Source organism: Girardinichthys multiradiatus, chromosome X (genome assembly GCF_021462225.1).
Source record: "Girardinichthys multiradiatus isolate DD_20200921_A chromosome X, DD_fGirMul_XY1, whole genome shotgun sequence".
Lineage (NCBI taxonomy): Eukaryota > Metazoa > Chordata > Actinopteri > Cyprinodontiformes > Goodeidae > Girardinichthys > Girardinichthys multiradiatus.
Window position 1 is genome coordinate 31,737,939 of NC_061817.1, and position 113,059 is coordinate 31,850,997.

The 113,059-nt window shown below is 39.3% G+C and overlaps 2 protein-coding genes and 3 long non-coding RNA genes across 11 annotated transcripts; 2 read left to right on the forward strand and 3 right to left on the reverse strand.

Moving 5' to 3' along the window:
- Positions 1-5,273: 5,273 nt before the first annotated feature.
- Positions 5,274-67,032, forward strand: LOC124863393 (gap junction gamma-1 protein-like). Of its 2 annotated transcripts, XM_047357753.1 has the most exons (3): positions 5,274-5,962; positions 56,172-56,298; positions 63,915-67,032. In XM_047357753.1, the coding sequence occupies exon 3, from the start codon at positions 63,969-63,971 to the stop codon at positions 65,424-65,426; it is 1,458 nt and encodes a 485-aa protein (XP_047213709.1). In that variant the 5' UTR covers positions 5,274-5,962; positions 56,172-56,298; positions 63,915-63,968; the 3' UTR covers positions 65,427-67,032. The 2 variants fall into 2 exon arrangements, with proteins under 2 accessions (XP_047213709.1, XP_047213708.1); XM_047357752.1 differs by lacking the exon at positions 56,172-56,298.
- A 2,900-nt stretch (positions 67,033-69,932) lies between these two features.
- On the reverse strand, positions 69,933-71,769 carry LOC124862156. 2 transcript variants are annotated; one of them, XR_007036877.1, is made up of 4 exons: positions 71,438-71,769; positions 71,205-71,311; positions 70,323-70,385; positions 69,933-70,099 (listed from the first exon to the last, which is right to left on the reverse strand). It is a non-coding gene; the product is annotated as an uncharacterized LOC124862156 (long non-coding RNA). The 2 variants fall into 2 exon arrangements; XR_007036876.1 differs by lacking the exons at positions 69,933-70,099; positions 70,323-70,385 and adding an exon at positions 70,701-70,769.
- An 8,325-nt stretch (positions 71,770-80,094) lies between these two features.
- Positions 80,095-106,419, reverse strand: LOC124862153 (alpha-2,8-sialyltransferase 8F-like). Its single transcript, XM_047355972.1, has 9 exons — positions 106,287-106,419; positions 92,260-92,316; positions 92,083-92,157; positions 86,694-86,756; positions 85,623-85,697; positions 83,888-84,032; positions 81,566-81,678; positions 81,388-81,480; positions 80,095-81,313 (listed from the first exon to the last, which is right to left on the reverse strand). The coding sequence occupies exons 1-9, from the start codon at positions 106,385-106,387 to the stop codon at positions 80,842-80,844; spliced, it is 1,194 nt and encodes a 397-aa protein (XP_047211928.1). The 5' UTR covers positions 106,388-106,419; the 3' UTR covers positions 80,095-80,841.
- On the forward strand, positions 96,241-100,203 carry LOC124862154. 4 transcript variants are annotated; one of them, XR_007036872.1, is made up of 5 exons: positions 96,241-96,310; positions 97,999-98,200; positions 98,327-98,433; positions 99,256-99,318; positions 99,725-100,203. It is a non-coding gene; the product is annotated as an uncharacterized LOC124862154 (long non-coding RNA). The 4 variants fall into 4 exon arrangements; XR_007036873.1 differs by lacking the exon at positions 96,241-96,310 and adding an exon at positions 97,080-97,182; XR_007036871.1 differs by lacking the exon at positions 96,241-96,310 and adding an exon at positions 99,438-99,533 and having other exon boundaries at positions 97,330-98,200.
- Positions 102,059-102,881, reverse strand: LOC124862155. 2 transcript variants are annotated; one of them, XR_007036874.1, is made up of 2 exons: positions 102,864-102,881; positions 102,059-102,362 (listed from the first exon to the last, which is right to left on the reverse strand). It is a non-coding gene; the product is annotated as an uncharacterized LOC124862155 (long non-coding RNA). The 2 variants fall into 2 exon arrangements; XR_007036875.1 differs by lacking the exon at positions 102,864-102,881 and adding an exon at positions 102,719-102,730.
- Positions 106,420-113,059: the final 6,640 nt, after the last annotated feature.

The following is a 113,059-nucleotide window of genomic DNA, read 5'->3' on the forward strand; positions in this document are numbered from 1 at the left end:
GCAACAGTGGACGGTCGTTTGAATTGTGTCGTTGACTTTGCAGCAATCCCTTATGCTGAGCATGTACAGGTCCTTCTCAAAATATTAGCATATTGTGATAAAGTTAATTATTTTCCATAATGTCATGATGAAAATTTAACATTCATATATTTTAGATTCATTGCACACTAACTGAAATATTTCAGGTCTTTTATTGTCTTAATACGGATGATTTTGGCATACAGCTCATGAAAACCCAAAATTCCTATCTCACAAAATTAGCATATTTCATCCGACCAATAAAAGAAAAGTGTTTTTAATACAAAAAACGTCAACCTTCAAATAACCATGTACAGTTATGCACTCAATACTTGGTCGGGAATCCTTTTGCAGAAATGACTGCTTCAATGCGGCGTGGCATGGAGGCAATCAGCCTGTGGCACTGCTGAGGTCTTATGGAGGCCCAGGATGCTTCGATAGCGGCCTTTAGCTCATCCAGAGTGTTGGGTCTTGAGTCTCTCAACGTTCTCTTCACAATATCCCACAGATTCTCTATGGGGTTCAGGTCAGGAGAGTTGGCAGGCCAATTGAGCACAGTGATACCATGGTCAGTAAACCATTTACCAGTGGTTTTGGCACTGTGAGCAGGTGCCAGGTCGTGCTGAAAAATGAAATCTTCATCTCCATAAAGCTTTTCAGCAGATGGAAGCATGAAGTGCTCCAAAATCTCCTGATAGCTAGCTGCATTGACCCTGCCCTTGATAAAACACAGTGGACCAACACCAGCAGCTGACACGGCACCCCAGACCATCACTGACTGTGGGTACTTGACACTGGACTTCTGGCATTTTGGCATTTCCTTCTCCCCAGTCTTCCTCCAGACTCTGGCACCTTGATTTCCGAATGACATGCAGAATTTGCTGTCATCCGAAAAAAGTACTTTGGACCACTGAGCAACAGTCCAGTGCTGCTTCTCTGTAGCCCAGGTCAGGCGCTTCTGCCGCTGTTTCTGGTTCAAAAGTGGCTTGACCTGGGGAATGCGGCACCTGTAGCCCATTTCCTGCACACGCCTGTGCACGGTGGCTCTGGATGTTTCTACTCCAGACTCAGTCCACTGCTTCCGCAGGTCCCCCAAGGTCTGGAATTGGCCCTTCTCTACAATCTTCCTCAGGGTCCGGTCACCTCTTCTCGTTGTGCAGCGTTTTCTGCCACACTTTTTCCTTCCCACAGACTTCCCACTGAGGTGCCTTGATACAGCACTCTGGGAACAGCCTATTCGTTCAGAAATTTCTTTCTGTGTCTTACCCTCTTGCTTGAGGGTGTCAATAGTGGCCTTCTGGACAGCAGTCAGGTCGGCAGTCTTACCCATGATTGGGGTTTTGAGTGATGAACCAGGCTGGGAGTTTTAAAGGCCTCAGGAATCTTTTGCAGATGTTTAGAGTTAACTCGTTGATTCAGATGATTAGGTTCATAGCTCGTTTAGAGACCCTTTTAATTATATGCTAATTTTGTGAGATAGGAATTTTGGGTTTTCATGAGCTGTATGCCACAATCATCCATATTAAGACAATAAAAGACCTGAAATATTTCAGTTAGTGTGCAATGAATCTAAAATATATGAATGTTAAATTTTCAAAATAATTAACTTTATCACAATATGCTAATATTTTGAGAAGGACCTGTATGTAGCGAGAGTGGAAAGGAAAACTCCACTTTAACAGGAAGAAACATGCAGCAGAACCAGGCTCAGTGTGAGCAGCCATCTGCCACGATCATCTGGGGGATTGAGAAGACAGAGCACACACACACACACACACACACACACACACACACACACACACACACACACACAATAAACCCTTCTGCTCCAGAAGTACTTTCTATGTTAAAGAAAAGTTAAAAGCTCATGGCAGTAGTAGTAGCTTTATGTAGGACAGAAACACAGCTAAAGAGATAAGCTCTGAGCCAGTTTTCAAGTCTATAGTATGAAAGAAAGCACATTCAGTTAGTTGCAGTAAAAGTTCAGCTACTATTTCTAGGAGAGAGACAGGGTTAAACACTGAAAGACAGGGTCAAGTGTATCATCCACGGAAGTAGATCATGACATTGTTGGCAGCAGTAGCCCAGCCGACGTCCCCCTCCAGGCAGGTATCACAGCTAAACAGAACGCCAGGCTGGATGTAGCTTCTAGGAAGAGAAAAAAAATCAGAGAGAAAATATAAAGTTAAAGGTTTAAATAACAGCAAATAATGCAAAAATGGCAGAGCAGTAGGAGAATGTAGATACTGTGTCATTATGTCCTCCAGCAGCCTAACCCTATAGCAGCAAACCTAAAGAGATAGCTCAGGATACTGCATATTGTGGACTTCTTGAAAGTAAAGAATTACAATAGTCTTACAATAGTCTTGAAGCAAGCGCAGTTGAAATAAGGAAATCTTAGAAACCTGTTTAAAATGGGATTTAAATGACATGTCCTGGTCAAAAATAACACCAAGGTTTTTTACTTTATTACCAGAGGTCAATTTAATGCCATCGACATTAATTGATTGGCTAAGCAGTTTCGTTTTCAAAGACTGGTCCAAAGATGACAACTTCTGCCTCAGAATTTAAAAGCAGGAAATTAAAAGTCATCCAGGTGTTTATATCTTCAAGACATCCATGTAGTTTTGGATTAAGATATTTGATAATTTTAATATATTGGAAGGTTCTTTTTTTCAGTAACTTAATTCACCAGGTGAAACACATTATATAGATCAATTACACACAGACTGCTGTTTTCAAGCCTTTTTTTTGTTAATTATGATGGTGTTCCATTTACAGCTAATGAAAACATGACATTTAGGATTAGAATATTACATCAGACCAATAAAAAAACTATTTTGATACAGAAATGTTGGTTTAATGAAAAGTATGTTTAATACCTGTTTAAAGGTTGTTATTTTCAAAAGGTACTTTTGATGTGACAAACAAGCCTCATCGGAACACATATTCTAATTCATTGAATATGACTACTGTCCAGGGTGTACCCCACCTCTCGCCCATAGACTGCTGGAGATAGGCACCAGCTCCCCCGTGACCCACTATGGAATAAGCGGTAGAAAATGACTGACTGACTGTATAGCTGAGTATCATCAGCATAACAGTGGAAATTTATTCCATACTGTGTGATAATTTTACCAATCTGAAGCACATACGCAGTAAAGAGAGTTGGCCCAAGCACTGAACCCTGGGGCACATCACAAGTAAACCATCATTGTGCTTTGAGTGCTCTTATGAGTGGACCCAAGTGCAGAAAGACAGACAGGCTGGCTAGCTAATAATTAAATAAAAACGTACAAAGCGAGGCGTGAACGCAGGCCTGAACGTGGCATGGCAATAAACAAACAACATACACCTATGGATAGTGAATGGAACTGCAGAGTATTTAGCTTAGCGTAGGTTAAATTTAGGCAGAACTGATTGACATGAAACAGGTGGGATGAATCTGGATGATTGCAAGCTGGCAGGAAAAGAAAACAACTTAACAAAGGTAACTCAGTGTATAAAAGACCCAGTAATGAACTAGAAAGCTAAATGCAAAGAAAAGCATGAAAAAACACCTAACAAATATGAGTACAGAAAAGGGAACTGATAAGGCAAGACCTGATAGAACATAACAAACAAGAAAAATACTGAAAAACATGAACTCAAATACAAACCAGAACAGAACACCTAGGATTATGACAGACTGAAATTTCTTGCTTATTGTTCTTTACAGAACTGCTTAAGCTCTGTCAGATTGGTGTCCATTAACAGCAAAGTATTGTCACAGATCTAAACTTGGCCTGGGCCATTCTAACACGTTAATTTGCTTTGATCCAAACTGTTCTATTGTTGTGTGTTTAGGGTCATTGTTCTGCTGGAAGGTAAACCTCCACCCCAGTCTAGAATCTTTTGTGGCCTCTAAAGTTTTAGGTTAGTTTTTTTTCTTTTGTTGCTCCATTTATATTCCCTAACCAGCTTCCCTTTCACTGCTGATTAAAAGCATCCACACAGCATAATGCTGCCATCACCATGTTTCACATTTGGTATTAATGGTTGTGCTTTGTTATATTCCCCTTCACATAGTGTCTTGCATTTAAGTCAGAACGTACAATTTTGGTCATGTCTCATTGGTCTCCCTATGCCAAGTGTTTGTTGTATCTATTAAACGACTTGAGGCAAACTTTAAATGGGACTATAAAAAAAGGCTATCCTCTCCCCAGAATCTCCCAACTCGGCTGTGGATATTCAGCTTCTCCAGTTACAGTACCATGGGCCTCTTGGCTACCTCTCTGTTTGTGCTCTGGTAGATGGCCATGTTTTGGCAGGTTTGCAGTTGTGCCATATGTTTTCCACATTCAGATGATGCATTGAACACAGCTCAGTGAGATGTTCTAGGCTTAGGACATTATTTTATAGCCATACCCTGCACTTCTCCTCACCTTTATCCCTGACCCAGTGGTGGTTTAATATGGGTGATATGGTTCAGTGCCTGGGGATGCAATGACTCTTTCAGAAACAAACGTCATGTGTCAGTTGCCAGTTGTTTTTATGTACAGTATGTCTGAGTATATTTTTATATGAATAACTATTACAAAAAATGTTTGAAACACAAGACTGATGTCAGGCAGATCATTATTTTTTTTTAGTTACATAATAAAATGTTGTGATTTTTACAGAATGGGCTTTGTCTGGGGACAATGTGTTTGTTTGTGTGTGGTTAAGCAGGTGAAGAGGAGGCACCAAAGGAGGACTTGCCCAAGGCCCCATTTATGCCATAACCGTCACTTCCCTCACCACTCTGGATAGTTTTTTGGTTTTCACGATAATATTAGTTTACTAATGTCTAAATAAAACCATTAGGTCTTCACAGAACACCTTATACTTAGGTTTAATAACAAACTGGATTTCATTTAGGGGTATCAGGGCAGATTCTGCTCAAACCATGTGCATACCACATTTTTTAGATTATTTCGTAAAAATAAACTGAGAACCTTGAATCATGTCAAAAATCAATTGAAGTTTGTAGCTTGTCAGGCGTAGTTTTTATAAATGCAAATATAGCCAATATGATTTTAAGAGAAATGTCTAAATATTGCTTATTAAATAGTGTCAGTACGGCTGTTTCTAAAATACTCCTGCAGTCTGGAGCTTTGTTGAACACTGGCGTTCATTTTGAGGCAGATGTTTATGGACCCGAGATATGTGACCTGTCGTGTGCGCGCACTGCCAAACACGCGTACGCGCAACATCTTCCTCTATTTTTCCCCCACCGCTTCCTGCAAACGAAGGGTCGACTGGCTTCCACTGAGAGGATCCAGCTGTCACTCACCGAGCTCCCCGATCAACCAATAAAGATTCGGGCTGCGTGCGGCCCGAATAAACACACGCTGGTTGCGGGCGGACCTCCAGGTGATCAACAGATCTGCAATTGTGCACCACTCCTGCGAGGAAGAGCAGGATGAGGGACCCGAAACGCATCGCCGGAGCCAACAGGCATGTCAGCCACTGACATATTTATCGCTCAATTCCCGAGCCAGGCAGCCACAGAGATGTGAAGAAACGAGCGCCCGAGATTCGCTTCTAAATCGGCCGATTCAGCTGAAGGAAGGCTCCAACCGTGCCAAAATGACCAGGCTATTGTCTCGCATCGTTGTAACGGAACGGGCCCGCAGGAATCTTGGCACCGGTTTTACGCAGCAGACCACATAGTTTAATCGACGTTCTGCTCGACTGAGGAGCGAGCACATGGACAAAGACTGCCTGCACAAGTCTGGTAGTGATGCTGTGAGGTGAACATTAAAAAGCCATCAGAGAAACCTTCTGCTGGTTCCTCCCGAGAAGAAAAAGAATAAGGAAAAAATCAACTGCGGGACCTCGGCAAGTCCATAACGACCTTCCCTCAGTCCCCAAACAAAGGATCGTCTTATAGCTTAAAGCATCTTCACAGACTCGCATAGCGGTAAGAATCCATCTGTTTACTCACATCATCACCGAAACATCATGTTAATCCTAATTGGCTGCTAAACCGATCGAGTGGAGGATAGCGGGTCACAGGGACACCACATGGCACCAGAACGCACAAACTATGGTGTCATTAAAACAAACTTAACGTTTCTACTCTGTTACTCTGTTTAAAAAACCTAAAGGCCAAACTGTTAGATATAACTTCTGTGCAGATACCAATGCTTTTGGGAAAATAAACAGAAAAGGAGGCTTCTGATTTACACGCTAACTGGAGGTAATTCTTCATCACTTTTGAAAGTCACTTTAAAAGTCAAACTGAACCTCCTCATTCATCTCAGAACAAGAAACATGGAGTGGATGGAGGTGCAGGGATTTAGTTCCTGCTAAAGCTGTTCACATAAATGTCAAGCAGACTTCATAATGACTTTACATGTAAACTCGTGTTTATACTTAATAATTTATGCTCTAACAAGCACTAAAAGGCATTCCCGAACAAAGCAACATAAGTCATGTCTGAGGATCCTGATGAGAATATTGGTGAACGTAATAAACTTGCAAATCTCACTTGGAATAATGTCCCCTCAGAATTAAGGAACATTTATATATTATAACAGAGGTGGGCAACTTATCATGTCTGTGACCACACAGCTTGCATATTAAACATGCTATTTTAATTTTGTCAGGCAACTTTTTTTAGTCATGGTTGAAATGTTTTGATCTAATGTTTTATTTGGATGGAAAATTTGGTTTTCTTTGAGGTCGGACCTGTAGAGTCCAGTTTAAAGTTTCTATAAAGGAATTAGCACATAAAGGAAATAATATATGCTATGATAGTGGCAGTTTTGAATCCAACTAATTACAAGACTGCAACCATTGGTGCATCAAAGCATATGCCATTAACCTTTATTTGACTTTGATCAAAAATTGCATCAAGGTACACACTTTTGGTTGATGTTTTTCCAGATCACAAAATTCTGGCAGGTGTTAGGTTTGATACATTTAAGGAATACAATAGGGGATGAAAAAACAAGATTTTTTCACAGTTTGATCTGCAAATCAGGGAAAACTGGGTGATTACGATCACAATCTAATTGTCTGGTGCATCTTTGACATGAGCCTTTATGGTCAAATTTGGCACATTTACATTAGGGCTGCAGCTAACGATTATTTTGCTAATCGATTAATCTGTTGACTATTTTTCCCGATTAATTGATTAATTATTGGATAGTAAAAGGTGCTAAAGCTGAGATTTTTTTTTACAGAATTTGGACCATGTGAAGCTAAAACTGCCACTAGAGGAGTTCTGGATAAAGCATATTTACAGACAAAGAAGGATTTTCATTTTAAATGCAAATGTAAATACACTGCTCAAAAAAATAAAGAGAACACTTAAACAACACAATATAACTCCAAGTGAATCAAACTTCTGTGAAATCAAACTGTCCACTTAGGAAGCAACACTGATTGACAATCAATTTCACAGCTGTTGTTCAAATGGAATAGACAACAGGGGGAAATCTTTGATGATTAGCAAGACACTCAATAAAGGAGTGGTTCTGCAGGTGGGGACCACAGACCACTTCTCAGTATCTATGCTTTCTGGCTGATGTTTTGGTCACTTTTGAATGTTGGTGGTGCTTTCACACTCGTGGTAGCATGAGATGGACTCTACAACCCACACAAGTGGCTCAGGTAGTGCAGCTCATCCAGGATGGCACATCAATGCGAGCTGTGGCAAGAAGGTTTGCTGTGTCTGTCAGCGTAGTGTCCAGAACCTGGAGGCGCTACCAGGAGACAGGCCAGTACACCAGGAGACGTGGAGGAGGCCGTAGGAGGGCAACAACCCAGCAGCAGGACCGCTACCTCCACCTTTGTGCAAGGAGGAACAGGAGGAGCACTGCCAGAAAGCAGGTTCACACTGAGCACATGTGACAGACGTGACAGAGTCTGGAGACACCGTGGAGAATGATCTGCTGCCTGCAACATCCTTCAGCGTGACCCGTTTGGCAGTGGGTCAGTAATGGTGTGAGGTGGCATTTCTTTGTAGAGCCACACAGCCCTCCATGTGTTCACCAGAGGTAGCCTGACTGCCATTAGGTACCGAGATGAAATCCTCAGACCCCTTGTGAGACCATATGCTGGTGTGGTTGGCGCTGGGTTCCTCCTAATGCAGGACAATGCTAGACCTCATGTGGCTGGAGTGTGTCAGCAGTTCCTGCAAGATGAAGACATTGAAGCTATGGACTGGCCCGCCCGTTCTCCAGACCTGAATCCGATTGAGCACATCTGGGACATCATGTCTCGCTCCATCCACCAACGTCACGTTGCTCCACAGACTGTCCAGGAGTTGGTGGATGGTTTAGTCCAGGTCTGGGAGGAGATCCCTCAGGAGACCATCCACCGTCTCATCAGGAGCATGACCAGGCGTTGTAGGGAGGTCATACAGGCACGTGGAGGTCACACACAATACTGAGCCTCATTTTAACTTGTTTTAAAAGGACATTACATCAAAGTTGGATCAGCCTGTAGTGTTTTTCCACTTTAATTCTGTGTGTGACTCCAAATCCAGGCCTCCATTGGTTAATAAATTTGATTTCCATTGATGATTTTTGTGTTATTTTTGTTGTCACCACATTCAACTTTGTGCAGAACAAAGTATTCAATGAGAATATTTCATTCATTCAGATCTAGGATGTGTTATTTGAGTGTTCCCTTTATTTTTTTTGAGCAGTGTATTTGTGTGTGGGTTGATCCTGCAGCAAATGGCATGTTATAGAGTCTGTATACTCCAGTTAACGATTATTCGATTACTAAATTAGTTGATAATTATTTTAATAATTGATTAATCATGATTAATATGATTAATTGTTTCAGCCCTAATTTACATGATAGATTAAAGTTATCAGAATGGCTATTGTGCAAAGTCCTTTTGAAATAAATAAAGTAAAATTAGATTGGTAAAATACTGGGAAATGTTTTGATTGTAAAGTCTGCCAACATAAGGTAAAAACACCAGATAACTATGAGTTGATTAAACAAAAAGTCTATAAAACGATTTATTTAGCCTATAAGCTGGACCTTTAGGCTCATGTGTTATGTAATCTATGTCGCCTGTGTCTCCACTGTACTCCACTGTAGCCCTTCGCTGTAGCACTTACCAAATAAGGCTTTGGCCGTCGTTCCATCTGCACTCATCTCCTGCTTCAGTCATTATCTTAGCACATCAGAAGAAACGCACTCCACCACTTACAGCCTTTTCTTCTGAAACGCATCCAACACCTGGAGTTGTTCACCATAATGAGGAACGGCCTCTTTGAAATTTGGCACATTGGTTTCAGAGTGGAGCAATTTGTCAGTGCCACAGCAGCAACAGCTCATATATGAGCCACCATAATGAGTTTCTCCCTCTCTGCTTCAGAAAATCCCTGCTACATGTGAAGTCATTGTGATGGAGTTTGGAGCCTTGCCACTGAAAGCTTAGTGCTACTAAGTGGTTCACACTTTAAACGAACCAAGCTTTGTGTTTTTTCCTAAATTTATTTTTTTGGTGAGCTGCCACCTCTGTTTGCCCTCTCTATTTTTGCTTCCATCAAGAGAAAGCAGTTTTGGCATTTCACAGCCTTACATTCCTCATTAACATTTTCAGTATGTGAAAGTATTTAGCGAGGCAGTCCATTTCTCCCGCTCTCCTCCCTCCATGTTATCCACGCACCTTCCCTGCAGACAATTATTTTATTCCCTGTGATGGAAGACAAAAGGAAAAGTCAACCCCTTTGCTCTGCAGCTCTCCGAGAGAGAGAAAGAGATGAGGAGCATATTCTGGTTGGCAGTTGAGAAATGCCCCTTAACTTCAAACTAGGCTCCTTTTTTCCTTTAATTTAATACACAGCAGTTTTTTGGTATTTTTTTCCCATCCCTTAAGCTCAAAATATTAAATAGAAATCCTGACCTTGCAGATATAAGTGATAAATTGTGCATGTTTACTAAATGATCAAAGGATGTCCTAGAAAAGTCCAAGAAATGATACATAGCCTCTCAGCTGTCTGCTGTGCTGATTTATATCCAATGTTTCTGTGAAACATAAAAATTGATCTTTTTTTTCAGTGGTCTCCAGAAATTGAACTGCATAGATCAGTTCAAGAAAGGTTAACTGATAAAAAAGTGAAGGATAGCAGCATGGACAGCGGTTCTTAACTTGCTGTTAGGGATGGTGCGATACGTTCCAGACTGCATACATGTGAGATGGTAATTTACATATAAATAAGTAAAGAGAACAAAATATTTACAGGAGCTGTGCTTTTATGTCGTGAAAGGAACAATGACTTAGGACTAAGATCTTTCTTTTTTATTTTATTATGTATGCAAATACTGGGTGAATGATGGAGCCAAATATAGAAATCAGTCTCTGCAAAACTTAATTGCCTTATGCTGAAATCCTAACAACCTGTTATTTATGGGAAATCAATAATAAATAAATATATATATATATATATATATATATATATATATATATATATACACAGTACATTAGCCTGCTGTGCTTTTAATTTGCATTTAAAAGCTATAATCGCTGGGGGGGTTGTGATTAGTAATGGTCCATTAAACTGAAGATGCCTTAGATCTCCTTTAAGGGCTTTTGAAAGAGCACATCAGATAAAGAGCTTAATAATTTAATGTAACACTAAGTAAGCACCATGGCGCAGAGTACCATATATAGTTCTGGTCATATGTTTACATCCAATCATCATGGACATGAATCTCATTAATTTGGGGCTTTTGTTGACTTCTTTGAGACATTCTTTTTTCAAGGTGCACATTTAATGAAACATTCAACTGTAATGATTTAAAGCAATCTTTATGGATATTCTGTTAGCCACTTGGCTAATATATATAATCATGCTCAAATATTTGCATACACCAGCACTGCTATTTGGTTAAACATCTTAAAATAATCCTAATTTAAGAGACTTCATTAATGCCGGTTTGTAACTCTGTTTTTCAGCATGGTTAATACATTTTAAAAAGGGCTGAGTGTAGAGCTTTGGGTTGGCCATTTAAAAACCCAAAGTTTTTCTCTTTATCCATCCCAAAACCAGTTCTGATGTGGTTTTAGGGTCTTTGTCCTGTTGAAACACCTTGTTTCAGCAGTTGATTTGAGGTGAAGGTGAATAATTTAGAGGAAGTTTGCCTTCTTCAGTATCCCATTCACTTTGTGCAATCCATCAACCCCACAGCATGATGCTGCCACCATGCTTGACAGTTAGTTCAGCATTCTTGGGTTTGAAAGCCTCACCGGGAGTGCCCCAACTATGCTTCCTGTTATTGTACCCAAGTAGCTCTATCTTTGTCTCATTTGACCTTAAAGCTGAAACTGCTAATTTTAGTCGAGCAAGAAGGTTTTGATTTCTTTGTCAGCACCCTCTCAGTCTTTATGGTGTTAAACTACAGGGGTTGGACAATGAAACTGAAACACCTGTCATTTTAGTGTAGGAGGTTTTATGGATAAATTGGACCAGCCTGGTAGCCAGTCTTGATTGATTGCACATTGCACCAGTAAGAGCAGAGTGTGAAGGTTCAATTAGCAGGGTAAGAGCACAGTTTTGCTCAAAATATTGAAAAGCACACAACATTATGGGTGACATACAAGAGTTCAAAAGAGGGCAAATTGTTGGTGCACGTCTTGCTGGCGCATCTGTGACCAAGACAGCAAGTCTTTGTGATGTATCAAGAGCCACGGTATCCAGGGTAATGTCAGCATACCACCAAGAAGGACGAACCACATCCAACAGGATTAACTGTGGACGCAAGAGGAAGCTGTCTGAAAGGGATGTTCGGGTGCTAACCCGGATTGTATCCAAAAAACATAAAACCACGGCTGCCCAAATCACGGCAGAATTAAATGTGCACCTCAACTCTCCTGCTTCCACCAGAACTGTCCGTCGGGAGCTCCACAGGGTCAATATACACGGCCGGGCTGCTATAGCCAAACCTTTGGTCACTCATGCCAATGCCAAATGTCAGTTTCAATGGTGCAAGGAGAGCAAATCTTGGGCTGTGGACAATGCGAAACATGTATTGTTCTCTGATGAGTCCACCTTTACTGTTTTCCTCACATCCGGGAGAGTTACGGTGTGGAGAAGCCCCAAAGAAGCGTACCACCCAGACTGTTGCATGCCCAGAGTGAAGCATAGTGGTGGATCAGTGATGGTTTGGGCTGCCATATCACGGCATTCCCTTGGCCCAATACTTGTGCTAGATGGGCGTGTCACTGCCAAGGACTACCGAACCATTCTTGAGGACCATGTGCATCCAATGGTTCAAACATTGTATCCTGAAGGCGGTGCCGTGTATCAGGATGACAATGCACCAATACACACAGCAAGACTGGTGAAAGATTGGTTTGATGAACATGAAAGTGAAGTTGAACATCTCCCATGGCCTGCACAGTCACCAGATCTAAATATTATTGAGCCACTTTGGGGTGTTTTGGAGGAGCGAGTCAGGAAACGTTTTCCTCCACCAGTATCACGTAGTGACCTGGCCACTATCCTGCAAGAAGAATGGCTTAAAATCCCTTTGACCACTGTGCAGGACTTATATATGTCATTCCCAAGACGAATTGACGCTGTATTGGCCGCAAAAGAAGGCCCTACACCATACTAATAAATGATTGTGGTCTAAAACCAGGTGTTTCAGTTTCATTGTCCAACCCCTGTAGCTTCACTGCGGTCAGTTCATGGCAGTATGGGTTTGAAATGTTAAAAAGCAAGGACACCAGAAAATTTCAATGACATCTACACAGTCTGTTAAGAAGAACGGTCAAACATTCAGCCAGATTTATGCCAGAAGCTTGTGGTTTTGACCCTGTGTGGTGTAGAAAAAAAACACAAGTTCAAACCTGTGAATGTTTATTTGTTGTATAATTTTACCCTGTAAAAATGTTTCAAAAGAATAATTAAAAGCCTAAGATATAAATGGCCATCATGCCTATAATGTCTGCATCTAAACTCCGTCTGAATATAGTTTGTGTTACTTGCTGCAACATTATTTTCTCAGCACTGAAGAATCCTGAGAGCTTAGTACGATATACAATGAATAAATTTGTTATTGAATCATAGCACTAAAGTCACGATTAATCTAAAAAAATCTCTTGAATGTGTGAAATCGGTTTGCAAAGATTTACCTTTTTGCTATCACGAGATTGCTTTGTGTTAATCACACAGTTATCTACAGTTTTCCTACTTGTTGAGGAAAATGTCTGCAGGATGTGTCTAAATCGATTTCATGCTCACATGCACTAATTTCTAATAAATGATTAATTCAATTGCTGGTTTTTTATACAATGTGGAACGTGGAGGCAGTTATGGAAGAGGTGAATGCTTTTAGCAACAAAAGTAAACAAGCAGGTGACTTGCAGAGTAAGCAATCAACATGATGGGAGATCTGGAATTAAAAGGCAGAGAAATTAGAAAATGCAGAGAGCTGGGTGACGTGGAAGGCATATGGATTTGAATTGACACCCTCCTTTGCTCCTCCAACATCTCTTAGCTGGCTTTGCTTAACATAAAAGATGAAGGTATTATACCTATATCTTGTTCAGCAGACGGGAGCACGTAGCCAGGCTTAATCCTCGGAGTGTCGCTTTCTCAGGGAAAACAGTGTATTTATCCCCGCCAACGAGTCTGGATTCTCTCCGCTTGCCACCCAGCGCTCTGCTCTGCGTTTTTCTGTTTGCCAGTTCCTGTAAGACACTTTGAAGCAGCAGCAGCAGTAGAGGGAAGGTGCTTTGCTCTCTTTCCATGTAATTACCAAGTGATTAAGGTTGTTGGAGGTCATCGGCTGTAAATGGGAGATGCAGCAGTGTGCCTTATAGGGCACCCCTCTTGTGATGTTGTGCAAAGTTTCGGCTGCACTGACACAGCAACTTTAAAGTAGTTACAACATAAAGATGGATTTGGATAATGTGATTGAACTATTACTTGAGTCAGCAGATGGTAATTTTCTGCTATTGTGATTAAATTCATATATTAAAATTTGTTCTGGATGGCTGATATGAAAATAATTGGCTAGTGAGATGTTCTTAAATATCTTTAAAAAAGTGGAGATGAAAACATTTAATCAATTTTGTATTCATGAACTTTAGAGCGTAAAACGTAACCTTAGACAAATTCGGACCTTCTCATGTTTCTCTGATTTGGTGATTCAACGAGCAGCTGAGTGCACTCAGTGTCTAACCCTGCTGATATTTTAGTGCAGACCAAATAAAAATATTAGGAGACGACAAGACGGGGGAGAGTGCTCTCTGTGACTCAGGATGACTCCCCGGGAAAATGAGCCCTGCAGTCGACCGTGACCCTTCATAAATGGATATATTGCTGTTTGTGTTGGTGCACGTGTCGCCATGATGCCACAGCAGATCTTTAAGTCTTCAATGTCAAAAAATATAGAGGGGGGAGAGTCTGATTTTGTTTGACAAAGGGAATCCTGTGATTCATGGTGTCTGTGTGGTATTTCTGCAGCATGTGGTGGTTGTGCAACACACGTGATTGTTTTTAAACGTAAAAGCAATGCAGTAGTGCTTTGTATCAAAATTGTTTGTACATTTAAGAATTATCTAAGGTGAATTTGACATTTTGCATTGGAATTATCAAAAAAAAATTTGCATTGGCTTGAAAAAGTATGAAATGTTGATGTAGAACCAGTGCGCAAAATAAAGCATAAAAGCTGCCAACCTGACTGTACTTCATGTCTAAATAATATTTTAAAAACTTGTTAATATAAATATATTTTAATCAATATAAACAGAAGGAAGCAGTAACCCTTTCTGAAAAGAAGGTGCAAGGAGAGAGGGCATACCTCTGTGGAGTGTGGCTGAAATCAGTTGTCACTTTCTCCTGGATTGTACTCATGAAGAGATATGGACAGTCTAACAAATGAAAACAGTCATGAGACTCCTTCCCATCGGGAATGTCACTGTTGCACACCCGAATCGTCTCAGGCTGTGTGCACGGGAACACACACATGCAGATAAACTGAAGCCAGCGTGCACAGACATGCTTACGCTGCAGCCAGTGCCTCACATGCATATTCAAGCCGATATGTCAGGCTCATGACTCTATGCGCGCGGACACATTTACATATGAGCACGGCTGTCGTGGTACAGGGCCTGATTTGGGGTGACAGGTCTTATGCCACAGCCCCTGGGTCAGTGTGGGGGGGGGAGTGGAGCCACAACGTGACAGAGATCAGGGCAGAAAGATGCCTTTCATTCACCGTCAGCCTCCTGTGACACGGCCATTTTTTCCTCGTCTCCGGTTTATTAGGGTCAGCAGCTATGAGTTAACATATGAATTTATGCTCATCTGACTGTTTCTGTTTTTACTGGAGCTTGTTACTGTTTCTTCTGGCCACAAATACTTAGGTTAAGTGGTTCTAATTTATTATTGGAGCTCAAATTTGGAACTTTGGTAATTCTTTACATGACATAAAAAAAAATCAACACTTCAGCTGTCAGTTACATAAATTATGATTTCAGTAACTATTTATTGTTATTGCAAATCAATTTCCTTGTCTAACAAAATTGAGAAAATACAGAAAAATACCTATATAGCTAAAAACTAAACTTAGGAAACAAAAAATCCACATATCTACTTTTCTCTTTAAAATATACCTAAAATAAAGGTCTATTTTCTGATCAAAAATCTTCTGAAGATGCTCCATTCTTTTGAAAATCCATGTTAATATAATTATTATTAGATTGCAATTTATTTGATAAGTGAGTTACTTTTTTAGGTTGCTATACTTTGTAGAGCCATGTTACAAATGCATACCCCCCTGTTCCTTTAGCGCTTTCCAGCACAGTTTTATGATGTCTCCCATCATTTAAAGCAAAGTAAAGGTACATCAGCATTTCTGGTACAGCCAAAAGGAGATTCACAGGAGACAATATTCTCCCAGGATGTTTTTAATGCAACAAAACAAATGTTGACTTTTCTCGTTCTTCAGTAATAACAATGAATGCAGCTTTTTTTCCCTCTTGCTTTAAAAGTGATTTGGTGTGAAATTAAGGATAAAATTTAAGACTCACAAGGATCACCGATGAATTATGAAGAGACGGAGCTGCATTTCTTCTGCTCCTCCAACTGGATCACCCTCAGTTTAATACTCAGTTCCCTCAGTGCTGCCAGCGTTAGCAACACAGCTACATATAATGCAAATACACAGAGGCTCTTAATGGGTGGGTGAATGAAAAGCGCATTTTGAAGCGGGTTTGTAGAACATGAATGAGCTCTGTGGTTTGTATCTCAATGCCACTGAGGAAAAGAATATTTTTTTCTTAAAATGCACTAAATCATTTAAAAACGTTTTTGGGGTGGGCAACATTATACCATAATGGTACGTACATTTAAATTTGAACATTGATTTTATAAACATGAATCAAGTATTCAATGACTTCAACAGGTAAAAATTTCAGACTTTATATTTTTTTGCTAACTTTGTTCATGGAGCAAGATGGTCTGTGAGTCTGATTAAAGCACTTTATTATTTACTTAATTAATGCACTTTTATGCTTATTCTTCACAGATTGGTTTGAATTTTTATCTCATGTTTTTCAGATGCACATCTAAACTGAACAACTATAACTACATCATTCCCGAAGCCAAGGGTTTATTAAGTATTCAGATTTTGATTTCATCCTCAAAATGTCCATATTCCTCATTTATCAAGAGCACATGATGTACCTGCGATCACAGGCTGGACACCAAATGACTAAAACAATTGAAAGAACATTTGGAATGGCTTTCAGAAAGCCTCGAGAACAACTGGAGAAACTCTTGCTCCTTGGAAGCAAAGCATCAATAGATTTGTGGTGGTTTAGGACATTTGCAGAGTAACTAACCTTGCAATTCTTCTGATTTTACTAGGTTTAACCCATAACAAATATTTAGCTTAATATAACCACAAATATTTATTATTTTATTTGTGATGACAGCTTATTAGGAACTTATGAAATAGGCTTAGTATTATGGGGTTCATATCTGCAATGATGAAACCATAATTGGTACATTCACATCTGCTTGATAGCTTCTGTTGGAAATAGTTTCATTGTACAATTTTAATATCATGTAGAGATTTAGGGGTTCTACTTGCAGTGTTTTGCAGACTATTTCAGTTGTAATGTCCACAAAAATAGCATACATTGTTTTTTATTGAATGCTTAAAAAAGACACCAATGACTTGCAATTTGCTGCAGACGCTGTCGAGAGCAGATGAGACTCCATAAGGAGATCTGTGCCACAGGGCTGCACATGGCGGAACGCACGCGCCGACACAACCACGAGCGCTCACGCCTGATTGGTCCAGCTGGGGCGGCTACGGCCGGGTGATGTCCCTCTCGCTCTCTGTCACAGGCAAAGCTGAGCGGAGCAGCCAGGTTCACCGACTCGGGCTGACACCCTGTCATCGCCTCGCCCGGCACACTCCGCTATACACAAAAGGGCGAATATACACACACACATACCGGGGTGTGCAAAAATGCGAAGAAAGCAGGGCTATCGAGCAGAATACATTTCAGGGAGGATTTTCTTCTTTTTTGTTTTTGCTTTGTTTTTAGTCTTCATGTAGTAATGATTTTAGAAGGTCAAGCCGTCTTTCATCTACACTCACAGGGGCCTCGTCCTCTACTTCTGGGTTGCATAGATCTCTTCTTTAGCTCACCATAAATACTTGGTTGTGTGACCAAAGACTTCACATCATGAGGTGGATTTAGTGATTCAGCTCAACATAGAAACCCCTGCAGCACAAGTCTCTTTGCTTGAATGTGTATTGGCTTGAACCTGATTGAAGGCTCTTTTATTCTCTCAGCAATGGATTGTAATCCAATGAACAACTAAAAGAGCTTACATTACCACAAAGCAAGAAAGATTCGAGCCAACAGAGGTTATTTTTAGCCACTGTTCTATATACAACATGTTCTCCAGACACAAAGATGCTCTAGGGTTAAGAGTCGTGTTTACACAGCCTCCTATGGTGACTTCATATGACTTCATACCACAGAGCGTATTCACCTAGAGCTTTCCTGGGACCTTAGAAACAACATGGTTTATTTTGTAAATATCATGAAATCTGGACTAGGGTTAGATCAAAATTCTTCATGTTTTTCACGTTCAAAGTGATCTTAAACTGGACATAACATTTTTGCAACACTTACCTTTCAGTGTGTTCAGGCTTGTAATCATTTTTGTTTTATTAATTTCCGTTTCTGAAGTGTAGGGAATCCGTAAATAATAACAGTAAAGGAAAAAAAAAAAGAGTTGATTTCTGTAGCTAAAGTTTTCACTACATGTTTGTGTCACACAGCCAATTGATGCATTCCCATTGCAAGGTTTCTTGTTTTAATCAACAGTTTGTGTTTTATGTACAACTGCAGCACATCAAGACTGCATGCCATCGCCCATATATGGTATTCAGTTCTAGCTTTTAGAAGATGTGTGGTTTTTGAAACGATAAATCTGCTTTGAAAAGAACTGTAAAAGCTCATTTTAATTTATATTCCATACCTCTATTATCTGTAGGTCTTATGGTTCTAAAGCTACATTTGCATGTGTCATGTTTTCTTATAGGATAAGTGGACTGTAAATCATTAAGTATCATAGTAGCTTTAAAACATTGTTAGTGTAAATAAATAGGGTTTTCTGATAGAAATTGAACTCAGTAATTAGTCTGAGTACATGTTTAGAGCTAAAAGTGGAACTAAATTCCCCTCTGAGACATTATAATTAGTGTTCTTTTTTGTTGATTTTGAGATATTGATTACAGAAACAAGCAATAAGGAAAACACAGACAAATGTTACTGTATTGTTGTGCCAGTGACCTGATAGTGCTTCATTACTACATATTCATATTCAGTGAATTTGAATATTATTAAAATGTTTATTTCTGTAACTAAAAAGTGAAACACATATAGATTAATTACACAAAGACTGATGTTTTCACGTATTTCTTTCGGATGATTCTGATGATTTCCCGGTTACAGCGAATGAAAACACATTTAGGATTCAAATGTTACATCAGACCAATAAAAAAAATTTTTAATACAGAAATATGGTTTCAATGAAAGTACGTTAAATGCCTGCTTAAAGGTTATTTTAAATGTTACTTTTAATCTGACAAATGAGCCTCATCAGAATGCATATTCTATTGAATATTGAGGAAAGCCCTAAATCTTAAGCTTCCTCTTGTCACTGTAACATTTATACACCTAAACACCAAAAAAGTCTGGTGCACTTTCTCTTCCTTGTTGCGTCACAGACACGTGATGTGTCTCCCAGGACATCTCTGACCTGTGCTGTCCTTCCCTCTCAGTCTCTGCTCCTGGGGTCGTGTTTAAGCGAAATAACATTCATACATGACTGGGTTTCCATGACCACATGGCCTCGGGATGATCTGAGCCTCCGACCACCATGGTACGATGGGCAGGAGAAGCCCCGGGGCGAGTACATATGCACTCTAGTGTATCCTGGATGATAGCCTCATGGGCTGATGTTCTGAGACTGTGTCTGATACAAAAAAAGAAAGAAAAGAACAGATTCACTTGACAGAAGGGCTTAATGCCTAACTTTAAATAGCTCTGTGCTGGTTCTGTTTTTCCCCTCTGTTCTGTGGGTTTTAGGTCCGGGCTTCTGCTGCACGTAATTGTCTAGAGTCAAACGAGGAGTCGGGGGAACTGAGCCTTTCTAAAAGCCTAGGACGGACCGTTTACATAAAGATTTACTGAGATGAGGAGCGTGCTTATTCAGAGAATGATAGTGATGATTTTATCTTTGGACTGTAGCGGGGCAACAGAGAATTTTGGGGCAGACTGTATCTTTTTTACTGGATTTTCTCTCAGCTTAATGCTTCATCTTTTGTATACCATCACTTTTTTATTTTTTAAATTAAATTTTAAGATTAGTTTAATCTAATCTTTAAGTAATACTGGTTTTTTTTATTATTATAAATAAATAAATTTAGCAAGTCTGAAAAAAGAATAAAGTTGCATAATTTGTCTCTTGTTATTACAACATCCCAATTCCAATGAAGTTGGGATGTTGTATAAAATAAAAAAAATAAAAACCAAATACAAGGATTTACAAATCCTGTTCAACCTGTATGCAACTGAATACACTACAAGATATTTAATGTTCAAACTGATCACCTTTATTGTTTTTTTTTTCTAATACAGTACAGACCAAAAGTTTGGACACACCTTCTCATTCAAAGAGTTGTCTTTATTTTCATGACTATGAATATTGTAGCTTCACACTGAAGGCATCAAAACTATGAATTAACACATGTGGAATTATATACTGAACAAAAAAGTGTGAAACAACTGAAAATATGTCTTATATTCTAGGTTCTTCAAAGTAGCCACCTTTTGCTTTGATTACTGCTCCACACACTCTTGGCATTCTGTGGATGAGCTTAGAATTTGTATTATGGCAAGAAAAAAGCAGCTAAGTAAAGAAAAACGAGTGGCCATCATTACTTTAAGAAATGAAGGTCAGTCAGTCCGAACAATTGAGAAAACTTTGAAAGTGTCCCCAAGTGCAGTCGCAAAAACCATCAAGCGCTACAAAGAAACTGGCTCACATGAGGACCGCCCCAGGAAAGGAAGACCAAAAGTCACCTCTGCTGCGGACGATAAGTTCATCCGAGTCACCAGCCTCAGAAATCGCAGGTTAACAGCAGCTCAGATTAGAGAACAGGTCAATGCCACACAGAGTTCTAGCAGCAGACACATCTCTAGAACAACTGTTCAGAGGAGACTGTGTGAATCAGGCCTTCATGGTAAAATAGCTGCTAGGAAACCACTGCTGAGGACAGGCAACAAGCAGAAGAGACTTGTTTGGGCTAAAGAACACCAGGAATGGACATTAGACCAGTGGAAATCTGTGCTTTGGTATGATGAGTCCAAGTTTGAGATCTTTGGTTCCAACCACCGTGTCTTTGTGCGGTGCAGAAGAGGTGAACGGATGGACTCTACATGCCTGGTTCCCACAGTGAAGCATGGAGGAGGAGGTGTGATGGTGTGGGAGTGCTTTGCTGGTGACACTGTTGGGGATTTATTCAAAATTGAAGGTATACTGAACCAGCATGGCTACCACAGCATCTTGCAGCGGCATGCGATTCCATCCGGTTTGCGTTTAGTTGGACCATCATTTAGTTTTCAACAGGACAATGACCCTAAACACACCTCCAGGCTGTGTAAGGGCTATTTGACCAAGAAGGAGAGTGATGGGGTGCTGCGCCAGATGACCTGGCCTCCACAGTCACCGGACCTGAACCCAATCGAGATGGTTTGGGTTGAGCTGGACCGCAGAGTGAAGGCAAAAGGGCCAACAAGTGCTAAGCATCTCTGGGAACTCCTTCAAGACTGTTGGAAAACCATTTCAGGTGACTACCTCTTGAAACTCATCAACAGAATGCCAAGAGTGTGAGGAGCAGTAATCAAAGCAAAAGGTGGCTACTTTGAAGAACCTAGAATATAAGACATATTTTCAGTTGTTTCACACTTTTTTGTTCAGTATATAATTCCACATGTGTTAATTCATAGTTTTGATGCCTTCAGTGTGAAGCTACAATTTTCATAGTCATGAAAATGAAGAAATCTCTTTGAATGAGAAGGTGTGTCCAAACATTCGGTCTGTACTGTATAAATATTTTGCGCTTCATAAGCGGTCACACATTTTCAATTGGAGATCAGTCTGTACTGCAGGCAGGCCAGACTAGTACCGGGACACTTTTACGACGAAACCACACTGTTATGACGTGCAGAATGTGTTTTGGCATCATCATGCTGAAATAAGAAGAGACGTCCCTGAAAAAGACGTTTAGATGGCAGCATATGTTGCTCCCAAAACCTGTATGTACCTTTCAGCATTAATGGTGCCTTCACAGATGTGCAAGTTACCCTTGCCATGGACACTAAAACACCTCCATACCATCAAAGATGCTGGCTTTTGAACTTAACGGTGATAACAATCCGGATAGTCCTTTTTCTCTTTGGCCAGGAGGACATGATGTCCATGATTTCTTGTTGCTTACATGCAGAGATTTCTCCAGATTCTCTGAATCTTTTGATGATATTATGGACTGTAGATATTGAAATCCTTAAATTCCTTGCAACTGTACATTCACAAACGTTGTTGGACTATTTGCTTACACAGTTGTTCACAAAGTGGTGAACCTTGCCCCATCCTTGCTTGTGAACAACTGAGCCTTTCAGAGATGCTCCTTTTATATGTAATTATGACATTCGGCTGTTTCCAAACAGGTATTTTTTGAGCATTTCTCAACTTTCCCAGTCTTTTGTTGCCCTTCTCCCAGGTTTTTGGGAACGTGTTGAAGGGCATCAAAAGGGACTTTGATGACATTAAAATAGAATGTGTAGCCTTTATTTAGCCCCCTGCTGATTGAACATGTATTATTTCGCAATTTTCTGTCTTGTGTAGCAGTTCTACATATGTATTTGTGTTTGCTGAGTTAATGAGGAGAAGACCAGCAGCACATATTGCAGAACGTCTACTGTATATAAAAGAAGTTGTCAGTAAATGCAGTCATGCTGATCGTCATGTCCAACTGAAAAACTTGAGGATTCCAACTTTAACACAGTTAGTCCAACTAAAGAGTCAATAGCTTCAGGTTTGATTTAAAACTGAGGCTTAACTCTCTTTGTATGCTGCTGGCAGATGTAAACATGTTGCTGTGTGGTCCCTAATGTGATGTAGATGAACTCAAAAAGTTGTTGCACACTGGATGCCTCGCCTCTAAAGCAGCACAACAGATTTGCCTCAAGGCAACAGTGTATTTTTGGACTCAAAACGTACTTCAACTAATGCTTTTCTTTTTCTTTTTATGCCTAAATATCCCCTTGAAGACGCTACAGTTGCCTAAATCGGCTCCTTCACTGTTTTCCATTGTTTCTCCTCATTTTGCTTGTTTGCACGTTGCGGTTGGGCAACATCCAGACTTCTGTGATGACTTAGTGATTTTGGCTTCTTTCATCTTGGGGTTTAAATCCATCATAAGTAAGAGCAGAAAATATTTCTGTGCAATCAGACCAGTCAGTGGACTTGGCAAGCCTGATTGGATGATTAAAGTTGCACAGCAAGAAGCATAACTGCAGGGAAGAACATCTTGCAGCTTTACGGCTGTTTTCATGCGCATTCTTTCCATCACCCACCCACCCTCCCTCCCTGCATCCTTAAAGAGTTTTGTTGGAAATTTGATGGCTTTCTTCCGTTTACATTCAATCATCATCTGCTGGATTTGGCTGCAGCTCTGAATCAATTCTTAATGTACTTGGCAGATTTGCATTCATTTGCCTACTCTCTCTCTCTTTTTGTTTCTCTATTTCCACTTTTTGTTTTATCACATGTTACAATCCACTGGAATCTACTGGAACACTTATAAACATTAGTTCAGTTCATGATTCTCTAAAAGAAACCTGAGATTTTATGATGTAACGGTATAAGCTGTGTTTACTCAAATAGTTTTTTATTTCAGTTAAATGTTATGTTTGATAGAGAGTATTATGGCTGTTTACAAGTTATATTGAGTAAAGTTAAAAGTTTATGCATAAAGCACCATTCTCAGGGATAAATCATAGTCTTAACCCTTGAGGGTCTCTTCAGTGCTTCACCTGTTTGCCTTGGACACATAAAATGCTGTTTTATAGATTGAAATGTTCTGCATTTATTTATAATCATATTTATATTAATCAATATTTATATTTTATTAGGTCAGTGAGTCTAGTAACTTTAATTAGTAATTCATGACTTCCTACTCATATTTATTGTAAATAGGACATGGAACAGAGCACCATTTCTCTTAGCCACTCTTCAAAATGGAAAAGATGAGAGAACATGCGGTTTAATGGAAATGGATATGTTTTAATTATGAAAACACGAGAAATGGTGACATAAAATACTTACTGATACCTGCTAGGAAAAATCCTTTTCTGTACTACCATCACAAAAGAGGAAATGTGGTTTGTTAAACTGTTCTGAGATTTTATCTGGAACTGATTCTTTTGGTCAGATAAGAGTAAGTTTAGGCTTTTTGGTTACAAACACTGCAGATTGGTATGCCATAAGAAAAAAGATGAATATCTAGAAAAGTACCTCATGCCCAATGTTAACATTGGTAGATCTGCAATGCTGTGGGCCTGTTTCTCTTCTTAATCAGAATCAGAATCAGAAAAGCTTTATTGCCAAGTACGTTTTTGGACATACAAGGAATTTGTTTTGGCATAGTCGGTGCAATACAGTACAAATTAAACAGTATAAACATATCTACAATATAATATAAATATATGTGCACAGTTTTAAGTGAGTGAGAGTAAATATAGAGCAGTATAAGATGCAAGAGCAATACAACAGTGCAGGTGATCATTGTGCAAGTATGGCAGTGCTAGTAAAGCAGGAGTCCATGCTGAGCGTTAATGTAACGCATAGAGTTACAAGTTACGGGTGTCCTGTCAGCAAAAACAGGGGGGGTGTGGGGGAAAGGGAGAGTGTCAGGGTGGTTTCCGGGCTTTGTTAACCAGGCTGGTGGCAGATGGGAAAAAACTGTTCTTGTGGCGTGAGGTTTTGGTCCGGATGGACCGCAGCCTCCTGCCAGAGGGGAGAGTCTCAAAGAGTCTGTGACCAGGGTGGGAGGGATCAGCCAGAATCTTCCCTGCCCGCTTCAGGGTCCTGGAGGTGTACAGTTCCTGGAGCGACAGTAGACTGCAGCCAATCACCTTCTCAGAAGACCGAATGACACGCTGCAGCCTGCCCTTATCCTTGGCTGTAGCAGCGGCGTACCAGATAGTGATGGAGGAGGTGAGGATGGTCTCAATGATGGCTGTGTAGAAGTGCACCATCATAGTCTTTGGCAGGTTGAATTTCTTCAGCTGCCGCAGGAAGAACATCCTCTACTGGGCTTTCTTGATGAGGGAGCTGATGTTGGCTCCCACTTGAGATCCTGGGAGATGATGGTTCCCAGGAAGCGGAAAGATTCCACAATGTCAATTGTGGAGTCACAGAGGGTGATGGGGGCAGGTGGGGCTGGGTTCTGCCTGAAGTCCACAACCATCTCCACTGTCTTTAGAGCGTTGAGCTCAAGGTTGTTCTGGCTGCACCAGTCTAACAGATGGTCCACCTCCCATCTGTACGCGGACTCGTCATCATCAGAGATGAGTCCGATCAGGGTGGTGTCGTCCGCAAACTTCAGAAGCTTGACAGACTGGTGACTGGAGGTGCAGCTGTTGGTGTACAGGGAGAAGAGCAGAGGAGAGAGAACACAGCCTTGGGGGGAACCGGTGCTGATGGTCAGGGAGTCAGAGACGTGCTTCCCCAGCCTCACGCGCTGCTTCCTGTCAGACAGGAAGTCAGTGATCCACCTGCAGGTGGAGTCGGGCACACTCAGCTGGGAGAGCTTCTCCTGTAGCAGAACTGGGACGATGGTGTTGAAGGCAGAGCTGAAATCCACAAACAGGATCCTGGCATAGGTTCCTGTGGAGTCCAGGTGCCGGAGGATGAAGTGAAGGGCTAGGTTGACTGCATCGTCTACAGACCTGTTGGCTCTGTAGGCAAACTGCAGGGGGTCCAGGAGGGGGTCGGTGATGTCTTTTAGGTGTGAGAGCACAAGGCGCTCAAAGGACTTCATCACCACAGAGGTCAGGGCGACGGGTCTGAAGTCATTAAGCCCTGTGGTCCTTGGCTTCTTGGGAACAGGGACGATGGTGGAGGACTTGAAGCAGGCTGGCACATGACATGTCTCCAGTGAGGTGTTAAAAATGTCTGTGAAGACTGGAGACAGCTGATCAGCGCAGTGCTTCAGGCTGGCTGGTGAGACAGAATCCGGACCAGCAGCTTTCCGGGGGTTCTGTCTCCTAAAGAGTTTGTTGACGTCCCTCTCCTGGATGGAAAGAGCCGTCCTCGGCGTGGGTAGGGGGCTGGTGGGGGGGAACTTCAGGGTGGGGGTTGGAGGTGCCAAGGCCCCTCTTGAGGTTGGGGAAGTGGGGGGTGGATTGTGGCTGCAGCTGTTGGGGGGCGTCGTGGGGGATGGTTGCAGGACTGTCCCTTTGTCTTTCAAAGCGGCAGTAGAACTCGTTCAGGTCGTTGGCGAGGCGTCGGTCGTTGATGGAGTGGGGGGCTTTCGGCTTGTAGTTGGTGATTTGCTTGAGCCCTTTCCAGACAGACGCAGAGTCGTTGGCTGAGAACTGGTTTTGGAGCTTCTCAGAGTACAGTCGTTTGGCCTCTTTCACTGCCTTGCCAAACTTGTACTTTGCCTCTCTGTATATGTCTTTGTCCCCACTCCTGAAGGCCTCTTCCTCATCCAGTCTTAACCTTCTGAGTTTGGCTGTGAACCAGGGTTTGTCGTTGTAACTCACCCTGGTGCATGATGGTACACAGCTGTCCTCACAGAAGCTGATGTAGGAAGTCACAGCCTCTGTGTACTCGTCCAGACTGTTGGTAGTAGTCCTGAACACATCCCAGTCTGTACAGCCTAAACACGCCTGAAGATTCTCCACAGCCTCACTGCTCCACTTCCTTGTCATCCTCACAACAGGTTTGCAGAGCTTTAGTTTCTGCCTGTATGCAGGAATCAGGTGGACCATGATGTGGTCGGATTGGCCCAGTGCAGCACGTGGGACGGCGTGATAAGCGTCTCTGATGGTGGTGTAACAGTGATCCAGAATGTTGTCCTCTCTGGTCGGACATTTAATAAACTGTCTATATTTGGGGAGTTCGTGGGTGAGATTACCTTTGTTAAAGTCACCAACGACGATTACTAAGGAGTCCGGGTTGGTCCGCTCCACACTCAGTATCTGGTCGGCGAGCATGCGCTGTGCGACCTGCACGTTAGCTTTTAGAGTCCCAGGCATAATGGAGCCTTTAAAATAACAGGACTTTTAAAATTTAAATCCAGGCCTCATTTAGTCCTCTGCCAAAAAAAAAAAAAAAAGCATAATATTTCAACTTTCTTAATTTTAGGACACTGCTTAATTGGCAAAAAAAAAAGTGCTGTCCAGCAGTTTAAAAGGAGACACTAAACGGTCTTTAAGTGACTTGACAGCTTAGTCTAATTTTCCAATTTTCTACCCGATTTATGGGACTCATTATTTCTTTTTGAACTTTAATTGATGGTAGTTATCTCGTAAACCAGCTCGTCTCATTTATTTCACAGAAACTGAACATTTTTTTCAGCTTTACAAATTGTAACAGGACGTCAATTTAAGACATTGTGGTCAAATTAAATAGGGGTCTCTTGTAGTTTTTAGGACTATTTGTTGTAAATTGTTTACCAATCAATCCAGCAGTTCTAGAAATAGTTCAGTCCATGACAACATGACTGTCATCCCTTGACCAAGACTAAAGTTAGATTTATGCCCATCTGCTTTATCTGCTCACTCTCGCCTAAAACATTTTCGATATTTATGGCAAACTGAATCCACATGAGGCAGTTTTTTAAACTGACCTCTGTTTCAACTTTGACTACTGCCTATAACAAACCTTGGCCTTTTCTTCAGTCAGGATGTTCACTCAGCCTGCTGAGCTCCTTTAAGGCAAAAACAGTGACAGTGAAGGGATGGTGTCCATGGCGCTGTCAGAGGAAAGTGATCCATCACTGATCGATGGTGTGTGGTGACACAGATTTATTACCCAGATATTAAAGTATAATTGCTTGGGAGATCCTTGTCTTGTGCCGTTAATGTCATGGCTCTCGTATAAATATGAATGATATTCCTTGAATTTGTCATAAGAAAAGGGTCATGGTCTCTGTCTGCCATCATAAATTTGTGTGTTTTTGAGCTTGAGGTTTACTCAAATGGAATGATTCTTTGATATATCCTTGAGCAAGTTATATAACCTTGGATATTTCTGTCCAGGGTAAATTATTTCCTCAAGGCAACAAACAGAATAGTTTTTAAAGTAAGAAAACAGAAAACTCCCGTTTTCGCTTCACTTATAAAAATACACTTGAACTTAGCATCATTAATCACTGTCCAATTAAAATTAAAGTGGCCAAATTTTATAGACCAGAATCAACTCACTCTGCATTTGGTCAAAATAATCGGTGTTATTTGAGTCATTCATCCCATGACTCATGTAGGTAATGTGTTAACAACATACAACACCACACCTCATCCACACCTCTAATCACTTGGCAGGTGTACCTATAGCAGGCTCCCCCATGCAGGTTGACTTGTTATCTGCTTTGACCCTACCCTCCACTTCTCATCCATTTATTTTTTTGTCTTCCTCATTCCCCCTTATAACTCATTTTCATATCTCTCATGTTTTTTACTGACTTGTTTTATCCCACTCATCCCTTATTATGACCCCTCATCATCCTCCTCATCTTCAGTTGTGACTCATTTTCACATTTTCATCCCACTGTTCCCTCTTAGTAAATCCTTCTATCCTTATTTATCTTTCTACACATTTTTATCTCTTATCCCTCTTTATCATCCCATTTATACCCCTTTTCATCCATCATGTTTGTTTCATCCCATTCATTACTCTTTAGAGCCTTTTTCATCCTACTTAGCTCTCTTTTGCAACTCCTTTTTATGCCACTTATCCTCTTCAGCACTTTTCATTATTTAAAGATGTCACCACTTATCTGTGGCAAATTACCTCAACTGTGGCTGGCTGTGGCCTTTGGCCTTTGCATGGTCCTTTTTATAGCAGCACGTGTGCAACTTCAGCAACTGAAGATCCTGGAGGTCGCACTCACTCCTCCAACATGTCTGGTTTTAAACTGCAGCATGCCTCAGGGCAAAAGCCACATTTCATTATGTAATGCTAATTCATTTCTGCAGTAATTCACACTTATTTTTAAGTGATTGACTCATAGTCACGCCCTTAATAGATAAAGCATCGTGACTTTTTGAATCATGATGCTCTAAGTGCCAATTTCACGCTAGCCTCAGTTTAATGGGAAATATCTGGTGTCAAGAAGGAGGCGGTTTTAATGGGACAGCTGTTAATCAATAAGTCATTAGTGTTGTTGTGTGCTATTACATCCTCAGGGACCTGTTTGTGATTTATGTTTTATTGAAACAATATGCAGGGTCTGTTTGCCATGAGTGCGCTGAGTGTCAGTCCTAACAATACAGAGAGGCTGAATCCTGTGGCTTATCAGTTCAGACAATAGGTTTTATGACGAATCCAGGCTTCTGTACAGGAGCAGCCTAATACCCTCTCATGTTTACTTTCATCTCCCACTTTTCCTCCCTAACCCATTCGTCTTTCTGCCATGGATCTCTAGTGTCTCTTCTAAGGTCAGTCCAGCTGAACTCTTCTCATCCACAGTTAGTCATAAATCACAGCTCTAATCAGCTCCTCCTTGCATCAGCTGGCAGAGATGTTCTCCTGAGCAAAACAAATCAGTCTCATCGATATGTGAAATAATTGTAAATTTCTGCAAGCCTGTGTTGCAACTGACCCTTATGTTGAAGTCAGTTAATCTTTCTGCTCTTTGGAGGGTCTCTTCCTGCCTTCTGCTGCTTGTTAGTGGCTTGTTTCACATCAGCGCTGTGACTCACTGAAGGCATATCAAAATCCTGTTTTTAGAGGAGTTTTGTTTCAGAGAGACTCAAAACCACCTTATGCGTTGCAAACAGTTTACACTAATCTTTTTAAAACCAACTTGGGGAAAAGGTTGAATGGTCCCTCTTGATTTGGGTATTATTGCTGCTGTCTGTCTGTCTCAGGCGTGTGTTACTCTGTTTCACCTTGTCATATCACAGTGAGATGTTGTAGACTACCCCCAGTGGGGAATTAAGACTAGATTTTGGAATATTTCCTTGCTGTTCAATTAACAGAAGACAGAGTTTAATTTAGTTTTGTGTACGAAACTAAAGAGAATCCATATGGCTGTTGAAGGATGATGGGGAAGAGGAAGTGGAGCTTTTGGAATGGGGGATGGGAGAGGAGATCAGTGGTGGAAGCAGAGGGAAGGGTGGGAGTGTAAAGGGATTTTAGGGACCGTCAGGGGGGATGGTAAAGGATGGGGTCTGCATCCAGATATTATAACACTGTAATGTTGTGTTCCCAGTCTATGAATGGGAAGTTGCAGGAGTGCTCTGTCTGCTTGGTTCCACGGGCAAAAACAGGGAGCTTCCTTTATGCACTCACTAATATTGCCACATTAGAGTGCGGGTGTCATGGTAGACTCTTTTGTGTTTTAATCCACACTGTTTGCTTCCTAAATGATTTTTCCTTCCAGGTCTGCTTGCAGTATTTTCCTCTGCAGCTAATTGGTGCATTATCAGCGTACGTAAATGATGTTTGATTAATTTTATTTGTTTATTTATTTATTTATTTTTTTCATTTTTTCGTTTAGCTGGGTTTGTTCCATGATTTTTTGCTGCTGTGTTGAAGAACGAGGGTTGTGGCTAATCAGAAAGAAAAGAACAGAACACTGTTTTCTCTTTTCAAATTCGGTCAGGATTTTTCCCACCCTCTGGTCTGGAGTTGTGAAACTCCTGCAAGCTTTCATGAATGCATAACCATCGTGAACAGACATCAAAGGTTATTTTAGAAGCTGATTCCAATCCTTGACTCAACAGCATGGCTTTTGTTTTTCCTTCTCTCTAATGCTGAAGTGCAACAGAACAAGAAGTGAGTTTAAAAAATAGCATCTGAACTATCCTCTCAGTTATCTCTCATCACTATTCAGCTTTTTGTATTTGTCAGTCTTTCAGACAGCGGAATAGCCCCTACAGTGTGGATGGAGGCTGCAAGTTGCAGCTGCTGCATACACTAAGCATGGAGCCTAACTCCTCATGTTATCCTCAACACCCACATAGACACACACACACCCACACACACACACACCGCTTCTTGTTTGTCCGACGTTTTTGCTTTGCTTTAATAGCAAGACTGATGCCATTTAAATCTTTCGCATCAATGCACTCAATGCAAATCCAGCTGTATATTTGGGCTCCCAAAGTCCTTCACTGACTCACAGCTGAGGAGAGCAACAACAGTGGGACCTATGCATTTCAGCTCAGTCTAATTTATCCTCATACCAGAATTTATAACAAAAAAATTAAACCATCTGCCAAGGATGCAGCCATGTGAAGACCGGTGTCATTGTATTCTTTTGCACACAAGCATATTATTTTATGCACCTCCAGAATGTTGACATGGTGTGTCCCTGCTGAAAATGGCTGTCTGAACATGGACAAAGATGGTAGGATTTTGACATGTTCAGAATTGTTCAGTTGTGTCACCTGATACATTTTACATAGAGTTTAACATGCTCTATATTCATTAATAATTTAGTTGCATTTTATTTACAATGATAAAAACTGTATTGCTCTTATGAAGACAGACTAAAATGATGGGCTTGAGTTCAACAACCTTCATCATGAACTGTGGCCTAGGAACAATCGCAACACACTGCTTATGGATCCCAGTGGTTAGGAGTTGACATTCAAATTAAAAAAAGTATCTGATATATTTAGGGTCAAGCACATATTTTAAAAGGGTAACACAAAAAGTTTAGAGTAAAATCACTATAAAATGAACAAGAGAACCATTACCAACACAAGTAAGTAGCTGAAAGAATGGTCCTTATTTCTAAAACAGTCTTGAACTGAAAAAGTAACGGAAAACACCTTAAACTTGGGGTTTAAAATAACATTTTTGAATAAATATTTCTCTCTGAGAAACTATTATTAGATGGACCGAACAACATGAGACTAAAATAATTCACCAGAACAAAAAGAATGACATCTAAGTTATCATTGGTTAGCTTAAATCCATTGTCAGCCATCAATGCCCTAATGTAAGCAAAGTAAGCTTTAAAAGTTCAAACCCTCCTTGAATTTGTGGGCTTTGTTAGGTGAGAGTTGCCTCTAGAAATTTTAAAGCATTTCCAGTTTTCTGTAAGAGCTGGCCAAGATGAATCATTTGATTTGAAAACAGTTGGGGACTGACTACTAATCCCTGGGGTATGCAGCAGTGCAGTTGAGCCATTGATTATATGTTACATAATTATGGGAAGAAACTTGTGCCATCAGAAACTGAATTTGAATTGCTCAGACTGAATCTATATTTGTATAATTTGAAATTAAGTTCATTGGTTTGAAATGAATTTCACTAAATTGAAACGGAATTTTATGGTTTGAAACTGAATTCATTTGCTTTTAAAATGTATTTTCTTGTATTAAAAATTCAGTTTGACTACTTTCACTTTCAGGTTTGTAATCCAATTTCAGTTCCAAAATTCAGTTTTTGTGTCACACATCCGGGTCCTTGAAGCCACAGATTAATTAAACACAGATTCATCGATTTACGTTTCACATCAGGTTAAACTTCCTTTACGGCATGCTGAGGTGGAGCAGTGCAGCTACATGAGCTTGGAGGATGTCAATCATCAAGTCAAATGAGCATCTATAAGAAGCGACAAATGATGGTCAAACATTAACACTTATGCTACCTGTAGCTATTAGCTAAACATGCCAGATTAGCATAATGTGCCGCCAGTGTTACATCGGTCTGCGTTTCTCTTGCCCTTACCTCAGCGTAACTTCTGTTGCCTAGCAACCGTGTCAGCATGAAGCGCAGAGCTGTGAAGCCGAACAAATGGAGCCTGAAGGTTAATAACGCTGTCTCTATTGTAATTAACTACACGGTTTTTATTTGCTGTTTTGTTTTAAAATGTTATTGCTTTATGATCTTGTAAATGTTGAGAATATTTTTTGTGTTCATAGATATAAATCTAACACTAGATAAAATACATTGATGACAAATACCATTTGTTTAATTTATTTGTAAAACTTTAAACAACTGAAACACTAACATATTAACTTTAGGAACAAATTTAAATCAGTTTATTTGCAGAGCATAATAATTATTATTATTATAATAAATAAACTAAACATCAATATAAGATATCATCTGACTGAATTATATCTGTTTAACTTCCACCCATTGGGAAAACACAGTGGGATTTTGAAAACAATGTGCCGTTCTCAGCTGTTCTCTCGGGGTTCAGCACACCTCAACCACCCGGTCAGCTGACAGCTGGCGAGGTGAGCCGGCTGCTGGGGCAGCGGCGGACGAACACATCGGCGCATTTGTGTAACTAAGCGATATCTTGACAAACTGATCAGATATTTTAGGTTTACACAACTACATTCTCATCTAAAAACATTGTAAAAGTTCAGTTGTTTCACAGAATGCGCGATATATCCAATTTTATTCACAACTTTTCTCTCTCCTCCGGCCTTTGCTACTTCCGTTTGAACAATCTACTTCGACCCGCAATGAATCATGGGATAGGGTGGGCCACGGAAGACACACTGGACCCATCCTTCAAATCTGGGATAAGAAGGACGAATTTGTTGGAGCCTTGGAGATTGGACAGCATTCGTCGCCTCATCCAGGGTGTTATCGGACTACAAATGCATCCTTCAAAAGAATGCACACCTTAATTTGGACACAGCAATAGTGAATGACATCCGTGAATCAGTAAATCTATGTTTGATTAATCTGTGGCTTCAAGGACCTGGATGTGTGACACAAAAAACTGAATTTTGGAGCTGAAATTGAATTTCAGACCTGAAAGTGAAAGTAATCAAACTGAATTTTCAATACAAAGCAAAGCAATTTTCAAAGCAAACAAATTCAGTTTTAAACCATTATATTCAGTTTCAGTTTAGTAAAATGCATTTTCAAAGCAATGCATTTAATTTCAAATTACACAAATACAGATTCAGTCTGAGCAATTCAAATTCAGTTTCTGATGGCACAAGTTTCTTCCCATACATAATATATAAATGCAATTTAATGAAGAGCCTTAAATTGAGACTCAAGAGTTTAGAAAACAAAAAAGGCAGTTTGTAGATTGATGTATGGTTAGGGTCCAAACAATTTGTAGATGAAGAAACGTATATTTAAAACGGAGAAGTAAAGACAGGTAGCTTTCTAATTGCTCCAAAAATCTGGATAAAATAACTGATTGTAAGGAAAGATTTTCTAACCTAGTTTGCAGGAGAAAGACGTTCCGCACTCTAAAGTTTAAGGGACGTTTTAGTGTTTGATAGTCTGGACAAATTAATTTGAAAATACAAATAAAAGTGAGAGATTACTTTTTGAAATCAAAGAATAAATTTATGCCATTTAGGTATCTCATCATCCATTTTTCATCTTACAGCTTTGAAGTGAGCTAGATCAATTAAACGTTCCCCAGATCATTCTGCTGTTAATGTTCTTCCATGAGTTTTAATGGTGGTTGAATATCTCAACAATGAACAAGATGCAAAACTGTTCTTGTAAATGGCAAATGGGCCCCACCTAATGCCTGTAGCACTTGTTTGAGCCTGTGTAGGTTCTACAAGCACTTTCAACTGGGCTTTGCATTTACACATTCGTTTTAATATGAATATCAGAGCTTTTTCTGCATGCTTGCCTTCTTTAGTAGCATCTTCAGGTTCTGCTCTAAGGACTGTAAACCATGCAGGAACTGTTGATATAGTCACCAACCGTCCAGTTGATTATGAGCTACATTTTGACCCAGTATTCTGAAATCACCATGTGGTTTCTAATGTATTTGATTTGCATTTTTGCTGGGACGACGAGTTTTAGGATGCAATAAAATCTAAGCAGGCAGTGAATAAAATTTCCTTGCTGAGGATGACAGAGTCAGACTCAATTTAAATAAATAAATTAAATACATGTGTTTTACATTATTTTTGCAATTCTGTTTTTTCCTTTGTTATCTTGCTTTTACTTTCCTACATCTAATGGAAATAATTTCTCCAAGCAACAGGAGCAATTTTACAAATTTTTCATAAAAATATGAAACGATAAATACCACACTTCTTACTTGTTTTGTAATCTTTTATTTATTTTTTTATTGTTTTGCATATCCTACAGATTTCTTTTCACTTTTATGCTGAAATGGCTGAGTTTGCATGTTATTTAATTTCACACCTTGACTGTTTTGCAGTTAATGTGTTAATTCTTTTTATTTTGTTCACATTCAAATATTCTTTAGTATAAATACTTAATACTGATACTACGATAATACTACAGTCACCTTCCTGTTTCAGAAACAGCTGCCTGCCTTCAGCTTCGTCATGAAAACCGAACAGCCACAGAGTTTTTTTTCCAACCACAGATATTTTAATCTTCTGTCTTCGTTTTTCAAGCGGATAGCATTCAATCATAGCATTGGAAAGCTTGGAAATGCGTTTCTCAGAGTGCTCCTGGCACTCTGGCCTTAAAGGGTTGGTTTGGCTTGTTTTAAAAATAAAACACATGTCCTTGGAGTGGTGAAAGCCAGTGTAACATTCACTGTATCAATCTTCACCATCACCTGATTTGTCCATTCAGCTGATCAAGAGTCTGCCACCAATGTAAATTCCCCGGATGAATCAGCAAATTCAGTGCTTCAGATGTTGATGCACTCCTATTTTTGTTAGGTGTTGATCTCCTAAAAAGATTTACCACAGTTCCATGTTTTCTCCATTTGTAGATAATTGCTTTTGCTGTGGTTTTGCTGGAGTCCCAAAGCCCTACAAAGGGCTCAGTAACCTTCTCCCAACTGATAGACTTTGTTTTTTATCAGTTCTTGAATTTATTTACACCATGGCATCATATTGTATGTTGCTTTTGGAGATTTTTTTAGCCTACTTCATGTTAGACAGGTTCCATTTATGTTCAATTTCTTGATTTTGCAGGGATGATCACTTTTGGTTTGGATAGTTGTTTATTTTTTCCTGAAATAAATTAAATCATCTTTTGACATTAGTTTTTTATATTTAGTCAGGTTAGCTTTATTTAGTACTGAAATGTGTTTGATCTGAAGCATTTATGTGATGAAACAGTAAAAACTGAAGAAATCTGTAAGGGCAAACATTTCCTTTGTTTTCCACACCAATACTGTGGTTTCATTAACCTCTGAGTTGTATCAAGATTAAATTGCACACAGAATTATTTCCTTTCATACATATACACCCAAGAGAAACCCAACAAATGTTATCTTATGTCCAGTTTCATTTGTCATTTGTAACATGTTTGTAGTGTGATTTAAAGAAGTGGTTTAATCCTTCACCTGGCTTCCTTCTGCATGTCTTTTCTGCTCCTGGAGCGTTAAAAGTCTGCTGCGGTAAATGATGTCATCCACAATCCAGCCACTGTGGTGAAGTTTCATCAAGGGGAAAGTGTTGTATGATTTGTTGGTTATTATTAGCGAGGAAATGGGGTCCCGGGAGATGCAGGATGAGAGACGGGCGTTGCTCATCCAGGTGTGTGATATTTAGCAGCGGCAGTCGCCTCAGGAATGAATCCGTCAAACAAGGGAACACGTGCTGTGATGAAAGACTGGCCACTTCCATGGAGAATGTGGATAAGAAAGACACAAATGTACAGTAATCTGAGTGTATTCAGACACACATTCGCATACACACATTCCCTCAGCCCTTTAAACCTGTCACTAACAGCAAAGGTGTTCTGCAAACACACACACTCTCCATATATGCCTGAGGAAACAAGAAACATCTAATTCTGAGTCACTCAGTCTGACTCATGTACAGACACGCACCAATATGCAAATAAACATATATTTACAGAACAATAAAGTGAAGTTCGCTAGCAACGTTAGCTTCAACATGGTTAACAGGACACGAATTGCAGTTTCTGCTAATTTGACAGATTAGATGTGCTTCATTTATGCAGAAGGTTCCATTCGTTTTACCTCTTCATCCTTCAGCTCCTTCACCCTCCTCCCTCCATCCTACTCTAATGAGTCTGAGGTTGCAGGTGAGAGACAGCCTGAGGAGATTGCTTCCACATGCACGTATTTCTGTGTATTATCTCAGACACATGCTGTGCACGCAGGGAGATGCACGCGTGTCCGTTCACCTCACATTTCTTGTCTCCTTCGTGCTAATTGCAGATGAGAATCTAATCTAAATCTTAAATGAGACCTTTTTATGAGAAAATGTGGCAGAAAGTGTGCCTCATAATGAACATATGTGATCCAGCTAGCTGCAAGCTTTATCGCTAATATGACCCAAACAGATTGCCTAAGTAATGAAAGCAACTTTCCTCTGCACTACAAATATTTAACAGCCCAAATGTTTGCTCACTCATGAGCCTCTGCATGCCCAAGCCACATGTTTGAGCATGATAATGAACATGTGCATGCAGTCTTCATTCATTAATAAATGGCTCCATGCTGCACACAAACACCATCAAGGACTGCCTAGTTCCAGTTACTTCTGAAATAAAGGATTTAATCATTTCCACACATGCAGCATGGGAATACTTTAATCACGCACTGAATTCTCATAAAACATACAATTTTTTCATATAATTAAAGTAACAAAGATAATATATAAACCAAGTAACAGCAAACATTTAATGATCAGTATTACTACAGGTTTCAGGGGATTAAAGACTGTGAAAACAGATTGGTAAAAACCTTCTGTGTGAGATGATTAGTTTATTTATTCATGTGCAGTCCTATTTAAGGAGTGCATTGTCTCATGAGGTGCGTTCTTTAGCCTCTACATTAATTTAACAAGCAGTCCCCTATTTATTTCCTCATTGTGTTGTTTAGATGATAGCTATTACTAATGGGGGCTCACACGTAGCAAGAAAATGTCCCCCACACCAAGCGGCCTAAACCATTAATACAAGGCAGGACAGATCTATGTCCCAGATTCTGACCCTACCATCTAAATGTCACAGCTTAAAGTGAGACTTATCAGAGTCTCTGCAATGTTTTTCTAGTCTCTTATTGTCCAGTATTGATGAACTGTGTGAATCGTATAGCCTCAGTTTTTCTAAGCTGACAGGAGTGGCACCCAATGTGGCCTTCTGCTGCTGTAGCTCATCTGCTTCAGGGTAAGCATGTTGTGGATACAGAGGTAGTTTTCTGCATGTTTTGACTGGGTGTTTTGAGCTACTGCTACCTTTCTATCTTTCTACCTGTCCGCCTCATTATTCTCCGGCATAAACAAGGCGTTTTTGACCGCACAACCGACGCTAAATCGATATTTTTTTGGATCATTCTCTGTAAACCTCACGAATTGAAATTTGAATTTTCTAAAATACTCATACCAGCCCGTCTGGCACCAACAACCCTGACATGGTCAAAGTCATTTAAACCCCCTTTTTTTGCCCGTTCTGATGCCTGGGTTAAATTTGCGTCGTTTTCACCGCATCTGCTTGTCTAAATGCACTAAGCTGCTGCCTCATGATTGGCTGACTCACTGTTTGTGTTTACAAGCAATTATACAGGTGTGCCGAATAAAGTGGCCGGTGTCTGTGCTCATACAATTTATTGGTTGAATTTGAATTGATAGTATCTTTTAGGTCTTGCGGATTTAATGGTTGATTTCTGTGTTTTTCATTAAAAGGAATAATTACATTTTTATGGTTACAGAGTCTCTCACCTTTGCAGCTACTGCTCCTTTTTAGAACAGTGTACCTTCTCATAAAAACAGTTCAGAGCTCAGGAAGTTTAAAGGCTCTTTAAAAGACTAATCCATACTCTGGTTTATAACTCAAGTGGAGCTTGAGATCTTGTTTTTTTACTCTAACATTTTTAATCTTTATTATCTTTCCAAATAATCAGCAAACAACTGAAACACCAATAGCCTTCAGAGAAGAACACCTAACCTGACTGTGGAGAGGAAAAATGGAGACATCATTTAACTTTGACTGCAACCAAATAATGTAACAGTTAAAGCGATTCAGCATTACTTTACACCTAATTTTAACACAACAGGATCTAAAACACAAAAAATAGTCAAAATTTCATCTTTTGTGAAATGAGATTGTTAGAAAGATGTTAGAAAGATAAAAGGAAAGGTGAAAACCATACAGAGCCTTTAGACTCTGCACATCAAAATGTTGACCATAAATTATAAAAATTGTGTTGGCAGGAATGTGAAAGTCAAAGGTCTCCTGTTGCTCTTGTTGAAGCACAGTTCACTTTTCAAGCACTTCTGAATTTTAAACAATAAAGATCCTCTTTTTTATGTGTAGTAAATGAATAAATTGAGCACATAAATCCAAATAGCTGGGTTTAGGACCTGTTCAGTTAGAAGAGGAAGAGTATAGCTCAGTGGTAGAGCAGTTTACTGCAGAGGACGCCAGTTTAAATTTCGGTGCCCTCTGTTTTCATGATGATGTACTAGAGCTCTAGATGATGGAGCGTTTCAGTTCAAATGTCTTGAACGAAAGGTCGCATCTTTAACACTGAAATTCAGATTAACCACTTTACAAGAGCGGACATTGTGTAGCATCTCAGTAACAACTGGTTTCTCAATGCTTCAACTGAAGGACACTAAACTTCTCCTGTTTCTTTAAGACATTTTTTCTGTCATCCAAAAGGCTACGTTAATTTTTTACATGGGTTGGTAGGATCAGGCTTGTAAATAGTGGTCAGAACAATCTCACCAACAGGGCCATTAAGTACACGAATGAGGCCGTTAAGGCCACAAGTCTCTGGCTCCACCCACTACTCAGTTTAATATTTGGGTCCCTAATGATGAGGGAAAAGAATGGGTTGCTGCTCATGAGTCCTGTTTTCAGATGAAAGTAAAATCAAAATTTTATCTGGAAATCAAAGTTCCAGAGATTTTAGAAAGAGTGGAGGCACCCAGAATCCAAGCTGCTTGAGGTTCAGTGTAAAATTCCCACTCTCAGTGATGATTTGGATAGCTGATGGTCCACTTGGTTTTATTAGGTCTAAAGTCAGTGCTAGTCTGTCAGATCTGATTTTCATTTTCCGGCAGAACTTAACACCTCTCCATGCTGCCAAAGGTAACAATATTTGGTTTAATGACCATCGTATCTCTGTGCTTGATTGGGCAACAAACTGACCTGAATCCCATAGAAAAACTATGGAGTGTTATAAAAGAGGAAGATGAGAAATACCAGTGCTAACAATAGAGATCACCTGAATGCTGCTATTAAAGCAACCTGAGCTTCCTTAACAACTCATCTCCAATTTCATATAATATTAATTTTAAGTGAAATTGTTACAATCTAATTTATTCCAAATTATTGAGTTGCACCTGTGTATAATTTCTGTATGAAAAGTTTCTTCGTTGCTCATAATTGTACAAATATTTTCACAGTCTTAATTTTATTTATCCCTGAGATAATCTTTAAAGTAGTGCTTCTGATCTTTACAAAGCTTAACATTTTAAATAAGCAGACAATTATGTCCTTCTGTGTCGTTTCCCAGATCTGCTCTTTGCAGACAAATCTCTCATGCTGGTACTTTATGGTAAAAACTGACGTCTCACTGCAAAAACCTGATGTTAAGTTTGGATTAATTTGTTTATGAGCAACAATCTTGCATCTGTTCCAGTTAGTCCCAATTTCTTTCTTTTAGCGTTAGCAGTTAAAGTCAGACTACACATGTCCAAAAGATCAGACTCATCTTCTTAAAAGATACACTTTGTCCCAATAGGTTAGGGCTCAGCTTTCTCAGGCTTAGTGCAAATCAATAGCCACTTGTCACACTAAAACTCTGTAATGCAGCAATTTCTTTAATGGCCTGAGCAGAAGCATTTTGGAGAAATTATAAGAAGAAGCCAACTGACAAATTTGTCACTCTATCCTCCGTTTTAAGTGCTTTGATGTTTACATGGACAGTGCTGTGTGAAATTAACTGAATTAGTTTGGTTTCCCAGCCAGAATGCGAAGGATTAGGCGAGTTTAGCCGCGCCAATCTTCTCAATCCATCTATCTGCTGTCAGTTATAGCTTACTCATGAACAGTAAAGGGGCTGAGGATTTGAAATGCTGGATCCCTGCTGCGTTCAGCACCAAGAATAAAAACTGTTGTGCCTTTGCAGTGGAGCTGTATAAAACACGTTTTTTTTAAGAGAAAAAATCTTCATCCATTATATTGCCAAAGGTCTACTTTTACATATACATGAACTTTGATGATATCCTATTCTTATTCTATAAGGTGAAATTTGTTGATAGACCCACCGTTGCCAGCAATAGCAACTTTAACTATTCTGTAAGGCTTGGAGTGTTCATTGTTGGGTGAGAAAACCCGAATTGCAGCCTCCGCTCTAATTTATCTTTTATGATTTTATAAGGTGTTCAAGAAGATTGAGGTCAGGACTCTGTGCAGGCCAGTCATATTTCTCCACACAAAACTATACACCTGCAGCCTGCAGATGGGAGTGATCGTAACTCCAGGATTCATTAATTTGGTAGTGTATCTGTGGAAGTAAAATAGTCTAATTAGAATCAGACATTTTTTTAGAGATTGAATTTATATCGCAGAATTTTTATCCAGTGGAATTATGCATGTGATTTTTTTTTTGTACTTAAAATTTGCCAGCAAAAATTTCCCCTGCAAGAATTCGTTTGAAAAAATTCAAATGCAAAAATTCACCTGCAGAAATTCACCTGCAAATGTGTTGACCTTGTGGTGACTCATGCCAAAGCAATCAGCACTAGATCGAGTCAAGCGGCTGATAATGGATCTTAACATTGAATGACACCTGCCAAACAAAATTCAAGAAGAAGAATTGAGCAGCTTTTAGCCAATCAAATTGCGCTCATTTGATCACGTGACTCACCAGTTCGCTTCTGCAGAGGCTCTTCTTTTGACCCAGAAGGAAGCGACAAAGCTGAAGTTGGCTTCCAGTTGTAGCTTCTGATTCGGGAAACAGTTAAAGGGCAGGTTTTGGAGCAAGTTTTGGAGCAGGACCAGTTCTAAGATGGTCCAAATGGAAAAAAAAAAAAAAGCACTGATATGGCCCTTTATTACATTTCTCAAATCAAATAAAGCTTTCACAAATCCCAAATTGTGTTTATAGGATTCTGCTATTAGTGTAGAATAATCAAGTCCAGGTTTAAAGTGTCTAAGTACGGTAGGTTTTGAGTTGGAGCAGATTAAAGATGCTCAAGGTAATGTAAAATGAGGTGAAATTGCCAACCAGAATATAAAACTTTATATCTAAGGTTAGGTATGAAGTTTTGAAAAGATTTGATATATTGAAAGTGAAAAAAAAGTATTTTGTTTAAAATTTAGATTTTTAGAACAATTTTATGAGGGACCATTTTTAAAACTATTGCTTAACAGTGGGAGTTTAAAAAATAAATAAATATTGCATCAATAATGCATCAAATGCAATGTAATTAATTATTAATTATTAATTATTAATAACTTCATACCTGAAATTACACCTCATGTTTGAAATTGCTTTTGTTTTGCTTTTTTTTTTTTTTTTTTTTTCAGAATTCCAGAATTTATTTCAGAAAGATTTCCACCAAAGAGATCAAAAAGTGATCTGTGAACAATAACTTTAAAACTGAAAAATTGCAATCAACACATCCATATTCATTGGTTTAAACTCATTGGCGATATGGCGTTGAGTTTAAACTCATTTAAACTCAACGCCATATCACATATAAATTTAGAAATGTAAATAATTTAAACAAAATATTCAATTGTACATATCTGTAAGTCTATACACACTCAGACGTGATCTTAATTGGTGAAACAAAATCTGAAAAAGAGCATGAAGAAGTAAAACTTGTTTAATCATATCCTCTCTCCAACTTATAGCCCATAATGTGAATGACAATTTTCCTGATTCCTGTTTGTCTTGTGTGATGATCCAAAGTTCACAAAAATAAATATAGATAAGTTTGAACAAGTACATGCATTTAGACACAATTTTTCAAAAAATGGGGTTCTTACCAGAGGGTTCCTATAACACGTTGGCATCACATTTTGGAAGAGAAGTCTGGGGCTGTCATGACAAAAAGGACATAAAAAATTAAAAATCTACATAAATAATAATAAAAAACCCTTATATCTGTGCTTAGGTCTGAAGTAGTTGAAATAATATTGAAATTTAACACTAATATCACACCTTTATGAATGGGACCATTTTTGACCTAAGGTTTAAAGTTGTAACTAAATGTTAACGATGCCTCAAGGGTTATAATGAACATCAACCTCTCCCATTTTAAATGACAAGATTGGATGTTATCCTCAGAGTTACTGCTTTAGCTCAGTCTGCAACATTTAGGTGCAGCCTGGTGTCTTCATCTTGTTGGGCATGGGTTACTGCTTTATTTCACATTTCAGACCATAACACAACATGCTTGGATACCACCAGAACTAAATGCATAGGACTCATAATTTCCAACACAAGTTGCGTCATGAGCTGTTACTGTTCCCGAAAGCTCAATATCAAACAAAATACTTTCATGAGTCAACAAAAGAAACTAGATTTCTACTTCAAGGCCACCAAGTGCTGACGTTGTACTGCCACTCTCTCTTTGAAGCATCTTTTAAAAGCGGTCGCATATATTGAGCTAAGACCCTTTTGATCTGTTGATAAGTGCTCTGCTATAACCCTACATACATCTAGGTAAGACGAATTGACAGAAACGGGAGCTTTTCTCACATTACGACAGCAAAAGATTGAATAAATAAATCATCTCTCCCACTTTGCTGACTGAGTCTGCAAAGACATCCCCCACTATTGTGATTTATAGTTTATTACTTGCAAATAAATTTGAGTGTTGGAAATACTATGAAGTGGGATGTCAGACACTCTCAGGCAAATAAAGCAGCACTTCATTCTGCAGAGCCATCACAAAGTTCACCAACCTATAGCTGATTATTTGGGGCTGATGATATACTTGCTGCCAACACTAAGAGCAGAATTCATTAAAGAAATCTTTGTGAAACACTGCACATCAAATAAAATCTGAGGATGTCATGTTTCATTACAGTGGAACACACATTTCATCACTTCTTGGCTTCACATTTATGTCAAAGAGTTTGATTGCTGCAAATTAAAATATGTATATTTGAAAGAAGTCATGGAACTTGTCTGACATGCGTACTTAAAGGGGTTTCATAGGCTGAACTCTTGGCATACACTCAGAGGAGAAAGATAAGAATGGAGGCTGAGATAAGGAGCTGTCCTAATTTGAATCTGGTGAGTGTATTTGGCTGATATCAGATGGACATCTTTTATTGTTCGTAGCTTTGTATGATTATGACTCTATGCTGAGCGATGTTAAAAGAAGAAGAGAGGAGTGAGGAGGGCATGGAGAAGCTGGAAGTTGTGGATTAAATGTGACTGAAAGTTTTTTAAAATTTCTATTTAAAATTAATTACTTTCTGGTAGTTATTGCTAATTGGTAATTGGTAATGTCTTCCTTTCCTCTCATTTTAAGTAATAGCAGTATTAACAAGTAAATAAATTAATATTCAGCATTTATGGTTTATTTTGAAAATGTAAATCACGTAGAATTAAACAGTCCTTTTCCAACAATGCAGTATAAAACAAATAGAACAAAGCGATATTTAAAAATGACAGTGTCATAGTTCTATTTTTGTGGTGGACCAAAAGGCAGACAAGCACGGAGAAAAGCAGAGAGGTGGTCAAAAACTCCTTTAATTTAAAGCGAGTCCACTTACATGCAGGCGAGGTGCAGGGTGACAAGATTATCCAGTTCAAGGACAAAATCCAAAAGACATCTCATGAGGACATTGAAAAGACATAACGACACCGCGTGGAACAAAGGACGAAGGCAAACTTAAATACAGACAAAGGTGGACAAGAAACAATAGGGCAGGTAATCAGAGGAACAGGGAGCAGGTGACACAAGGAGGCTGGGAGGCAGAGGGAGCAGGTGAAACAGATTAACCAATAAGGAGAAACACAGACCCAAGCAGAACAGGAGAAAAGATGACTAGAATAAAAGTAAACAGTAACTAAAGCTAACCTGTTAAAGGAGGAATTGGAGAATAAAGATAAACAGAAGAAACAGAGCTAAGAGGGACAATGAATGTAAAGGGAACAGAAACTGAGTAATTAACAACTAAAAGAGGAAAACTAATGATGAGAGGAGAACAGACAGGGAGGCAAAAGGAAACCAGAATTGTCAGAACACAAAGTGATGAACAAGAATACAAAACTTCAAACAAGAGCATCTAGTAAAACAAAACACCAAACCACAAACAAAGTCCAAAATCTCACATCCTGACACAGAGGGATGCACAGTGGCGCAGTTGGTAGCACTGTTACCTTGCAGCAAGAAGGTCCTGGGTTTGACTCCCAGCCGGGGGTCTTTCTGCATGGGTTCTCTCTGGGTACTCCGGTCCAAAGACATTAGGTTAATTGGTCTCTCCAAATTGCCCTTAGGTGTGTTAATGTGTGTGCATGGTTGTTTGTGTTTTGGACACTGCGATGGACTGGCGACCTTTCCAGGGTGTATCCTGCCTCCCTCCCATAGACTGCTGGAGATAGGCACCAGCTTCCCCATGACCCACTATGGAAGAAGCAGTATAGAAGATGACTGACTCACAGATTCAGTGTAAACATTTGATGATGGATGGAAAGAAGTGTAGTTTTATTAATTCCCACACTGTCTCCATAGCATGAAATAAAAAGGTTTGCTTAATTTTCCTTATTTGTATATGTAATTATTTCTTGTTTCAAAACAGACATAAAAAGCCCTTATACACTGTAAATATTAATTTCAAATATTAGTTTTTAAATGGTTTTAAAATTTCCCATGCTGCACTCCCAAACGACTCCATATAGTTGTGCAAACACTTCTTCTTGTAGCCTGCACCATAAAACCATCTCAGCATTTATATAAAACCCCCTTCCCTTTCAATTCAATTCAATTCAATTCAATTCAATTCAATTTAATTCAGTTTTATTTATATAGCGCCAATTCACAACACATGTTGTCTCAAGGCACTTCACACAAGTCAGGTACAAACAGGTCCTTCTCAAAATATTAGCATATTGTGATAAAGTTCATTATTTTCCATAATGTCATGATGAAAATTTAACATTCATATATTTTAGATTCATTGCACACTAACTGAAATATTTCAGCTCTTTTATTGTCTTAATACGGATGATTTTGGCATACAGCTCATGAAAACCCAAAATTCCTATCTCAAAAAATTAGCATATCATTAAAAGGGTCTCTAAACGAGCTATGAACCTAATCATCTGAATCAACGAGTTAACTCTAAACACCTGCAAAAGATTCCTGAGGCCTTTAAAACTCCCAGCCTGGTTCATCACTCAAAACCCCAATCATGGGTAAGACTGCCGACCTGACTGCTGTCCAGAAGGCCACTATTGACACCCTCAAGCAAGAGGGTAAGACACAGAAAGAAATTTCTGAACGAATAGGCTGTTCCCAGAGTGCTGTATCAAGGCACCTCAGTGGGAAGTCTGTGGGAAGGAAAAAGTGTGGCAGAAAACGCTGCACAACGAGAAGAGGTGACCGGACCCTGAGGAAGATTGTGGAGAAGGGCCGATTCCAGACCTTGGGGGACCTGTGGAAGCAGTGGACTGAGTCTGGAGTAGAAACATCCAGAGCCACCGTGCACAGGCTTGTGCAGGAAATGGGCTACAGGTGCTGCATTCCCCAGGTCAAGCCACTTTTGAACCAGAAACAGCGGCAGAAACGCCTGACCTGGGCTACAGAGAAGCAGCACTGGACTGTTGCTCAGTGGTCCAAAGTACTTTTTTCGGATGAAAGCAAATTCTGCATGTCATTCGGAAATCAAGGTGCCAGAGTCTGGAGGAAGACTGGGGAGAAGGAAATGCCAAAATGCCAGAAGTCCGGTGTCAAGTACCCACAGTCAGTGATGGTCTGGGGTGCCGTGTCAGCTGCTGGTGTTGGTCCACTGTGTTTTATCAAGGGCAGGGTCAATGCAGCTAGCTATCAGGAGATTTTGGAGCACTTCATGCTTCCATCTGCTGAAAAGCTTTATGGAGATGAAGATTTCATTTTTCAGCACGACCTGGCACCTGCTCACAGTGCCAAAACCACTGGTAAATGGTTTACTGACCATGGTATCATTGTGCTCAATTGGCCTGCCAACTCTCCTGACCTGAACCCCATAGAGAATCTGTGGGATATTGTGAAGAGAACGTTGAGAGACTCAAGACCCAACACTCTGGATGAGCTAAAGGCCGCTATCGAAGCATCCTGGGCCTCCATAAGACCTCAGCAGTGCCACAGGCTGATTGCCTCCATGCCACGCCGCATTGAAGCAGTCATTTCTGCCAAAGGATTCCCGACCAAGTATTGAGTGCATAACTGTACATGATTATTTGAAGGCTGACGTTTTTTGTATTAAAAACACTTTTCTTTTATTGGTCGGATGAAATATGCTAATTTTGTGAGATAGGAATTTTGGGTTTTCATGAGCTGTATGCCAAAATCATCTGTATTAAGACAATAAAAGACCTGAAATATTTCAGTTAGTGTGCAATGAATCTAAAATATATGAATGTTAAATTTTCATCATGACATTATGGAAAATAATGAACTTTATCACAATATGCTAATATTTTGAGAAGGACCTGTACATTCCAATTAGTCCTAATCATTGAACAGTGCAGTCAGAGTTAGTTATTTATTAAATTGGATAAAAAGTTTTTCTATCTAAGGAAACCCAGCAGATTGCATCCAGTCAGTGTAGAGACAGTGGACAGTCACTGGCGTTGACTTTGCAGCAATCCCTCATACTGAGCATGCATGTAGCGACAGTGGAGAGGAAAAACTCCCTTTTAACAGGAAGAAACCTCCAGCAGAACCAGGCTCAGTGTGAGCCGCCATCTGCCATGACCGACTGGGGGTTTGAGAGAACAGAGCAGAGACACAAAGAGAACAAAGAAGCACTGATCCAGGAGTACTTTCTATGGGAAGGAATAGTAAATGTTAATGGATGTAGCTCCTTTAGTCGTTTCACCTAGAAAGAAAGAACAGATAAACTCTGAGTCAGTTTTCAAGGTTAGAGTCTGAAAGAGAGCACATATAATTACTTACAGTAAAAGCTCAGTCAATCACCATGTCTAGGAGAGAGACAGGTTAAACACTAAAAGACAGGGCCATGTGGATCATCGGTAGAGGTAAGGTAAGGTAAGGTAAGTTTATTTATATAGCGCCTTTCAGCAACAAGACACTCAAAGCGCTGTACATTCAATTACAATACAATCACAAAGCAAATAAACACAGATACAGACACAGAAAAACAAATCAAATGATAAAATCAAACAACAGAGGTAATTTAAAAAAGTTAAATAAAATAAAGAGAATAGAATGATGGACAAGAAAATGAAAGGAAAATTGGACTGAAAACGCTACTAATCATGCCTAAATGGCACTGTCAAAGGCCACTCTAAACAAACAAGTTTTTAATCTTGATTTAAAGCAACTTTGGGTTTCAGTGCTTTTACAGTTTTCTGGCAGTTTATTCCAGATTAGTGGAGCATAAGGACTAAAAGCTGCTTCTCCATGTTTGGTTTTGGTTCTGGTTCTGCAGAGTAGATTTGAGTGAGAAGACCTGAGAGGTCTGGGTGGTTGATACACTGACAACAAGTCTGTAATGTATTTTGGTGCTAAGTTATTCAGTGATTTATAGACTAACAGAAGTATTTTAAAGTCTATTCTCTGGGCTACAGGGAGCCAGTGTAGGGACTTTAGAACCGGGGTGATGTGCTCCACTTTCTTAGTTCTAGTGAGGACGTGGGCAGCAGCGTTCTGGATCAACTGCAGATGTCTGATCAACTTTTTAGGCAGACCTGTGAAGACACCGTTGCAGTAATCAATTCTCCTAAAGATGAACACATGAATTAGTTTTTCAAGGTCCTGCTGGGACATTAGTCCTTTAATCCTGGAGATGTTCTTTAGGTGATAGAAGGCCGACCTAGTTACTGTCTTTATGTGCCTCTGAAGGTTCAGGTCTGAGTCCATCACTACACCCAGGTTTCGAGCCTGACTGGTGGTTTCTAACTGTATTAACTGAAGCTATGTGCTAACTTATATATGCTCTTCCTTCGGTCCAAAGATTATTACTTCAGTTTTGTTTTGATTCAGCTAAAGAAAATGTAGGCCCATCCATGCATTGATTTCTTCTAAGCAATTATCCAGCACTTGAATGGGTTCATGGTCACCTGGTGACATTGTAACGTATAGCTGTGTGTCGTCTGCATAGTTATGATAACTTACTTTGTTGTTTATTAAAATCTGAGTCAGGGGGAGCATGTAGATATTGAATAGGAGGGGCCCTAAGATGGACCCTTGGGGAACGCCGCATGTGATTTTTGTGCTCTCTGATGTAAAGTTACCTACTGACACAAAAAAGTCCCTGTCCTTCAAGTAGGATTTAAACCAGTTGAGTGCTGTACCAAAAAGGCCAACCCAGTTTTCCAGGAGCTCTAATAAAATGGAGTGATCAACAGTGTCGAATGCTGCACTAAGGTCCAATAATACCAGCACTGTGGTTCTTCCACAGTCTGCATTTATACGGATGTCATTGAACACCTTGACAAGAGCAGTCTCTGTACTGTGGTGAGCAGGAAGCCTGACTGGAAGACATCGAACCGGTTGGTCGTTGTTAGGAACTTGTTTAACTGCTGAAACACAGCTCTTTCAATAATCTTACTGATGAAGGGGAAGTTTGATATAGGCCTGTAGTTCTGTAGTAGCAGCTTGTCCAAGTTGCTCTTTTTCAATAGAGGTTTGATAATTGCTGTTTTTAGGGCCTGAGGGAAAACATCTGACAAAAGGGACGTGTTTATTATTTGTGTTAAATCAGATGTTATTACAGGCAAAGCTTTCTTAAGGAAAGCTGTGGGTAAGAGATCGAGACAGCAGGAAGAATAGCTTAGTTGCTGAACGATTTCTTCTAAGATTTTGTAGTTTATTTGGTGAAATTGGGAAATTTTGTCAAAATCAGTTCTAGTTGGAGACAACATTGGTACTGGAGTTGTTGTGGATGTGCTGACTGCCTCTCTGATCTTTTGGGTTTTTTCAGTAAAGAATTTAGCAAATTCATTGCAGGCCCTGGTAGAGTGGAGTTTAGATGCTACAGTTACAGGAGGGTTTGTTAACCTGTCGACCGTGGCAAATAATGCACGAGCATTGTTAATGTTTTTGCTGATGATCTCAGAAAAGAAAGATTCCCTTGCATTTTTCAGTTGTAGGTTATATCTGTATAGTCTCTCTTTATAGAAAATATAGTGAACCTGGAGTCCTGTCTTTCGCCACCTGCGTTCAGCTTGTCGACACTCCTTTTTTTCACTTCTGACTGGTGGAACACTTCTCCACGGAAACATTTTCTTCCCAGAAACGACTTTCACTTTAATTGCAGCAATTGAATCAATGATGTCCGAGATTTTAGAATGAAAGTTATCTACCATCTCATCTACAGTGTTACAGGGCAAAGTGGAGGTAGAAGAGTAAATCTGGTTAAAGGTTTCAGCAGCACCGTCCTTAAAGATGCGTTTTCTTATTATGTCATGGCAAACTGAGTCATTGCAGATGATGCTTTCAAAAATAACAGAAAAGTGGTCAGACAGGGCAACATCAGTTACAGATACCTTGGAAATGTTTAGACTCTTAGTGATGATCAAGTCCAAAATATGTCCCTGTTTGTGCGTTTGCTATTTAATATGTTAAGTCAAACCAAAAGTTCTAAGAGTGTCACATAGATCTATTGGACTTCTGTCTTCAGGATTGTCCATGTGAATGTTGAAGTCTCCAACAATGATTAAACAGTCATAATCAACACATATCACAGATAAAAGCTCATTAAAATCACTGATAAAGTTTGTTTTGGACTTAGGAAGCCTGTAAATATTCAAGAACATGGTTCGGACAGGGCTCTTTACCCGGAGAGCCAAATATTCAAAAGATTCAAATTTGCCCAGAAATACTTTTTTACACTCTAATAAATCTTTAAACAAAGTGGCCACCCCTCCACCTTTTCTTTGCTGTCTGCTCTCACAAAGAAAATTATAGTTTGGAGGCGTCGCCTCTATCAGAATGGGAGCTTCATTAAATTCATGTAACCATGTTTCTGTTGAAAACATAACATCAAGATCGCGGTCAGTAATGAAGTCATTGATTAAAAATGATTTTCCTGACAGAGATCTAATCTTCAATAAAGCCCGTTTATATGACTTAGTTGTTGATATTAACTTTGTGTGTGGTTGTACCTGACAGTTTATGGCTTTTCTTGATTGTTTATTACTGTCTCTTATCCTTTTGGCTTTGTTCTTTCTGTCACGTATAAGCACAGAGATTTTACAACTATCTCCTATTAGGGGCCCAAGGGGCTCATTTCTGATAGAGTTACCACTGGGGCCCAGACTGTATCACAGAGAAGTGATTTGAAGGTCCTGATTAGGAGATAGATTGGTGGTGGAGCTCTGCGGCATTTGGAAGATGTTGGTCCTGTAGCAGGGCCTCGGCCACGGGGGGTGTTGAATGGAGAAGATGTCAGAGCCATTTGGGTCCCGATTTTAAGAGCTCCTTTCATGTTATCAGAATCCAGTAAAGCAAAAAGTGGGCTCAGTGGGGAGATGGGAGAGTTCTGTGCGGTCTGGGTCGGGGTCTGGGGTGAGGGGGGTTTACCGGGGGTGTCAGTCTGGGTCTGGGTTTGGGGGGATGGGGGTATGGGGGGGGGTTCACTTCTCCTCCTGTGGATTTCGACGGGGAGACCTTTTGTGATGACCTCTCTTTCTCAGCCAACTGGCTGATTGTTTCTGCTGGTGCTGTTGGAGGCAGTGTTATCATTGTTGTTGATACTCCATGTTCTCTGCTGAAGGTCGAAGCTGCTGGCAGATTATTTACTGAATAGAAGAGATTAGATGTGAGACGTCTGGCTCCTGGCTTGTTCAAACTGAGGATGAGCATTAAGTTGTTGCCAGCAGAAGCTCGGACGATGCCCCTCTCCAGAAAGGTGTCACAGGTAGATACAGAGTCAGGCCAGGTGTAGCTTCTAGGAAGAGAAAAGAGAGAAAACATAAAGTTAAAAGCTGAAATAACAGCAAATAATGCAAAATTGGAGAGTAGTGTGAGAATGTAGCGAAGAGGGTGAAAGTGGTCATTATGTCCTCCAGCAGCCTAAGACTATAGCAGTATAACTACACAGAAAGTTTCAGTTCAGATTATTTAGTTAAACGGTGCTTATTTTCAACAATGTCGTCTCAAGGCCCACAAAGGGTCCCACTGATGGTCATTGTTATACTAAAAACCACAAGGATTGGGATACCTCTCTCTGTCAGACTGATTATAACCATTGGAAAAGAGAAGGGGTCATACAGGTTGCAGAAATGGAGGGTGTGTTTGCACCTCAACCATAACTGAGCCGGTTTAGGCTAAACCTGACTCCCCCTTACTCCAACCAACAGGGAGGGAGGGAGGCTCCCTCCCTGATAACCTAAGCCACTCTAACTATAAGCTTTATCGAAAAGGAAAGTTTTAAGCCTAGCCTTAAAAGTAGACAGGGTGTCTGCCTCACGGACTAAAACTGGGAGCTGGTTCCACAGGAGAGGAGCCTGATAACTAAAGGATCTGTCTCCCATTCTACTTCTAGAGACTAGGAACCACCAGTAAGAACGAAGAGAACGAAGTGCCCTGTTAGGAACATATGGAACAATCAGATCTCTGATGTATGATGGAGCTAGATCATTAAGGGCTTTATATGTGAGGAGGAGAAATCTAAATTCCATTCTGGATTTAAAAGGGAGCCAATGAAGGGAAACTAAAATAGGAGAAATATGATCTTTCTTTTTAATTTTCATCAGAACTCTTGCAGCATTTTGAATCAGCTGAAGGCTTTAAACTGCATTTTGTGGACATCCTGATAGTAAAGAATTACAATAGTCCAGCGTTGAAGTAACAAATGCATGGACTAGTTATTCAACGTCACTCCTGGACAGGATATTTCTAATTTTGTCAATGTTCTGGAGGTGAAAGAAGGAAATCCTAGAAACCTGTTTAATATGGGATTTAAATGACATGTCCTGGTCAAAAGTAACACCAAGGTTTTTTACTTTATTACCGGAGGTCAATGTAATGCCATCCAGGTTAAGTGATTGACTAAGCAGTCTCTTTTTTAAAGACTCTGGTCCAAAGACGACAACTTCTGTCTTGTCTGAATTTAGAAGCAAAAAAATGTAAAGTCATCCCAGTTTTTATATCTTCAAGACATGCTTGTAGTCTATCTAATTGGTTGGGTTCATCAGGATTTATGGATAAGTAAAGCTGAGTATCATCAGCGTAACAGTGAAAATGTATCCTATGCTGCCTAATAATTTGACCTATTGGAAGCATATATATAGTGAAGAGAATTGGCCCAAGTACTGAACCCTGTGGTACTCCACAATTAACCCTGGAGTTTAAAGATGATTTATCATTTACATGAACAAACTGGAATCTGTCAGACAGATAAGATTTAAACCAGCCTAGCGCTGTTCCCCTGATCCCTACAGCATATTCCAGCCTTTCTAAGAGAATATTATGATCGACTGTATCAAATGCAGCACTGAGATCTAACAGAACCAGAACAGACACAAGTCCATTATCTGAGGCCATAAGAATATCGTTAGTGACTTTCAGCAGAACTGTTTCAGTGCAATGATGAGGTCTGAAGCCTGACTGAAACTCTTCAAACAGGTCATAGCTGTATAAATGCTCACACATTTGATTAGCAACTATTTTCTCAAGAATTTTAGATAAGAATGGAAGATTGGATATTGGTCGGTAATTTTTCAAGTCATCTCGATCAAGCGAAGGTTTCTTAAGTAAAGGTTTAATCACAGCTAACTTAAAAGCCTGTGGTTCTGATCCATTTACTAAAGATTTCTGATAACTCATAACCTTTCACTGAAAAATGTTCCAATGTTTTCTGGTAGAAGGTTGTTTTTTTCGTTTTTGCTTCCTGCAAGTTAATGAGATCTTTAAGTTTTAATAATTTTGATTTTAAAACGTGAATCTTGGGAATTTCCCTATAACTTGCTGTGGAAATAAATTGCATTGATTTTTTTTGCAGAATGAAAAATGAACATTGCAGAGAACCCCCTTTTCTATTACATACAGTATGTAATATTGAAGAAAAAAAGCAAATTGACTTCACAACACCCCAAACATACTGTATATTAGTAACAACCATCCTGAGAATCCAACCAAAAGCTTTTATATTTACAACATATTATGCCAGTAAAACATTGTCAATAGCTGAACTCAGAGTCAGTAATGGCTTGCCAAGATTTTTAGACCCTCAGGTAAAGCTGCTAATAAAAAGAAAATAGAAAATCCAAGCAAAGGGCTACATTATATTAACCCTTAACAGTACAGGTCTCATTTAAAATGGTCTATAGTTAAATGCGAGACAGAGACTTTGAAATTAGGTATTCATTCAGAAAATCATTCAGGCTGGGACCTCTAGTCTGAAGAGGGATATTCCAACTGCTATCACTAGATCTTTTGTTAGCTCCCATTCTGCCTTGTCATGTTTGCTCTTAAAAAGGAAACTCTGAAGGGTTGGACAACCTCGGATTCAGAAGCAATAGTTCAGCTTTCATCCTGGCTGTGGAACAGTGGACCAGAGCCTTACTCCCATGGAGATGTTGAGGGTTTCTTTGGGATTTGATTTTCAAGTCTTCTTGTTTAGTATATCTGGAGCAGGCAGTTGGTGTGTCAACCGTGGGATTTTGTGGGTGTAACTGCAAGATTATGGTGTTTTCTGAATGCTATTAGGTGGAAAAAGGTGGACTATTATGGTGTAAGACTTTTATGCTGTAAATAAGTCGCTACCTCAATCAAGGACTAGTTTACAAGTGATGGTAGGATGGAGCAGAAGATGGATGGATATGTAGAGCCTCAGGCAAACGAAAGTGTTGAGTCAAACAGTAAGGCTCTCTATCTGCATTTTGGCCCTCTCCCTTGTGATCAAAAAGAATGAGATTCTGGATACAAGCTTCCTCAAAAAGGTGGCTTTGCCTAGCCTTAAAGAAAGGTGCTCCGTCATCTGGAGGAAGCTCAGAGTCGACCTGCTGTTCCTCTACATCAAAATGTCTCAGGTGGTTAGGAGGTTTGGGCATCTCTTGGAAGGTTTTACTGGCATGTCCTCCATGGAAAAATACCCCAAGGTTGACCTGGAAACTTGTGGAGAGTTTATTTATCCCTTCTGCCCTGGCTTTGGGAACCCTCAGAATAATTTGGAGAGGGATGTCTGGGTTTCCTTCCTGGACCTGTTACCTCAACGACAGGATCTCAGCTAAGAGGAAGTCAATAGATGGACAGATCGGTGCACTAGAGTAAAATAATTTTGTAACCAGCACATCTGCAAAAGCATCATTACTGCTGCACATGTTTGGATTTTGGAGAACATAGGCTGCCTTTTTCAAATCGTTTTCTCACTAGAAAGCCTGACTTAAATGGCTCTGGAGGGCAAGAATTTAGATTTAGGAAATCTAAAACATGTATGGTTAAAAACTGTTGAGCAGAATACATCAACAAAATTAGGAAATCATTTTCTCTCTTAGAAATGTTGAGTTTAAGTGTCAGTTTTTAACAGGAACATTAATAATTTGGTAGGTGTACAGTTTTATTAGTGTTAAATGATTTGAAAAGTTTTTGCATTATTGTGCACATTTTGCACAAGACCTGTAAAGCTTCACTCCTAAATTGCCCATAAAAGTTCCTGTATTCTTTCTGCCTCCCTTTTCCGTAATCATAGCTATAGTTGCAGCTCTGACTTTATGGCGATGTATTTTTACCAGCAAACGTCTTCTCAGCAATGTCCTTGCTTTACAAAAACACCAAGGCTCTTTTCATTGAGTTTCTTTTAAGTAGAAAATATTCCCCAAGGCACATTTTAAAGCTGGCATCTAAGATTTGCTCATATAGTGTTTTAAAAGTACAAACTCCTAATTACATCCTGACCCGTCCTGAAATCTTTGTCCCCTGTTCGCCTAAGGTGGCCCGAGGTCTCACAGAGTCTGAGCTGAGTCGTATTTACCTTCAAATGAAATGGATCCTTCCACTCTCATGTTCCTGCTGTCTGTTATTCCAAGGCTCTCCCTCCCTTTACCCCTCGAGGGGGTATTAAAAAACCCCACCACCTCGTCTTCATCATCATCACCACCACCCCTAACCATGACCCAGTTTGCAGGGGATGAGGGGTGTAATTGAGGACCATTGTGAGTACCACAGGGAGGGAGGCAAGATGCTCTGCCTCCCTCACTCCGCTCCCTTTCAGAAGAAAAAAGCTCACACTTGGTTAAGCACACACTGAGGCTGTCCATAAGAGAATCACTGGCGAGCTGTGCGCGTTTTGAGTTTTTCTTTGTCATTGAGATGCAGATGTTGGTTTTAGGTCAGAGCTAATAGATGTCAGCTGAGGATACAAGTATGTAAAGAGGACCGAGTGAGCTGAGGAGACTGAGATGGGGGGTCTCACGTTGAAGAAGGACACAGGAGCTGCAACTTGGGAGAGGACAAGAGTGAGTACGCAACTTTGCCACTTTTTTGTGGTTTTGTTTTCATCTAAAAGCAGTTTTTGGATATAAACAGTGCATTTCTTCCTGAACTTGTAATCATAGGGATATCTCACTTTGACTGCTACCAAGATTATTCTGAGGTACTTTTACTTTGCATGAAACTGGACCAAAGGGCACAGATGTGCACTGAGAGGGTCCTGCCTCAGACTCTTCCTGTGACATATGGAACCTGTTTACCGTTGTAATTCTTCCCTTTGGACAACATTAATGAGGGGTTTTTAAAAATTCCCTCATGCATGCAGAGAAAAGACGAGAAGACTGAGAACAAGACTTCATTTCTCAGTTAAGATTTACTCTCCAGCATGCTTTATGTTACTTCCTTTATGTTTTGTGCAGCTTGTTTCGTGGGTCAGAGGCCCAAATGAGGGTTCACAGCCCACTCAGCTCTGGAATTTATTTATATTTTGCAACAAATCTAACTTCTACGTTTCAATGTGTGCCCCATGCAGTCAGGCAAAATGAACATCTTTTGTGGTGCAAAGCCCCTCCTGGCGTTCATGGTTTTAATCACTTCAAGAACTGCTCTGAACAAAGTTGCTCCTTAGAAAGCAAAGTGACAACCAGAAAGCTGATAAGAGTCCCATTTTAGATAAGCTGTGTTTTTTTTTTTTCCTCTTTTGACAATTTCAATATCTCGGCATGCCTAACAATAGAGCTTTTCCAGTCCCGAGTAACAGAGGACTCCTACTTGCTTTTTAAACCAGTAATCGGTGCACAGCACTTTTAAAACAGCTATCTCTACACACATCTGTTTCTTAGCAACAGAACCTTTAGTCCTAACCCCCTAATGATGATCCGAGGGCTTGTAATGGACAGATGTTTGGCCAGCTTCTGTGTGAACAGATTAGTTTGGTGTGTGCGGTTTGCAGAGGACTAGGTAGGGGCTCAGTGAGGCATCAGTGAAGCCTGAGGATGCCAGCGGCAGAACAGAGGGACAGGGCACCATGGCAGTGACCCTCAAACAGTCCCAGTTATCACTTCTACAGCTTTTGGGTTGACTTTTATTCAGTGAAGGGAAAGTACTAAGTTGATGTTTCTTGTAAATTATGAAAGTAATCTACTTTTTAAATAAATTAAAACGTAAGCTAAGAAAATATTTTTTCACTCTCACTCTCAAAATTTTATTTTACACAATCAGAGCAATGGATTCTGTTTTGTCTTGATAGTCTTCATTCTCAGCCTGAATCTGCTCTATTTCTGTTGAATATTATTGGTTTAATGAATCCTTTCACTGCTCTATACGGGAAGTTCGTTCACTGACGGGAGAAAAACAATCGGCTCGGCTACGTCAAGCCTGATGCTTCTTACTTTGAAGTGCAGAGTTTTTCCTCTTCCTCGTTTTTCTTCTTGACTGAAATTTGCTCACATCAGACAACAATCTCTGTATGCAAGGTTGTCTCTCCTTCATAGATTTGCTAACAAACTACAACAACAAACAACTGGGGCTCATTTATTCAGATTAAAAAGATCACACTTCATTTTTGGTAACATAAGAACTGTTAGTGAATTCTGTTATTTTGTGTATAGTTAAAAGTTTTGATTAAAGAAAGTAAAAAGTCAGTTGAATGTTTCTATGATCTGCTGCTTGGAATAAGAAAACTTTCATAGGTTTCATAGGACCTTCTTTCATAGATGTCCTGGTTTTCCAGTTGGCCCTGAACATTTTTGTGGTTCCATTGGCTCAGTTTAAAGGTATTTTATGAAATGGATGTGTCCAGAAGTATTATTTATTGTTGAAAACACAAAAACTTCTTTTTTGTGACACACAGAGGTCAATAAAGGCTACTAAGCAAAAACAGTCAGTCAAATATAATTATACAATAAAAATGAGAAGCATTTTAAAAGGCAACTGACAGCAAATCGGGAGAAAGAGCCAAATTAATCTTGGCTATAGATAGGACAGACTGGGTCTTTTACTGTATCTATTGTATGATCCTGCAGTCACTTTTAAAATGCTGAAAGATATCTGTTAATTATCCCAAAGATGAGGCAGTTTATGCAGCTATTCACCAAAAGACGTTCCAACTTCATCTGAGAAAGAGAACAGCGTGAGAAAACAAAAAGACAAATTTTTGCAGTTACACTTAATTATAGGAAATAATCATACTTACAAAAATACTAAAAATAGTCCTTTGAGTTGCTTATAACAGTGTTGCGAGGTACTTAAAATTGATTAATAAAGCTCTAAATATACACATTAGCATGGTTGGCTTGATTACAGTCACAGCACAGGCTAATAAACCCATTAGCCATATCGACAGTCATTACAGCTATTTTCTTTACATTCCAGTGCATTTAGCCTCCAAACTGCCTGTGGCCTCCACTTATTAATATGAATGAAGCTGAGTGGGCTTATGTGTGTGTTACGTGGAAAATCACATACCAAAGGAAAGCAGGTTTGTCTTTTACATGAACAACAACGAGGAGCAGTTTAGCTAACAAAGCAACCTTTCTTTATTATTTCTTTAATGATTTATTTGCACATTTATTCCATTACCTGTCAAAATCGATGTTTCATGGAATACCTCCACATATCTTTTAAAAATGTTTTAGAAATTTTCATATGTTCAATACTTTGTGTATTTTTGATTAGTTATTACATTAACTTCTGACTCATGCTCTAATATGACCCTAACTTTTAATACTTAGTGTGATATTGACACTATTTCTATAATTATGACATAAAGGAGAAATTATGGGTCTAAATATTTATAAAATAGAAATTCTTAAGATATTGTAGACTGAATACATGTGATGGATATACTGTACAAGTTAAATGTGGTTATGACGTGTCAGGGTGTTTGTTTACTGCCTTGTGAGAAGGAAAAAATAAAGATTCATTAAACAGAAATAAGTTCAAATCAGATTTTTATTAAAGAGGAAAATTGTTACAAATCTGCAATTTTCATATCCATTGACATTAACTGTTATCAGCGAGATTCAGGCGGCACTCAGACCCCGTCTCCTCAGCTAAGAACAGAAGGTGTCTTCTCTAGTAGTTTACAGAGTTTATATAGATATAGGGAATGTGCAACTATCTAAATGACTAGATGAGGAGTGTCCAGGTTTAGATTATTGACATTCCCTGATAATTCAGCACTGCATTCCAGGAGACCTCTGTTATGTCATCACCGCCCCTTGTTGTACAATCTCACCATCAGTTTCTACAAGATACTGTAAGTTACACAGTCCTATCCCCACACATACACAGCTTCATGTGATTAATTATACCTTTACTAAAATTAAGTATACTCTGACAGATAACATCTACAGTTTCTCAAAGATAGGATTCACAACCCTTTGCCTACATGCTCTCATCTGAAAAAAAAAACTTATTTTCCAGCTTCTGTGTCATTCCTCTATGTATCCCATGGTTTTCTACTGTTATTTAGCTTCATGCAATTGTGCAACAGAGCTAGAAAACAGATAACCCTTAACTTAAAAGATGCACAAATGTTACAGCTTGGATCACACACTTACTTTACTCTGATACCCCTAAATAAAATCCGGTACAACCAATTGCCTTCAGATGTCATTTACTTTGTCTATTTGTGTGTAATTTAATTTCAGTACAAATTATCTCAGCTGGTCTATGAAGGCCTCAGAGAAAATTAATGATCAAGCAACACCATGAAGACCAAGGGACACAGCAGACAGGTCAGGGGTAAAGTTGTGGAGAGGTTTAAAGAAGCTTTTTGATAGCATTAATAAGAGAAGCAGCCAAGATGTCCATGGTACCTCTGGAGGAGCTGCAGAGATAAATCATTGAACGGAGCAATATGAAACCCTGTTCGCAGTTTGCTACAAGCTCTGTAGGGGACACAGAAAACACGTGGAAGAAGGCCCTCTGCTCAGTTGAGACAGACATATAAAATGCTATGTATGACAGAAAACTAACACTGCAGATCAACCTGAACACCCCATCTCCACTGTGAAGCCAGGTGGTGGTAGCATCATGCTAGAGGGATGCTTTTCTTCACACATTACATAAAGTTTCCATAAAATACTTTAAATGCTTGTGGTTCCAATGAGAACAAATGTTCAAGGGTGGTGACTACTCTGCAAGGCTCTGTGTAAGATAATCTGTTTGCATCTAAATTCTTTACTTTAGTAGTGATATTGCATATACATTTACGTGTTCACAAGTAAAATGTATACTGTAAATATGTTGTGCATTTGTAAGGTATAGTAGTGAAATGTAATGCCTCAAGCTTTCATCCCCAAGTCTTTTCCTAAAGATCATCCTGCTAAGACTTTTTATATTTTAAAGGCGCAACTTACATTTTATTAACCCACAGTGAGGAAACTGATGGTGCTACTGAACTTTGACATGAAAAATTTACCACCAGACACATTGGAAGTTTTCTTGTTGCAGCACAGAAGCCACCCCGATGATGCATACACTAACAATACATGTCTTGGTTAATCTTCACAAACGTTCAGCCTGAATACATGCTGCCATGGGGTGATTCTCTCTGTGTTCCTCAGTTTGCCCCGCAGCTGGAACCACATGTCTTGCTGTTGAGTCAGTACAGGGAATAAGGGATACCTCGACTAACCTCAGAGCCGAGCTTTAGTCATGCAGCTTATACATGCAGGAACCGTGTGACTTTACTCCTCACGCAGGAGGCACATGCTGGAGCCTCCTGCATGTGTGAGTGTGTAATCGTGTCGGCCCATCTGGGAGTCTGTCTGTAAACTACATCTGGCAGAAAATCTCCATGGGTCCTGAGGGATGGGAGCAAGGAACTGAGGGGATTCCCGTAGTGATGCTGACTGTAACTAGAGTATTGTCTGCTAAAATTAACATGTGAGATGTTGGTGTGAAGATTTCATCCATCAGGTTCACCTTACACAATTCTGCTAGGGCCTTATGAGTTTAGATATATGGTTGCAGCATGGATTGTGTCTCTCTTTCAAAGCTAATTAGTAAAAGCCTCCATATATAACCTGAATGAGTTTTTCGAGGTTTGTTTTCTGGTGTTTTCTTCTGTAGCATTCATAACCACCACTTTAAATTTATTTTCTATTTTATCAAAGTAACAGACAGAATGTCTGCCTCTTGTGTTTGTATGGGGCTTTTCAGGAGGCTGACTCACTCTGGTAACTTAATGCGCAGAGTCAGCTTCTTACCCCCAACTGCTCCACTAGCTCCTGCAGACATAAATTGGATGAGAAGGCAAGAGGCTTGGCCAAATGTGTCTGAGGTATTAGGAGTAATAAACGCAGTCAGATGTGAGACAGGGAGTTATCATTTTTCATGGTCAGTACAGTACAAGAGAGTTTTTTATGACTTTTGCAAAGGTTGTTTTCAGAAAATAGCAATTTTAGAGCCTGCTGGTGATTCCAGGTTTTCCCGATTTGGAAATTTTCCAAATATTTGAGAGGAGGGGAGTAATTACTTTTGCAAAGGAGGCAATATTTTATTCATGAAACCACATCCACAGCTGCATAGTTGTATAGTTGGAGGTTATCAAACAGAATATTGGTTGATATTAAATCCTGTAAAGATGTATAGTTTTGTTTGTAGTCTATACCATAGACATATAACATATACATAAACCAGATAATGACATAAAATGTGAATATATACATAATTTTATACAGGGTTTGTATAAATATTATTATACATACCCCGTGTTAAAAACAGATAACCTTTTTTACTCTCAGCCTGACATTAAATCAGACTTAAAGTGAGGCCATGAAGCTCATGTCCACCTTGTAACATGCTGTTCAAGGTTTTAATACTTAAAAAAATGTATACTGGAAATACTGGAAATTTCTAGGATATGTCAACTTATCTAAAAATGCCTGACACTATAAAGAGATGTTTGAAATTACCCAGAATATAAAATACATTAGAGAAATAGCAGCCAATACAGTTTGAGAAATGTTTCATTGGCGGGATTTGTCGTTATACACATGCACATTCATCATCAAAAATATGAAAAATCCTTATTAGGGCTAAGATATGTCACTGTCAAAAGACCGCTTTAGGATACTGCATGAGTAAAAAACCAAAGCTATAAAATCCCACATATTGAATTGCACCGCAAATTATTTCTGAGAGGAATTTAAGTCTGTATATAAAAAAAAAACAGAAGATCACAGTGAATCAGTTTGACCTTTGCAGGTGCCTGTTTGTCTGTGAGTAAGTCTGGATTTGGAACCTAAAGGAGGTCTACAGGAGGAGTCAGAGAGTGAAGAAATACAGCGATGTAATGCAGGAAAGTCAGACAGACAGAGCTCAGCCATGGAAGGACTTTTCATTCTGCTTTGGTCTTTTTACTGTTTACTGGAGCCCAGATGCTCAGACTTTACACTGTGACAAAGACCTCTGACTGCTAAATGCCAGTTGTTTTTGGCTGTTTTGTACTCACATTTTCACTGTGCTTGCATTAGGGATTCATGACATCTATCTCCTGTGTGTCTGGCATGTCCGTATATGGTCACTGTGATCATTACTCTATTCATGTTTTATCGCAAGCCCTCTTAGGAACATTCCTACCCTCTCAGCCCTGGAGACACAAATCAGAGGGCTGGAAGGTCTGTCCTCTCTGCTTCAGTGAGGTTTCACAGTTTTCCTGCAGCTCTGTGCTCACAACCTGTAAGGAGCCTGTCCCTGGAAGGCCTTTAAACCCTAACCTAAGCTAGTATTCATGGTTGGATTTTCTTTTCAGTCAAGCTAACAATAAGCTGTATATTATTGTGCCTTCATGAGGAGAAAAGTTCTCTGGAGGTGTCATTTTCATCCCCAAAGCTGCCCTGAGAGACATTTGCGTTTGAGTTCAGCTCCACTGCCTGAGCTAATGTGAGTCTGCTGTCTGAAATTCTGCTCCAATAGTTTGTGGCCTGCCACCTGCTGATTCTGCTGGTGTGCATGGACAGCCTGGAGCCCAGAAATAACCTACATAGGCAACATGTCCCTTCTTCAGAAACTGCAAATACACACTATAAGAACAATTCAGGTTACGTCCCAACCAGAACAAACCGCTCAAGTCAACTTTGAGAAGTTAGCACAATCCTGAAAACTGCACCTCACACAGAAGACGGCTCACTAAGAGGATTTATTTCTTCTGAAAGAGATAGCCTGTGAAATAAAACGATGTGTTTGAGTGTGCACATATGTGCGCGTGTACTTGATGATAGCAAATTCCCTATTTGGATTATTTTCCCTCCTTCTCAGTGCTGCTTGATGGTATTTACACCAATATCCTCTTTCCAGTCTGTTCAGTCTTCTAATTCCATAAAAAGTCTCAACTTGACAGCTACCTCTTTCTGACAGAGCTGTGTGTATCTGAGTTGCAAAGAGCAGTAGAGAAAATTAGGGATGCACTGATTTTCCGAGCTCAGAGAGGAAAGTTAATTTTAATTAATGCAATTATTGTGTCACTCCCTTTTACATCTTCCCGCTGAACTTGCAAAACTAATACTGTTTCCACTAGGATTAAAGTCTTACTGGAGAAAGTTTGCAAAATCTTCGCATTTACTTTGAACTCAACCCGTATAACATTGTTTCTGTCTCTCTGTCCACTGTCCTTCTTCTTTACCTTTTACAGAGTCTGTGAGCAAGTGAGAGAGGGACACTGTCTGCCCCACTGTCCAGTGACACCATGAGCTGGAGCTTCCTCACACGGCTGCTGGAGGAGATCCACAACCACTCCACCTTCGTGGGGAAGCTGTGGCTCACCGTGCTCATCGTCTTCCGCATTGTTCTCACTGCCGTTGGGGGAGAGTCCATCTACTACGATGAGCAGAGCAAGTTTGTCTGCAACTCAGGCCAACCGGGATGCGAGAACGTGTGCTACGACGCCTTCGCTCCATTATCTCACGTCCGCTTCTGGGTATTCCAGATCATTTTGGTGGCGATGCCTTCCCTTATGTACATGGGCTATGCTGTCAATAAGATTGCACGATTGGACGAAGCAAAAGGAGGCGGTGGATCTGCTGCTGTCAGAGCAGGAGGAGGCGGCTACACCCACAGAAAACCCAGGAAAATTTGCTTTGGAGCCCGGCAGCACAGAGACATAGAAGAAACCGAGGAGGACCAAGAGGATGATCCTATGATCTATGAGGTCCCAGAGATTGAACCACCAAAAAGGCCTCGAGATCCTCTGCAGCCCACACCCAGACCTAAAATCCGCCATGACGGGCGTAAGCGTATCCGAGATGAGGGCCTGATGCGGGTCTACGTTTTACAGCTGGTGACTCGAACAGTGCTGGAGGCAAGCTTCCTTGCAGGCCAGTATTTGCTCTATGGTTTTCGTGTGAAGCCAGTTTTTGTGTGCTCTGGAAAACCTTGCCCCCACAGTGTTGACTGTTTTGTGTCAAGACCTACAGAGAAAACCATCTTCCTACGTATCATGTATGGTGTCACTGTCCTCTGCCTCACTCTCAATGTTTGGGAAATGCTCCATTTAGGCATCGGTTCTATCTGTGACATTCTGCGGCGCCGGCGAAGCCCACCTCAGGATGATGAGTACCAGCTGGGCTTGCTGGGCACTAATGGTGGTGGGGAGGGCTCTGTGGGAGGTACAGCTCCTGAGGTAGGTTCTGAGGGTGGGGTGGGTGGAGATGGTGCTGCAGATTACGTTGGGTACCCATTCTCCTGGAACACCCCGTCAGCTCCACCGGGGTACAACATTGTTGTAAAGCCAGAACAGATGCCGTACACGGACCTTAGCAATGCTAAGATGGCATGCAAGCAGAACAGGGCAAACATTGCCCAAGAGGAACAACAGCAGTTTGGCAGCAACGAGGACAATTTCCCTACTGGAGGAGAAGCTCGTGTGGCTCTCAACAAAGACATGATCCAGCAGGCTCACGAGCAACTGGAAGCAGCCATCCAAGCCTACAGTCAGCAGCACCGGGCAGAGGAGCATCTTGGAGACAACCAGGACGACAAGCCGCAAAGTAACATAATCCAAGCCCAACCACAGCCCCAGCTTCAGCCTCAGAGAGAGCGCAAACACAGAGTGAAGCACGGCAAAGGGGGCAGCAGCGGAGGAGGCAGCAGCAGCAACAGCAGCAGCAGCAAATCAGGAGAGGGCAAGCCCTCAGTATGGATTTAAGCCCACACACAGTGGCATGCATTGTTAGCATGTATGTAATGCTAATGGATGAGGAGCTGTTGCAAGCTGTGTTGTATAGTACACCATACATGCCTTAAAGAATCCTGCAAGCTGGAGATTAATGTGTTTTTATAGAGCTGGGTAAAAAAGTGTGATGTTGCAGCTGACAGATTGCATGGTCAACACTATCTCTGTCTAGCTAGAAGAACCATATAAACTGTTATGTTCTTTACGCCTCGTTCTAGTCACATCTGAAAAAGGAAAATGTTTCTTCCTGCTTCCTTGTTTATGGGAAATTCAGCTTCATAAAACCTTTGATTCTTCCAAGTTGTCTTGGAATTAGAAAGATCCTGGATTTTGACTTAATACATTCTAAGTCTCGAGGCAACAAAACACAAGATGATCCACCATCTCTATGTCTTGTTATGTACAATGTCTAGCAAACCAAAGCTTTGACTTAAGGTTATGATAATTAAGGTAAATTATAAAAATGTACATAAACATGGTTAAGGGGCATTGCCTGAAGCGGTGACTGTTTACTAAAGCAAGAACATGACCTACCTAAAGTCTTGTCAGTTGTCTTCTTTTTCTCCATTCTCAATACCATTTTTTCACTGTGTTTTTTTGCTATACTTTTGAATTGAACTGTGTGTTCGTTTTATGGGAATTTTTAATCAAAGTGCTACACCAGCTCCTACTCAGGTGCCGCTGAGTACAGCTGGTGGATCTTACATCTCATAAGAGTTTTTTTTAAACCTGATGCAGAAGCAATTCAGCTTTTATACGTTAAATCTTCAAGTTCCTAGTGCTATTCTTGGCTTTTCATGGAGTAGACAGTGTTTCTCTGCTGCTCTATTTGCCTTGTAGCTGACTGCCCTCTGGTGGTGATTTTCTATTGGGCATTTACTCTCATTTCACTTACTATGAAGTAGATGCAAATACTACCTATATCCAGCAACACCTTAACCAGCTCTAGTGGTCCTTTTTCTATTGACAAGACTTGTGTCACTTATGTCTTCCCAGTACTTCATGTTCATTGTTGGACGCACAAGTCTTCACATCGTAATGGAACGAGTGCAAAGCCATTACTTTAATATAGTGAGACCAAACACTGTTTGCGTGATGCAAGTGTCAGTGCCAAGATTTTACACTAGGCTGCTATGAAGCTTGGTTGTTTGTAGCTTTGGAATACTTTGGCCATGCTACTCCAGCCATGGAACTACTTCTGTGTCAGACCAACCCTTTTGTAAAACTCCTTTTTTTAGAAGTATAATATGTGTATTGCTTGTTTGAAATGGGACTTGAAATGAAAAGCCAGTGTTTTATATGAAAACATTTTGCTTTTTGGAATGAAGTTCTTTTTTGTATGAATAAAGAAAAAAAGATCAATGATTACCTTTGTGGATATTTATGGTTATTGTGATTGAATTGCCTTCCAACTGTAAAAATGTGAAATATGACATAATATATTTTTATAACATGTCAACTGCAATGACTAAAGAAAAAAAAGAGTCATTTGTTTTCTTGTGTGGTGCAGTATCAGTATGTAATGTATTTAGCAACCGTCTGGACTGACTTTTAATAAACAGTGTTACTCCTTTTTCAACATTGTTCTTATATCTGTTCAACAGCGGTGTGTGTTTTGAAGAAATAGATTGGAATTGGGCATCGGTTCCCAAATTAAGTCCCAAATTACTCTTACAGTAGCTGTCCAAACAAAGTGTAATTAGTTACCCAATTCATGATGATAAAATGGAAAAGTTGATCAAATCTGTTATTCATTTAGGTAATGTCACTTTAATATTATATATATTATATTTAATATTATTGCCCTCCGATGGACTGGCGATCTGTCCAGGGTGTACCCTGCCTCTCGCCCATAGACTGCTGGAGATAGGCACCAGCTCCCCCGCGACCCACTATGGAATAAGCGGTAGAAAATGACTGACTGACTTTAATATTATAAGTCTTTTCTGGCTGAAAAAACAAAATATAATAAGGTATGAACAGGTGTGAGGTTATACAATCTGAAATATATGACATGGCTCCTAAATCTTAATTGACAGCTTTACAGCAGGTAAAATAAGTATTTCATATGTCAACATTTTTCTGATAAAAATTATTTTTAATATTTCTGTTGACATAAAATCTCAGTAAAAACCCAAGTAATCCACACAAATATGTGTAATGAAGTTGAATGGTATAGGGAATAGGTATTGAACATATGAAGAAAAGGATATGGCATAAAAAAAAGACTAGCTGAATTCTGTGAGTATGTAGAAATAGTTAGCTGGTTTAATATTAACAGATAGCCTATAAAAATGTTTATCATTATCAAAGTATTACAGAGTTGAATGTAAAAGCAAAGGTATCTTTACAAAAAATAACTGCTGCAAAAATCTAATGGCCATGGTTACAGCTGCATTTCCAAACCTTGAATGTTCCAGTGAGCACCACTGGAGCCATAATCCAGAGATGAGAATAACATAATTTCCTTTTAACCAGTTAGTCCAGGTGACCTTCATGAGTGTTCTGAGAAAGAAGTCAAAAAAATAATGAAAAGAGTAGTCCAGGAGTGTGGAAACAATCACAGAGAGCTTCAGAAAGACCTGAAGGCACTATTTTTTGAGTAGTGTAGATCTTCCTGATGCCTGGGTTTTCCTTTTTCCCCTTGTCCTGTAGTTTTTGTGTCTTAAGTTCAACTATCTCTGTGTTTATTAGTCTCTCTCCCTCAGTTTCCCTGCTTCCGTTCTGCCCCAGCTGCTCCACATTATCCACTGATTTACTCACCTGTATCTAAAGTCATTCTCCATACCTCCCTCAGTTTTTAAGTTTCAGGGTATCATTTGTTCATCTTCTGTTAACATAACCGTTATTATCTGTTTGTGTTATGGTTTACTTAATATTGGAAACAAGAACAGAGTTCCGGCGGGCGACCAAGCAGAGTAGAGGACCCCCCAGAAACTCTGTGAAACTCCGGAGGCGTGGAGCCTGGCAAACCATCGGAGGCTGAAGCAGAGCCTGAGGCGTCAGCCGGACCCTCAGTGGCGTGAGCAGAGGCTGACTTAGGGTCAGGCGTCATGTCAGGCTGTGGTGTGTCAGGCAGCTCTACAGCAGCTCCCTGGAGTCCTGGCGTGGGCTGCTCTGCAGCAGCACTCATGTGGCTTGGTGTGGGTGAAGGAGGACGGCAGTAAAACAACCTTACTGCAGTCTCATAGTCCCTCTCCACCTGTCTGATTCTCTCCATCAGCTCCGGAGAGGAATACATGAAGCTGGTCTTCCTTAAGCTCTTTATGTGGCGAGCAAAAAACCTTAACCGCTGCTCCAGCTCGTCAGGTGTTGCCTCAGAACACCGAGCTGGAGCGAGCGAACACGGCATGGGCGGAGCTGCAGCGAGCCTGGCAGACACTGCTGTGGCATACGAAGATGCGGGCTTACTAGCTGCAGCCCTCACGTCGGCTGGCTGGGAAACCACCTCCTCGACAGCCGAACCACAGGAAGGCGCTCCGCGCCGACGTTTCTTGCGGCGGGAGGAGAGCGAGGGCTTCACTGCAAGACCAGAGTGCGCAGCCAGAAGAGCAGGCGTAGAACGGCACTGAACCGCCTCACGCTCCATCTGCTCCAGCAGCAGTGGAGAGGGCAGAACCTCCAGGTAGCTGCGTGAAGCTGACACCCCACCCACTTGAAAAATTCCAGCAAATAGACAGAATGGTTAGTGCTTCGTTTGTGCAGGTTTGTGCCGTTGAAATTTTCGTTTGTGCTGTTTTGGTTTCTGAGATATTAAAGATTATTTTTTAGGTCATCCAGAGGTCACCATCCCCCATTTTACTCCGAATTGAACTGGAGTGGGCTCATTTTTTAGTGCTTCGCCAAGTCACGTTCCAAATTTGGCCACCCAACGAAAAGCTAAGCAGGAGAGAAGAGATTTGGAATTAGGTGACAAAGATCCCATTTTGTCTTTGCAGTTATTCAAATATAGCACACCTCACAGTGGTAGTATAAGAGACATTGGTCTAGACAAGTTCTTCTGCCACTATTGGAGTCAAACACAGCTACATGTGTATAAGGCATTGTCCAAAAAATGCCCCTCAGTAGTTTGCTTTGACGCAACTGGCTCAGTTGTGAGAAGACTGGTGAGACCAAATGGTACATCTGGCCACATCTTCTTATATTAAGGCGTTCTGACAGGGGACAACTGCTCAGTCCCAGTTGTGCAAATGCTGTCAGAGAGACACGACATTAATGCAATTGCAACATGGCTGACAGAATGGCTTCGTACAGGTGCTGCTATACCAAAGAAAGCCGTGAGGGACTTTTCTCTGGCTATTCTTGGTGCTCTGGTGAAGGCCTTCACTCCTTACCCCGATCTGAAGACATACATTAACGAATGCTTCCGTGTGCTACTTGGGAACCAGTCTGCAAAACTTACTCCTTGTTTTATCAGGGTTGATGTGGCACACTGCATAAAGATGATCTGTCAGTGGGACTGCCTGAAAAACAAGTCACACCATGTCAAAGATTTCTTTGTCAGGGCAATAGCAAAGCTTCTTCAATCACAGTGCTTGGACCATGCAAAACAGCTAATACATGCCATCACTGTTGTGGCCCTCAGTGAGGCAGAGGGTGATGATAGTTCTGGAGTCCCTCTCGAATCAGAGATGTGCAAAAAATATCTAAAAACCCAGATCACAGAAGACTCCATCATCATTCCAGCTGAAGATCCAAATGAAATGCATCAAGTGGATCCTTTTGATGAGATCCAGACTGACCTACACGGCTGGGTATCAAACATATGCGAGGAGAGCAGGTCACTCGCTGCAGCCAATGGGGATAGGGATAACATCCATTTCCTCCCTGATATTGTTCCACACATAATAAGACTAGCAAGTTACTTACCACTTTGGACAGGAGTAATGGTCCCCCTCTTCAAAAGCACCAACCTCACAGCAAGCTCAGCCACTGTTGAAGCAGAATTCAAAAATGTAAAGCATGGCCTTTTTAAACACGAGAACTTACCCTTTCGAGTTGATCGCTTTATTTCTCGTCATCTTTCCTTTATTGAAGAAAATATGCGGATTTGTTCTGCAAAAGCGAAAAATGATGAGGAAACATCTGGATTAGCAAAAGTTTCCGAAACAAACTCTGTATCCATGACTACCCACTGTGCTGAAGCCAAGAGAAGAATGAATTCTCACCATTCTGTAGATTCCGATGAAACCACAAACATTCCTCCAACAGATGAAGACGTGGTTGAAAACTGGAGGGGACTAATTCTTCCACCCAAAAAAAGGAAGAGGACTTCTTATCTCACTTCCTGCACTGAATGGCTCCATGCAGATCCATCTTTTGGGGCAAAAAGAGTGAAAGTGGGACTATTAAAAAATGGAAACCTGCATCAACCTATTAGAGTTGGGAAATCAACAATCTCTGTTCTGAACACATGTGCATTTGATGCGTTTTGTCAGTGCTTATGCTGTGCTTTCTGTGACAGCTCAGCATTTCAAAATGTTGTCGGGAACAACAGTGACAACCCCATCTTGCTGCTGGTAAAAGCCATTGCTACAGATGGTGTGACCCCAAAGATCTATTCACAGAGGGCAGAGCTGCTAAGTGCAATGTTTGAAAAAATCCAGTTGAGGTCTGGTGCCCATCAAATCGATGCCCAGTGCAATATCTCCACGGTCATTGGAAAAACAATGAGAAATATATCCAGCGTTTACATCTCAAAACACTGCTCTTCACAGTTATGCCAGCTAAACAAAGGAACAAGGGAATTACCATTTGTTTCTCCTGACATTTCTGTGCTGATGGACTCTGGCATGGCTCAGCTTGACATTTCAGTGGAAAACGGACTCTTCCTTCCGGAGTCTCCCTGCCTTCGCCCACTACCGAAGGAATCAGAATGTCCAGTTGAAGTCAAAACAGGAGCCAGCACCTCAGGAAAAATACTCTGTGCTGGAACTGTTACTCACAGCTACAGCATTGGAGAAATAACATGGATTGACACTGACCTTGCAAACACAACTCAGTTTCCTTTGAGTGAATTTCCCCCCATTGTTGCTCTCCAAGGAAAGACATTCTCTTTGAGAGGAGTCATCGCTTTCAAGGGAAGCTTGACTAAAGATGGTCTGGGACATTACATTGCATACTGCCGAAGAGCTCCATGTGTGTGGGAGCTTTATGATGACCTGGCAAATATAGTGAAGACTGTGTCTGAAAAGAAGACAATACAACCACATGCAGTGTTATACACAGCAGACTGAATGCTGTGAATCAACACATTTTGGGGGAAAATTTCTGAGAAGCCCAGATCAAAAGGCAAATACATTTTGCCATGGTTTGATATTCCCGACCAGAAATAGGTTATATTTTAATGTTCTTTGTTACAAGTTCTTAGATGGTTAAATATGCCATATTTTACCTGTGGTGATTTATAACATATAGTTAATTTTCCAAATCAGAAGTGTTTATTCTTCTTTGAAAGTATAATGTAGATTACATTTTCAAACAGTAACTTGGTTATGTGTGATCTCAGAAGTCATGGTTACCTCTCTCAATTAATTAGAATAGAAAACCTTTATTGTTCCACAATAGGAACATTTGAGTGTGTCAGCACCAAACCATAAGGCAATGAAAGTACACAGATTCATATTTACCTAAAAAAGTAGAAAACGTACCCAAACTAAAAGCTATAAGAAACAAAGTGCAAAAAACAATCACAAAGAGGCTGAATAGGATTTACAGTAAAGGAGAGGAAAAATAAAATACTGTGCAGTTATCAGTAAGGTATAGGTTATATATATTAAATTAGGCGTGCAGAACAATCAGGTGACAGTGGTGACAGCATTTATGTAAACACTTGATCAGATAAAAACTTCAATATTGGCATGAAAGTAGAAAACCTATTGTTTGTTGGAAGCAGTGATGGTTAGCCTATAAAGTCTAACAGCAGCTCTGATCTGCAAAAAAGTACTTTTGTCCACTTAAGGTAAAGCTTCACTTAGGCTAAAGGACCTCTCCATGTCTTTACTAGCTTCATGCACGGGATGGGAAATACTGTCCAACTATGAATATATTGGTCATGTGCCCACCTCATGCCTTGAATAAAGTGCAAAACACTATAACAAGGCATACATTTTACAACATCGGATAAAAACACAATTTAACTTGCATGATGAAAGAAAAACACGAAATTAATAACTGCTTGCATGGTGGTGATGATGTTCAGCGCAGGCCATAGACGTCATCGATTTAAGTTGTCAGTGATCGCCTGAAAGAAAATTATATAGCTTGTACATAAAAGCGGCACAAACAGCATTAAAAAGGTAGACCACTCCGGTTCAATTTGGAGCAAAATGGGGGGATGGTGACCTCTGCATGACCTAAAAAAATATTCTTTAATATCTCAGAAACCAAAACAGCACAAACGAAAATTTCAACGGCGCAAACCTGCACAAACGAAGCACTAACCATTCTGTCTATTTGCTGGAATTTTTCAAGTGGGTGGGGTGTCAGCTTCACGCAGCTCGGTCGGCAGATTCCTCATCGCCTCCTCCTTCTGCCGTTCAACCCAGCGATCCAAGGCGTCTGCCTTCTGTTTCTCCGCGGGGTCTGTGTTTTGCGGAAACATTCTGTTACGGTTTGCGAGATATTTGACCCCAGAATGCAGACGAGCAGGCATCGTGACGGTAAGTGCAAAGGATTTAATAACAAAAAACTCACTCACAGCAAGAGGCAGGAACAAAACAACAAACGGACAGGCATGAGCATGAGAACAAGACATGAGCATGAGAACAAGACATGAGCATGAGAACAAGACATGAGCATGAGAACAAGACATGAGAATGCAATGAGTTGTTTCCGCGACGACTAACTGAACAGGTGTGTATAAATGGAGCATGGTACAGGTGGAAAACAAAACTGATTAACATGGTGCAGGTGAACCGAATAAACTTAATTGACAGACAGAACAAAATGTGGCTGCGGCAAAAACAGAGACTCTAATATACAAACAAAACATGAACAAGACTAAAACATGATCAGAAAAATAATAAACAAAAGCATGATTCAAAACTTGAGCAGTGAAAAACATAAGGAAAAAACCTGAAACCAAAAAACCCCAAATCATAACATTTTGCCTGTCTGTTTCTCCATTGCTCCCAATACCCAGCCTTTTTCTCAGCCCATGCTCCTTGCCCTGTTCTCCTTGGGCTCCCCTATAGGTTTTTGCTGTTTCTTTATTAATAAATCATCACCATGCTCATAACGTGTTCCTGTCTGCACCTAGGTCCTACACTCCAAACACACAACATGACAAATACTAGTTTAATTATCTAGTAAAGTCATTAGTCTGTGATTTGTTATTTGAAAAAAAAAACACAATTTCTTCATAATTTACCAACAAACTCTTTTGAATTAGGTGATTAAATAAGAGATTCTCATCTTCTGTCAAGTCTTTTTTTTCATTCACCTTCATTAAAGTTTTCAGCCAAAGTATTCACTGCAGTTTGTAGACAGATACATAGATGAAATTGACTAAAGGCAGCAGTTGACTCTTGGCTGTTAAATCCAGCTGCTCCCTCAAAAAGATAACTTCCTGTCAATTGAAGGGACTCTTCAGAAAGTGAAGAATGGGCAAACTGGAGGGATGCCATGAGGGTATTCATAGACCCCATCTGCTCCGTTCTGCATGACTGGCAGCTTAGCCTCACATCCACAGAACTATTCTAGGTTTTTCAGGCTAGACTCTGTTTGCATGAAGAAGTGAAGAATTTCTCACAGAAGATGGATACTATAGCACATTTATTTTATATGACTGCCTTTCATGTCTTCTTTTTGCATTAATTTCTCACTGTCCTTTGAAAACTGTCTTTCCAGATGACATACAGACTTTTACACAAAATAACCAATAGGAATGCACAACAATGCTTTACCTCTGTCCATGTGCCTTATTTGAATATTTATTCTGTGTAAGGAAACTCAAAGTTGAAAACTGTGAGGGGCCAAATCCTGGATTCCTGATGATATTTGGTTAGCACACTTCCTTTGTGGTTGCTTTTTTACTTAAAATTTTAAATATCAAATATGGGATTCACTATTTTTAAGACAGCCCACAGCTGATTACTCGCACGTTTTGAACAGAATAAGACATTTCCTTTTCCTCCTACATATGAGTTAGTGAGAAATACACTACATTGGTAAAACTATTTGCTCATTTCCCTTCATACAGATATGAACTTGAACAACAGACCTGCAGTTCTGTTGTGGGATAAGTCGATAGAACCATTCCATAGTAAACCCTTGCCGACTGAATTGTTTTAATTCAGCTACACTGAAATTTTTTGATCATAAATGGCCTGTTCAAGGTCATCCTGCAACATAGACCGTGTTGTTGTTTTTACTCTCTGTTTGCCTATGAAGTGTTGTGCACTCACATACTGTAGCTGCTACTGCCCCATAAAAACCCTCCCGTTCCACATTTGTCTATATGGCCAAAATCCAACTCTTCTCAAGCTTATGCCAACTGTTCCTCTGTTAAATCAAGATAAGATGATTCTTCTTTTGAAATATACACTACAAAATGATGCTGCAAGGTCATCAAAGTCACTAACAAACAATTTGTTTTAACCATTCCTAGGTGGACTTGCTGGTGTGCTTTAGATCACTATTCTGTTTCATAGCCCAGAACACTTGCAATTAAAAAAACATAAAAAGTCAATTTAATCTAATCATACAGACAGATTCAAAGTCCATTAAATACAGTCAATTTTGATTCTAGTTATCAAACAATGCAGTCAAGTTCAGATTATTATTCAAATTGGTAAAAACGTTTTCCATCTGAGGAAACCCTCCCGATTGCATCTGGTCACTGACTTCCAGCATTAACTCCTCCTGGACGAGGATGTAGGGACAGTCACTTGTACTGAGTTGTTCAATTTGAAGGAGTCCCTCATACAGAGCATACATGCAGCGACAGTGGAAAAGAAAACTACGTTTGACTTTCATTATTATGTTCTCTCACTAAATTGTTGTGTTTTATGCCAAGAAGATCCACCTTTGTCTCGTCAGTCCACAGAATAGTCCACAATGTCTTGTGATCATGAAGCTGTTATTTGACTGATGTTAGACTGCTCATTGTGTTCTTTTTGGTCAGCAGAGGTTTTTATCTCGCAACTCTCCCATGGATGCCATTTTTGTCTAGTCTTTTTATTATTGTGGTATGATGAATCATGAGTCAAGCAAGGCCTGTGGTGCTCTAGATTTAGTTCTGGGTTCCTTTGTGACCTACTACATGATTTGTTGATGCCGTCTTGGGGTAATTTTGGTTTCCCACTGTTCCGTGTTTTATCCAGTGGTAGGTAATAGTGGTTTGCAGGATTCCCAAAATCTTAGAAATGGCAAAACCCTTTCCAGACTCATCGCAGACCTAGATGTCACATGCCTGTTACACAAAATTCTTCCCCACAAAATACGAGGTGCCTCTGAGCTCCCTCTGCCCGTTCATAAGTCAGGAGCGTAACAGAGACAAACTGATATCAACCCCCCTCACTGCTTTGGTCATGTCTCAAAACATATGGAAATAGCAAAAATGTGTCTTAATTTCAAGTAGGTTCATGATATGTTGCTTTTGAGACTTTCTTGCCTGCTTTATGCAGTTGGACAGGTTGAATTCAAGTGATTTCTAGATTTCACAGATGTGCCAGCTTTTTTTAAAACTTTTAATATAAAAATAGTCATGTAAAATTTGCATGATGTATTATTAAAATTAGTTTGATGATCTGAAATATTTAAGTGTGACAAGTTGGCTAAAAAAAGAAATATGTCAGGAGGCAAATAGTTCTTCAGAGCACTTTGTCTTGTAACGAACGTTTTTACTATTGTATGGGCATGATTTGAAGTTTTCATTTGCTTCAAGTTTTTTATTACACACAGCATCCACAGCAAAATATGCATGCATTTAATCCAACTTTTATTTTAAGATTTGTGATTCAAATATTACCTAAAGATGACATTCTTTGTTTTTTTTTTATTTGTGTTCAGCGGCAGCAGAATTCCCTGTTAGATGGTGTCAGATGCGCTGCACCACTGAGTATTTCTGTATCTCCTGGGATTTCACTGCAACTTGTGATCACCAATCAGTTCTGCAAATTCATTCATGCATTTTATCTACTTTTTTTTTTCTTTTCAGGATCAAATGATATTTTAGTTGTAGCTAAGTAAATAATATAGTGTTTGGCAGTTCATTTAATTTACTCACTGGAAAGCAGTATGTCTTCCCAGTTAGGAAGATTCCAGTCTTTAAAGGTAACGTCATGTTAATGGGAGAACCCAAGGAGATGTCACTTTACTTTGTGTCAGTCAAGTCAGTTTGTTTGTCACCTCGCAGGCACATTAACTTCAGCTTGTAAAGAGAACATTAGTGTCTGTGAGGCTTTAAATTATATTCATGGATTGCAAGGTTAGCTTAGCAGCTGATTTCTTTTTTAACTGGCTTCTTTTAAAGCATTATCAGTGTTTTCAAAGCATGTAGAATAATGCCCACATTTAGGTTTAGAGGCACTTGTCTAGAAAGTGACCTCACGAACAAGCTGTCTGAAGAATGTATACTACAAAATATAAAAATAAAAATAGAAATAGAGATCACATTTTTGTTTCAAGGAAAAAGTAAAAGCTCACCAAAGAAACTTGCCAATGGGAATGACTAAAGTGCTGCACCTGGATGTACAAAGAGGTAGCCTTCATAATAGGTTCAGTCTGATATGGCATCTTGTGACAACAGGATGTAGTCTTTATAGATAGAAACAATCAGTCCTCTGATGAATGGCCTAATTGGTAGAATGCATTGACCGTATGCTCATCATGTTTTGAGGCCAGCTTTACAGTCCGATATTAAACGAAAAGTTAACAAAAAACTGCTTAATTATGTTTTGCTACTTTTTATAGTCTGTGAATGTTTACTCCAGGAATTTGGATGGAAAACATTTTGATAAAACAGAAAAGGTCGGAAGCAGTTTTTGCACAACTGGTTTTATTAGTTAACATTTTCTTCAGGTACAGTGCCTTGCAAAACTAGTGATACCTCTTGAACTTTTCACATTTTTGTTATGTTACAAGCACAGACGTTTTTAAACATTTTTACAAAAAACAATCAGAAAATTGCAACATGCACTGTTTGATATCTGCATCCTGAAAGTTTTGTCCAAAATTTGTTATTTAAAGTAGCTCAAGCTCAGTCAGATTGGATGGAGAGCACCTGTGAGGGATACTTTTCTTGTCAAATTTCCAATTGGATTTAGGTCTGGACTTTAACTGGACTATTTTAACACGTTAATATACTTGGATCTTAACCATTCCATCGCATCACTTGCTTTATGTTCAGGGTTTTCATCTCTTTGGAGACTGAACCCCCAACAACAGAGTAAAAATGGGCACTGTGAGGAAAAAAAGAAAACAAAGTGGCCCAGGAAAATGTTCAAATGAACAATGAATATTTAAAATGCATTTGTTATACACAGCAACATTCAGTGAAAAAACATTCCATGCAATGCATTTCAAACCAGCCCTGTGTTATTTAGGGTAATTGTTGTGGCTTAAACCCCTCTGTTACCTTAACAAGCTGATCAAACAAACTAATGAGAAACGTTTTGAGACTTTCAGATTTCCATCCAGGATTTGCCCATATTTAGCAACATCTGATTTCCCACAAGCCCATCTTCCTCTCCCTGCTGAAGAAGAGTGTCCCCACAGCATGATGTGGCAGCCACCATTCATGGTTCATGGTAAGGGGGTCTGTTCAGGATGATGTGCAGTTTAAGGTTTTTGCCACACAGCGTGTTCAGTTTCTGATCTCATCTGATCAATGAAGCTTATTCATCGTGTCTGCTGTTTTTCAAGGCTCATAGTAAACTTCAAACAGGACCTCTAACGGCTTTAGTTCAACAATTTCTTTATTCTTACCACTCTTCCATAAAGGCCAGTTTTGTAGAGTGAATAACTTAAAAACTGGCCTGTCAACAGATTGCTCCTAGGTGAGTTGTGGATCTCTGTAGCTCCTTAAGAGATACCATGGGCCTCTTGGCTGTCTGTCTGATTAATGCTCTTGTTGCCCAGCCTATTTGTTTAGGTAGAGGGGCATGCATTGGTGGGTTTGCAGTTGTGCCTAATCTTTCTGTTCTGTTCTATTGAATGGAGCTCTGTGAGATGTCCAAGGCTTGTGATGTTGTTATAAAACCTAATCCTGATTTAAACTCCACAACTTTCTCCCTGACCAGTCTGCTGTTTTGATGCATGATGCATTTTATTCACTAATATTTTCTAACAAACATCTGAGGCCTTCACAAAACACAAGAATAAATTGAATGCAGGTGGACTATTTACTAATTAGATAAATACAAAAGCATATAAGTGTACCGTATTTTCCGCACTACAAGGCGCACATAAAAACCATTAATTTTCTCAAAAAATGACAGTGCGCCTTGTAATCCGGAGCGCCTTAAATATGGATCAATTGGTTAATTGGTTGATCCATACTGGTTGTACACGGCGTTCTGTCAAAATGTTTCAGTACGACTGGTAAACTACAAAGCCGCACCGCTTGCAGCATTACGGCTACCGTAGTCAGGGGCGTCACAAAGTAATAGCGGTAAACACCTGTACTGTGCTTACTCCTAGTCCAACACCACTTGTGTGTGTATAACGACCCCAAAATTGCACCTTTCAAGAGACACGCTTACGATGCTGAGTTCAAACTCAAGGCTGTCAGTCGAACATGGGAATAGAGCAGCAGCGAGAGAATTCAACAGTTAACGCTACTATATTGTGAATGTACTAACGTTTGATTTAGTGCATCAAACTGTTTCTTTTACGTGTTTACTGAATCAGGGAAAAGTTCCCTTTCACGTTTTAACTAACGTTTGATTTCAACTTCAACTTCATAGACTCCAATGCATTCCTAACGTGCGGTTGGCTCTATTCAATAGAATTCTATGTAGAGGAGACCTTACCATGAGAGTGAATGGAGTTATCAGAACGCTGGTTTGTAGTGTATTAATAAAGTTTGACTGACTGACTTATCTGTTTTGTTGACATTCTCTTTAGCACAGCTCCATCTAGTGGATGCATAACGCAACCCCAGTCAAACGTTTGACTGCAGTAGCTTCTATTCTATGCGCCTTATAATCCGGTGCGCCCTATATATGAAAAAAGTTCTAAAATAGGACATTCATTGAAGGTGCGCCTTATAATTCGGTGCGCCTTATAGTGCGGAAAATACGGTAAGTGTGTGACTACTTTTGCAAGGATCAGTATAAAAATTGTAGAAAATGAAGAAAATTCTAGAATGTAAATTACTTGCACAAACAAAGCTAAATTTTTGCAGTAAATCTTAGCATCTTTGGACACTTAAACATTTCAGGAGAAAAATCAGAAAACAAGACGACTGCGGAGAAAGCATTTACAGCCTTGACAAACAAATGAATTCTGGTCTAATCTACTAGAACAAACATTTCAGATTGTGATAAATATTCAAGATTTTTCACTTCAACATTCCTCTTTCAGTGTGATTTTCACATTAGTCTAGATCTCTCTGTCAACAAGCTAGTCATATATAACTTCAAGATTATTATCTTCCTTACAGAAGTCAGTGTTATGGCAGTGATCACATTAATAATAGCATTCAAGAATTTATTTAGGATTAACTGTTACAAATGTAAACATTTTGAACAGTAACATTCACATTGTAAACAATCCATAATTATTCACATTATATGGAGTCAAATCTCTTGAACTTTTTAAATTCCACCTGCTTCACAAGCATTAAACTGTATGATGAGCATACAGTCAGAGTAAAAAGAAAATACAAACTTAAGTAACTTAAGTTTTTTTTTAACATTTACAGTAACCAGGTTCTAAAATGATTGAAATCTAGCATCAAATATACAAAACTGCAAACCCCAGATCCCATCATATAAATATCTATTGAAAAATAATGAGGCCAGAACAAAATAATTTGTAAAAAACAAAGTATAGCCCAAAACCCTCAAAAAATATAATCTAGAAAATGCCCTTCAAATTATAGTGTACATTATTTTATCATGACTGTAGTTTTTATTATTAAATATCTTAGAGACTCTTTGACCTGGGTTGCCCAGGGCAGAATTAAAAGGGAGGGAAAGGACAGAGGGTACCATGTGCAATCAGTGAGCAGTTGGTGGACCCTGCAGAGAATAGGGAGGCTCCTTTTGGTGCAGTGCATTTATCCCAAACCAGAATTTAAATAATTTCCTGCATTTTAGTTCATTGGGGATGGCACAAGGAGGGGCCTTTCCAGACACCCATTCATTCTAACAACCACAACTGTTCATCAGGAACACACACACAAAGAAGGTACTATACTCTATTTCCTGTGGGACAGCTCCTAATTGGGTTTACAGTTTCCAAGGTGCAGCTTAAGTACACCCTGGCTGTGCAGCTTCAACAAGAGCTTAAATTCCTCCGGCATAGCGTGGAATCCCCCCTTTGGTCTCTTATCATCGTAATAGTGGTTGGTCAGCTCCTCAAAGGTATGTGGGTGAAGACTGAAGGGCCAGAAGCCATATAGGTGGACATTGTCACAGAGTTCCAGTGCCATGCTTGTCAGCATCATGCCAGTAGTGAGTCGTACAGCCTTCCATCCTTGAGTGCGCCAAAAGCTGTCAAGATTTTTTAAGTACTCTGGACTGAAATAGATAGGTTGCATGGGGCTTCCAAAGTCCTTAATTGTGTGGAAAGCCCGCATACAGACAGCTACGTTTCCAACATAAGAGAAGGCAGGAAGGAGAAGCATGGAGTTGCCATATTGACACAGCTTCTCCATAAACTTCCGTCGAGCTCCTAAAAGAGACCCATACCTACAAATACAAAGCTGTTGTGAATAAAAACAAGGATATTACTTAAGTTGAGAAAAATTCATTCACTTTCTTACTTTTGTGAAAGGATGCTTGGGTTTGCTGACACAAGGTCTGTCTTGACACCAACATGTTTCTCATATCCATTTGTCAAAGGAGGTAGGTTGCACCTAAAAAAGTAACACAAACACTTTTTAACTAAAAGGGATTGTGTAAAATATATTTTAACTTTTGATACTTAGACAACTTGCTCACCTGGTAACATACTCAGCTGAATCAATAATTTTTCCACAGCTGCTATTTGCCAGGATCCCAGCATTCCCAACAACAGCACAGCTGCTATATGTTTTATTTGCAAAAGGATTCACCTAAAAATACCAAGAGAAGTTATAAAATACTATATGTTATTTTAGCAACTAAATAAGTGTAAATTACCCATCTTAAAGAGTAAGAATATTTAAAAGAATCAATTATGTATTTTGCTCCTTTAACTAATTAGCAAAGGTAAATTTCAGATTTTAGGAATCTATTTGCAAAGCTTAAACGGTGACAAATGGAGGTGATCTGTAAACCTTTCATAGTTCAAGGCTAGCTTTTGAAATTGTAATGTGTCTTTGTTTAAGTGATCCCATTCAAATCTAATTTCCCATCATGTGAAGCTATATTTAAAACAATATTTGTTTAAGCCTTTCTTAAACCAATATTCATATACCTACTGTATACCTTGTGCCTATGACTGCCATCAACCCACAGCCTGCACAACAATATTACATACAACCACTGTGACCTGGATCTAAATAAAAATAATAAAAAACATACAGCAAAGAGGCCTCGTAACTCTTCTCAGGGTAGAGGAATAACAACATACACCTCAACATAAACAACATAATCTTCATTGACATCCGGAAAACAACCAGTAATCATTACAGAAGAGGTGGAACATGTTGCGAGTTTTTCTACACTATAGAGACCACAGAGAACCCATGGGTCTACAATTTGGTTCTCCAGCTGCCCTGTGGATTATCAAGACTGCTTTCCCTCTTACTAACCTACACAGGTCAACTGAGAATAATGCTTTTAGAGCCTCTTACGTCTGTATTTTAACATCTTTTCAAGTAGACAGACGCGATTCTTCACAGCCTGGTGACACCCCATTCAAGCACTTCCCTCCGACAGGCCCTTGGGCCTTAAAGCTAGAGCAAACAAACAGGTAAGATATCTACTACTTATAACCTCTTAATAGAACCTCTTTAAAAATCCTAAACAATCTCTTTATTAGTATATTTAATTCATGCAATCAACTCCACTAAAAGCAAGAAGGTGGTGTAGCTCAACAATCGGTTGTTTAACCAAGAAGATATAAAAACATGAAAGATTTGCGGTCTCCTTAAAGCTGCTGGAAACTGATGCTATGGAGAAATTACACAGGAAGACAAACCTCCTGCTGAGCTTCTCGCATAGAAAACATCCCCAGTTCACAAACAAACTGTCCCAAAAGTGTCCAGAATGCTGTTTTTGAGGTTTAAGCTTTATGTAACTTTTTAATTATAGAGCATCCCAGCAGACAAGCCTTCACAACCAGAGATAAATCACAACTTTGAATTTAATTGGTAAATAATAATCGACTCTTATTGCACATTATGGTTCAGTTGCACTGAGAATAGTCTGCCATGAACAGATGTTGCCCTGAGGTTTTGTTTTATCAACAGGGTGAAAATAAAAGTGCAACAATGGTCACATATCATGTTTTTTTTTTCTATTTATTTTAATTAATACAATCCAAATTTGTAGAGACCTCATGTATTATCTACAAAATGTTTTGCATTTTTCTCCAGCAAATGGTTTTTACACTTAAAAAAAAAACATTCACTAATGAATCACTCCATTGTAATGACAAGATTGAACAGAAGCTCCTTTGCAAGCACAGGTTCTCCCTCATAAACACTGATTATGCTGTTCCTGCATCTTTAATTGTTATATGATACCCATTAAAACCTGGAACTGGCAATGGGAAAACATTTAATTTTAGACACAGGTGCTGGTTTTGATTAGTGTCTTTGGTCCCCTGTATTATTCCTACTAAATTTAGCTTAAAAAGTAAGGACGTTTTTATTTAATTTTTTTGTAAAATTTCTTGGCAATAAATCTTATACTGTTGGAAAGCCTGTTTATTTTTTCTTAAATGGTTATACTGGCAGAGATGATTTGGCAAGTTTTTCATAGGAACAACCCACATACTAAACTCTGCTGCTCAAAAAATGTTTTTTCCTTACATGTGTGGCACTACTTTAGGAGTAATAAACAGGTTTTAAAATAACTTAAGTATTACTGCCAGAAAGCATTGTTAGAGACCAAAAACAATCAACCAAGCAAAGATATCTTATACAGGCAAAGTACGTTTGCTTTGTGAATGAGATGCTGAAATGGAAATGCACCATCTTAGCAAGTTGGGATGCCAAGTCTGAAATAAATATGGGCCAAAATTCATGTCATTAAAAGTTGATAATAAGTCTGATAAATCACCAATAAACAATAATGTCATTAGAAATGCTGTATGTATAACAGAAAACAACCTACCTTTAAAAATGTGTCAAAATGCTCTGACTTCACCTCAATAGTCCTCTTTCTATCTCCATCTGCAATAAACTTTGATCCCACTGGAGTGTTTTCCTGAGTAAGAATGGCCTTCTCATGACCATTGACCTTTAAGTTCAGCTTAATCCTGGAGAACCACAAGAACTTTTATTTACAAGTGTCTAGCAGTTAGCAAAGGTACATAACTGTAAGATGCGTGACAGAACAACTAGCAGTATTGTTTACAGTTCTGTGTGAATACTTCAGGTGTCATGGGTAACTGCGGTTCTTTGAGAAATTAACACACTGCCAGTCGGCCATGTCGGAAGCTCCAGACTGGCTCTTCTGCTAATGAGTGGTTAAGTAAACTGACAAAACACACTTTAACAGCAGCGTTTTAGTTTTTGTGTGTTTGTATTACGGCTAGCAGCAGCATATGGACTTCTATGAAGGCAAATGTCAGAGCTCAACATAAAAGTAAATTTGATTCTTTAGATGGATTTATTAATTTCAAACAGGAACACAGCATGAAATAACGTAGTGGGTAGCAAATAGGAGGATTAGGCTGTATTTTGGGAGTAGTTTTCCTGTGCTCCCAATTTTATCCAGGTATTCCCAATGTCTCACCAAGTCCACAAGTTGCCCCAATATGTGATGTGTAAATGAATGAGAAAATTTCTCTGTGTTGACCCTGGTGACTTCTTGCCCACCTTCCCATTGGAGTAAAATATATCCCATCTCTCTGCCTTGCATTACAGAAGACCTCAGAAAATCCTGGACTACAAAATGGAGAAAAAGTGACAGTATCTTAACAGACTGTTTCCACCTGCAAAGCACAAAAGTGATTTTAAAGAGCAGTAAACCAAAAAGGAGGCAGCTGCACAGTTGACTGGCTGCAAATGACGACCTCCCACTGCAGTAAAGATGAGGATTTTGTTTTTATGTTGAACACAGCAGATAAGCTGAGTGTCTCACATCAAACATGATGAAGCTGAAGTCCAATAATAAGAAATTACCGTTTTACTTCATCATTGCCGATTATTTGTAAAGTTTATATTTTGCAACAGAATATTTACACTTTATGTTTCTGACAGGTTTTAAGGAATGCTATTTAGATAGTTTATCTAAATTCTTAATGTTATTTTAGTTTTTAAAATGATTTTAGTTTGGATCTTGATTAGGATTTTGGGTTTTTGAAAATTTATTGAAAAGCCAAAAAGCTAAATACAAAAAAACTTTTTTTTAACAGTCAATTTGTGTATCGATGTGATAAAGATGTAACTTCATCCCATCCAAAAGTAAACATTTCAAGTAGATGGAATGAAACAATTTTCTTAAAGGCACGGTAAGACAAGGCAAGACAAGGGAAGGGAAGTTTATATATTTAGCACCATTCATGCACAAAGAAATCCAAACTGGTTTACAAAGGAAAGGAAAGAAATTTAGTCACTAAATGTAGTAAGATTTAGTCTGAAACCAGACTAAACCTAAAATGACCACAGGCGGCTAAAATGCAACTAAATCTGTTACATTTCAACCAAAAAACTGTGACTACAGCTAAATTAAAATGTGCTGTCAAATTAACGCTGACTGATACCTGTGTGGGAGGATAGGCTTGATAAAACCTATATATAAACAGTTTATACATTTTTGGCATGTTCTAACCCTGGCAGGAAGGAAGCTGATGGGAATGAGATTAATATTAGGCTACAACAGGTTTTGAGAGTGATATCCTTACCTCATTTCATGGTAGTTGTCCTCCTTTTTCTTCCAGGATTGAGAGTAAGTCTTTAACATTTGTGTTATTTCCTCCCTGCAGCACGTTTGCAAAAGCAAAAACACAATGTTTGGAAATGGTGGAGTGCTGACATGATTCTGTCATGGCATAAGCAAAGATGTCACCAAAGTTGTGACTCTCAAGTTGTGGGGCATGCCCCCTGGGGGTGTCAGAAACTTCCAGGCATCTATTTCTTTATGTCTTTATTTACTCATTTCATTTCTTGCAAGTGCCACTAATGCATAGATAGTCCTACTGTGTTGCAACCAAAACTTGTTTCTGTGTTACAGTAATTAGTGTCTCCATGGAGACATGATGAGGTGAGATAAACACATCTATACACTAGAACAGGGGCAGCTAACTCCAGTCCTCGAGGGCTCAAACACAGCTGAATCAAATGTATGGCTAATTACCAGGCCTGTGCAGAACTTGACTGCATACTGAGGAGATAATTCAGCCCTTTTATTCAGGTGTGTTGGACCAAAGACACATGTTGCAGGACACCGGCCTTCGAGGACTAGATTTGCCCACCCCTGTGCTAGATGATCTGGTTGTAACACAACGCAAGTCTGTCCAGCAGCCAAATGCAGAACAGTATAGGACGGGGGAAGTTTATTTTCTCAATACATTTAGAACAAGAAGTGTTCCCTCACATTATATTAAAAAAGGTACAAAAGCTGTCAGAGTAATGATGATGCTGCGTTGCTGTTTTACTCCTTAAATGTATTTTGAGCAAACTGAGAAACAAGGGAAGAAAGATTGAAAGAGAAGTAGACATACATTTTTAGTTTTGATTGCTAAATACAAAACGGCTTATGAGCAGTCAACTTTATTTTTCTTGAGAAAGTGCATACATATGCAAATGCAATAATATCCCTTTTTTCTCACCTCTTATTTTTCACAGCTTTAACATTGTCTACACAAGTGATTACATTAACATTTGATATTACCTCAGTAGATATGCTTATATTACAAATGTAATGTAATGCGGAACACTGTGCTAAAGCAAAACCTGCAACGGTTTGTTCTTACCTGCAGTGTTTACATGGCTGAACATCTTCTTTATAATCAGGCTCTTTCTTAAGTTGCTCTTTACTGGGAATGCAGAAGAAAAAAAAGTTGCAAGATTTGTAAACTTCAATGAAAAAGTCTCTTTTGGGCAGCTTCTTGACTGCTGGCCTGTTATTTACATGTGCATGCTTGGATTTTTACTGGAGTACTCCAGTGTTGTGCACAAGCAGGTTTAAATGAGCCGATGACACGTAGTATTAATATTTTCAGTGAATTTGTAACATGTTTTAAACCTAACAAACTTGATCTAAGCACAACCTACTGTGGCACCTTTAAACAGCAACTTACTGGGGAGAAAAGCAATGCTGCAAATGACTTTCCAATCCATTATTTGTTATCAAAAAAACATGTTAAAACATGGGAGAATGTTTTAACTGGGCTCTAATGGTTCTGGTTTCATATTTGTATTGATGTTTGGATCTTCTGGTTTCTCTTCCACTGTTCTGCAGAACAAATGTTGTTCTTGTTTAAATCAGTTGAGATTGAAGTGAACTGAACTTGCGCCCCCCCCCCCCCCCCCCCCCCCCCCCCAGAAGGTTGGTTTTATTCAGCAAATCATTCTTTGAAATATTATTATTAATATTATTTTATTAAAATAATATTTTATCTGATCTTGCATTGTGAATGGTTGTTTAAGTTGGTTCCAAGACTAACTTAACTTCACTTCCAGATTCTTCAAGATAATCCTTGGTTCTCAAACATAAACATTGCATGGTAATGTTGCATCACTCTTCGGTCATGGTTTTCAATCATCTTTAATCAACTTGTTTATATTGTACATAGCCCATTAGTCTTTGTTATTCTGCTTGGTAGTTTAGTTGGATTGTTTTAGCATAGTAAAGAGTTTGTTGATGGAAATATGTTTGACTTTGAGTTGGCTTATTTTTGTTAATAAATTCTTGTATTTTAAGAAATTGTGAATTCATTCCATGTATGTGCAGAGTTTATGCTGTTCAATAATGTCAGAGCTTGTCTCATCCCTTTCAATTTTGTCATAATACCATCGCCTTACTGGGATGGTTTTCACAGGACAACCCTTAACAGACTGAAATATTATTATATTATATTATATTATATTATATTATATTATATTATACGTATTAATATTAAATATTAAATAATATATTCATATGCATAACACTTAAAATAAAGCAATTAAGAAAAAGTAATGATAGAACTATAGACCTATAGAAATTCACATAGTGGATAGCTTAAGGAAAGGAGTTTGTCGCCCTAACACTTTAAGAAGCTGTTTCTCAGTCCTGTTTTTCAGGCTATGCCACACTCGGTCTTTTCTGAGGATTACACCATAGACTTCATTGGCAGAGTGATCGAATATGTCAGGAACTTCTCCACCACACAATGGTAAAAAGAGGCCAATATACTTCAAACTGCTCATAAAAAATAATAATGATTGAGTCCTAATGGTGTTGGTTTTGTTCCTGACCATATAAAGTTATTGGACAGATGAAGGTTAAAGTGTGTAACTACATTTACTGTCTCCAAGGCTTCACCTCTGATAAAAGAGGGATAGGAGTGTAAGCTCTACTACAAAAGAGCACCACCATCTCTTTTGTCTTGGCCAGCTCCTCCAGATCCCTTCTATACATAGAGTCCCTATTGCTTGAGATCAAAGAAACAATGGCAGTGTCAGTAAAATTACCAGTAAACCTTCAGACATTAATCATGTCTGCCAGCACTTGAGTAAGTTGTGAAAACATTGCTTTGAATTCAAGTCATTCTTTTGAATTCTAGTGAAGAACGTTTCAGTTGTCAGCTGTTTTCTCAAGTTAATCCTCTTTATTATCCTGGTGACAGTTGGACATGCTAAATGAAACTAGAAGAGGCGTAAGGAAATTGATGACTCAAAGTGTGGGTAAAAGATACTCAGAACATTGAAAGAGTAGAATGGCCTTCCATAAGATGATGCATGGAGGATTAGTGTTGATAGTTTTTTTCTGAGTATTGGTTGTCTCTGACTTCTTAACGCATGAATTGAGTTTGCACTTGTGGCTATGAATGCTAAAAAATCTCTTAACTGTTCAAAAATGAAATATCACACCATCAGCTTTAGGCCAGGGTTCTGGTCAGGATGGCTGGTTGTTACCCTTGTAATGGTGACATTCTCATTATACTCACAGAAAAATCATAATTCAAAAATTGCATGTTTAAAATTATTTATACAATTATTAATTAAGTTATTTATACCATTAAATATTATTTATATAAGATTTAGTTATACATTTTTATTGGCACTACAACAATCAAATGCTTCTTATAATTGCTGACCAAGTTCTTGCATGTTTCTACTGGTGTTTATGTTTGGTGATGAGCTCTAAGTGTCAGGATGTGATGTTTTGGACTCTGTTTGTGGTTTTGTGTTTTTGTTTACCTTTTAGTTAGATGTTCTTACTTGTGTTTTGTATTCATGTTAGTTGTGTTTTCTGTTTTTTCCTACAGTTCTAGTTTTCTTCTGCCCCCCAGTGTGTTCTCTCACCCTTTGTTCCCTTGGTGTTGCTCTCTTGTTCTTTGAATGGTTTCATTATTATTATTATTATTATTATTATTATTATTGTTGTTACTAGTCCTCCGGTCCCCTTTAGCCTTGTTCCTCTTGTTTATCCTTGTTTTCTATTTCCTCCTTTATAGGTTACCTTTAGTTATTGTTTACTTTTATTCTAGTCCTCGTTTCCTCTGCTTCACCCTCAGTTTTGGTTCAGTCAGTGTTTGTTTAGGGTTGTTTATTTTTTAGTCAGGGTTCTTTTTTGGTTCCTATTCTGTTAAGTGCTTAGGTTGTTGTATTCCCTCGAGGTTCTCAGGTTTCCTTTAGTTCATGTTATTCTTGATTCTTATGTTTTATTTATCTTTGTTTATAGTTTTGTTTTAGGTCTGCTCGGTGTCTTGTTAATTACTTGTATTAGGTTCACCTGCTCCCTCTGCCTCCCAGCCTCCTTGTGTCACCTGTTCCCTGTTCCTCTGATTACCTGCCCTATTGTTTCTTGTCCACCTTTGTCTGTATTTAACTTTGCCTTCGTCCTTTGTTCCACACAGTGTCGTTATGTCTCTTCCATGTCCTCGTGAGATGTCTTTTGGATTTTTGTACTGGATTATCTTGTCACCCTGCACCTCGCCTTCATGTGAGTTATCTCTTAAAATTAAAGTTGGAGTTTGATCCCACTCTGCTTCCTCTGTGCTTGTCTGCCTCTGGTCCACCACAAAATACCTCAATTATGACACTAAGTACTTGAGGTTGTGTGACTTTTTTGCAATCACCCCAATCTGTCACTCCCTTCACAGTTTCTCCTTCGGATCTCAGACCTAACAACGCCACTGACTCTGAACAGTGGGTGTTTAGAGAAGTACAGTTTGTGCTGAAACAATAACTATGGACTCATTAACTATGAGTCTTCACCACAGGATTTAGGGAAAATTTTAGCAATTTTAGCAAAACTCAAGGACAGGTGCTAGTTGCATATGGTGAGAACACCATGGTGCCATCCTGATACACAAAATCCTATCTGCATTCCTCTTTGTGGAAACTCAATTAGAGATGTAAAGTCAATTGGCCAAAGATCAGAATCATCCAATTGTCCCTAGATCAACTGTATCATATGTTGGTTAAGGATGCTAGCTGTATCAATCCACCAGGTTAGGCATGCACACAGTCCTTTCTTGCTCCACCAAGAAAGGGGTTAACTGTAGGATGCTGCAGTTCAAACAAGAGCAGTTGTTTCCTTTATTTCAAGTGGTTAGTAATTTTATTAGATGACTAAAAATGAATTAAAGGACTTCTTTCTATCACAATTTTAATGCTTAGTAACATTTCCGTTTACCATCTCACAAATATTTCTAAACTTTACTCCAAGATAACCCTCGGTAATGCTGAAAAACCAGTCCTCCCAGCTTAACTGAAGGCCCTTCTCATTTGTTTTTTTAGCAGAAATCTCCAGAGTTGCGTGCTGAAACATACTCATTTAACCACCATTTAATACTCGCTTTGCTTGATATCCATGATTGCAAGGATTTAATACAAAAATGTACCTCCCAAACCTACCAATATCTTCTGGAAAGATCCTCCCAATTTAACAGTCTGTCTGTATTGAACATGTTTGTTCTTCTCCACATAACCAAATCATGTTCTTCCACCCAGAAGACCCCTCATGGTTCTAGTGAATGCTCTCCCTGAGACTCTAAAGGCCATTTAACAGTTTTAAATGTGATCTTTAAATCTTTCTTCATAGGAGAACCTGGCTCTTATTTTACCATACAAATGTGTTTTAGTTGTATTTTTATACACTTGTTTAATTATTTGTGGTACTTAAAGATTTCCTTTCGAACTCTAAAGTTAATAACAAATAAAATGCATAATATTATTATGTTATTTTTGCTGTCTAACAACAAAGGATGACGATATGTGAATGATGGATTTATTGGGACTTTGGCTTTATTATAATACAGTTTATGTGAGAATGGGAGAAATTTAAATACTACAGCAGTTAAGTGCTATTTGCTATGTGACGACAACCCGATGTCCCGTGAATTTACCAGGGATTCTTTTTCTAAACATTTTATGCCACCTAAACACAACACTGGAGTCACCCAAGAGATCAAGACCTAAGTTGAAAAACTTTACCTATGCAGGACATATCATCCATCAAGACTGACAAGATTTGACTGAGATGAACAAGCAAAGATCCCCAGTGACTGTGGTTAGCTTGTTTAGCAAGAATTCAAAGCTAAAAAGAAAGTGAATGTATAAAGTGCCTTGCGAAAGTATTCGGCCCCCTTGAACAGTCCGAGATACTGTTGTGGAGATGTTTAAAGCCGGATTTGGATACAAAAAGATTTCCCAAGCTTTAAACATCCCAAGGAGCACTGTGCAAGCAATCATATTGAAATGGAAGGAGTATCAGAACACTGCAAATCTACCAAGACCCGGTAGTCTCTCGATGTGCAAAACTGATAGAGACAAACCCCAAGCGACTTGCAGCTGTAATTGCAGCAAAGGGTGGCACTACAAAGTATTAACGCAAGGGGGCCGAATAATATTGCACGCCCCACTTTTCAGTTTTTTATTTGTTAAAAACGTTTGACACATCCAATAAATTTCATTCCACTTCACGATTGTGTCCCCCTTGTTGTTGATTCTTCACAAAAAATTTGAATTTTATATCTTTATGTTTGAAGCCTGAAATGTGGCAAGAGGTTGAAAAGTTTAAGGGGGCCGAATACTTTCGCAAGGCACTGTAAGTGCTCATTGAATTTGATAAGATGAAATTATTTTAGGGTACCTAAAAATTAAAGCAGCCTTTCTTTGTTAAATTTTGTAAGAAAAAAACTAAATTCTTACCTCAATGTTTTGTCAATGACCTCCTTTGTTTGTGAGGCTTGAGAGCAAAAATCTATGAACTGATTTTTATTCTCCCTGAAACACAAACACCAGCACTTTAGAAATGAGCATTGGTGATGTACTATGATTTGACTGGATGAACAAAGAAAAAAAAAAGCAGCAACAGTTTCAACTTACTGACAGAGGTTACATGAATTTGTGGTTTGCATTAGAGTCAGCTGAGGTTTCTCCGACCTGTGACAACAAAGAGGTTAAAAAAGGCTATTTTCAATTCAATCTTCACAGTGGCTGTGGTGTATAAGTGTGTTGAGAAGAAAATACATTTTTATACACAGATTGGCTTGTTTAAGTGTGTGTTCCTTGCATAAACTAATATTATTACAGGAGTTATCTCATATGTGAATCTTGCTTTGATGTCACCACAGACACAATCTATAAACTTCACAAGTGTTTTAATAGACACCACCCAGTCTTTCTGAGGAGGTGATCCTCAAACTCAAAAGGTCCAAAGATCTACTTCTTCCAGCATAAAACACTGAAGCATAACATATAATTAAACATTATACAAACTCCAGAACATTAATTCACTTTGTAAAGGGGATAATAATACAATAAATGTTTCTAGGGCAAAATCTCTAAATAAGGGAGAACAATTGATTGACAGTCGCCTTGTTCACAGCTTTATAACCACACTGTACTCACCTTCTGTAACTTTCCACAGAATAATGTATTGTGTAACAAAACTTAAATAACTTTAAACTGGTTTCTTGCACTTGAACAGGTTTACTGCACAGTCACCAGACTGTAAACCACTATCACATCTGGAATGTAGTAAAGCAGGAGAATTTGCCCCTTGTAAGTCCAACAAACCTACATAAAAAAAAAAAGTCCTGAAGGCAAATGGGTCCAACCCCATATCAGCAAGGTTTACCTAAGAAGGTGGCCAGTGGGTGTATATTACTTAATAAAATACTTCATAACTGCAGACTGTATGAGCAGCTTAAAAACAGAAATAGAACAGTTGTTCAATCATGGTCTCATAAGTTTATCTTTCTGATTACGTTTGAGATTGTTATAATAAGGCTGTTATTACTAAGCTGCATTCTAAAAAGTAATTCAGGGGACCTTTCACCACCATTTAATTAAATCGATGATTGCAAAATAAAAAAATGTAATTTATTGATTTAGGTAAACCTTTTAAGTTTCAAACATTAGTTTTACGAGTTGTGTTGACATAATGTTGGTAATTAAAACAACTTAATATTGTGTGTAATTTAAATTCAAATTTTTGTGTTTATCAATTTAAAACAAAATTTAAGTTGTAGTAACTTAATGAAATTGGCTTGATAACTTATTTTTTCTCCACCTTGAGTTAAAGATTTCAAATTCCCTCCCTGCTCACTTAACATGCCTTGACAAATTCAGTTAAGACAATGTGTTATAGGACCAATAGGCTGGACAATTAACATGGAGAGGATATTTTCAAATGTCATTTCATTTACAAATACATTCTACTGAAGCAATGATTCTGGGCTTATTTGTAATTGTGATATGACCATTTGTAGACTCCTGTACAGAGGTTAAGTTACACCTACTAATAGTTGATGTATTAGCATGTTAGCTTGTTGTACTACTAGCTAACTTTAGTCATATTTAGCAGTGTAAATTTGCCATTCTACCCTTTAGTTTAGCATAGCAGTGGCTAATGATTAAGTTTAATTCGACAAATCGTCTCAGCTAGAGAGGGATTCCCATGGGTTTAATCGTGTAACCCTCAACTACATTGTGTATTATAAATTCAAGTTATTCATGAACACATTTTCATTTATCCTTTGTCATTCGCATAGACAGCTTTGTAGTTCACAGCAGGCAAATTGTTGTCTGACCAAAACTGTCAGCCTTTGGACTGTGGATGTCTTAACCAAGACTGTTTTTGTACTTTTAAAACATGGGATAGCCTTAAATCACATCTATCAAGAAATCACAGTGAGGAAACCAAGGAAACTCAAGAAAGAGTCAGATCTGCAGAAAGTCTCTCTTCTACTTGCCAGTATTGCAGCGCCAGCACAATCTTCACGGAAAGAGAGTTTTTTGAACACCTTGGTCGACATTTTAAAAAACATGAGACTATCATCTGTGTTTTTAAGAACTGCAATTTCAGAACTGACATTAAATCTTTTTAATGGTCATCATCTTAAAAAACTGTTCAATTGAGTTCATAATACTTAAAAATTCCTTTTAAAGAATCTACAGAACAGCTCAATTTTTTTGAGTACCGGTAATCAACTTAAAAACTTACTTTTAGAATTATGGTAATTAAGTTCATAACACTTAAAATTACTTTTAAATAATGTGGAAAAACTAGTTGGAACAATTTGTTTAATATGAGCATTCAACTTAAAATATTTTGTTTATGCTGCCAATTATTAAGTGAGTGGTAATTAAAAATACCTCTGGTCACACAGGAAAAGCTAATTTACCTAACTTATTGTTGTTTGTTGGTTGAACATATTTTAATTAGAAGTAATCATAACTTAAAAAGACTGATGCAAACTGTTGCATTACTTTTTTTTGTTGATCCAAAACATTTGTTTTTAGAGTGTGGAAAGATAAATAAAAAAGGCAAAACCAAACCAGAAATACATATTTGCAGTGAACACAGTGTGGCTCCAATGTTAGTCTTTTCGGGTAATAATTATTGGTGTTTTTGCAACATAAATTTACAGTGTAGCAAACTACATGTAGTTATCTCCCAAAATAGGGAGACAATTTCAATCTTTGTCTTTTTTACTACATTGTTTTTGCAATGGCTGAATAAAAAAAGAACAAAAAGTTTTTAGTCTACCTAATTGATGAAGGTAAAATGTTGGAGAGTCAACCTTAGGAAAACATCAAGTTGTGTTTTATGCAAAGAAAACCTGCACAAAAAGTGACTTGAGTCTTGCTAAAAGTAGGAGTACAAGTTGTGGTCCCCCCTTCATAAGCGGGTGTGACCGGAGGGTGTGTTCCAACTACACTCATCAGCCTCCCTGGTAAGGCCTACGCCAGCGCATTGGAGAGGAGGGTAGCCGGGCACTCCCTTAGAGATAGGGTGAGGGGCTCGGCCATCCGGGAGGAGCTCGGAGTAGAGCCACTGCTCCTCCACATTGAGAGGAGCAAGATGAGATGGCTCCAGGCACGCACGTCCCACTGGGAGGTTACCTAGGGGAAGGCTCTGGGGAGAGGGAAGTCTGGGCATCTCTACTGAGTCTGCTGCCCCCGGGACCCGGTCCCGGATATAGCGGAGGACGACAAGTAGTGTATTGTGGACTGCACAGCTGGTTATTCTTCATCCTTTTGTAATCTAGGCACAACAAATTTGAGACAAACCATATACTTTTTATTTTTTTAAGTTTGGTCCTGTGGAGCAGTCATTATCAGCAGTTAGTCAGTATCTTATCTGCAGTGGACAATCTGATATTAAAATAAGCTAGGAATGTTTTATCTTAAAACAACACTATATGTGCCAATTTAAAAAAAAAAAAAAAGTAATAATGGATAGATGAACACTTGGGGTCAGACTAGAGTTGCCAACCGTCCCTTGAAAAACGGAATCCCGTATTGAGCTGAAACGGGACGCACGTAGTCCCGTATTATTAGGTGGATCAAAAATGTCTAAAATGTCAATAAAATTAATAAATGATGGGGTGCTTTATATTTAACATTACGGTAAATTCATTACCAGCCATATCCTGCTCTGTGACCAATGAGGTGACAGAATATTTCGGCTCATCTCATTGGCCAGCAGGTACCGTTGCTAAGAATAGATACAGGTGTTACGTCGATTCGCGTTTCCCCATCAGATGCGGTTTCCCCAGCAGCTGCGTGAAGCTGACACCCCACCCACTTGAAAAATTCCAGCAAATAGACAGAATGGTTAGTGCTTCGTTTGTGCTGGTTTGTGCCGTTAAAATTTTTGTTTGTGCTGTTTTGGTTTCTGAGATATTAAAGATTATTTTTTAGGTCATCCAGAGGTCACCATCCCCCCATTTTACTCCGAATTGAACCGGAGTGGGCTCATTTTTTAGTGCTTTGTTTGTGCAGGTTTGTGCCGTTAAAATTTTCGTTTGTGCTGTTTTAATTTCTGAGATATTATAAGGTTTAATTTCGGTCGATGACGTCACCATCCCCCCATTTTACTCCGAATTGAACCGGAGTGGGCTCATTTTTTAGTGCTTCGTTTGTGCAGGTTTGTGCCGTTAAAATTTTCGTTTGTGCTGTTTTAATTTCTGAGATATTATAAGGTTTAATTTCGGCCGATGACGTCACCATCCCCCCATTTTACTCCGAATTGAACCGGAGTGGGCTCAGTTTTTAGTGCTTCGTTTGTGCAGGTTTGTGCCGTTAAAATTTTCGTTTGTGCTGTTTTAATATCTGAGATATTATAAGTTTTAATTTCGCCCGATGACGTCACCATCCCCCCATTTTACTCCGAATTCAACCGGAGTGGGCTCATTTTTTAGTGCTTCGTTTGTGCAGGTTTGTGCCGTTAAAATTTTCGTTTGTGCTGTTTTAATTTCTGAGATATTATAAGGTTTAATTTCGGCCGATGACGTCACCATCCCCCCATTTTACTCCGAATTGAACCGGAGTGGGCTCATTTTTTAGTGCTTCGTTTGTGCAGGTTTGTGCCGTTAAAATTTTCGTTTGTGCTGTTTTGGTTTATGAGATATTAAATAATATATTTTTTTAGGTCATCCAGAGGTCACCATCCCCCCATTTTGCTCCAAATTGAACCGGAGTGGTCTACCTTTTTAATGCTGTTTGTGCCGCTTTTATGTACAAGCTATATAATTTTCTTTCAGGCGATCACTGACGACTTAAATCGATGACGTCTATGGCCTGCGCTGAACATCATCACCACCAAGCAAGCAGTTATTAATTTCGTGTTTTTCTTTCATCATGCAAGTTAAATTGTGTTTTTATCCGATGTTGTAAAATATATGCCTTGTTATAGTGTTTTGCACTTTATTCAGGGCATGAGGTGGGCACATGACCAATATATTCATAGTTGGACAGTATTTCCCATCCCATGCATGAAGCTAGTAAAGACATGGAGAGGTACTTTAGTCTAAGTGAAGCTTTACCTTAAGTGGACAAAAGTACTTTTTTGCAGATCAGAGCTGCTGTTAGACTTTATAGACTAACCATCACTGCTTCCAACAAACAATAGGTTTTCTACTTTCATGCCAATATTGAAGTTTTATCTGATCAAGTTTTTATCTGATCAAGTGTTTACATAAATGCTGTCACCACTGTCACCTGATTGTTCTGCACGCCTAATTTAATATATATAACCTATACCTTACTGATAACTGCACAGTATTGTATTTTTCCTCTCTTTTATTGTAAATCCCTTTCAGCCTTTTTGTGATTGTTTTTTGCACTTTGTTTCTTATAGCTTTTAGTTTGGGTAAGTTTTCTACTTTTTTAGATAAATATGAACCTGTGTACTTTCATTGCCTTATGGTTTGGTGCTGACACACTCAAATGTTCCTATTGTGGAACAATAAAGGTTTTCTATTCTAATTAATTGAGAGAGATAACCATGACTTCTGAGATCACGCATAACCAAGTTACTGTTTGAAAATGTAATCTACATTATACTTTCAAAGAAGAATAAACACTTCTGATTTGGAAAATTAACTTTATGTTATAAATCACCACAGGCAAAATATGGCATATTTAACCATCTAAGAACTTGTAACAAAGAACATTAAAATAGAACCTATTTCTGGTCAGGAATATCAAACCATGGCAAAATGTATTTGCCTTTTGATCTGGGCTTCTCAGAAATTTTCCCCCAAAATGTGTTGATTCACAGCATTCAGTCTGCTGTGTATAACGCTGCATGTGGTTGTATTGTCTTCTTTTCAGACACAGTCTTCACTATATTTGCCAGGTCATCATAAAGCTCCCACACACATGGAGCTCTTCGGCAGTATGCAATGTAATGTCCCAGACCATCTTTAGTCAAGCTTCCCTTGAAAGCGATGACTCCTCTCAAAGAGAATGTCTTTCCTTGGAGAGCAACAGTGGGGGGAAATTCACTCAAAGGAAACTGAGTTGTGTTTGCAAGGTCAGTGTCAATCCATGTCATTTCTCCAATGCTGTAGCTGTGAGTAACAGTTCCAGCACAGAGCATTTTTCCTGAGGTGCTGGCTCCTGTTTTTAATTCAAGTGGACATTCTGATTCCTTCGGTAGTGGGCGAAGGCAGGGAGACTCCGGAAGGAAGAGTCCATTTTCCACTGAAATGTCAAGCTGAGCCATGCCAGAGTCCATCAGCACAGAAATGTCAGGAGAAACAAATGGTACTTCCCTTGTTGTTCCTTTGTTTAGCTGGCATAACTGTGAAGAGCAGTGTTTTGAGATGTAAACGCTGGATATATTTCTCATTGTTTTTCCAATGACCGTGGAGATATTGCACTGGGCATCGATTTGATGGGCACCAGACCTCAACTGGATTTTTTCAAACATTGCACTAAGCAGCTCTGCCCTCTGTAAATAGATCTTTAGTGTCACACCATCTGTAGCAATGGCTTTTACCAGCAGCAAGATGGGGTTGTCACTGTTGTTCCTGACAACATTTTGAAATGCTGAGCTGTCACAGAAAGCACAGCATAAGCACTGACAAAACGCATCAAATGCACATGTGTTCAGAACAGAGATTGTTGATTTCCCAACTCTAATCGGTTGATGCAGGTTTCCATTTTTTAATAGTCCCACTTTCACTCTTTTTGCCCCAAACGATGGATCTGCATGGAGCCATTCAGTGCAGGAAGTGAGATAAGAAGTTCTCTTCCTTTTTTCGGGTGGAAGAATTAGTCCCCTCCAGTTTTCAACCACGTCTTCATCTGTTGGAGGAATGTTTGTGGTTTCATCGGATTCTACAGAATGGTGAGAATCCATTCTTGTCTTGGCTTCAGCACTGTGGGTAGTCATGGATACAGAGTTTGTTTCGGAAACTTTTGCTAATCCAGATGTTTCCTCATCATTTTTCGCTTTTGCAGAACAAATCCGCATATTTCCTTCTATAAAGGAAAGATGACGAGAAATAAAACAATCAACTCGAATGGGTAAGTTCTCGTGTTTAAAAAGGCCATGCTTTACATTTTTGAATTCTGCTTCAACAGTGGCTGAGCTTGCTGTGAGGTTGGTGCTTTTGAAGAGGGGGACCATTACTCCTGTCCAAAGTGGTAAGTAACTTGCTAGTCTTATTATGTGTGGAACAATATCAGGGAGGAAATGGATATTATCCCTATCCCCATTGGCTGCAGCGAGTGACCTGCTCTCCTCGCATATGTTTGATACCCAGCCGTGTAGGTCAGTCTGGATCTCGTCAAAAGAATCCACTTGATGCATTTCATTTGGATCTTCAGCTGGAATGATGATGGAGTCTTCTGTGATCTGGGTTTTTAGATATTTTTTGCACATCTCTGATTCGAGAGGGACTCCAGAACTATCATTACCCTCTGCCTCACTGAGGGCCACAACAGTGATGGCATGTATTAGCTGTTTTGCATGGTCCAAGCACTGTGATTGAAGAAGCTTTGCTATTGCCCTGACAAATAAATCTTTGACATGGTGTGACTTGTTTTTCAGGCAGTCCCACTGACAGATCATCTTTATGCAGTGTGCCACATCAACCCTGATAAAACAAGGAGGAAGTTTTGCAGACTGGTTCCCAAGTAGCAAACGGAAGCATTCGTTAATGTATGTCTTCAGATTGGGGTAAGGAGTGAAGGCCTTCACCAGAGCACCAAGAATAGCCAGAGAAAAGTCACTCACGGCTTCCTTTGGTATAGCAGCACCTGTACGAAGCCATTCTGTCAGCCATGTTGCAATTGCATTAATGTCGTGTCTCTCTGACAGCATTTGCACAACTGGGACTGAGCAGTTGTCCCCTGTCAGAACGCCTTGATATAAGAAGATGTGGCCAGATGTACCATTTGGTCTCACCAGTCTTCTCACAACTGAGCCAGTTGCGTCAAAGCAAACTACTGAGGGGCATTTTTTGGACAATGCCTTATACACATGTAGCTGTGTTTGACTCCAATAGTGGCAGAAGAACTTGTCTAGACCAATGTATCTTATACTACCACTGTGAGGTGTGCTATATTTGAATAACTGCAAAGACAAAATGGGATCTTTGTTACCTAATTCCAAATCTCTTCTCTCCTGCTTAGCTTTTCGTTGGGTGGCCAAATTTGGAAGGTGACTTGGCTCAGCATCTCCAATATCCATCAAATCTGATGCCTTCGCTGACCTCCATACAGCTGGCTCCATCCTGCCCTCACACAGTTCTTTTGAAATCTGTGCACGAAGGTTTCCAGACATGAACCTCTTGGATTGCCCAGTGTGCAGGGAGATATCACTGTCTTCGATGGAACACTGAAGCAGCATTGGGCTGTTTACCGTTGGCTCTCTAGCACAAGTCATTTTAATATGGCCTTGACACTCTTTACATAAGCCTTTGATATCTATGTAGTTGCTTGTGACAGTTGGATAAACCTTTGCTCTCTGGAACACAAATGTACATGTGCTTTTGATCTTTTTCCAAATCAGATGGTTAATTACATGACTCCAAGTGCCAGGCTTCAAAATCATATATTCCCTTTTGCCAGATGATGAAAACTTGTCATTATATTCCACTTTCTCAGGTACAAATTTGATCCATTCCTCAAAAGGAACTTCAAGCTGAAAACCTGAGCAGTCGTCTTGTCCAGGAGAAATGGAGCCTGAGTCAAACTCTGTGTCCACAATGCTCTCACGATCACTTTCCTGCTCACTGATCTCCAAACATGACCAGATGTTGTGTCTGTTAGATTTTACAAAAGTGTACAGGGCTTTTGGAGACATCTTGTTTTCCAGCTGCTGACTTAATACTGTCCAAATAGTGGCAGCTGGAGTGGCTATTTTGCCATTAAGAAGGATAGCCTCTTTGGAAGTGCAGAGAACTGCAATAAGGGAATCCCTGTCTATTGATGGCTGTCGAGGCATCTAGTTAAAGAATGAAAAGGCTTTGATTAGCATTGATCAAAATATTATTCTGGCCAATATAATCTCCCAAAGCCACAAAACATTGATATTTCAGCATTCTATCACAACTCAAAAACTCAGTTTAAATTGTTCTCTCAAATCTGTAAGCCATTTAAGCTGTGTTGTAATTATAGTATGTTTTTATTTTATTTTAAATGTTGAATTTTTTACCACTACTTGTCTTGTGAATTTTCAATTGAAGTATCTGTTCAACTTTAAAAATGTGTCTTAGTTCTGTGGAGTCTACTGATGTGCCTAAACATCAATGACTGAAAATGAATGGAATAGCTGCAAAATGAAGCCTTGCAGAATCTTTGTTTCAACATTTTTTAAAAGTCTGGACTTTTAAAAAACAGTGTTTTATCTAAAACCTAAACATTATTAGCTCACTTACCTTGTACAAGTGTAGTAAAACGTTTAAATTACCGCCAAAACAAGGTCAGTGGTGGGGGTCAGTACGTGGGTGGAGCCAATCCCTATGACATTGTGTGAGAACTTAGTATATCAAAGTTGCCAAGCGCTTTTAAAAATTCTTACATTTAATGTCAGAAATTAGAAATTAATGCTTGACGCATTTAAAAATTTTATTTAAACAAAAAGTAAATTACTTGGTTATGAACTTTGAGCCAATGACCTACTCGCACTTCCGCTTTTGTCCAGCGTACACGAGCTGAATTAGATTATTAAAACCACAACAGTAACACAGAACAGTTATTGAAATTATAAACATTACATCATAGTGGTCGCAGACCATGTCAGGTTTTGGGCAAGGAATGTGTAGCTGCAGCTGGTGGATTTTTCCCATTTGTGAGAGGATAATATTGAATTACTGTGTAGAAAGATAAAGGTATTGGTGACTTAGTAGACATATTTAAAGCAAATTTCTTTGAGACCAAAAAAGTTTCATAATCTTTATTAAGGAATAAAGTGCAAAACACTATAACAAGGCATACATTTTACAACATCGGATAAAAACACAATTTAACTTGCATGATGAAAGAAAAACACGAAATTAATAACTGCTTGCTTGGTGGTGATGCTGTTCAGCGCAGGCCATAGACGTCATCGATTTAAGTCGTCAGTGATCGCCTGAAAGAAAATTATATAGCTTGTACATAAAAGCGGCACAAACAGCATTAAAAAGGTAGACCACTCCGGTTCAATTTGGAGCAAAATGGGGGGATGGTGACCTCTGGATGACCTAAAAAAATATATTATTTAATATCTCATAAACCAAAACAGCACAAACGAAAATTTTAACGGCACAAACCTGCACAAACGAAGCACTAAAAAATGAGCCCACTCCGGTTCAATTCGGAGTAAAATGGGGGGATGGTGACGTCATCGGCCGACATTAAACCTTATAATATCTCAGAAATTAAAACAGCACAAACGAAAATTTTAACAGCACAAACCTGCACAAACGAAGCACTAAAAAATGAGCCCACTCCGGTTCAATTCGGAGTAAAATGGGGGGATGGTGACGTCATCGGCCGAAATTAAACCTTATATCTCAGAAATTAAAACAGCACAAACAAAAATTTTAACGGCACAAACCTGCACAAACGAAGCACTAAAAAATGAGCCCACTCCGGTTCAATTCGGAGTAAAATGGGGGGATGGTGACGTCATCGGCCGAAATTAAAACTTATAATATCTCAGATATTAAAACAGCACAAACGAAAATTTTAACGGCACAAACCTGCACAAACGAAGCACTAACCATTCTGTCTATTTGCTGGAATTTTTCAAGTGGGTGGGGTGTCAGCTTCACGCAGCTTTCCCCAGCATCTCCTCGCCGCTTATGCGTCAAAAAAGGCGCGTGCTTGTTCAGCGCTCGTAACCAGCCTGCCGTGCTTCCGCCGCAGGAGATCTACGGACACGTGAAAGCTCAAACAACGTGTTTCGGCGAAGCTGTCCCACTTTTTTGCAACTGTGCTCTCATCATAGATAGATAGATAGATAGATAGATAGATAGGTTAAACCTGTCCATGGATGAGCTTTATGAGGAATGTGTTCCTGCAAACTGCCTACTAGAGTGCCTCACTACAGTCTCTCGGGAAAAGGCGAAGTGTCAGTCCAGTGGAACAGCAGAGAGGTGGATGCAAGTTCTTCAGGCAGCTGACATCCCCAACATCCAGGTTATTGTACCCTTTGTCCTCAGCATCCCTTCTTCTAGTGGGTTTGTGGAAAATATTTTCTCCATCATGAAAAATAAGTGGACTGATGTGAGGAACAAATGTTCTACAGAATTAATGAGAAGTGAGCTAATTGTCAGTCTAATTAATGAAATGTCCTGCTCAGAGTTTTACTCGGTAGTCCTGAAAAGCAAATAACTCCTTGTAGCAACAAGAGCTCAAATGAAATATAAATGGAAAAAATAGGTTGTTTCCACATAATTCAGCACTGCAGTTTTTAGTTCACTAGTTCAATATGTTTTTCATTACACCTGTACAGTCATGGTCTTTAAGGCACAAATGTTTATGTTTACAACTTTTCTACAGACTTTTTGTTTGCACTAAATTCACTATTACGAAAATGTTTTGCATTATACTGTTATGCTTTTTTATATTGTTTTAAGTTAAGCAGGACGGAGGTCTTTTCAATAGTGGTTTATTTATTTTAGAAGGATATTTGTTTTTGTCTAGTAATTTTATTTTGCAAAAAGAATAAATTATTAAAAAATTTGCTGAATAATTGTTTTTCCATGGATATTTTCATCAGTCAAAAACATGCATCGAATTAAACTTGGGTTCGAGTCCAATGTTTCCAAAGTCATTTCACACAAACAAAAAGGGTCAAAAAAAATCACCAGGCCCGTAGAGGTGCAGACAGTGGGGTAGGATAGCCCTACCAGGAGGTGTCCCTTATTTATTTATCAAGGAGTTGGCAACCCTAGGTCAGACCCTTGCATGTGTGTTAATTATGTCTATTTAGTACTTTACAGGAAATCATTTTTTTTCTGAAGTTTGAATGGCACTCTCCAATGACAGTCCAGACAGAACCAAGAAAACACTATGCTCTTAAGATTTTCTATCAAAGACCGAGTTAACTATTTGCATAAAATTCAGCCCGAGGCATCATAACTGGGACATTCTGTCTTTGTTCCCTGCATTTCTTTAGAAAATGTAAATTTGTCAAACACATTATTAATCTGTCAAGTGTGTGATAATAAATACCTGAAGCATGACGGGAAGTTTTTCCGATTTTAAGTTTTGCTTAGACAGGACAAGAATTGTGCAACACAAGGGTAGCTAGGATTTAAGAAAGACATTGCTCTATAAAGCATTAATTCTGGTTGATCAAGATGAAGGGTTTCATGAGTGAGTTGATCGTTTCATCGATAAAAAAATATAGGATAGCTCCATTTGGTGGTCATTTTAAATCTGAATAAATACTCTTGTATCTAAAGCAATGTTAAAAAGAAAAAGTGTGCTATTACTCTACTACCTCAGTATTCCTCCTTGTACTCAGCAATCCTCCGCAGTTCAAACCGGCTGGACACAGTAGTTCAGAGCTCCCCTTCGCTATACCTTAATAGTCACATCCTCAGTCTGTTGCCAATGGAGACCGCGCTTGACATTTATATTGTGAGACAGTGTGCCCTGTCTTTCACCAAAGCATTGGGAGTAGGTCGTTACTAAAGATTTTTCAAAGTGGTCCAGCAAATATGGGTAAGCCTCAAGTATTCCTATTCCAACCTCGAATCAAGGTATGTAAGTCCCAAGTTGAGTCCAAGGTTGAGTCAGAAAATGTTGAAATTTTTTTTTATTTACTTTTGTTAAAACAAAATGCAATAGTTTAGCAGAACAAAAAAAGTATTAAGATTTGTCAAGAAAAGTATCCATAATCATACAATTTGGTAATCTTTAGGGTCAATTATTGAGTCTGTTTTATTGGTCAAGAAACATTTTGCATTCTATTCTTAAAAGAAGAATGAGTGAGTGACTCCTTGAAGACACATGCTGTGTCTAGGGACCCATTTACTGAGAAACTAAAATGAAAAAAACTGCAGCTGAAGAGAGGAAGCACTACAGGTGTAAAAGTGAAACTCAAATGAACTTTATGATTTGTTTTTAAATTAAGACAAGTGGGAATAAACACTAACTGGATAAAAATGTTTGTTTGAACAACAAACAGCCTTTCAAACACTCCAGTCAGATGTTTGGGTACCAGTCCACTCTGTGCTTCTGTGTTATATTTACAAATAAGACCACAAAGATGGTATTTAAGGAATCTAAAAGCAGCGTTCTTAAAAGTAATTCCTTCATTATGACACAAAAATAATTACAGCATTTAGAAGCAGAAACAAAATTTTTACTTTTATAATATTACTATAAATGTGGATATAAAACATGATCCTTGAAAGAGGAATGTTAGATATGTAAAGAAGACGCTAAATGTTCTTTGAGTAACTGTTCAAAATGACCACACCCATGTACACTTGAAAGAAGTTGCGTTTCTGGTTAGGGTGATCCCCAGACGTAATGACTCATGAATTTAAAGTACCGCAAAAAAGTGTTCATAAGGGCTGAGTTGCCCTATTAGCTGGGCAGAACATCCTACAAATCTGGGAATTTAAGGACAAATCAACAAAATACAAATTTCACCAGTTCTTCTGTTTTATGTAAGTGTTGCATCTAACAATAAGCATCATATTTCAATAGTAAGAAAGATAAATTATAATACACAGAAAAAAAATATGAAAATCCCAAATAATTCAACTTTAAGAAGACAGCTAAAGCTGTTCTATGTTCCCTTTAAATTGTGAAGGTGAAACAGAATCCATGAAAGAACTTAAAAAACAGACTTAAACTGTTTTCGTCTTTAAACACAATATTTTAGTAGCTTCTATTGAGTTTTCTAAGTCACAGTAACAGTGTATCTCAAACACAGAAGAATTATTTCATCTTTTTTTTAACTTATACATGACCCAAGTAAACACAAACAAGACTAAAAACATTGCCAAAAAGCAAGAAAAAACCCCAATAATTAGATTATTTCCAACCCGCAACAGCAGGACAATACCTCTTCCTCTACATGCACATGGTCAACATGTGGAGCAACTGAGATTCAAACATGTCAAAATGTGTGTTTGCATCCCTTAGATAGAAATTGAACTTACGCTCTCTCCATAGTGTACCAGAAGGGAATAATCAGAAGGCTCCCCAAAAAGAAGAGATTCAAAAAGAAAAACAGTTTCAGCATCTGTCCCTTCAAACCCATTTCTTACTGTGAAGTTTGCCTGCTTATCTCCTCTTTTACCTTTTGTTTTCTCATCTTTCCTGTACTTGACTCATTATGTACTCTGTCAAACTATCTCCTCCCCCAAAGGATATTTCAGGCAAATGATTTTTTTTTTCCACTGCTGAACTTTGTCACATCTGTCAATGCCTCGAACAACTTTGAAATTTAGCACTGAATTTAGCTTCGTCTCTGTTTCCTAATAAACATATGGTACATTGGAGCCCGAATTTGTTCACACCTTTGAAAGAGTTAGGCTTAAAGAAACATGTTTCTTTTTACTGGAAGCAATATTAATGTTTTGGAGTTGCCCTTTCAGAACCCTGACTGTAGAGGAAGGTAAAGATTAGGGTGATGGTAAGGAGGCCATCCAGCCTCATAGACTTGGAGCTCATTACCAAGGATACATTTTTAAAATGCCAGTGGAAAATATGCAAAAACCTGCTAAGCAATTATAAGACAGTTTGATTGCTGTGAGTACAATGACAATTTTTCCATTGGCTATTAAAAAGTGGATACAAATTTTTCGACACAAGTTTATATAAAAACATATATACAGGTCCTTCTCAAAATATTAGCATATTGTGATAAAGTTCATTATTTTCCATAATGTCATGATGAAAATTTAACATTCATATATTTTAGATTCATTGCACACTAACTGAAATATTTCAGGTCTTTTATTGTTTTAATACGGATGATTTTGGCATACAGCTCATGAAAACCCAAAATTCCTATCTCACAAAATTAGCATATTTAATCCGACCAATAAAAGAAAAGTGTTTTTAATACAAAAAACGTCAACCTTCAAATAATCATGTCCAGTTATGCACTCAATACTTGGTCGGGAAAAAATGACTGCTTCAATGCGGCGTGGCATGGAGGCAATCAGCCTGTGGCACTGATCAGGTCTTATGGAGGCCCAGGATGCTTCGATAGCGGCCTTTAGCTCATCCAGAGTGTTGGGTCTTGAGTCTCTCAACGTTCTCTTCACAATATCCCACAGATTCTCTATGGGGTTCAGGTCAGGAGAGTTGGCAGGCCAATTGAGCACAGTGATACCATGGTCAGTAAACCATTTACCAGTGGTTTTGGCACTGTGAGCAGGTGCCAGGTCGTGCTGAAAAATGAAATCTTCATCTCCATAAAGCTTTTCAGCAGATGGAAGCATGAAGTGCTCCAAAATCTCCTGATAGCTAGCTGCATTGACCCTGCCCTTGATAAAACACATTGGACCAACACCAGCAGCTGACACGGCACCCCAGACCATCACTGACTGTGGGTACTTGACACTGGACTTCTGGCATTTTGGCATTTCCTTCTCCCCAGTCTTCCTCCAGACTCTGGCACCTTGATTTTTGAATGACATGCAGAATTTGCTTTCATCCGAAAAAAGTACTTTGGACCACTGAGCAACAGTCCAGTGCTGCTTCTCTGTAGCCCAGGTCAGGCGCTTCTGCTGCTGTTTCTGGTTCAAAAGTGGCTTGACCTGGAGAATGCGGCATCTGTGGCCCATTTCCTGCACACGCCTGTGCACGGTGGCTCTGGATGTTTCTACTCCAGACTCAGTCCACTGGTTCCGCAGGTCCCTCAAGGTCTGGAATCGGCCCTTCTCCACAATCTTCCTCAGGGTCCGGTCACCTCTTCTTGTTGTGCAGCGTTTTCTGCCACACTTTTTCCTTCCCACAGACTTCCCACTGAGGTGCCTTGATACAGCACTCTGGGAACAGCCTATTCGTTCAGAAATGTCTTTCTGTGTCTTACCCTCTTGCTTGAGGGTGTCAATAGTGGCCTTCTGGACAGCAGTCAGGTCGGCAGTCTTACCCATGATTGGGGTTTTGAGTGATGAACCAGGCTGGGAGTTTTAAAGGCCTCAGGAATCTTTTGCAGGTGTTTAGAGTTAACTCGTTGATTCAGATGATTAGGTTCATAGCTCGTTTAGAGACCCTTTTAATGATATGCTAATTTTGTGAGATAGGAATTTTGGGTTTTCATGAGCTGTATGCCAAAATCATCCGTATTAAGACAATAAAAGACCTGAAATATTTCAGTTAGTGTGCAATGAATCTAAAATATATGAATGTTAAATTTTCATCATGACATTATGGAAAATAATGAACTTCATCAAAATATGCTAATATTTTGAGAAGGACCTGTATATATTTACAGATGACTGAAAAAAATCTGAATCAGAAACAAAATTCTTGGTGGAATAAAAAAAAAAAAATTAAACCCATATTTGTCAGGATCATTGATAATTTCTCTAACTGTAGGTACTACAAATCTCTCTGATCTATCTTACTTTGCTTACCAGACTTACCAAACTGCAACAGATTAATAGGAGTGATTTTTAACTCTGAGGCCAATACTCCAGTTCCTACCTTAATTTAAAAAAGAATTTAAACTTTATATTGTATAAAATTATATATTTAAAATTTATATAGATTTAATGAGACAAGTTTACCAAAAGCAAAGCAGCATGCTGCTTTTAGCGTTTTGTCACTTACTGACAAAGAAATGTAAGTTAAAAAGGCAGAGAGTTCTGCTTGTGGGTTGGTGGCAGAATGTCAAGGTATGCGGCTCATTTTGTTCATGTGAATGTTATTTGGTTTCAAAAAACTGACTGGATTTTTGTTCATGACCTTCAGCTCATTTTGGAAAGACACAAGGAATGCTCAAGCGTTATTTGTTCGAGCCTTGTAGACTAGAACATGTTGAAAACGGGTTAATTATTTATAAATATTATGCCATTATCATAATGTTTTATGTTTAAAAAGTGACTGGACAACTCTGTTAGCAGAACTAGCGAGACCTCTAGGTCTTGCATGTGCACATCAAAAGGTACAATTGTTCAAATACATCTTATGACATGAAGGTAGGGTGAGGCTGTGGTGCTATTATATGCAGCCCTTCAGAAGAACACCTTTCACTGTGCCTGAGGACTTGAGGCTGTGAACAAACTGGTATTTCGAGTTGAATAATGTATCTGGAGAATATTGAAAGAATTTAAACTGGTGCAGTGGATCAAGATAAACTATGTCTTGTCCTGCTGTCACAACAGCCTGTCATCACCTTTTTGCGTGCAAAAACTAGCATCAAAAGACCAGTTTCCCTGAGAGCTGTGAGGCTGGTAAAAGCAGAAACGCAGCAGAACAGGATCCAGGAGTTTCATACATGAATGCATCTGACTGTAAAACCTGAGAATGTAAAACTAATATTGTTGTAAAGAGTCACTGCTAACACCATCTTTAAATTCTAGGGTTTCACAAAGTTAGGGCTGCAGTATTTAAACTTTTTCCTTTTGGCTTTAGATACACATCTGTAATGTTTAGTCTAAATAATATTTTAGAGACTGGTAAAGACTAGAGCCCATATTCACAAAGAACCCTAAGATTAAAAATTGTTCTAGTGACGCCATTTTAGCAGAGAAGCAGAGAAGATGGTGGAAAGACTGATAGAAAGGAGAGATTTTCTCTGAACAATGAATAACAGCAAAGTAATAAAATGCTACCGGCTCGATTCCGCAGGGATGCACCCCCTAAACAGTCGAGTAAATGAGCACATAAACTTCTATAACAATCATACAATTATTAATATAGAAATAAGATAAAGTTTATCATCCCCCTATGGTGAAATTAAATAGTTTTAGCAGCAGGACACATTAAAGGTGCACCTTTAACAAGGTAATCTTAGAAAGAATAAATAAATTATAGGAACAATATTAAATAACCATGAAGAAAAGTGAAGTAAAATACAAACAATATTGTACAGAATTATTTAAATATTTACAGACTGTAAAATGCTTTCAAAAAATACATTTGGAAAGAATTTGAAAAATTCGACAAAATATTTATACATAAACACAAACTGTAGACAACAGTACAATAATCTAAGTACTGTATTCATAGAAGGTAAGATGTAAATCAGTTAAAGAAGTATTTGCTGTATTGTACAAAACGATGATGTCAGCAGCCTAAGCCTAAATGGTCATCTTCAACGCTCCTCGTCTGTGGAGAAGTCTTTTGGTGTGCTGCTATCTCCTCTCTAGCTTCTGAATGCAGCAGGAACCAGAGCTGCTCACATTCCAGGCTGGTCCTGAAAGCAGAGGGAACGACGCATTGATCTGCTCAGGAAGGGCTGTTTGTTCCCACTGTGATCCCAGGACCAAATTTTCCTTTCAACACTCCTCTCTTCTCCTCCACCAGCAGGCTCCGCTCCTCTGTTTAGTTTGGTTTTCTCCACCTTTTTTTCCCCATTTGCTTTGGTCATTTTACCAAACTAAACCTAAATGCTCAGTAAAATGCAAAATTTTAATATGTGTATTAAATTAATATGACATAGATGCAGTATGAAATAGACCAGCATGGCAAGTAACATAATAATAAGAAAATGAAAACAATGACATGTAAACAAGCTACGTTCAAACATTTTGATGCTGTGTGACAATTAAATTGATCTTGCTAAGTCATCAGCATGATTTACACATTTCTGAATCCAATCACTTAATTTCTCTCTATTGATTACTTGGAGCGCATTTGTTTGTTTTTTGTTCATCACACCTAGCAACAGGGTCAACCACACCTCCTCACAAAGAGGCATTTCCTGTTCTCTCCTAGCTCAGAGTCGCTCTCGCAGCGATCTCAATTACTCTTAAACTATAGGAGTCCTTGCCAAGATACAAACTCTCTGAGAGGACTGAGAATTTTTGTAAATACAGGCCCAGATCATTTATAAAACCCCCAAGTTGACAGAAGTAGTATGCTCTCTTTTTTTTTTTTTAATACATTACCTTTGAAAAGAAACATAAAAGTAAAGCATATGGTAAAACTAACCAGTTCGGGGTCAAGAGACAACTAGCACAGTAATATAAAACCAAAGGAGGACATCGGGTCTGAATCACAAAGTGTCAATGCTGTTTAGGCTGTACCAAAGGCAGACAAGCATGGAGAAAGCAGAGTAGGATCAAAACTCCTACTTTAATTTAAAGAGTTCACTCAAATTAAGGCGAGGTGCAGGGTGACAAGATAATCCAGTTTACAGTAGTGATGTTACCTCTAACACCGAGGCTTCAAAGCACGCTTCAAACTCGACAGGGTAGTTATGGTGAAGCAGTGGGCCGGAGCTTGCTTCATGTGATGTCACCGATGACGTGTGAACCACTTCACTGCTTCATTCAGACCGAGTCAGCTGACTGTTTGAGTTGACTGGCGGTGTTTCAAACATCTGCCGCGATTCAGTGTATTTAAGATGGCTCAAGCCCCGGTTCACATCCCCGTTCTACACGTATTATATGTTACGAACAGCTCTCGTTTTTGGATATTCGGAGTTTTGGTGGATTATTCTGTCACGGAGCAACCATCTAGGAAGCGTTCCCAAGTGTGGAATATTTCGATTTGGTGCCACTTAATAAGGTAATGTACATTCAAAGTGTTTATTAGAAAGCCTATAGCCTATACTATGCAGTAGTGTAATAGTTATGGTATCATGCAAGAGGTGCAGTAAGGGGTTGTTATCTTGGTTTTACATGTGCAGTGTTTGCTTTGCCCGCAGCTGCTGACGTATAATAATAATGCTGAGGCATTATAGAGCCAAACATGAGAACACTCAGCCTCATGCCACCAATCAAGGTCTGCATAACATAGATATACAGTACAGACCAAAAGTTTGGACACACCTTCTCAAATGGTTTTCACTTCACAGGTGTACCCTGTCAGGTTTAATAAGTGGGATTTCAAGCCTTACAAATGGGGTTGGACCATCAGTTGTGTTGTGCGAGAGGTGGATACAGTACACAGCTGATAGTTCTACTGAATATCCGGTTTGCGTTTAGTTGGACCATCGTTTATTTTTTAACAGGACAATGACCCCAGACACACCTCTAGGCTGTGTAAGGGCTATTTGACCAAGAAGGAGAGTGATGGGGTGCTGCGCCAGATGACCTGGCCTCCACAGTCACCAGACCTGAACCCAATCGAGATGGTTTGGGGTGAGCTGGACTGCAGAGTGAAGGCAAAAGGGCCAACAAGTGCTAAGCATCACTGGGAACTCCTTCAAGACTGTTGGAAAACCATTTCAGGTGACTACCTCTTGAAGCTCATCAACAGAATGCCAAGAGTGTGCGGAGCAGTAATCAAAGCAAAAGGTGGCTACTTTAAAGAACCTAGAATATAAGACATATTTTCAGTTGTTTCACACTTTTTTGTTCAGTATATAATTCCACATGTGTTAATTCATAGTTTTGACGCCTTCAGTGTGAAGCTACAATATTCATAGTCATGAAATTAAGGACAACTCTTTTGTTGGAATAATTGTATATAGATTTATCTTATATTTTTTTCCTTTTCTATTAACTTTACAATTTGATTTTTATAACCTTTCATGATGTATGTGTGAGTAAGGATGTGATGAGTTTGTCTGCAGGCAAGGATCTAAGGTGGAGCAGGAAAGGAAGCTGTCACAGTTGAGGAGGTCATAAAGATGATGGCTGATTGTGCTGAACAGAAGACACACTGATCTTAAGATGGGGGAGACTGTGGAAGTGTGTTGTTACAAGATAATGGTGTTTATGACCTGTATACGTTGCAGCTGTTTTTCCCATCCTTTAGAGAGCAACATTTATTGTAACTAGGGAGCCCCCAAAGATAATAAAAAGAG

Excerpts from the sequence above, each read along its gene's own strand:
- LOC124862153 (XM_047355972.1), bottom strand. The coding sequence starts at position 106,387 with ATGGGTTTGAAGGGACAGATGCTGAAACTGTTTTTCTTTTTGAATCTC. Across the intron at positions 86,757-92,082 it reads GTCATTGACAAAACATTGAG|TAAAGAGCAACTTAAGAAAG; the intron begins GTAAGAATTTAG and ends CTGCATTCCCAG. Across the intron at positions 81,314-81,387 it reads CCAAGCATCCTTTCACAAAA|GTATGGGTCTCTTTTAGGAG; the intron begins GTAAGAAAGTGA and ends TTGTATTTGTAG.
- LOC124863393 (XM_047357753.1), top strand. The coding sequence starts at position 63,969 with ATGAGCTGGAGCTTCCTCACACGGCTGCTGGAGGAGATCCACAACCAC.